Source organism: Pelodiscus sinensis, chromosome 8 (genome assembly GCF_049634645.1).
Source record: "Pelodiscus sinensis isolate JC-2024 chromosome 8, ASM4963464v1, whole genome shotgun sequence".
Lineage (NCBI taxonomy): Eukaryota > Metazoa > Chordata > Testudines > Trionychidae > Pelodiscus > Pelodiscus sinensis.
Window position 1 is genome coordinate 10,718,718 of NC_134718.1, and position 128,686 is coordinate 10,847,403.

Below are 128,686 nucleotides of genomic sequence, written 5' to 3' on the forward strand. Positions count from 1 at the left end.
TAGTTTAAACAACTTAATCGGAGCCGGGTGGGTGATGGACATTTTTGGGTGTAAAAAGTACAAAAATAATAAAGCGCTGTAAAACTTAAAACAAAGATTCAGTTTTCTCCAAGTTTCAGTTGTGTTGACATACCCCTAGACTTCTCTCAAGTAGCCCTAAGAGTACTCATATCACTGGTTGAGAAACACTGGTCTAGTCCTGCCTTGAATTCAGGGGATTGGCTTAAAGACATCTTGAAGTCCCTTCAGGTACGTCTACACAGCAGTGTTATTTTGGAGTAACTGACATTATTCCAAAATAACAGTCTGCATCTACACTACAAGCAGTTATTTCAACATAATGTTGAGATAACAGTGAGAGCTAGAGGACTTCTTACGCCGACTCCTGTAACTCTCACTTTATGAGAAGTAAGGGAAGTCGGAAGAAGAGTACGCTATCTCAGACTTCATGCTGTGTAGACAGTGCCAAAAGCTGAAATAAGCTATTTCAACTTAAGCTACACAATTGTTGTAGCTCAAGTTATATAGTTTATTTTGGCCTTAGCTCTGCTGTGTAGATGTGCCCTTCCAGTCAGAGGTAACACATGGGGAAGATCATATCCTATTAATTACATTTAACTTAATGTAGGCACCATGACATAGCTTGTGGATGCAGCTTTGCCAGCTTACTGACACCTCAAAAATGTTGGCTTTTCGTTTTTCTATCTACAAAACGGTGAATGATCTATTTGCTAGAAAAAACCCATACTCTGTCGATTGTACTTGATACATAGCACCTTCCCCAGGAAGTTTTGCTCTTGTTTCCGTAGTTTATTGTAATTTATTAGCACAGATCATTTTTCTTTGCACAACACGTTCACCCTAAATATTCGTTGTATTCAATACAACTCAGAGAACAGTCAAAGTGAATTTGTCAAGGACAGAGACTGGGAGGCCTTAGTCCACTAGTTTAAGTTATGAGCCTCTTGTGCAACAGTGATAAGGGGGTCAGGTTTGTATACCTATGTCAGAACTAGCCTGGGAAACACGTTAGAGTCATGTAATTCAGCCTTGCATGTCTGATGGGAATATTCCCCAGGTCACTCTTAACACGAATACCGGCAACCCTCCGCTCGCGGAGAGGAGATTTACTCTTATCCCTTCTTCCTACTCTTAGCCAGCCCCTTTGACTGACACACAGGGATGGTAGGTTTGAAGAAATGCTGGTGGTTCCCAGAATGTCCAGAGCCTGCAACCCTCCCCTCTTCAAGGTCCCCCCACACCTGCCTAAGGCTCAGAGAGGGAGTTTGGGTGCTGGGTGCAGGCTCTGGTCTGGAGCAGGGAATTGGGGTGGGGGGGCCAGGAGCAGCTGCAGGCTCTAGGAGGGAGTTTGGGTGTAGAAGGGGTAAGGGGTGCATGCTCCAGGATGGAGTTTGGGTGCTGGCTCTGGCCTGGGGCAGGGGTCCTGGGTGTAGGATTTAGGAGGGAGTGTGGGTGCAGGCAGGGGTGAGGCTCTGGTCTGGAGTCAGGGATTGGAGTACAAGGCGCAGGCTCTGGGAGGAAGCTCTGGCGCTGGAGGGGGGAGGGAGTTTGGGGTTAGGACGGGCAGGTGTGTGTGTGGGGGGGAGTGTGAAGGCTTTGGAGGGTGGGGGGTGCCACACTTGCCTTGGACACCCCCCTGTGTCTTGAGCCTCTGCTGCTCCTGCACACTCCCCCCCACAGTATGGCCCTAGCCCCACCTGTCACCCAGAGTGACGGCCACCACCCCCACCAACAGTGCAGTGTAGCTACAGCAGCTTCCTGTTGCTTGCTCCTCTCAGCTGCTGGCACGTGTGTCCCTGCAGCGCTGGAGGGAAGGGGGCTCGGTGGCTCCACACTGTGTGTTGCCCCAGCTTCTGGAAGCAGTGCATGGAGACCCGCCCCGGCAGCGGGGGCACCCACGCTGGCAGCTGTTGGAAGCAAGCTGCGGAAGCTGCTCTAGCCCTGCTGCACCGCTGGGGGTTGCAGCAGGGTTCCCCAGGCATTTTAAGTCTCTCGGGGGCAGCACCCCTTAATGCTCTGTGCCCACACCACGGCTCAGCGCCTGCCCTAGAGTCCCCTCAGTCCCCCCGTCCACTAACACTCTCCCACCACGTCTCTCCTGCCTGCTCCCACAGGCCGTTTGCTTCCCCAAGTCAGGAAATCAGATGAACTGCTGCTGAGAACCAACAGGGGCAGGAGCGGCCTTAGCCCCTTCGCATCCCTGCGGGCCCCAATCTTCTCAGCAGCTCTCTCCTCCGTGCTGCATTTGGAGCAGCCCAGAGGGACCAGGGATTCTGCTCTACCAAATGCCCCACCTAAGAACAGGCCATTAGAGCAGGTGGGATCTTTGCCCCCTAACATGTAGGGCAGCGATCTCCAATCTTTTGAAGCGCGAAATCACTTTTTGAATTTTAGTGCAATCCAGGATCTACCTCAAACCCAAACACCCTTGCACTACCCTCCTGCCTGCCCCTTCTCCGAGGCCCCGCCCCACTCATTCCATCTGCCCCCCCCCTCCTCACTCACTTTCATCAGGTTGGGGGCAGGAGTTTGGGGGTGCAAGAGAGGTTCAGGACCAGGGCCCAGGTTCAGAATACAGGCTCCAGCTGGGCACTGCTTACCTCAGGTGGCTCCTGGGTGGGGGTGCAGGGGCCTAAGGCAGGCTCACCCCTACCCTGCCCCTGCCCCACTCTGAAAAGCAGCCAGCACACTCTCTGCACCCACTCTGCTCTGCAGAAATGGAGGGAGGGGCACCATGACATCAGCACCTCATGGCCTCCTCTTTTCATGCCCTGCACAACAAGCAGGAGGCTCCCAAGAGCGAGGGGCACCTCCAGAGGGCAGGAGCAGCACGGCAGTGCTGAGAGGGGGAGCAGATGAAGTGCAAGCAGTTGACAGGCTCCTGGCCAAACCTGTCAGGATCACCTGCCAGAGGCTCCAAGATCTACCACTCGATCCCAATCTACCGGTTGGTGACCACTGCTGTAGGTGAGAAAGGAGACAGATTTCATTCCTTAGAAGGGCAGAGGGGGGACAGTCTGTGAGCGAATGGGGCAGGATGGCAGAGGAGGGGAGCTCCAGGACAAGCCTATGTAGTAGAGCTGGTTGGGAAAGCTCCCACCCCACGACATTTCAATGAATAGTTGTCTAATTTGTCCATGGAATATTGACTTGGAAGTCAGTGTTCCATGCTCCCAGTCTTCTCTTTAGCCCTGCCGGCTGGTCAGACTACCGTCCAGCACAGAGGGCAAGCCGGGACCTAGGGAAGACCGGAAGTGAAGGGTTTCATGGAAGGTGAAAGTCTGCTTGGGGAGCATGGCCTAGAAGGCCAGTGGGACACGAGACAGCTCAGCGACCACCACATGAAGCCATGTTGCAATACCTTTGCCATCTGAAATGTTACGTTCTCGACTGTTAACCAGGCACGCCTAAAGCCACATCACAAAAGGAAATACCTTTGAAAGTTTAACTTACTGCTCAGGTGGGTCCCATTGTTGGGACTTTGGTTGGACAATAAAGTCAGCATTTGAAACAATTACACATCCCACTAATTAGACACAACCAGATGAGTTTGATGAAAATTGAGACAATCCTGCAACATCAATTTGGTTTTAAAAATGAAGTGAGAAATATGGATAATGGTGACTCATCAGGATGTCACTAAGTCTTGTGAAATTTAGTTTGGGTTTATTGAATTGACCAGAACCCCCTCAAATAACTGCTTAGAAACAAAATCAATACCATTAGCTTGATTTTATTTACTTGACAAGATAGAAAACTAATATAAGATTGATTAGCAAGTCATTAAACATTAATTTTGCATTTCCCTTTGCTACTTTTATAGCAATATTCAGTTTTTTTGGTTCAACAGACAGTCAAATACAGAGTCTGGCTAGGAGGGGCATTCAACACTAATGTGTCAAACTCTGTTTGTATCTGGATCTTGCACTACATATCCACTTCAATTGGTTTCTAAAATCGGACTATTTGTGAAAGCTTTGGAATGGTTAGTTTCTCTTTAGTATTCATGAACTGACTCACAGGTTTTACATTGCTGACATGAATTCCCATGTACTCGTAAGGTGTCACACAGAGCTTTGTTGAGCAGTGTCTTCTAAAAGTAAGATGTGATTTGACATCAAAGATAAGCTGCAGAAATGCACTGCAGCAGGTTGAATTTAAATGCCTGCAGCTCCAACACTTCCCATATATGAATCAAAAGCAAATGAATTTTCTTGTTTTCAATATATTGAACTCTACTTGTTCATCGCCTACAATTTCAACTTTGCCTTTGTTCCTTTTTCCTCTCATTGTCAGGATAAGCGACTAATAGATTTAACTTAATAAAGACCACTAACGCATGCTTAGAACAGAACACAGAAAAGTTAGTAAATGCTTTATTATGCATATTTACAAAAAACTGAAGCTATACGAGGCCCAACAAAATTACATCTTTAGAAAATCTTTATACATAGCAATACAGTACAGTATTCCAAGAATTTTCCATGCTATACTCAAGTATTTATCTGCAGCAAGAAGGAGTTTATTATCCCGCAATTTATGCCTTCATCGCATCCTTGCAATATCCCTCCCGCAAATAATTTGATATAGATCAACTGGTCCACCAGAGGGCCATCCAGCTGAAGTATTCATATTTACTTTCAAGATTGCATTTTGCTATTGCTTTCAAAATATTTTAAAGTGGCTTGTAATGACGTGAGTACCAATTTTTACACTGCTCATTTTTAGCCATCCAAATCTCCCCCCTTTTACCCTGCCTGAATCTACACATGGATATACCTCAGTAGCTTGCCTAAAGCTGCAGATTCACATTTTAGGGTAGCAATATAGAGCGTTTCATCTAGGTTTTTTCCTTTCGTCTACTTTTAGTACATCCTCCTCCACGCACAGACATCACTGCTTCCTCTCAGATGCTACAGACAGAAAGGCTGATGGTCTCTTAACACATAACTATGTCTTTCAAGTAGCTGCTGCATGTGATAGATATCACAGTGCACATGCATCTCATCCCAGAGACTGAGTCACCTCTGGACACACTCAGGCAAATGGCAGGTTAGACAGTGAGCTGGCTTCTGTTCAGGTCTGTACTATCTTAGCCTTAGAAGAACGCTGCTCTGAAGGCTGTCCTGTTCCTTTCCATCCTGACCAAATTTAATGAAGGTGTTTGAAGCAAATTTGCTGTGCCTGCTTCCAGGCAATATTGTTTACCAAAAACCAACCAACCAATTCTTAAAAGTTCACACTTTTCCCATACATCACTAGTGTACATTCAGGAAGACTGAATTTATATGCACTAGTTGAAGTGGATCTTCAGTCTAAAGATTATTCCAATAAGTTAAAGGGAAAGTAAAGGCATTATTTTAACTCCAGTGGGTTAAAGGGAACGAAAAGGAACTCTATTTCGGTTTTAATTTCCAGACGTGAGATGACTTTTCTACTTTACTCGTTTTAAAAACAACAACAAAGTTCAAAGAACCTTTGCTGACTTACAAAAATAAGGCTGCCACATGCTTACAGTTTCAGCAATATAACATATGCTATACCATGAACAAAAGTTAGCTTTGTATCATTCTTGTACACAAAGCCTTCTCTCAAACTTTAATGCCAGCTTTGCTTCACATTCTATAAACTCCATTAAATCCTCACTGGAACAGAATCTCTGAGGAAAATACAGCAGTGAATAATAATTTAGTATAAGGAGAGTTTATGGAAACCATAATACAAAAGGTACAATTTTGCACCAAACTTAGAGAGGGTTCTGTTTTCTATTAACAATGGCAATATTCAGTCACTCACATTACACAAGCAAAACAGAAGTGAATTGGTCTTCTGGTATGTTCCTCCCAAAGTCTGATTCTCTTGTATTTTTACTAATACATTCCCCCCTTTGCATTTGGGCAAGCATACAAGGTGTTGTGAATTGGGCATTGGATGCAACTTTCTAGTGCTCATTCCTCATCTTTAGAAATGGCATATTTAGAGATCAGATTTTACAGAGATTGTTCAAGACACCGAACAGAGAAAATCGCTCAGTAGTACGGATAAAAGCAAACTCAACCTCTGGACAGCACTGTAGGAGTGAGACAGTATCCCACCATACTGCATGAATCTTAAATGGCTATTCGTACACTACAAAACTTAAGATTTCTCAAAGGCCCATGGTGTGACTTTTTTCTTCCTCTAGATTTAGTGCTACATCCTCACACACGACGCATGTGTCTCACGCATGGCTCCTACATGTCCAGCTTCCCCCACTTGTCAAAGTTTAGTTAGTGTAAACCCAAAAACAGTTAGTCAATATCATGAATAATTGGGACAATACACTTATTATCCTGACTACTACTGTTGCTACCAGGATTTTGCTTGCAAGAAGCCTTCATGTCTGCAGGCCAGTAGACCATGAATATGCAGCAATCATCCACTCTTTGGGTGGGAAAAATCACTAATCAAAGTAGCACCTTCTACTTCCCCCTCTGAAAACAACATCTAATGACAAACCATCACAGGCTACTTGATTTTCCTTGAGCCTTGTCCTGAGAACCCCTGAAGTAATGCTATACCTCTTGGCAAGCTCAATAAGGTAGCAAAAAGTGAGAGAGGAAAGAGGACCTGCAGAGATGGTTTTAGGCCACAAGGCAGTATATTTCTGCCACCATTTAATGATGTCTTACTTTGGCAAAATGCTAATCTCAGTTAGTAGGTTCAACATAAAGGACACATTGTCTCCCTGAGCAAAAGGCTCTTTTTTGCAGACAAATTGCTTACATTGCTTGTTTATATTGCATGGACCAATACATCTTGTAAAACCAAACAGCAATTATATTTCTTTTGTAAAGAATATTATTAGATTGAAAGCTTGCCATCCTTCATTATCTTACTGCTTTAACATATAATTCTTAGCTTCAACCACCTTATATGCATCTTTTGTAGTCATTTAACCAGTTCTACTAATGACCCTCTAGAGGTAGCAGTCCAAAAACTTCCACTTCTAAAGGCACCAATGAAATTGCATCTGTGCTTCAACTCCCAACACCAAGAAGTTGAGTACATCTGTCAGAAAATGGATGATTTTATATGTGATGATCTAAGAAATAGAAAATCGATTTCTACTACACTGCATCCACCAAATCTTGGGAGTATTTATCTTAAATCACGTAATTCCTCCAGCTTTCTTCCAGCCAGTGTGTTGCTGCTTTTAATATTTGTAGCATGGAAACTTCTTAAACATTAACAATGAAGTATAGTCAATGGACATTCATTTTAGACCTGATTTTTAGTTCTCTGTCTAGACGAGTATCTCCTTTAAAAATCTGTATCAACACAGTGCACTGCCGACTCTGGCAACAATATTTCCCTTGCCTGGTCACAGCTCCAACTATCTGAGATACGTGTAGTGAAAACCTTAGTTTGAGCTTTATTTCAAGTTCTTCCAAATTGGTGTTTCCCAGCTCCTATGTGATAAGTGGAATATGGAATTCGTTATCAAAAATAAGAGGTCTCCGAGGAGGATTTGGCTCCTTGTCTGCTTTGTGCAGCAGTTTGAAGAGTCCTGTTCCGATGTTCATGGGAATTCCCATGATGATACACTCAGAAACACCTAGGAGAGAAAACACAGTGACTAAAAGCTTGCCAAAATTACTTGCTCTGCTGATTCTCCTCTGTATACATCCTTAGAGCAAAAACTTGTTTAAACCTTACATAGAAAGCCAAACATGTCAAAAGTGCTTTCCAGCAGACAGAGTTAAGCAAGATGCTCATCACAACTAATAAATGGCAAACATGTTTTCCAAGGAGAAAAAAAAAACCAGCTGCAGTGAAGGAGCTTCAGTTATAATATGGATTTATAGCTTTCTGTTTGACAGTGGAATTTACAGTGGACAAGGCACTGCCTATTGTTAAGTACAAACCAAACTCTGTGGGGAATTTATCCTGAATGTTGACCTTTCTACTGTTTGTCACGGCAGCAAGGCTTTTGTGCAGCCAGATCAGGTTCTTTTTGGCTGACAGATTTTCAAGTGGAAGGAAGTCTGGAGTATCTCACCACGATAGCTCTTCTCATTATATTTTTTGCATTTTGATGGCTCAGAAGTGCATGTTTTGCAAGCTATCACTCTTGTCATGGATTTAGCCCTCAGGTGAGCCTCAATGCCTTTGATGTGTCAGTTAGCATATGGTTTGGAAGTAAATCCACAAATGCATGCAATACATGCTGTGTTGATGCAATGTGCTGTATTACTGTGTTTTAGACACACACTCCTAGAACACTCTTCAATGACTATGTATTCAAAGATTTAAACTACTACTGTACACAAAAATAAAAGCAATGTTGTAGCTACTTGACTGGTTGTATTTTTTTGGAGTTTCTACAATCTAACATCATGAGATCCTGGCTTATGAATGAGGACCCAACACATTACAATAAATAATAATGATAATAATGAGTAGGAATAATGTGAGAACCCTTCGAACCAAAATGGCTATGTGCTTTTATTTCCTACTCATATGATAATGTAATTGTGCATAGCTTACTTGTAAGAAAAAAATGTAACACCTCTTTACATTTGGAAATGAGGTAATTGTATGTTTTGTCCACCCCATTTTCTTATTTGAACTAAACTGTTACATGAAGGGGACAGCATGGAAAGGTCCTTAGGACAATATTGATTAAGGGAGAGGGAAATTATCGCAGTCAGAGGGGACTTGGAGCTAAACGTTTTCTTTTCCATGCCATTCAGGATGAAACAAGTTTACCATTGAGCCTTCACTTCAACCTCCATTGAGTGGAGTAAGAGAAAGCTGCTACTGATACGAATTCAATACTTTGAGCCTAGAGATATGCATGCACATTTTGAAGATAAATTAAAAAGCTTTTATTTGTTGGAACAAGAGTCCTCTCTATGAGTTTATACCTTGCTTTCCCCCGCCCCCCATGGCCTCTGAGTGCCTAAGAGATCAAGGCCTTCAGCCTTCTGGTTTGTCTTGTTGCAGTTGATGAAACCCATCATAATTATTCATTATTCAAAGCAAAAGGCTCTACATATCAGGCTGAACCTCTGTTAACTGGGACTCGCTGGTCCAGCAACATCCGTGGTCTGACAGGACCACAGGTGTTCCAGGACCAGGGTCCCCGTGGAAGGCTGCAGTTGGGCTCCCTGCAGCAGCACTGCCTGGGACATCCAGGACCCTAATGCCTTGCAGTGGGGCTGCCCTGGTGCGCCGCAAAAGAGCTGCCAGGTGAAGCCAGGAGCTAGGCTGCCTGGCTTAGCGGGGGACAGGAGAAGGGAAAAGGGGAAACTGGCAGGGCAGCGGCGCTGGCAAGCGGGGGCAGGAGGCCGGCAGTGGGGACAGGACTGGAGGGGCAAGTAGCAGGTCAGATATAATCTCCCCATATCTGGCAAAATCCCTCGTCCGGGACCGGTCAGGTTCCGAGGGTGCCGGACCAGGGAGGTCTGGCCGGAACCAACAAATAGGGAACTTAAAACCAGAAATTGGGAACTATTTCCCTTCATTTAGGTCTTAGTAATGGTCAACTACTTGTACAATGAACACAAGAAAACTGATCTTGGCAGATAACTGAGGAGAGAGACTATTTCCTGCTATTTCATTTAGTTAGAGGGAAAAAATCCCAAGGAACAAATTGAATCCCCATCTGTACAGGCTGGCTTTAATAACTGATTTTAATATCTTTGGGTGGAAACAGAATGTGGCTCCTAGGGCAGTGTCCATAGGAGTTATCTAGCCTCACTTCTAAGCTTCCATCATATATGATCTAGTTTCATTTTTGTGTTTTAGGAGGTACACAGAAAGCTCTGGCAGGTGGGCAACACACACACAGTTTTAAGAGCATTTTGCTGAGGCTGAATGAATTCCACATGCTACAGTCTAACCTAAAATACCTACCACACACGGAATCCTTCTGCCCAAAGTAGGCAGCATCAAAGAGATGGTCTGCAGTCTTTTCGAAAGAAGCCAGCATTAGCACACTCTCTTTCATTTTTGCCAGCCCAAACCTAGTAATGCCCAGGACTTCACCCTAAATCAATACAGAAACAGAAAAAAGTCAGTCACGTGTCAATCCAGGGTTTCAGTTTAATTGATTGATGAATTAAAGTAAGCCGATACGTAGTTTATTTTAACAGTACTGAACAAGTCTAATAGTCTAGAACGTAGCCTCTATTCCGGTGCTTCACGCTTGGAGTCTTTTAAAGGTTTAAGGCTTTGATAATAATGAAAGTTTAAATAAAACAAAAAATTCATAGGCAGTAGGATCAGCTACAAATCATTTGAAACTGTATGATGCCAAGTAAAATGAAGAGATGTGAATCAAAAAAGCCTTATGGATGACAGAAAAATGTTCAATTATTAACCAACCACTTAAAAACAAAACAAAGCCAATCTTTGTAGAGGCTGCTATCAAGAACTCAGTTGAGAGTATCAGTTATCGTTGGCCAATGAATTGGACCCCAAGTGTAAAATGACTGGATATTGCAAATCCCCCATTTTAGTCACGTTAGAAATTCCACTTGAATTTAAAGATATTAGATCTAATCCTGTTTCTAAATCCATGTTGCTATAGAGCACCGTGACCCTAGTGGAACTAGTATAGTTGTGATATATGGGACGGATGGGTAAGAGAAAGAAGCAGATGCTGGAAATCCGACAAGCTTGCCAACACTATGCTCTGTGCCCCTTCTCCAATGAAACGGGGCAGCCGACTTGCTGCAACATTTTGGAAAGCTTTCACAACCAGCACAGAAGCTATTAGAGTCCTAAGAGTGCATCAGTAACTGCCCTGCAGCTTTGGGAAGCAAGGAAACGCCTTAGAAAAGTCCTTAGCTGCTTTCCCTAAGGGCAAAGTGCCCCCACATACTCCTGCAATTCTCACTTGACACACGGGAAAGGATTTGCTCCATTATGTACGTTCACACACATTAGCAAGGGTGTGAGCAGCTATTTTCCTTCCCCAAGGAGCACTTCACATTGCATCAACATGGCCAGTGCTATAACCATCCTCCATTATGTAATCTGCTTCCACTTGCAAGGGCTCTACCCTGCTCTCTGCTACGAAGCGCAGCTGCTGCTTTCAAATATATGAACAGATACACACAATGATGCACATACTTGGGTGCCCACACAAACTATGCTCTTTATTGGGACGGGCCAACTAGACCTCCAGGGTGAAATAAAGACACTCCAACCTCTAAATGAAGCTTTTCAAACAGACTGCGGTTCTCAAGTTATGGATTAAATCACCCTTTAAATTTGAGATAAGAAGTCAGTCAAAAGGGTCAGTGTGATAAGCAGTTATTTCGGTATATAGCCTATTAATAAACCTCAAATGAAAATTCTTCCATTGATTCCATAAAGTTAACTTGGCTAAAGAGACAAATGTGACAGCAAAAAGAATGCACCACAAACTTTACCTTGTATGTCATCAGATCTGATAGCAGCATAACATGCCTCCTGTCAATGCTCATACCATGGTTTACCATAGTGTACTGAATCTCATTGATAATGGTGGTTCGAGCAGCTTCAATCCCTAGTGTTCTCTCTACCTAGGAGAGAAATCAAATTAGATAAGTGAAGAGGAGAAATGCTTTAAGCACTGAGGCGCTTCTTTGTTTGAACATGGGACTGAAGATTTTCTTAGTGATCTAACTAGAAAAATCTGAAGTGATTTTCCTCAAATACAGCTTCTATCAACCCCAGCATTTCTTATTTTTTAAGACTTGAATTAATAAAAACATTTGCTCATTAAAAGTAATTGAAGTCTGCAGCTGAATTAGATTATACACATACACACTGATTACTTGTGAAAATAGAAGGGATTAGTTTTACGTTGCATTAGCCATCTGTAAATGAGCATAAGGAGAATCAAGATGCAGCCAGAAGTAGTGATAACACACTCTTGAGCATTACCTCATAAGTGTTGTTAGAAGTGGTTTTTGTTCCTTTAACTCCATGGGTGGCCATGACAGCTCGTAGGTTATCACCTTCCACCAGAAGTTTGTATTTCTCCTTGCCACTCTGCTCATCAATATGAATGACAGCTCGAGACACTTCTGGGATACCTTGCACTACAATCTTTGTAAAATAAGAAGCTGTGTAAACTCAATTTGTCCACGGAGCTTTAAATAGACAAGGTGAAAAAATTTACATCTTACGACTTTACAAAGTGATCTAAAAACTCCACTTACAATATCACAGTGGTCTGATCATTAAAATATATATCAGTGTGATTTCTACTATTTAGAAAGGGCATTCACCACATTACTGTTTTTACAACTTGTCTTCCTGCCCCCATATTTTGTATTGGGGTCCAGAAAACGAGATCTTTTCCTCTTTCTCTGTATGACACACAGCACACACCCTGTCAATTACAGATTTTTATTTGCAACTGTCTCTAAACCTAGACTAGATGTGATCCTCACACAAGCTTTGCAATGCATGTGGCAGATTTTATTATGGGATCCTTTGAAATCCTACCCTATTTTTAAGTGGTAGGAAATTTGGTGCTCATAGCACTTTTTATCTTCAAAAGTCTTACAATCAAACATACTCCACAAAAATATCCTAAGAAATCTTCATTTTACATAGACCACATGGACACTCAATGCAATCAAGAAATAGGAGTATTTCCCACATACAATCTGAAGTGCTTACCAACTGCAAAAGAAAGAACGTCTACTTACCTTTGGTAGCTCTTCTTTAAGGGATTGCAAGACGTAATACATTGAACTCTTACTATTCTCACGAGGGGTCACACACACGACTGCCTCTCCATGGACAGCAACATCCCCTGGCTTCACTCTTAACTTAGATGTGCAGATAGAGTACCGCACAGTCTCTGCATTCACCTGTGGCAAAATGATTCCTTGACTATTAAAACATGTCCTTTAACTAGTTAAAGTCTTCCAGCTCTGCTGAAATCAAATTTCTGCTCCACTCAACTAAAATATTATTGCAGTGGGATGGGTCTAAATAACAGAATGTTCATAGACCATCACTAAATCGCTCTCTGAGCGAAACATGCCCCTGTGCAGATTGTCCACAGAGGCTTGAGTCTCAGTGTAGTGTTGCATAAGGAGGAACTTTTATTCAATAGGACACAGAACTAAATGGTTTGCCGTGCTGCTGCAGTAGTTTTGGTCCCAGGATATTATACACCAGGACAGTCAATAATAAAAGAGATATTACTGTGATACTGGTAAATCAAGTGCCAGCTCTGGCCAGGCTGTACACATTAGCTAAGAACTGATAACCTTGTAGTTGGAAACCAAACCAGCTTACTGGTATGTTAGTTTTGTTCAACATAAGCATTTGTCTTAACAGAATATACTTAGTGTTTAGACTTTATGAAATGCTTACAAGTTGCTGCATGCATTAATCTCACTTGTAGCACCTGTCCCTCATGCTCTAAGCAAAGAGGTCAGTATGGCTTTATGGCTCTGAACTTGTGGATCCATGCATGGGAATCATCTCCCAGACACTGTAAGGAGGTCTATCAAGATTAAATGGGCCATTAAGAATCAGCATAGTGCACAGAATTGGTGAATGGCCCTATCAGACCTTGGAAATACTATGTACAAGGAGGGTTTGTCTCATGAACTGGAAGGCCAAATGTAAGATATAAAACAGGGTTACATGAGAATTTGTCATCTCTTGGCTGTTTTAACTCACAGGACCAGAAACATTAAACAAAGGTAGAGGTCCCTCAAGTAAGCAAAGGCTCCACTCAAAGACATTTTGAAGTCACAGATTACTACATCTCTGTCACCTTCAGGAATCATAGATAACTTGAGCGTGTTATGTGTTTGCTTGCTTTAACTTGTAAACAACTGTTATTTATTTTTCTTATTTAATAAATATTTAGATAGGTTGTTACAGGACTGATACGGGGGCTGATTTTTATGTAAAATCTGGGGTGACTGGTCTCTTTCGACTGGAAGCAACTTGAATAGTGTGTGATGTTTGGTGTCAGTGACCATTTACTAAGTCTAGCTTGCCTGGATGGAGCATTTAAGGAGACTGTCTGTGTTTCCCTGATAAGACTGCTACAGTGATCCACTTCAAATTTGTTAATGACGCGATGAAATCTAATTTTAGAGCATTCCGCCAGTTTGAGCTGTCCGCCCTGGTTTTGATAGTTTGCCCCGAGACAGACACTTCTAGATGTGAGCTACGCCAGACAGTGTGACAGCTACCTTACTCACTTTCTCAGAACTACACCTGCATTCTAAAAGCCACACTGACCAACAGCTATTCACCTCAGAAGGCTCAAGAGAAAAATACTTTAGCAGTGGTCTGCTTACAAGAGTACCATAATTCTGTGCAACTTAATTGTAAATGCAGACATTAACATAGGTCAGGAAACCAGAACACTTGCTGCCTATGCTATTCCCAGCTCTGGCTCATAAATTGCCAAATCTGAGTACTAAATGGAGTTGTCAAATTTGTACGGATGGGACTAGCTTGTCATCTCTGGAAATGGCATCAACCAGTGTGGATAAAGGGACCACTGCTTGTTCTAGTTTACTGGTCAACAAGATGCAGAAAGCTCACCTCTAGTCTCAGCAGTCTAATCCGCTCCAGTGAGAGCTTGACCAGTATAAAGCAATCATCAGGAAGAAACACTTCTTCAATGTACTCTGAAATCTGCAAGTTACAGATCCAGATGGCATAGTTAGAATTTCTCCAAGAACAGTCACCGTCTGCTACAACAAAGAGTCGGCAACAATACAGACTGGAAATTTTAAGTTTAATGTAGGACCAACAATAAAGATTTTCCTACCTCTCCTAATAGGGTTTTCTCAATTCTTCCCTTAACTAGACGGGCAAAATCAGAATCATCGTCCATGTCCAAGTGTGCGGTGATAATAGGTGTGCTACACAGAGTAAGACAGAGCTATAAAATTTACTAGCTAGATTATAAAACAGTATCTTTTTGTTACATCCTAGCTCCTGTGGTTAGTCTCAACTACCATCCTCCATCATGACAAATAGGACAAAGAGGCTGCTGCTTGCTAGGAAATAACAGTACCCAAAACTGACACAAAGTTTAAGAAAATTAGTCTTTAAATACCTCAAGTTTGGAGGAATGCCACAGTTATTGGAATTCACACTCCAAGGTATACAAACTCCATGAGGTTATAAGACGTTTTTATTTGCTGAGTTTACTGTAGCAGCGCTAAAATACAGTTCAAGATGAACATCAGAAATATAGCAGTGTTTTAATTACTGCACATGCTAGACTCATCTGATGTAGACTAATCTGTTGACAGTCTGTAGTCTTTAACTGAATATTCTGGATACAAAGCATTCTGCTTTAGTCAGTTATGAAATTATTCATTTTCAGAGGAAATGATTGCCTAATCTTGTGGTTTGGCCCATAGAAGAGTCATTTTTGGACGGACTGAAATAGGAGATTTTCTTCCGATTAAGAAAAAATGTGATGAGTAACTGGGTTCATCACAGTTACATATCTGACAGCATAAACCTTGCATAGTCTTGTAAGGGAGAGGCTACTCTGGGCTGCAGGTTAATCACTTTTCACTAAAGCAGAGGAATAAAAAAAAAAGTTGTTTCAATACCTGATTGCTTTGGAAGCATTTATAATTTCTTTGATTCTTGGAACACCCAAAGTGATGTTCATTGAGGCAACACCAGCGAAGTGGAACGTTTTCAGAGTCATTTGTGTGCCAGGCTCACCAATACTCTGAGCACACAGAGCTCCTACTGCCGAGCCAGGCTCCATCTGTGCCCTGAGAAGAAAACCAAGGGTGGGGGAAAACCCTTCAGATCAAAAAACACACAATAAAACAAACTGCTCATCTATTTATTTTAGAAATGAGTATCTGTCTGTCTTTCCATCTGTCTGTAAATATATTTGCTCAAGAATGCTCCTAAACAGTAAGAGTTCATTATATGGATGATTGTGAACAAGCTTGGGATGTGAATGGTTAACTGGTAAGCCTCACCCATTAAGGGTGAGGCTTACTGGTTCCAGTTAACTGATGGGGGGTGGGGGTGAAGCAGCCACCTGTCCACTGTGGGCAAGGGGCTATTCCAGCTTCGTGGCAGGGGAACTCCAGCCCAGCTGAAGCATTGGTTAATTTCAAACAACCAGGTTGTATTGCAGCAACAACACCGTTATTAAGGCTGGTCTGCACTCAAAACTTATATCGGTATAGCTGTCTCTGTCAGAGACAGTACTGAAAGACTACCTCAGTTCTGGTAGAAGTCCTGCATGGTGCTGCTTCTGCTAAAACTATAATGTAATTAACAAATAAATGTTTCATAGCAACTAAGCCCAAATTCCAAAATTATAGCATTGTGAATAAATCACAAGGGGAAGATTACTACATCAAAACCTTAATTAAAACCAGAATTTACTTGTGTACCTTGATCACCATCCAAGGCTATACAAACTTATTAACACAAAAAAAGAAGCCATGGAGTAGGTTTGTACATGCTTTGTACATGAGTAATGATTTCTGGTGAACACAACCTAGTAATTCCAGGCAAGAAAATCAGTTTACTTGTTAATTATCTGCAACATAAATCTAATGCTTCTAAAATGGTGGTTTTCAAATGGCAACCCACAGACTATGTCTCACATTTCTAAAGGGTGCAAAACTCCATTCGAAACATTTTAGGGGTCCTCAAATGAAAAAAAAAAAGTTGAAAACCACTGTCCTAGCAGCAAGAAGCTATGATAATAACCAATGCATGTAGTAAAGCAGAGTAGAGGTCCCCTTCTTTCATATACCAATGAACCAAAACGCAAGGTTTGTGACCCTTCTCTCTTCATATCAATCAACTCACAATGAATAACACAAAGAGAAGAGCCTTCAGACTATCAGTGTTTTCTTACGTTATAGAAGCAACTGCCCAGAAATGAGTATCAGATTCAGGATCAGTGCTGTGCAAAATGGAAGATAACTATTGTCTACAATTTATAAACCAAGATTAACCGTCAAGGTGGTAATGGCCTTCCGATCGACCTAACTTGAACACTACTTCAATACTAAGACCATGTCTACACTACCACTTTTGTCAGTATAACTTGTATCGCTCAGAGGTTTGAAAACAAAAACCACTCCTGTGAGTGATAGAAGTGCTGGTATGGACTGTGCTACATTAGGGGAAGAGCTTCTCCTGCTGATAGAGCTATCACTGCTCATGGAGATGGTTTCATTATGCCTCTCTCCTGTCAGCATACAGTGGCTACATGAGCAATCTTACAGCAATGCAGCTGCATTAGTACAGCTGTGGTGCTTTACGCTCTACTGTAGACATGTTCTCAGTCTATGAAGGTTACCACTGCAATAACCTTGTGAGGAAAGAAGTCTATACATGGCTACCACTTTCCTATTTTCCCTTGTGTGTTTCTTGTACTCCCACAAGTAGCATTTGACTAGTATCTCCTGACATTTGCAACCTCCTTTGGCTTGAACCTGCTGTGAAACCACAGTCCTTAGGATATGACAAAATAATGTATAGCTGTGGAAAAAAAACGAGACAATTTAAATCATTTAGATAAAGATGGTCTATGGAATACACAAGCTGTGGCTTAAGCAGATAGCTCTTTACAGAGCCAAGAAGAGAGGATTGATGCTCAAGACTGAAGTAATGGAAATATTAAAGTCTCTTATGTAGAAATATTTAAAGTAACAAAATATTACTTCTATTTCTTCAAGAAGAAAATACAAATAAATGAGAAAGGATGGCATTCTGGTTAAGGCACTGGACTGGCACTTGAGCTAAAGCTCAAATTTTAACTCTGCCACAAACTGCCAATGTGACCTTTGGCAACTCAATTTCCCCAGCTGTCAAACAGTGACACTATTACCAGCTTTCTTTGACACTTTCTTTGTGTTTAAGGGCTTTTGGCCAAGGTCTCTTGCTATGCACTGCACAGCACTTAGCACAAGAGTGGGCAATAATTTCTGCAGAGAGGCCACTCCAAGATTTTGTAAGTGGTCACACTTTTCTACTATATTAATGCAGTGTCTAGGATGGAGTTTGGGTGCAGGAGGGAGCTCAAGGCAGGAGACTGGGTGCAGGGCCTGGAAGGGAGTTGGGGTGACGAGGGGTCTGTGACTTGAGGTACGGGAGGGAGTGCAGAAGAGGGTGCCAGGTGCAGGGTCTGACCAAGAAGCACTTATTGTAGGTGACTCCCTGCCGGTGGCCCAGGGGGTCGCTAATGTGAAGGGGTCAGCGGTTCTCTGCGTGTTGCCTATGCCCACAAACGCTGGCCAATAGGAGCTGTGAGGATGGCGCTGGGGGCAGCAGCAGTGTACAGAGAGCCTCTGCCTCCCCACAAGAGGCACGCAAGCAGACACAAGCACGCAGGCACGCAAGCTTGCCGCTTTGAGCAGCGCGTGAGGCCGTAGCCTGCTTGAACATCCTGCTGGGCAATGAGGGATTAGCAGCCCAGAAGGTGACAGTGGGCTGCATTTGGCCCCTGGGCTGGATTTTAGTCACCCCTCACCTAGTGCAATGTGGCCTTTAGACACTACTGTAACAACAACATATTCAGATTTAAGTCAATCAGTTATAAACTCTTGTTTAATATGTGGTGAATACTGAATTGATGTAAGCTAACTGGAAGAAAACAATACCCAAAATTTTACCTCATGTATTTATCCCTACAGGTCTCTAGAAACTTCTCTAGCTGTGTTGGAGTAATTCGATCCAATTGGTACAAAACACGTGGCTGAAGAGATGAGACAAAAGTTAGAAATCCAATGGATTATGGAACTTTACTGTAAGTAAATTTGTTGTTGGCCCTCTGAAGACAGTTACCTCTGTTGTGCCATTGTCATTAATGCCATATTTATCCCTGGTTTTCTTGATCTTTTCAGAAACACTTTTGATGAACTTTTTAATCTCCTGAAATTTAAAAAAAGTAATATTTATGCAACAATATACACGTCTTGTATTGCAGCACTACTATCGTGAATGTTACGTGGTTACAGATCTGAAAGAATTGTTTCACAGCAGTAAATAAGCAAAGCACACTATGAGAAGGAAGACTCCAAAACCTATGCATACAGAATGTGGGTACTGAAAACCCAGTTGCCCTTTGCTGTACCGCCACGGGTTTTTCAGCTACATCAGGAATTTGTCCCAATACATAGTAAGTATTCTTCCTCAGCACCTGCCTAGAAACTGAAAAACAACTTTGACTTTGCTAACCTGAGAGAGTCCATGTTGGAGGATGCCTGTCCTTCTGACCCACCCTTCATTTAATGTGAATATGCCACTATTACTACTTGGTGAGTTTGTCACTATTTTAAAAGTTAATGGTTCCTGCAGAGTTTAAGGTGTCCACTTGCATACATACAAACAGGAACAGCATAAGCAGTAGCAAAACAACCTTCTCCAAACTCCACTATCATGTCAACATACCTCAGCAGTGACTTGGGAGAACTATTTTCACAACAAAGGACAATTCAGTTTTCACAGTCCTTTTAAATCCTTGGCCTCTCTGCTGAGGCAGCCAATTGTGCTGATGACTAGATAATATGGATAGTTATCCACTACTAGTACCAACAACTCTCTGAGGGTATGTCTACACTACAAAGACAATTCGAACTAACAGCCATTAGTTCAAATTAATTTTCATAGGCACTATACAAACAAACCGCTAGTTCGAACTTAATTCGAACTAGCGGAGCGCTTAATTCGAACGAGGTAAAACTCATTCTACGAGGACTAACGCCTAGTTTGAATTAAGTAGTTCGAATTAAGGGCGGTGTAGCCACTTAATTCGAACTAGTGGGAGGCTAGCCCTTCCTAGCTTGCCCTGGTGGCCACTCTGGGCCAAACCAGGGAAACTCTTCTGCCCCCCTCCCGGCCCGGAGCCCTTAAAGGGGCACGGTCTGGCTACGGTGCTTGTGCCAGGTGCAAGCCTACCAGCACCCAGCCAGCAGACCCTGCACCTGGCACAGCACGAGCCAGCCACCCGCTGCCACCCAGCCCTCTGCCTCTTCCCGGGACCAGGCTGGCGGCTCTCAGGAGCCTGCCCAGAGCCGAAAGAGGCAGGAGCCCGCCTGGTCTAGTGCGGAGATCGTGTACCTGATCGAGGTTTGGGGGGGAGGCCTCCAATGTCCACGACCTCTGCAGTAGGCACAGGAAAGTGGCCATCTAGGGCAGAATAGTTGCCAGCCTGGCCACATGCGAACCCAGGAGCAGGTTTGCATGAAAATCAGGGTGGTCCAGTGAGACCCCCAACCCTGAGCCCTGATCTTAGAACATAAGAACGGCCTTACTGGGTCAGACCAAAGGTCCATCTAGCCCAGTAGCCTGTCTACCGACAGCGGCCAACACCAGGTGCCCCGGAGGGGAGGGACCAAAGACAATGACCAAGCCATTTGTTTCGTGACATCCATCTCCAGCCTTCCACAAACAGAGTCCAGGGACACCATTCCTACCCCCTGGCTAACAGCACTCCATGGACCCAACCTCCATGACTTTATCTAACTTCTCTTTAAACTCTGTTCTAGTTCTAGCCTTCACAGCCTCCTGTGGCAAAGAGTTCCACAGGTTGACTATTTGCTTTGTGAAGAACAACTTCCTTTTATTAGTTTGAAGCCTGCTACCCATTCATTTCATTTGGTGTCCTCTAGTCCTTATATTATGGCAACTAATGAAGAACTTTTCTTTATGCACCCTCTCCACACCACTCATGATTTTATAGACCTCTATCATATCCCCCCTCAGTCTCCTCTTTTCTAAGCTGAAAAGTCCCAGTCTCTTTAGCCTCTCTTCATATGGGACCTGTTCCAAACCCCTAATCATTTTAGTTGCCCTTTTCTGAACACTTTCCAAGGCCAAAACATCTTTTTTGAGGTGAGGAGACCACGTCTGTACACTGTAATGAAGATATGGCGTATCATAGTTTTATACTTCCCCTCCTCCTTCTTCCCCTGGCTTCCCCCTTCCAGCTCCCTCCTCCCAGGTTTCCCCCTCCCTTCTCCCACCCTTTCTCTTCCCCTCTCCCACCTCCTTTTCCTAGTCTCCCCAGAGGTTAAACCCTCCCCTCCCAGTTTTGTTAAATAAAGAGAGTTTCTATTTTTGAACACACGTTTCCTTTACCTTTTACATCAGGAAAGGGTGTTAGGGAGGGGTAAATGGAAGGAGGTGAGAGAGAAATGGGGCTCGAGCCCCCAATGGGGAGGACTGGGGTGGCTCTGCGGGCTCCTCAGGGTGGAAGCTCTCCTGCAGGGCCTCCTGGATCCTGACAGCCTCCGATTTACCCCTCCTCCCCGGATGGCAGCCTGTGGCAAGTGCAGCCGGGCTGATGATCGAGTGCTGTGATGTGATGTGCCGAGTGTGGGCACTCAGGGCACTCCAAGACAGGACTGCTTTGCTGTCCCTCACCAAGGTAGACAAGCAAGTGGGGAATCCTGAGAACTGTCTGTCCGGGGTGGGGGTCGGGTCCCTTTAAGCACAGTCCTCGGCTAGCCTGAGGCAGCAGCTCCATGCTCTAAGTCCTAACCTGATGCCCTGCCAGCACCTGTTCCAGCCAGCCTTAACTTCGGTTTAGGGTCCACTCAATGTGGACATGCTAGTTTGAATTAGCAAAACGCTAATTCGAATTAGTTTTTAGGTCTAGATGCACTAGTTCAAATTAGTTTAGTTCAAATTAACTCATTCGAATTAAGTTAGTTCGAATTAGTGCTGTAGTGTAGACATACCCTGAGGTAACCAAACAATTTTTGGAGCCATCAAATCTCAGTAATTGGGAATTTATTTTCAAAAAGCATCCACTAAATAACTAAAAGGAATAACCATCTTTTTCTAGCCATTTCGTATCCATAGCACCCACCATTAATGAAACACTGTCAACAGAGTACATCTAGTACAGCAGACTCTGCAGGTTGATGCCAAGAAGCATGTAAAATTGCTCAACATTCAAGGCTTTTTCAATTTAATAGTCCACTACTGCAAACCAGATTTTGTAGACAAAGTGGAAGAATAATTTGATAAAAGTATAACACAGGACTTGGGAGCTTCAACTTATCCCCATTTAGAAGATACCTTGTTGTGTTGTGTAATTTCTGCCTATTTTAACCTTATGGCATACTTCTCTCCCTTTAATCATATTCAGTCAGAAGTACACTTGTCACTTTTTCAGATCTTTCTATCAGAACATCTCAACCCTTCCTCATTTGTCAATTACCTGTTAGGGAGTAAGTATTAAATAACCATGTGATAAGTAAGCAGCTCCCTATTACAGATAAGCAAATAGAGAGGGAGGTTAATTATTTCATAAGGTTACATACTTCCAACTCTAAGGCAACAAAAAATATATGATTAAAAGCCATACAATTTTGGGAAGTTTTTGAGCCACCGTTCAAGTGAAACTAACCAAAAGGAGTAGAAATTTACTTTTAAAAAAATACAAGGCAACATTTCACCTAATCAAATGGCTCCCAGAGCTGGGGCATTTTGAAAACAAATATTTGAGACTTGCAATAAAATTACAAGAGTTAGCAAGTGAGTATCTTTGAGACACAGAACTAGGACCCAGACAAGAAAACCCATTTACAGACAATATTTTAGTTTTAACTGTTCCTGACTACCTAACCAGCTTTCCAAACAAACAATTGGAATGCTTCTCTATACAATTTTCTGAGCTGCAAATGACAGGATAGGTGATCAAACCAGAGAACTGGTCTTAATTCAACAAGATGAAATTCAATATGACAAGTGTAAAAATCAAATGCACAACCACATAATACTACTGTAAAGGATCTGGCTGCTACAGGAGATCACAAAGTGAATTAGCCAACATGTGATGAAGTTGTGAAACGTGCTATCATCACTCTGGAGTTTACTAACAGGAACACTGTCTGCAAGACATGGCAGGTAACTATGCTATTCTACTTATCAATGGGGACGTCTCAACTGTACACTATGGACAGTTCTAGTGCTATGCTTTAGGTGCTATACTATGAAGTTCTAGGTGTTATGCTTCAGCTCCACAAACAAAGTGGAGAGAGCCCAAAGGAGAGCAACAAAAATGATAGAAGTCTGGCCTACGCGGAAAGGTTAAAGAACCAGGCTTCTTTAGTCTTGAGAAAAGATGGGAGGGAGGGGAAGAGAAGGGGGATTAAGAGAGAACCTGATAATAGCCTTCAACAATGTTAACGCCCATTATAAGAGAGAACTGTGATCAACTGTCCAATGAAGGCTGGAGAAGTAGTTAGGAGCATAATCAGCAGCAACATTTAAGTTAGATAGCTGGAAATACCTATAACCATGTGCTGGAAAAGGCTTCGGAGGGAGAACAAAGCATTCCCATCACTGGATGTTTTTAAAATGTTGGACAAACCTATCAGGGATGGTCTAGGTAAACTTGGTCTAGCCTCAGTGTAGGAAGCAGGAATTGAGAACCTCTTCAACTCTCTTCCAGCCCTACCTTTCTATGATTCTCATTTAAACGCCAGTTTTATCCATCATAACAAATAAATATTGGTACAAAATCCAAAGCGAAGAACTGGAGACAGATTTATTCTCAAGCGTCTTCCACATGTATGAGAAGCAGGGAAAACTACCATCTAACTTCCAAAGACCTCCCCAATGTCTATGGGAAATTATGCTAAGTTTCCTCCAATTGCCATATACTACTACTTCTGAAACAAGCTGGACTGTCAAGCTGTTAGACTGAGTTAATAACCTTAGTGATTAAGATGACTGATGAGAGGAGAGAAAACAGTGGTAGCTGAAATAAAGCTTCAAATGGCTAGTTCTTGTAATTTGGCTAGCAGAGACCTTCTTATCACATCTGAGTTTTGTTTTCATGTAAGACATAATAAAAAAAACCCTCCGTGGATTACTGGAGGAGAAATCTTAATTATAATTTACCAGGCAGTAACGTACCTAGACCTATTTGTTACTATAAGCTCTTGCACAAACATCTTAAGTTAAATAGCACAAACATTAATGCTCACAAAGTGCACACACATGCTAAAATTACCTCATTATACTTTGCATAACCTGTCTCAGTTAATGCCTTCAAGAATGAATGAAAAAAAAAAGGTAAAAAGAAAAGTGATTATGTCTGCAATTTACTGGTTAGAAATAAATCTTTTGAAAACGGTATTCCAAGGTGATGTACCTACAGCTTCGCATCTTAGTTTGAATTCTGAAAGCAGCATTAAAATATAGTGCAGCTCTAAAAATCAAGAAAATTGACTTTGAACTTTATGATGCTATCAGGTCAGAATTTATTTCTAAAAGCTGCAAAAAATTGTTTGCCATCCCACACAGTAAAGATTTGAATGCACATCTATTTATATTTACAGTAGTCCACTGACTCATCACTGGCATTGGGATAGCAAGTCACATATAGAAAGAGCTTTTTACAGCTCATCACCTTCTGCTCTGGAACATAGGGATCCATCATAAATAGCATAAAGCCACTAGACCTAGTTGCTGAAATTCAGTTTTATCACCAATAACCCAGAGGGCATGCCCTCTGGGTTAACAGATCAGGTTAGTAGTTCTTCTTTGTTGAGGCTCATCTATATTACCCTGCAGTGCAGTCTACTGGGTGTGAATAGCAGAACGCATTGAGGTGCTGTGCCGTCACATTCCACTGTGTGGATGCTGCGGGCTCAGACTGACACCTCCCTCTTCATAATTACGTTAATGTCAACAAAGAACCTTTTAGTTCATGCCTGCAGCCTTGAAATGGGCGAGTGACAGTACAGCATTTTGGTGTGCGCTGCAATACACACCTGCATGGCAGCGTAGACATTAGCATTTATCACCAAAGGCTAAAACTCAAATTAGGAGACCGTATATATCTGCTTGCTTCTCTAAATATTTCAGTTATCTAAACACTTTTGTAAAACTTGAACATTACGTTTTGTGAAATCCTAATGCAAGCAGCCTGTGTTCACACTTCCTTTTAGGAGTGTGGGTAAGCCACAAGGAACAGCCTCCAATATAGCAAAGCAAGTACTTGACGTGATTTGTTGTATTGGGAACCATAAGAAAATGGGTGTATATTCAAGAAGCAGGGAAAATGACAAAACATGGTTACACAAAAGATTGATAAAAGGGAAGATAAATGTGAATATTTTCACATTTACATCAAATTGATATTAGATAATTCCTTAATATTCCTCTGAGGTAGCCAATTCCTAGAACTATTTTGCAGTTGGCAATGAGTTGGAGAGTAGTCAAAGAGATTTAATTAAGGTGGCTCACCAGATCAATGACTGGCCCCTGCTCAAACCACTAGACTTAACTTTATAAAGAAAGAAATTGTAACAAACACAGATTTACCAAAGAACACAAAGGAAGAAATGAATTATCCATACTGAACTGCATTAATAAGAAATATCTTAAAGACAGGTGAGCAAGTAGGTGTTGCTGCTGGTAATGGATAAAACTTTCCTTTTGAAAATCTCTTTCAATGTGTTTATTGTCCCTGATTTATGAGGGAAGTGATATTTCTTTGTACTGTATGGTTACTAAGGGGCTGCGCCCCCCTTGTTCACTATGCTCTTTCTGGGGGTATATGTGTGGCCAGACAGCCTGCCTCCATATTATCCATCTTATTTGCCTCTCTGAAGCACAGGGCAGAGAAGGAGCAATAATATCAGCATAGTCTATGCTGGCTCATCTGATCCTGAGAAGCTGAAACACAGATATGTGGATAGAGAGTAGCTAAGTCAATAAGCTGGCCTCGAGGCTGCGGCTGGCATCTATGTTGATTCGAACACACACAGTCCCAGGAAGAGGAATTTCCCACTGAGAAAACAATGTCCTGTACTTCAAAATTTAATCATCTCAAATCTCTCTTACAAGTGTAAATTAAGTTCACAACTCCCTTGTAAGAACTGGTCTCACAGCAGACAGACCAGCATCAATTGGCAATTAAGATAAGAAAGAGAAAATACGTGACCCCATGATTATAAAAGTTGGGCCCAGCACACACTCACTTTGAGTGTCATTCTACCCTCTACCTGCTGGTCGGGTTAGGTGTTTGACCTCCCGAGGTTCTATGGGGACGCCCACCTCGTATTTTCGTCTTTCCTAGGAATTGAGGGACCGGCCCTGGCCTGACATGCTGGAGTCGAGAGGCACAGAAGGGGGTAAAAATGGTACCTGGATGTGGTCCTCTGTCTTAAGTGTACACATAGAAAGAGTAAGCTGTTACTTGGTACCATTATTTCTATTTTTCTATCTTTATCTTCTTTGTAACCATTTTTAAGACCTATATTTTGCTAAGAGTTAAGAAATAGAGCAATAGCCATTGTAACCATATGATTTATAAGCTTCCTCAATAAACCTGTAACTGTTTAAGCTTTAACCTGACTCCTTCAGTTGCTGTAACAGAACCAAGCACAATTTAAAAGAACTTCAGCCGGTCATAAAGGGACAGATATAGGGAGAGCTTGGGCGTTTGGATTTGTGTCACACCCAGGTGGCAAAATTCAGTTGGGGCGCTTCTCAGTCTCCCCGAGGCTGCCCGCTGCGAAGGAATTATGAAATTCTAGCAGCTGAAATCTGAAGCGTAATAAGCTCTTCCTATAAACTCGGGGCGTCTGTTGGCCTGCTGGCCACCCTCTGCGATGGGACCCCGGTCCTAGCAGTAAAGACACGGACGTTAAACCTTTTCTCGGAAACATACACACACACACTGCCCTGACCGTCGGCTGACAGAATTGGCGTAGTCGGCAGGATTGTGCTACTGGTTCACATACAGCAACATGAAGCCTGTCATGATAGACATGGATTTTAGTGGTATAGAGAAAGGGTTTGCCCAGGAAGGTCGGGGCAACCCAAAATGGAATAGAGAAATGTTAGGAAAGGATTGGGGAAATCCTGAGGAGTTGTGGGTGCAGTTCTGTAAGTATAGAACTGCCTGCAAGCTAAAGAATGGGACAAAGCCTGAGTCTGTGGAAAGGAGCCACTTTTCATTTTTGCAAGGAAAACAGGATCAGGCCCAGACAAGCAGGCAGAAAAGGAAAACAGGATCAGGCCCAGACAAGCAGGCAGGTAACAGATAAGATTGAAAGCCTTGTGGTAGAACTGAGAAAAAGGCTGTAAGTACTGGAAATCTAAGTCCTTAAGCATACTTACAAGAGTAATATCTGAAACAAGGCCAGTTTTTATTTTAGAGATAAGAAAGTGTTTTAAGAAAAGAGAATCAGAGAATTTAAACTCTGCAGAGAATGGAGAGCAAATGCAGTTGTGCAAATGCTAAAATGGTGTAGATAGGAAACTGTGGTTTCTTTACAGTCATTCTGAAGGAAAAATGGGCCCTTTTTCCAAAGGAATGTCTGTAAATAATCCAGGCAAATTTGATTCAAATCTGTACATTTGATTAGAGAGACTGCTAAAAGAACTCTAAAGAGAGGGGGTTCTATTGGAACTGAACTACCCCATTGAATAAAAAGGGAATGTAATTGTTGTACAGCTATGTAGAAATAGTGTAAGAAAGGTTCAGAAAGAATGTATGTGTATCTGTGTGTAGATATATATATATATATATATATATATATAGTGTAAATAATATGAAGTTTTCAAGGTCCAGTAATCTTGTTTGTAGGTTTAAAACAGATTGGTTTGGTAAGACCATTTTAGTCCAAGTTGTTTAATGAAGGTACAGGAAAACTGTAAGCATAAAGAAAGAGTTACACTATATGCAAAGTTTAATGTGGCTAAGTAGTGTTGTAAACAAAGATTGCACATTTTCCTGTAAACTATAGAATGAGTAAAAACTGCAAACAAACTAAAATGCTGTGAAAGCTCCAAGAGCCACAACAGGTTGTGATTTCCTTTGTGATGTAAATGCCCTAGCTGGCAACACAAAGAAGCTTTGCAGGTAATAGCTAAGTTTGATTAGCAAACTAGCTGAGATCAGAAAGTTCAAATTGTAGCCCTCCAGAAAGAAAGAAAAGGAGGTACTGGTATTGCTATTTTAGTCCCAATAGGAGGTTGGGTATACTAGGAAAAGTTTAAATGTAAGCAGTCTTTTAAGAAGGCAGAGAGAAGACTGAGAAATTGGCATTTGTAAAAGATGTTATCCCTTTTTGAACAAGATTCGGGCATAGCCCTTGGTCTGATCAAGTGTTAATTGCTGTCCATACAATTTCAGACCTAGAAGACAAATTGACTAACTTACTTGTGTATATGTAAACCCTCAACTTCAAAGGAGAGGGAAACAGCTGCAACTTTTGTCTTCTGTGGAAAACCTGTAAAGAGGTGTTCTTCAAAATTGGCTGATACCTCTGCTGCAGACATAGAGAGGTAGAAATGCATGTCCCTCAGTACCCAGACAAAGCTAGATTCCCTTAAGGATGGGTACTGAGAGTTAAAGCAACTCTCAGATTTATTTATTTATTTTTCTTCCCTCAGGAATATGCTTAAGAAAAGAACCAGGAGGTATGAGGTTTAGTGAACAAGCTCACCCTCCTTACCAAATTAATAGTAGACAAACCTGTCTCATTGGGAAAAGTCATTTAGCAGGAATAAGGAAAGTAGAGCAGACATTGGAAAGTTACTAGGAATGAGAAACATTTTATTTGAAAGGACAAAGCAAGTGACTTGAGGGAATGTGAAGATAAAAGGTGGACTCCATGGGAGTGTGGAAGGAATTAAGTGATGGTTGTAATATGTGAAGGGAAATCTTGTTTTAAAAATGACACCTTGTTTCTTTGCAGCCTCTTCCTTAAGCACTGTGCAAACGATCTATGCAAAGAAACAATCAAATGTAAACATTTTGTCTATGGACACTTTTGTTAAATCTACAAAGGAAAATTAGGGATTCTACTGAAACTTAATTAGTTAACTGCATAAAGAATGAACTCTATATATTGTAACTATTTTGTGGATTTCAAATTAACTAGTTTTATTTTGTTTTGGATAATGTCCTCTTGCTTAAAATTGCAAACAGACAAGGCACAATTAGTTAGTGCTTGTGTTGGGCACTCAAAGGACATTTAACTTTCTAGAAACCAAATTATTAGTTTAGAAACTCAAGCTTTGAAACTTAACTGTCTCTTTCAAGGCTGAGTTGATAACACTTTTGGCTTGCTTTTAAATTCAACATTATATGTGAATACAGGCTGCCTGGCTATTTCAAAGGAAAGTGGACAGGGAAGGCTGTTGCTGTCTCAGCAGACATATCTGCTGCACCCCTGACCACAAACATAGAAGGAACAGCTCAGTTTGCAGAGCTGGCAGCAATCAATTAGCTTGTGAGGCAAGGGCCAGTACCATAGATTGGAATATTGGAAATGGATATACCAGCATGCAACCCCACATGCCTTAAGCATAAGTCATGTGTCCAAAAGAATAATACTCTAGCTGCACAGTTAAATAACCTAGCAGATGCAGCAATACAAATTTTTGCTGCCCAGGTGGATTGGGAACGCCTGTACATTTGGCTACATGAAACCTTGGGACACACAGAAAGCGATGAGCCAGTGCGGTAGGCACATGCCAGGGGGTGGCCTATCACCCACAAACAAGCCATAGATCTGGTACAAGCTTGCACCCTATGTGCTGAACTCAGGAAACATATAACAGAAGGACAATGGTTTGCCAAACTAAAAGATGGAAAAGCACTATGGGCAACCTGGCAAGTAGATTATATTGGTACACTACCCACCAGTAAGCAAGGGTGGAAGTATGTTTTAACTGGAGTGGAAATTGTTTCAGGAATTGGTTTTACTTACTCAACCCCAGTGGCAACAGGGTTGTTTACAGTCATGGGACTAAACCGCTTAATAGCCCTGTCCCAACACCCCAGTTTGGGAACACAAATCCATTCACTGCACTCCTACAAGGGAAAAGGAGTCTGGAACACCAATAACCATTACTGAGGCTTGGATTGTATCCAAGACCGGCAAACCTTATGTTTTATCACAGGAAACTGAGGCAATGACCCTGAACAGTGCTCCAGTGGGATGGATCCCTCCCAATGCTGGTGTGGATCCGGGAAACCACCATGAACTTTTGTATATATATATATACCGCTTGCTGTTGTAGCACTTGCAACCACTGTTGTTAGGTACAGACTATTGAAATGAGACATGGCACTCCAATTCGCCATGGTCTTCTTCCTCATCCCAACTGCTACTGCTGTACCAGAACACCTTACTTGACTCCTTCACTGGACTGGGAATCGAGTTTGTCCCTCTCAGCCCAAATGACTGGTGAAACAAGAGTGACATCTTCAGATGGGGACCGGTATGGTTCGATGACAGCAACTACCGCAGTCCTCAAAATAACTTTGGGGGGAGGCAAGGGAAGTGGCAATGAACGGAATGGGATAAGACATGCTGTAACTAAGAATGTAAATAACTCATGGCTAAATTGGTTAGCCCAACAGCTAGAACTTTCCTTAAACTTCTTTCCTACACTCTATTATGACCACTGTTTTAATTGTTTTGATTGTTGTACTCCTTTTCTGCATAACCCTATGTATTGTGCAATGCCTAGATAATGTAGCTATCTCTTGTGTGCACATTTGATACACAGCACCAGGAAAGATCCCTAGTCAATTCCTAGATCCTAAACCCTCTAATCAGGCCATTGGGTACTTTTAAATTCCTCCAAGGTGGGCAAGAGGCACTGGCAAGCCACCATCTTGCATTCCTGGGATGTGGTGTGTCGTATCAGGGGGTGGAATGTGGCCAGACAGCCTGCCTCCATATTATCCATCTTATTTGCCTCTCTGAAGCACAGGGCAGAGAAGGAGCAATAATATCAGCATAGTCTATGCTGGCTCATCTGATCCTGAGAAGCTGAAACACAGATATGTGGATAGAGAGTAGCTAAGTCAATAAGCTGGCCTCGAGGCTGCGGCTGGCATCTATGTTGATTCGAACACACACAGTCCCAGGAAGAGGAATTTCCCACTGAGAAAACAATGTCCTGTACTTCAAAATTTAATCATCTCAAATCTCTCTTACAAGTGTAAATTAAGTTCACAACTCCCTTGTAAGAACTGGTCTCACAGCAGACAGACCAGCATCAATTGGCAATTAAGATAAGAAAGAGAAAATACGTGACCCCATGATTATAAAAGTTGGGCCCAGCACACACTCACTTTGAGTGTCATTCTACCCTCTACCTGCTGGTCGGGTTAGGTGTTTGACCTCCCGAGGTTCTATGGGGACGCCCACCTCGTATTTTCGTCTTTCCTAGGAATTGAGGGACCGGCCCTGGCCTGACATGCTGGAGTCGAGAGGCACAGAAGGGGGTAAAAATGGTACCTGGATGTGGTCCTCTGTCTTAAGTGTACACATAGAAAGAGTAAGCTGTTACTTGGTACCATTATTTCTATTTTTCTATCTTTATCTTCTTTGTAACCATTTTTAAGACCTATATTTTGCTAAGAGTTAAGAAATAGAGCAATAGCCATTGTAACCATATGATTTATAAGCTTCCTCAATAAACCTGTAACTGTTTAAGCTTTAACCTGACTCCTTCAGTTGCTGTAACAGAACCAAGCACAATTTAAAAGAACTTCAGCCGGTCATAAAGGGACAGATATAGGGAGAGCTTGGGCGTTTGGATTTGTGTCACACCCAGGTGGCAAAATTCAGTTGGGGCGCTTCTCAGTCTCCCCGAGGCTGCCCGCTGCGAAGGAATTATGAAATTCTAGCAGCTGAAATCTGAAGCGTAATAAGCTCTTCCTATAAACTCGGGGCGTCTGTTGGCCTGCTGGCCACCCTCTGCGATGGGACCCCGGTCCTAGCAGTAAAGACACGGACGTTAAACCTTTTCTCGGAAACATACACACACACACTGCCCTGACCGTCGGCTGACAATATGTCTGGCCGGGGAGGGAGGGGGAATGCAGGAGTGGGCTGGGGGCATAGTGTCTGTCCAGAGGGGGCAGAAGCAGGCTGGGGTAGGTGTCTGCTGGAGGGAGGTGGTGGAGCAGGCTGGGTTGTGGGGTCTTGGTGGAAGGGGTATATGAGGGTGCAGGGTTTTGGTGGAGGGTGTGTCTGAGGGGGCTGGGGGTATGAGGTATCAGCTTGGGGGGTATGAGTGAGTGGGCTGGGGATGCAGGGTCTTGGCAGAGGTGGTGTGTGAGGGAGTTGGGGGTGTGGAGTCTCAGCAGGCAGCAGCTTCAGCATTCCCCCCAGAAGCCGGGGATGTCTGGGCCGAGGATGCAGCATGGCAGCCTCTCCATGTGGCTGTCGGGAAGGGGAGGGCCGGGCTTAGCCCCAGGGGCAGGGCCTTGGGTAAAAGGGGCAGGGCTAGGGTTTGCCTTCCCCAGCTGGGCTTTCACCACCCATGCCTATCCCCACTGCCTGTGGATGCTGATGACGTCATTCTGTCATCCTGCAGGAAAAAAAATGTATAGAGAGAGATTATGGATTAAGAAGTTACCTGCAGGAAACTGTCTCGGCAGCAAAGGAATTCAACCTTCTTCATGATGGACTCAGCAGTTAACACCAATTCATTTTTACTAAGAGCTGGTTCACTTTGACATGGATATACGGCCTTAAGCAATAACAAAGAGTTATACTTCTACATACATAGACCTCACAGGGCCATTGCATTAATTATTTTAGAGATTAGTTCTGTGTCCTACATGGACAATAAAGTCCCTTAACACTTCACTGAATAGCATCCCATATATATGTACTTGGAAAAATATCAACCCGTATTTTAATGATTACACCAATCAAATTATTTCAGCCAGTCACTTAAGTCCAATTTGCCACTTCCACAGAAAAAAAATTGGTCTTAGGCAAGATAAAATATGAACATTCTGCAAACAAGAAGAGATGTTCAGCCTTCAAACATTTCACAATACCTCATTAGGCTCAGAGACAGCCAACAAGGCTCTTTTTACTTGTGAGCTGAGCAATCCAACAACTCGATACGGAAGAAAAAATGTTCTTCCCAATGAGCCCAATCCATCCACCTAATTAATTCAACGGTAGTCCAACCACTGACTTCAATGGGCTATCGGTAAGGCATGAACAGCATACCCTAAAATCTTCCCAAATGATCATCTATTCATTCAATTTCAAAGGAGCTTTAGCATTCTTTAGTTAACATAAACCTGCTAACGAAGTCCAGCTGACAGATCTGGCAAGAAATTAAGTTTAGAAAGAAATCCTTACAACACTGAGCATCATACTATTTTATCATGACACTTCTCTATGCCCTAAATACTATTTCATGTCTCTGACATCTAGAGAACCTAAACATATTTGCAACAGATGATTTCAGAAAAACTGACTCTGATGTTGTCCAGGACTCGCTTGAATTCCAAAGGCTCATCTTTCCCTTCCATAGCGGCAGGATCTAAGCCATCTCCCCCATAAATGAACTGTATAATGTCACCAGTAGAACTTCTGACAGTCAGATCATATTGAGAGCAAAGATCTTCAAGAGATTTCACCAGTCTTCTCTAGAAAAAAGGAGAGGAAGTAAAGACGACTGTTTTTTAAGACTCTCCAGGCATTTGAGTTACAAAAAACCCCTTATGGAATATGGTACTGAGAAAATAAAACTTTATTTCATACACTATCCATAAGATTTCATTTTATGTTCCCCTGAGAACAAAACAACTCAGCAGTAATAAATAAGTCAATGCAATATGAAGGTCTGCAAATTTTCCTTCATACACCACATATAATTTAATTTTGCACAACCATGCACACACACACTCAAATTTAATCACCATTAGAGTCTAATACAGTCCACTTTATCTGGAATTTAAAAATACAAATACTTTTTAGGAAAATGTCTTTACAATCACGTGTTTCTAACCAGCTTTGTTTTCTGGTATTATTTTTTAAATGCAAGAACATAGGAGATTTTGCCACAGAAACGGTCTTGCAGGAAGAAAAAAAGAGCACAGTCAGTCTGAACAACGGCCTCTTTTTAAAAAACACAGAGTTCTAATTTATGAGTCAGCCTTCAAGGTATTTGTGGCACATGTTCAAACCCACATAGCTGTGATTAGGCAGGGCTGGGCAAACAGGTCTTAAAAGAACGTGTGCTTACTTCAATTTACATGTAAATAATAACAAGGAGCTTGAGAAGACATGGCAAATCTATACTTTAAGAAGACAGCAGCATGACATCTGGAAGACAGAGTGTGGCTGACTTGCTAACCAATTGCTGGGGTCAAAGTTGCTAGACTAGGGCTGTGGAAGAGACCTGCATGCTGTTTGTGAGTGACCTAGATGGCCACGATAGCCGCAAAATATATGAGGCACCAAAGGTTGGAGGGCTGACGGTGACACAGCCCAACACTAGTCTGGATTGCACCCCAGATTGTCATACCTTCTAAATGGGGTCAGAGATTGCACCCAAATAAGAAAATAAGAATGTTTAAGATAGTAAGAATTTAAGTGTGTGAATTTCAAGAGCACTCACACTGGCTTCTCTATGACTATAATCAATGAAAGAGTTCCTATTTACCTAAATAGAGCAAAAGTTAGGCCAGCCTTGAGCTACAGTCCAACAAGATCACGCACATTCAAGTAAGTGTTCATTTTTATAATAGGAGCCAAATTCTGCTGGTCTTACTTCAGTAGTCCCCTGAAGACTCTGAGATGGCTCACACTAGTAAGATAAGCAGATTTGCCCCAGAACAGGCCATGATCACAACTAGGCAATGCAGAGAGCTTTCTTTTTCTTTTGATGGTTTAAACCAGGGATGGGCAACCAGGAATGGTGGGTGGGACACATGAGAAGTCCTCCTTCACCTCAGTGAGCTGCAACAGCCCGTGACCTATTGGGTTTCCACCTGTGGTCCCCATCTGCTCCCTCCTCAGCCACATGCCTCATGCACCAAGGCACCGGAGCCCCCCACTCTTCCCCCAATCAGCAGTTTCGGGGTCTGTGAATCTACTGATTCAGATTCTGTCCCAGCTACTCTCCCTCCCTCCCAGAGCTGGAACATCATGAGCAGCTGATTCACAGTGTTCCAGCTCTGAAAAAAAGGGGGAAGAGCAGGGACAAAGCACAAATCGGGCAATTCATGGCTTCTCCAAAAATAAGAAGTGTGGGGCTTTGGTGCCCCACTGCGCGAGGTGGGGGATAGCCAGGGGGTCCACAGGCCATAGGTGGAGCCCAAGTGGGCCACATGTGGCCCGCAGGCTGCCCCGTGCTAGTTTAAACCAAGAGTTTCAAGTTTCACTGGTATTATCTTTGTTTCTTAGTCCAAATCTACACTGCAGGGAGAAAGTCAGCTTAAGGTATACAACTCCAGCTACGTAAACAACACAGCTGGAATCGACGTACCTTAAGCCAAGTTTGGCACAGTCTCCACAGTGGGAGGACAACAGGAGAAATGCTCCCATCAAGTTCCCTTACTCCTTCCGACAGCGAGGAGTACTGGTGCAGATGGGGGCCGGGACCCCACTCCCGACAGGAGCTGCTGGACCCACACAAGCCGGAACTGAGCAAGCATGGCTCAGTCCCAGCTTACACTGGTCCGGTACCACTGTGGCTCTATTTTAAATGTAGTAAGAGTCAGATGGCTCTTATTAAATTTAAAAATGCAGAGCCACAGCTGTCCTAGCTGTCCCAGCTAGCGCCGGTGTGGGGTCTATCTTCTGCGCGCCCAGCTGCACAGTTTAAATTTAAACTGCAGAGCCGTAGCGGGATAGCGCTGGACTGGCGTGAGCCGGGACAAAGCGCCCTCCCTTAACGACTAATTGGGTAGTTAATAGAAATTGTATCGACTACACGATTAGTCTATTATGCACCTCTTAACATCCTTATTTTAGAAGAGTAATGACTATGTTTTCCAACATCAAACACTAGATCAATGAGGTCTATTCAAGATATGACTGGCAACCATAATAACCCTCTTGCAACACCAAAACTGATATACATCTCTATGCCTTTATCAAGCGTTACCTGCATATATCCAGTTTCAGCTGTTTTTACTGCTGTATCAACTAGACCTTCTCGACCAGCCATTGTATGGAAGAAGAACTCAGTAGGAGTCAAGCCAGAATAGAAACTATTGGCAACAAAACCTTTTGCTGCTGGAAGCTAAAGGAAGAGGAAAAAAAGTTCTGAAGACACATTCTACAAGTCTGCAATAGCAAAACATTTCTTCTAGTGGGGTCTCCTGAGTTGCAACCTGGTTGGAGAACGACATGAATGCTCATTTTTGAGTGGCAATGAGAAAGTATGGCAGAAGCATGACTTCCACTTCTCAACCTGGCCCTATGGATTGTGGAGTATCTAACATGATTCATACTGATGGGAGTTTCTAACTGTGGTCATTTTACTTTATCAACTTATTTTGGCTACTGATGAGGGTCTGGTCAATAGAATTTATACCGGGATGAGGGAACTTTTTTGGTCTGGGGATTACTGACCAACAGAAAAACACAAAAAGCCCTCACTCAGGTGACCCCCCCCCCCCCCACAACTGAGAAGTGGAAAATAAAGACACTAAGCCTCATGGGGGGAAGTGTGGTGTGCAAGGATCAGGGCTCCATGACTTGGCCCAATCAACTTTTCTAGGGAGCTAATAGATTTTGCGGGCCCCCTCCCCCAGGCTCAGAGGTGGAGCCAAAAGTAAGCAGTTCAGTGTGACGGAGGGAGCTGCCAGGGAACAGGTTGGGGGTGAGTGCAGGGTCTGGGTGGGAGGTAGGGTGTAGGAGAGAATTAAGGTTTGGGGTGCCGTGTTTGGGACGGAGAAGGTGGGGCTGTTTCACCTCCGGGGCAGAGGGGAGCACGTCACTCTGCACTGCCTTATGCTTGTGGGCACCGCCCCCCGCTGCTCTCACTGGCCGTGGGGGAAAAGCCTGCAAGTGAGCACTAGCTTCCCTGCACTGCTGTTTCTCCAGCCAATGGGGGAGGGCGAACGGCAGTGTGCAGAACCACTTCCTTCCCGTCAGGCAGAGCCAGACATGCAGGGGCTTTAGTGCCAGCTCCTTGCTGCTTCCCCCACTTTAGGGGATGGGGTAGTCTCACAGGATCAATCAAGGAAAGCCAGCAGTTGGATCTGGCCTGTGGGCTGTAGGTTTCCCAGCCCTGCTTTACACAAACTGCTCAGAGCCAATTTAGAAGCTTATTAAACTAAAACCCCATCACTAGCATCCAACTCTGCTGGGCTCTTACTACATTCAAAGTGCAGAGCTGCACTTTGCAGGTCAGGTAAACTCCTCGGAGAATGGGAGGGGGGGATGTTGCACAAGCAGGGATGAGTAGTTCTAGTTCGCACAACTCTGGGACCACTGTGGCTCTTCCTCCCCTGCCCCCAGCACAGACCTGGCTTTAATCCAGCTCCCTCCCCTCCAACTTGCTGCCTCTGATACACAGGCAGGGGGGACAAAGAGTACTGTAGTTCAACAGTCACTTGACTAGTTGCATACATCCCTAGTAAGGACCTATTTGTCAGGACTAAAACCTGTTTCATGCTACTGACCTTACAATGCTTCTCGAAGTGAGGCAGAGACCTATTTTCAAATCCATCAGGCACTCGTGACCCACTGATAGCCTGCTGTCCTACACAGGCAATCATCTGGGATATGTTAATGAAGGAACCTAAAGAACCAAGAGACATCAACATTAAAAATCCTCTAATGAAGGATGCTAGTTCAAAGTGGAGATGAATGGCACACCATTTACTAGGTCATAAGCAAATTGTTTTAAATGTGCAGTCAAACTCTTCAGTTATTTCTCCAATTCAAACCTACTTTCACAGGCTGGAGATACCAATCAAAATTAAGACATCCCTACAAGAACTCCTTGCCTGTCAATCAAAAGATTGAGTTTTCTATGGATTAAAGACCTTTATGATTGATTACAAGTTTTATGTTAGCATAATAAAAAATACCAATCAAGTTATCTACAACCCTATAATTCATGTTTATTAAAATCATTTGTTATTATTTCATTGTTGGGCATCTCTTTTGCTGTTGACAGATACAATATCAACTGCTTTAAAAACCCATCTTGAATTTAGACCGTTTCTCTACACACATAGCTTCATTTGATTAACTCCTTCTGAAAATGGTCAAAACAACATAGACTTACTATGGCTTTAACTTCAGGATACCAAAATGTTATACAAATATAAATATTAATAAAACTCCTTCCCCTGTGAAGTATTACCTCTCTCCAATACAGATGGAGGCAAAGAGCACAATTAACTTGCTCAAGGTCACACAAGAAATTAATAGCAAAAGATCAGACAATACCCAAGCAAAAGAAGAAAACTAATTGGTTCAACTGATTTAAGCAAATCAGTAGAAATGAGGATCACAAAACATGACATGGAATGACTTGACTTTCCACTGCCATTATCTTCCTGACCAATACTTTTTCAGATAACCCCACAAAAATATGAGTGTATTTGACTCTGAAATAAATGTGTTTATTTGTGTATTTCCATAAGATTCCCTCTGGCAATGTACTGGATGGAGGATCTTTTTGTAGAGCAATAAAAACCTAAATCAATAAAAGAAAGGGTGGTACTGAGTGTGACCATTTACAAGGCAATTTAAAAAGAAGCTAGTTTTACCCTCTCCAAAGGTTCTGATAACGATACATGCTATGTACTTACACAACTGCATGTTTTAGACAAAACATACTTCTTAACGTTTAATGCAAAGGCGGAACAAGCAATTAACAGCAAATGATGTAAGCAGCAACTTCATGCAATATTGTAACTTCACTGATCTTACCTTTAGAACCACAGAGCGCCATGATAAGGGGACTGTTACTCTTATCTAGTTCTCTGAGACAGGCACTGCCAGCGTGGTCTCTGATCACAGAGAGCTCTTTAAGGATTAAGGCCTAAAATCACAGAGTTCAGACATTTAGTATTAGTAACAGGTAACGTGCACATAGTATACTAAGGCTAGCCACCAAAAAACCTTCAGCGATGTTCTGTATGAAGACTACAATAGCATCAAAAAGGCGAGCAAAAATTTGCTAAAATGTAAAAAATTTCTGTTTTCTGAAATGCATGAGAATCTTAGTGAAATGAATTACACAATGGGAGACCCACTATAGATTAGGGATGTAAAATTCCATTTAATCAGTTAGCTAAGGTTTAACTGGTTAAGCAGGATGGGGGGGGGGGAGGGGTTCTCTCCCCGGTTACCCATTCACAGCCTTACTATCAAGTTTATCTGTATGTGTTCTATAATGTATTTTGTGCAAGTATTACATTTAATAAGAGATTTTATTCCTCTTCTTCTCTACTTCGAGAAGGTAAAACTACTGCTTTTTGTGACTAGCATCGAATTGATTACTAGCAAAGTGACATCTTATTTTAGCTGTACAGAGCTTCTGAAAAACAGTGATTGAGCACTTCTAGAAATTGACTAGCTAAGGGTATGTCTACACTTGCACCCTCTTTCGATTTAAATATCCCACGCTTCATTTGCATATTCACATTATGGCACAATTTCAAAAGAGTGCTATTTTGAAATAACAGACTCGGTTAAGACGCCGTTATTTTAAGAGAAAACCCCTCTCTCAAAATAACTGGTAAACCTCATTGTCTGAGGAATAAGGGTTATTTCGAGAGAAGGGTTCTCTCTCGAAATAACAGACACTGTTAAGACGCAGTTATTTCAAAATAGCGCTATTTTGAAATAGCACCATAATGTGAATATGGAAATGAAGATATTTAAATCCCAGCTTAATTTGCAATTTCGAATGTCTTCATTTGCATCCCTCTCTCGAAAGAGGGTGCAGGTGTAGACATACACCTAAGAGAACAAAGGTTTGAAACTTAATGGAGGCGACAGCTACATGATTACCCAGGTTCTTCAAGTTAGGCATGTATATAAGTACAATGATTCATTCCCCATAATTTTTAGGCGAAGTCATATTTAGAACCTGCTGTGTATTTTATAACCTTTTAATCAAATCTTACTGAAAACTATCTTGTAACAGGCTAGTATTGTTGTTTGTTTTACACAGTCCTGCAAGTAAAGCTGGCTTTGGCTTAGTTTGCAGCCTGCCTGACATGAGCTAAATGTTACTTTAAATTGCCTTGTCATCAAGTCAGCTTGTTTACAACAGCTACACAGAACAGAGATGGATATTTAATAAATTAAGATGCGCTTAAATTGAAGATAATGCAGCAATAAATTGTGTTGCCAAAAGCAGTTAGAGAAGTGGACTGAAAGCTAGCAAAAACACCCTATGCAGAGAAACAGGTCAAAGTGGCCTGGCCAAAACACGCATGATTGTGTACTATCAGAGAACACCACGAAAATGACAGCAAAATCTTACATGCCAATTAAAGTTCATACATGAGTATTGTATGAGTGAGATAAAATACTTAACTAATGATATGTAATATGGATGTCTAATTAAAATATGAGAGGCAGGGCTAAGGGAGCAGTTGTCCCAGAGCTCCTGGCTGCCACCACAGTAGCCCTGGACACTTAAAAAAAATCGCATTTGGAGTGCCACACACAGCTGAGAGGGGCCAGCATGGTGTGCTACAGGTGGCTGAGGGCTGACTGTGCCCAGCCCTACTGCTTCCTCCCACAGCCCTGTCCTTTCCAGAAACGGGGAGCCAGGCACATCCCCAACCTTGCCAAGGAGCCCAGCAAGTCTGTCAGCCCCCTGGAAATAGCACTTTAATAATATTTGTACCTGCAAGATATGCTTTCAATTAAAATAAAGTTTTGATTTAATAAACCTGGCCTGAGTGTGTGGCACCCTCATTCAACGCTATTATGACCAACCAAGTACCACTCACCTCTAATGTCTCTTCTGCGGTGCAGCCAGGCTGCTGCTGCAGCTTGCCAGTGTTCAAAGCTTCAATGTACTCATCACATTTCTTATAGCCGGCATTTAGCAGCTCATATTTAGCCTTTAGCAGCCCCTGTCCTGGAGTTACATCACCAATCCCAATTGAGAACCCTCGGTTAGCTACAGTAAAATTACAAAAAAAGATACTGATATATGTAAAAGAAGTTCACTGAGTTCTTTGCAGATAATTTTGTTCCATTATATGGCATTTGCAAATCCATCTCCTGAGTTAAAAACGAAATTGTGAACAGATGCACTTTTTCCATTTCCATCAAGTATCTTACTAATTTTATTTGTTTGAATAAGCTACATATTAATAGCAAACTTCCTGGATTTAAGTTACAATATTACAGTAAAATATTGTTAGAACAAAAGGCTCCCCCTCCCGCCCCTCGCCAAGCTACTTACAGAGGTAGACAGGAGCAAGCCTAGCTAACCGTGACATAGCATCTGCTGCTTCCACCTGTCCCCAGTCTCTCAGCAGAATGTAAAAAATATTTTTCTTGGATCCGGATCCTAATGTTCCTTTGTCCATACTACCACTCATCAACTGGCTATTCTGGATTGTAACATCTGGAGGCACAAAGGAAAATACTGAAAGCCTAACACCCTAAAAGACCAAGAGTTTAACTTAGGTTACCAGTCATTTAATAGTATTTCATCATAAATATGTTATCTGTCAAAGCAAAAAGCTGGAAAAAACCCCACATGCATTTGTTATGCCCACAGAAGTATAACACTGAATGAAAGAAGATACAGTCCAAGGCTATGTCTACACTGGCACCTTTTTCCGGAAATGCTTAAAACGGAATACTATTCCGTTTTCAGTTTTTCCGGAAAAGGAGCGTCTACATTGGCAGGCTGCTTTTCCGGAAAAGCCCTTTTCCCGGAAAAGCGTCTGTGGCCAATGTAGACGCGCTTTTCCGGAAAAGAGCCCCGAGTGTCATTTTCGCGATCGGGGCTTTTTTCCGGAAAAGACTACTGGGCTGTCTACACTGGCCCTTTTCCGGAACAGTGTTCCAGAATAAGGACTTATGCCCGAGCGGGAGCAGAATAGTTTTTCCGGAATAGCGGCTGATTTTGTACAGTAGAGCGTCGTTGCTTTTCCGGAAAAGCAAGCGGCCAGTGTAGACAGCTCGCAGCTTATTCTGGAAAAGCGGCTGCTTTTCCGGAATAAGTGGCCCAGTGTAGACACAGCCCCAAGTGTCTCAGAAACTGTCCTCCCCTGCAACTCCATTTCCCACATACTTTTAAGTCTATTTCCCATCCCTTTCCCAGGTAAATGCTTAAATTGCCCGATTTTCTTTTAAGAAACAGTAGTAGCCTGTAACTTAAAAGCAATCTTAATGCTGCACATCTTCTCTACAAGCCCTGCTCAAGTCTCTCACCAGTCCCTTCATTTCAGTGCTTTGTCGTTCTCCACCCACACTTGCTGTGCGTCCACCCCACTGCTCTCCAACACTGGACTGACATATCAAGTGTTTGCATTGCCCATTCAAAGCCCACTTTCCTCCACTGCCTTGCACCTTGATCCCAATTTTAAAAACACTAGAGAATTTTCTGTCAGTAAGTAACTGTTTTTGAGCAGTCTCTACTTTCCTTATCACCTTCCTTTGTCTTGCTTCAAGAGCCGCACTTCCCAAGTTAAACACGGTAAGATCTTTGGGGCAAAGATCGTGCTTGCCCCCATCTCTGTAAGGGGTCATGGAAAGGTAATTGCTACATAAATGTTTTATCGCTAAAATTAATGATTTTTCCTTAGTGTTGTATGTCTGAGAAAACATCAACTTTTGAGAAATATCCTAATTTGTGTATGAAACAAATATTCATCACACCCTTACATTTTTACTCAGCCTCATGCTTACCAGTGAAAACAGCATTTAACAGTGAAAAGTGCATTTGACAGCATTTTCCTCAGTCACATTTCCCTGTTGTGACACAACTCTAGCTAGTAACAGTAATCACTGGGGTGCATTTTTAACAAACAGTTGAACAGTCAAGGACACTCACAAGAATCATTGGTACAAAGATCTTCCCCTCTGCCACAATACTGTTTTCCTTTGGTTCGGAGATTGGCTTTCACAGGACAGTCATCGCTAGGTTTCAGAATCAGGCTGAAGACCTGCTTTCCTGTCCACAGGGTTACAGGCTGAAGGCAACAAAGGGAAAGAATCAGACACGGTTTTCAATAGGGTTACAGTTCCCAAACAGCCAATTTTTATACGCTGCTCTAAAACAGTGTTTAACATATTGGTGGAACAACATGTGGAAGTCAGGTTGCTGGAAGGGCTGCCATTAGTCAATCATAGAATACTAGAACTAGAAGGGACCTTGAGAGGTCATCAAGTCCAGTCCCCTGCCCTCATGGCAGGACCCAGTACTGTCTAGACCATCCCTGATATAGACATTTATCTAACCTACTCCCAGAGATGGAGATTCCACAACCTCCCTTGGCAATATATTCCAGAATTTAACCACTCTGACTGTTAGGAAGTTTTTCCTAATGTCCAACCTAAACCTCTCTTGCTGAAGTTTAAGCCCATTGCTTCTTGTCCTATCATCAGAGGCCAAGGAGAACAATTTTTCTCTGTCCTCCTTGTAACATCCTTTTAGAAGAGAGAGAGGGCAGGGAGGAGAAGGATGTTAAAAGTTACCTACCCCCAGGCTCCTGTCTGCCCGTTCCCCCCCGCACATGTAAACATATAATCGCTGAAAAGTCCAGCGGTTATATGTTTAAACAAATACATGTTAGTTAACACCCCTAAACCCCACTACTTTCAATTTTCCCCCACAATCCCTATGACATTTTCATTGTTTTAAATGCTCTAGACTCCCTACGGTGCTGCTGTGTATTGTAGTGAAGGAGCTGAGGACAAGTCAGTAGGATCTGGAAACAGGAAGGAGGCAGAAGATTTAATGGGAAAGTGGAGGATCGAATTCCTTCTCATCAAGCCATTCGTGCTGAACGCACAGGGCCCCAATGCAGGTGGCAGCAGCTAAAGCATCAGCACCAGATACTCCATTCAAGTTCTAACGCTCCAATATGCAGCTCTAACAAGTTGAGACTCACTGCCATGGCATCTCCTGCTGGTGAGTCCAGGAAATAGCTCTCCCCCAGCTCTGGAGTGTCCTCTTCCAGTTGACATTTCACCTGCTGTTACCTATCCATTCCCTGTTCTCCACCACATTCCACCAGGCCACATGTCCTCCCAGACTGTGATGCCTTTTCCCCATGGCGCCCATGCTTTGGGGTCCTCGTCTCCTGAGGACCCCAATCACCCCTAAAACAGCACTTGCCTCAGTGATCTGCTCCTGTTGGTCAGTCTGAACTGGACATGTCCCCAGAATTGCCTTTTGGTGGCTGCTGAATGGGTCAAGTATGCACTATAGCAGGGGTGGGCAATAATGTTTGATGGGGGGGCATTACAAGAATTTGGTAAGTGATAAAGGGTCACTCTTTCATGATATTAATGGAAGAGATACAGGGTCTGAGATGGAGATTGGATGCAGAAGGGAGCTTGGGGCAAGGAACTGGGGTGCAGGAGAGGGTGTTGGGTCTGGGAAGAAATCTGGGTGAAGGAACGGGTTCTCACCTGGGACAGGGGATTGGGGTACAGGAGGGGACACAAGGGTTTGGGTTGTGACCCAGGGCAGAAGAGGGTTGTGACCAGAGAAGGGGATTGAGGTGCAAGGTCTGGGAACGGGTAAAGCTGCAGGATGGCCAGGGCAGAAGACTGGGGGGAGGCAGGGCGGAAGATTGGGGTGGTAGAGGCAGGCTCTGGCTGGGAGACACTTACCTGAGCAACTCCCAGTCAGCAGCCCAGCAGGTTCTCTGCCTTCCATACTCTGGAAGGTTGCTCAGAGCAGCCGCTGTGTGTGATGTGCATCGGAACAGCTGCGAGTCCAAAGGGAGGGGCAGGGAGAGGTAACTTGCCTGCTGCCTGTTCTTCCAACAGGCAGCTCCCATTGGCCCGTTTCTGGTCAATGGGAGCTGCATGATTATGCTGGGCTTTGTGCCCTCCTCCCCCACCAGGCTAGCAGCTGTTCAGAAACTGGGTCCCGCAGCCAGCTTTTCTGAGCAGCTTGAGGAGCAGGGAAGGCAGGGAGCTGGCCTGCGGACTGCATTTTGCCTGGCCCTGCACTAAATCCAATAGAAATCATGGACAAACTTCTTTGCAACAGTTAAAAAACCCCATAGGATCACAAACCTTTAAGATTGCTGGGTGTGGAAGGCGAACTTTAATCTTCTCATCCTTGCCAACCAGGATAGAAGCAATAATTTGACAGGCCTTGGCACGGTCAAAGAAGGTGTCTTTTAGTGTGAGAAGATAGGCACCTAAAAGGCAAAAAAGATTAACCTGTCAGGCTCAAGTGGAATTTAAAAAGGACTGCATGTTGAGCGATATTCTGACCACTAGTTATCCAACTGATCCAGAGGACATTTAAATTCTAAAAGGCCATACTGACAACTGCTATCAAACATCCTCTTCTTTATTAGGTCTCTGGCCACAGATAAATCCACTAAGCATTTTCTATAACATTAAGTAACCTTCTAGACACATAAGTGACACCATCAACTTTTTTTAACCCTACTATTATTACAAGTAACTCTCTGATGTCAGATCATAACTGAAAAACACGGTGTAGATCAATTGAATTGCAATTTAGCTGGGGAATCCATTTTAATAGGTCTTGCAAGAGGACAAAAAAACATTTTTACAAGTTGAAAATTGGGTTGCAAAACCTCAAAAACTGTGAAGGGGCTTCAGACAGGTACACTCTCATCATGGGTGAAGGAATGATTTTCAGATTTATAGGTTTTAAAACACTTGCTGTGTTTATTTAGGTAATTTGATTTGTGAAAAAAACAGATTTATAGATTAACATGGGACATTATTCATTGCACATCTGACAAAATGGGGTTTTGCCAATGAAAGCTTATGCCCAAATACATCTGTTAGTTTGTAAAGTGTCACAGAACTCTTCCTTGTTTTTATGGGACATTACTGATTTTTTAAAAAAAGTGTGTAAGTCATACCTACACATTTCTAAAATGACCTTTACATACTTACCTGTAAGAAAATCTTGAATAGCAGCAATCAGAGGCTCTCCATTTCTTGGTGTTACCAAGTTTGCTTTGGTCTGCAGAATGTAGGAAAGAAAATTAAGTATTACTTGAAATATTCTGTGGAAAAGATTAACTTAATATACATTAACATTGCTATACAGAACTTTCAAGAAAAGGGCCACTCACATAGTTTAACGTTAGCATTTACTCTAGCACGGTGTTTCCCAAATGGTGCTCTAAAAAGTGCAAGTAAGGGTTCCACGAGAACTTTACTGCTCCCCCGCCTCCTCCCCAAAGAGACAGATGAAAACCCAGGTTTCTCTGGTGGTGGGTGGGGGTTTTGCTTGATAAATTCCTCCCCTCCCCCAGCTGTAGGGATTCCTCGGAATTCTTCTCAGTTTAAAAGGGTTCCGTGGCCAAATTAAATTGGGAAACACTGCTCTAGTATGTAGCACAAATCTGTGAACTCGAGGGTGTATAACCAGAGATTCCTTTCATATCCCTACAGCCAATACACATCTAAGATATGGATTAGCTTTGGGAAAGACTGAAGGTATGTACACCTTTACAAGTTGTGTGCTCAGTAAAACAAGTTTTACTCATAAAAGAAAAATGGCACCCAAATGTAGCATGTCTGGAAGTTTACTTCTCAATCATTTGTGGTGGAATTAACTGATGCTAGAAAGGTAGATTCCCAAGGACACAAGTAAAACCTCATAGTGACATTAATAACAAACCTATGACACATGGCTGTTTAGCAAGACTGTTGAGTAGGATTGTAACAGACCTTTGGTCAGAAAGAGAGGAATAGTTTCTACTGATGTATTGGTTGAAGTGAGTTAGTCAAGTTACAAATACAAGGGATAGTATTGCAGGTATTCCTTATAAAGTTGTGAGTTTGGTGACCCCATCATTAATCTGTTTCATTAAGTGGCTACCTTAGCTACCACCTCACTTCTTAACTCTGATCTGCACCCTGTATGGCTGTAGTCTTGACAGCCAGGATATATGGGAGATCTACTATACCTTCAAACGCCTCCCACGAGTAATTGCTAGTCTGGAAGTGAAATAATTGCCAGTGATCTCCCTTATAATTGGAGCCAGTATCAGGGTACAGCATGAGACTTCCCTGACACAATTGCCACTCCTTTACATGTAACTCAATAGCCTCCTAAAGTCTGGTCTACACTCAAAATTTGGTCGAGATATCAACAGCCCTTGGGATGAAAAATCCACACCGGAGTATCATAGCTATACCAATCTAACCCCCAGTATGGAGACAGATAAATCTATGGAAGAATGCTTCCATTAACCTAGCTACTGGCACTCAGGAATATGGTGTTCCGACAGCGATTGAAAACCTTCCCTCACTGCTACGGTCTGCATCTACACTGTGGGTTTACGACAACATACTATGGCACTGCTGTAGGTCACATCTACACTATGGATGCAATGTCCCAACCTACTTTTGAAAAGAGAACTCAGTGCTCCACTGTTGCCCTGTCAGTTGGAGGGGAGATTAGATGATGTGGCAGAAAGTAAAATACCATAGATCCCAAAGCAAAAGCCCTTTGTTTCTGCAGTCTGTCACTACAGGAAGGCACGCAGCTTAATAGTCTCTGCAAATGTGGGTTTTTTTTAAGTAGTTATCACAATGATGCGTCTACTTCTGTTTAAAATCCCCTTGGTTTCTGAAAGTTTTCCATGCCATAGCATTAGTCCCAAATAACTAGTTAGCTGCAGAATAGAGCATTGGTCTCCTGAAGCAGTCCAAAGGCCTACCCAAAGAATGCAGATCTCATGGGCAACTCAAAAATACAAGGTGTTTTTTCATTCAGAAATGCAAGCTCACATTACCACAAGCCAGAAGTAAAATACTCCATTTACCCCCATCAGAATCAATGCTTCTGCTTTGGCCTCCTCCGTTTGAGGAAGATGAAGGTTCATTTCATCTCCATCAAAATCAGCATTGTATGGTGTGCAGACACATTCGTTAAACCTGAAGGTCCTGTGGGGCTTTACTCTAGCCTGCAAGAGATGAAAAAATGATGCCACAAAGACCATGAACCACACTGAGATTCAGAAAGTTCCAGAATCTGCAAGTTTTGAGTGGGTTTTCTTCGCAAATGATACTTTTACTTTTTCTTAAATATGAAGACTCTTAAAATGCTACATCTAATTATTTACTTTAATTTACACAGAAACTGATGGAGGCTCACCAAGTGAATTTACTTACTAACCCCTTAACCTTGTGCTTGCAAAGTACAAAATGCATCATATTCTTAGGTATCAGAGCTCTTACTAATGCTACAAATGTTGTTACTTTTACATCTACTTCTATGCTGCATGCATACACCAATGTAAGTCAGTGGAATTTGAACAAGACTACTCATGTAATGTTGCTCTAAGATGAAGGGGGCCAAAAAAACAGTTTGGCCGAGAGATTAACAAATAAAACTAAACCACCAAAGGTTAAAGTTGCGAGTTAGCCAGGCTGTGCGGATACTCACTATGTGAGCCATTATGCTTAGCTTGTGCAGAGAGGGCTGTCGGTTGAACAGAACTATATCCCCATCTATGAGATGTCTCTCTACTATGTCACCATACTTGAGCTCCTGAGCCATCTTCTCACGGTTTCCATATTTCAAAAACCTTATATAAAAACACAACAAGAGAGCCAAAATCCCATGGAAAAAGGAAACCCAGAAAAACAGACAAAGAGGATTTCTTATACTCTGATTTGTTAAAAAGCCTCCAGTGACAGTCACTTTGAAGCAGACATGCATTCTACAAGTTTATTAAATATTAACAGAGTGTCTGTCGTCGAGCAGAACTGAGAGGTAATGTCTTTCACGCAAGTTTTAGATTAAGACTGAGGTCAGTTGAATAACAAAGATACAGCAGAGTTACATAATCCATTAGCAAATAACTACATCATTATTCCCCACGGTCAAGGTGGATCCGTCACCAAAGACAGCACATCCATGAAAATCAATGTTTTAAAGAAAAAAATTAGTTTTAAGTTCCCAGGGAACAGGCCTATGTCATCCACAAATTGCTTGCTAACAAGAACACTGAAATCTATGCCTATCAAAATGTTCTAAATAGGAGAGCTTATCTATGTTCACATTTGCTTCTACAAGCTATCCTTAGGTCATGGAATATTGTTTTATTTGTTACCAAAGATGACAAACCAAAAACTTCAAAGAAGTCCCTATGGTGAATAATCTGCTGGTTTCAGTTCAGCAGTGAGACCTACCAGGTAGCAGTGGTAGGTGGCAAGTGAACCTTTACAGATAAGTACCTTTTCATTTGCGTGTGCCTCTGCTGAATGAAATTGGCACCAGGGTGAACTTCAGGACCGTTCCGTACAAGTTTCCTCATAAAATTTAGGTTAGCTTTGTTCACCTGCAGCATAAAAGGTATCAGTTAGAAACAAGCAAAACATTTTACCGCCACTTGCTATTCCTTGGGTTTGTACTTTGGGATTTTTTGGTTTAACTTCCATTTCTATACTGATTGCCCCCCCATATTTTAAGCTCCTGAAGGGACATGAAAAGAAGAAAAATACAAGCCAATTTTGACCTTATGGAGGAAAGACTATTGACTGAATTGGAATGAATAACTTGCTGGCCAAATTCACAAATAGAGGGAAGCTTCAGAAGCTTTCTAAAATGCTGAGATCTATGTTAAATGCGAACACAGTTTCCATTAGCAAAGCTGACATCCTCATTGTACAGCTGGTCTGTTTTATGCTACACAATCAAAGCAATGAGAAAACAAAGTGCAGACAGGATCACAGATAAATTATGTCTTCTGTATTTTAATCTATTAGGAACAAAGTATAAAATCACAGACACACTGTAATGTGAAGTCATGCAAAATTTCTAACAGATTGGACAAAACTGACTTGGTTGTTTTTCCATGACTGTCCCTTCATGCCTCCCTCCTTATAGTCTGCAACAAACATCCCCTCTGCCTTGCTCTGTGAAACAAATCAGCTTTACAATGGACAATGAATCTATGCCTCTATGACCTTCTGGTGCTAAAGGCACTGAGCACCTGAAACTATATGACATTCTTTCCCAGTACACACTCTATTGATTCCCTTTCTCTCCAGTGATTTGAACTGCACAATGAACAATGTAGGTATCTGGAGAAACATGCATGAAAAGAATTTCAGTTTTACACTACTTACTTTTTCAGGGAATGTTAAAATTTTGGCAACGTGAACAGGCACAGCAACTTCGTCTATTCGTAAGTTGGGGTCAGGGGAAATGACAGTTCTGCCTGAGAAGTCCACTCGCTTTCCAGACAGATTGCCTCTAAACCGACCTAACAAAGCAAATTAAAGCTAGTTGGGGAAAATGATACCGTATAAAATGACATTTGGGACAACAAAGTGTTAATACAGCATAGTAGGCACATCATATAGGGAAACACTGCTAATTTCATCTGCCAACACTGCTCTGACCACCATGCAGTGGAAAAGGTTTTGGCTTAAAAAAAAAATAAAAAAAAATTGGGAGGTGGAAAAGGAACAGTTTCAACATACCTTGCTTCCCTTTCAGTCTTTGAACAAAACCTCGGGTCCATTTCTTGGGTGCCATATTAAGAGGAATTCCAGAAAGCTCACTGTTAATGTACAGGGCACACTGTAGCTGTAGGAAGTCCCAGTCTTCCATTATCATCTGTGTTTTGGCTCCCGATATCCTATGCTAAACAAGACAGTTACCCATTTCAGAAAACAAATGTAGCGACACACAAAATTGGCATTGAATACATTTTTCAGAAAGATTCGCACCACCTTAAGCTGCAAAAGCAACAAGACATTGGTACCCTCACCATAAGTAATAACGGGCCACATTCTGTTCATGCATAAGGTTGCATGGATGTAACACAACAGAACCCGGCAAAACACATTTTCCTTCTGGCAAGGCCAGCTTCTGATTAATGACGAACTAAAGGATTTGTGCCTGTTTGATTATCTGACCATTTTAATACTTTGAATGTGTAATGCAAACAGCATGCTGTGGAAACACATTACAATTCATTAAACATGACTAATTTAGCAGAGAGGTCGCATACAAAATTACACTGTATTTCGCACTCTTCTAGATGAAGATCATCGTTCAAAGTTTCACTCCTGCATTTCTGTAGCATGAATTAAGACAAAACAACAGGTTAAGCCAGTACTAATTTCTCTATTTCCCAGGGAAGAGCACACATGCTCTAGAGCAGTGATTCTCAACCTTTTTTTGCTCATGGTCCCCTTCTGAGCCTCATTCATCATACACCTGGCAGTTAAGTTTGGGTGGCCCCCTCAGAAACTTACTGTGGCCCGCTAATGTTCTGGTTTTTTCCATGTGGCCCCCTGAGGAGCCATATGACCCACGTTGAGAGCCACTGCTATAGAGCACCATTTCCCATGATGGGAGAAAAATAGGACATACAAAGGGCTAGTTTCTGGGGGACGTATGGTAAACAAATCTCTCCAATTGCATTGAGAATTAAATTGTTCTCCGATTTACGTTTTTGTTTAAAAACCATTCTAGCTGTAATCATTTCAAATACAACCTTGAAAGCATGACCTGAATACAACCAATGTCTGAGTTTTCAGAGAGTGGAAACAATAGCTCTGAACTGTGAAGTGCCCCTTTTATTTCAATGGGTACTGACTGACTTTGTGCAGTTTTCTTGACAGGTTTCATTTCACTGGGCTAAATTACATTTCTATTTAGCTTAAACCCGGGCCTAATCAATTTAAACTAAACCAAGTAAATCTGGTTTAATCCAAAAAGAAATCAGGTAATATATTGCAGCAGTTTAAAAAAATTAAATTGGTGAAATTCTACAAGCCCAATAAGCTGTTCATATTGGGTAGGATTTTAAGACCACCTGGAAGAGTATAAAGAGAGATGAGAAGGAGATATGAGCTTCTCTCATTTGGGAAGAACTGGTTTGGAGTCAAAAGAATACTGCCCAATTCACAACAGACCTTCCAGCAAAGCAACAGACTTCTAGCTCTAGCATCCCTTTCAGTCCTTGATGAAGGAAGAATGGTAACAGATCTGAATTCTTACGAATGAGTGATAGGGTAGAGTAAGAGGGAAAAGACAGGTGCCTCTAAACATAAAAAGAGAAGTTGGAAGAGCCTTCTGGCAAAGAGACACAAAGGGATATACAATAAGAAATGAGATGAGTGAGAGAATTTCTGGGCTTATGAATCTTAATTATATGCTTGTGCTACCATCAAGCACAAAAGACATCTCAAAACATGAGAAATGTAGTGTAATCTACACTGAAACTGAAAAATACTTAAGAACAAGAATTAGTCTAGTCCATGTTTAGCAGGTCTCTAACATAGTGGTCTGACACCAAGAGCCAAATAGACAGCACCATCCGAGTCCAGCATTCCTATGCCATTTTGCATAGGACCAGATACCACAGCTGACTCTTACACTGAAGTCAATGCAACACTAGGCCCAGCAGCAACAAGCAAAATCAATTCCATCCCTCCTCCCAAGTCGAATACATTGTTTTATTTACTAGCAGATGTACCTGGCATTGCTTTGGTCTTTAAGAGAAGTAATGGGTTTTGGGGTTTGTTTGGAAAATATACATGCTTTATTTAAACAAGTGTATTTTTCAATAGTGAAGGGAAAAGAGTTTGTATTAAAGAAGGAAGGTGATTCAAACAGACAGAACTTGTTTGCAGACAGTATTTGCAGCTCTTCTTTTTCTACAGTAAAAAGAAGGTGGGGTGCAGGAGTGTGGACAGAAGGTAGGGGGGTGCTGAAGTCCGGGCAGGGGGTGGGAGGCCAGAGGAGCTTACCGGGGCCACATGTGGCGGCAAGGGTGGTTCTGATCTGGCAGAGGAGCCAAGGGTGCAGTCCCCACCCAGTGGCTTCTCCAGGGGGGCCAGGGCTGCACTCTCCAGTAGGTGGCTCACCTCGATCTCCAGCTTGTTCGGAGCGGGGGGAGCAGGACTGTGTGGGCCAGCCCCAGCCTCCAGATGCTCCTCCCCTACTCCCTGCTGTGCAGCTGGTCTCGGGGGGTAAGGCCCAGTCCCAGCCCACCTGTCTGGGGACAGGGGGTTTGGAGACTGGCCCTAGTCTCTAGCTGTGCCCCCTATGCTGAAGCTGGTCTGGGCTTCATGGAGGGAGAGGGAGAGTTCCTGGTCTCTCTTTGGGGGGAGAGGAGGGAATCACCTGGATGGGGTCTGGCTTCCATTGCCTGGCCCTGGAGGTGGTCCTGAAGTGGGGCCACAGTATGTGGGCTGAGGGGGACTTCCCCCCTCCTTCCAGCACTGTGTGGAGCAGGGGGATCACTTACCAGTGGCCTGTCCCCAGCTGGACACTCTCCTGCTGGTGCAGCTGCCTCCAATCATCACTCAGCAGTATAAAACTGTTCCCAGTAGTCACTCGGCAGTATCGCTGTCCTTCTGATCAGCACCCTCCTTTTCCATGTTATAGAAAACAATCCCTTTCCAGGCACTTTCCATTTTCCTAGCACAATCAAACCCTGATCTTGCTTTAAGTTTGGATAAGAGGAAGCAGCACACCAAATTTGGTCGTCTTGGCTCTTTCCATTTGCTCAAGAATGTCTCCTAAACGGTCTTGTAGACAGACACTCACAGATTCACAAACTCTAAAATACATATAGATTTTTGAAAAGCAGCAGCAGCAGCTTCAGGCAGGCAGAGTGACTCACCTTTTTGATTACATCATTGAGAAAAATTATCTCTGTAAGCTTCATTGTCAAGTCATCTTCATTGGTGCCAGATTTCAAGTCACTCACAACAGAGGGTCGGATGCACAATGGAGGTACCAGCAGTCGTGTCAGGATCAAATCGGAAGGCTTTCCTGCTTCTGGGTTCATCAGAAGCAGAGGGATATCTTCTGCTGGGATTCTTTTAAAGAGGTTTAATACCACTAAAGGAGTCAAGTTCTCCTGCAAAATTCAATGAAAACAGTTATAACGACCTCCAAGGGAGTAACAGCTCACTTTTGGCTATACAGGCAACCCCCGACTTACGACCACTCGACTTACGACCCTCCGCATTTATGACGGCATATGACGCAGACTCCATGCGTCAGCAGCAGTACCAGCCAGCAGCGGGTGGCGTTTGGACTGGCACCCCGCCAGGCCAGTGCCTTGCCCCGGGGTACCAATCAGCGCTGCTGCAGGCCTGGGACATTTGTGCGACATCCTTGGAGACCGCCCTGCTCCACCCCAGCGTGGCCTCTCAAACCTGGTATGCTGGGAACTTCAATTCCCAGGAGGCAAAGTGGGCAACTGTTTCTCCCGCCACATGGACTCATGGGAATCGCAGTGGGTGGGGCTGGGAGCTGTGGCTGGCTCTGTTACAGTAGTGCTCCGCCTGGTTGTATTTTTAGGGTATGAAATGGGTTTCCAGGAACGGAATCGCCATTTATAACATTGCGCCTATGGGAAATAAGGGTTCAACTTACGATGGCTTGACTTACGATGGTTCTCCAGGAACCAATTAGGTTGTAAGTGTAAGCGGGGTCAGGGTAAACTTTATTCTGACATCTGGTGGTGAACTGTGGCAAGTGGTGCAAAGAGACCTCAGGTGTATGTAAGATTTCCCAGGTCACTGGGTGGGGGCTTGAGCCGGTGTTGTATTACCTTGTTGGGAGGAGACCCCTAGATACTGAACCCGGCCCTTGCTGCTATTTACTCGGCCTGGCAGAAGGGTTACATAAGCATGGGGTTCGCCTGTATCTTACTAATGTTTATTTCACTTGTCACTCGACTACTAATTGTACAAGTGAAAAAAACATTTAAAAAACCAAAACCATACATAGAGGAAGACTTTATGAATGCAAACAAAACCAAATTTCAGCGGTCCCAGCAAATATGGCTTGTTGATTCTTTCCCTTAAGCTTCTCCTCTTGCACTAGGTTTCTGTCTATACAGATTAATTGTTACAGAAGTCTGCTTTCTACAGCAATATGAGCATTTCTTAATTACTTGCCAAAGCAATGCAGTCAGCTTGCAACATACCTGCAGTAATGTGTAATGACCACCCATTTTAATAATTAGAGTTCACATGGATTACAGCACTATATTCTTTCATTATGTTTAGCAATTTGTTTTTTAAAAAAATGTTAAGTATTTTTCCTGAAGGAAGACTATATTGCTAACATATTTCAGATTAATTAATTAACACAAAGCTTACAAACAGTGACTGTCTTTTGTAAAGTTGATTTATTATCACTGAAGAGAGATGCTTACATTCTGCATCACAATGTCTTCTACTTGCATTTTCCAAATATCTCTACTGAGAACTGACTGACCCATTAAGACCACAGGGGAAAACCCCATACAATGCCAACCACAGCAAAGCACCAAAAACTATATATTCCAGTACAGGTTGAACCTCTGTGGTCCAGGACTCTCTGGTCCGGCAACATCTGTGGACACTAGTGCCCAGCATATGAAGAGCATCAAAACGGGGCAGCAGAGGCTGCACCTGGCAGGGCAGGGAAACCAGTGGGGCCACTGGGAGTTGTGGTGGGGGCTGGCTGCAGCTTGTGGGGCCAGAAGGCTAGAAGAGGAGGCTAGAGAGAGGAGCCTAGTGGGGAGACTGACACCTCCTGCATCCCAGACCTCTCCTGGTCCAGCAAACTTCCTTGTCAAGGACCAGTCAGGTCCCACGGCTGCCAGGTCCAATCTGTATTATACTTGGGTCATTTCCTCCCACCCAGTTGTTAGCTCTTCCAATCACAGATAGGGTTTATGAGTATTATAAATATTCAAGACAGTTACTCAAGGAAACTGTCTCCGGGAGCCTAAATTTTTTGTCCCCTTGCCATCACCATGATTTCCTCACTAAGATTTGTTCACTGACAGCCACTGATTAGAGCATCCCTGTCCTTTGAATGCAGAAGACTGTGTCCCACAATAACCTGACTAGGTAAAGATGCTGCTCCTTGCAGAAACCATATAATAACTTGTTCAGATTCTCCTCTCCATGTATTTAAAGGCTAAACCAGCACCAGTCCTTTACCCTCTATACAAAATACTTTAGCTCAGCATTCAGAAATATATGCATCAATATTAGCAGAATTCAAGCACTGGCAGATACACTCATTTACCTGAGCTCTCCCCAGCAAGGATTCCACTTCTTTGTTGTGTTCTATGGCAGTTTCAAAGGACTGCAGGAAACTGGATACTATTGGATCCACCACTTTCTTATTGGTCTTGTACTTCTCATGGATTATCTTCAATAACCCACACTTCTTTACAGTACCTGCAAGATAATTTTTGTTAGAAAAAAAATCAATTTTTGAGCTCTTCTAAATTTTTTTAAAAATAATTTCCCCATAAACACAGCGTTAGGGAGAAGGCGCTGGCTCTGGTGACCTTTAGATACCAAGTTACTCTCTTCGTGGAAAGAGGAGCTGCAGTTATGACTGTTTCCCAATGTTGCCTCGTCAGTGGATCTCACCTTCACTTGGACTACTTCTGAGGATGAAATGGTGGCTCACTCTGTGTGTCCATTTCACCTCTCCTCAAGAGTGGTAGGGATTTTTGCAACATACATGCTCTTGCACTAGGGACTGGACCCACAGTGCAAACTTGTTTCACTCACAAGTCATTCAGAGAGTAGCTTTTGCTCTTTACCAACCTAGAATGGATTTGAGCTAGTGGCCTAATAGTAGAAGACATTATAACCATTTCTGTTCGAGACAGTTAGTCCTCTCAAATTGTGCTGTTCTATTGTACTCGTTAAGAAAGAGGACAAACTGATTTGGAAAACAAAACAAAGCCACAACTAAAAACTGACAATAGCTGGAATAAGTTCAAAGAACCAGAAATCTCCCAAAGAACAAATTTCCACTTCTGATGCATGTGAGCATTTGACTCCAGAAGTGACACTACATTAACTAATTTCCCCCACCACTTCAATTAACCTCTCGATAGCTTCACAACACAGATGAGGCAGTTTTTCCTGTGTGTTTTTTAACTGCATGGCTTTTTTGCACATCCACATTAGATTGAGATTCTAATTTGATGAGCATTTCACCTTCTCACTATCTGTTTCTGTGTATGTGTAAAAAGAAACTGGAGGTTCTGCAAAACGAATAGCAGTGTGTTATATCTCCGGATGACAAAATACAATGAAAAAAAATTTAAAAGATTACCTCAAATGTTTGTTTTCTTAGGGACATATACAGCTTCAAAAACAACAACAAATATTGACTTGTATATGAAACCTCACATATACACTAGGGATGTAAAACCCAATTAAAGAGGATAACTGTTTAAACCTCATGCTGGTTTTTAAACTGGCTACCCTTGCGGACCAACTCCCACCTGGCACTCCACGTACCTGCCTCTTATACAGAGGCAGCAGTGCGGAATGGCATGATTCTCTTCGGCAGTGGGGCAGAAACACTGGCTGCCGGCCCCAACCTGGGGACTATAGAATAGTCGAGTAGATTATAAGAATTCATTACATTCAATTAACGGATATTTAACATCCAAACTGGGTGCTAGTGTCCACACTCACCATTGAAAGCGCTACAGTAGGGGCAGGTGCTTTTCTTTCTGCACTTCTCTGAGACTTTCTTTTTCAATCCTCGTTTTTGTAGGTAGGTCAGACCAGGCCTCTTCAGATAATCCAAAAACTGTTTCCTCTCCTCAAAGGACAATAGGATACGGCAACAGGTCTTGCAGATCATCTTAAATGTAAACAACTGATCAACCCTCATTCTTTTATTAGAAATAAATAAATATGTGATTAAGGACAAATTATAATGAGGGGCGCCACAGTTCTTCTTAAACCGTTATTCATGAAGTTTTATGGAGGAAATTCCATAGCCTTAGCAGGGAAACCCAATTAGTTCACAGGACACAGCCCAACAGACTGGAGCAATTGGGAAAACTGTGGCCAATAGGACAAAATCTAACGATTAAGTAAAGTTCAGGAACTTATATGTCCATGCAAAGAGACATAACTTTTATTGGCATCACTTAAAAGACAAACTTTGAAGAAACTTTGCAGCTTGAAAAGAGGTTACTCTATAAACATTGTAAATCAGGTACTTAGACAATTGAGGATTCTATCAAAGGGGAACACTTATGTAAAACATAAAGACATCAATACTGACCAAAGTGTTCTGCCAACGAACAAAACAAAAACAAACACAAAAAGCAAACAAAAAACCCAGCACCATCTTTTTCATAGTTCCCAAAGGGATAATTCAAATGAAGTGAAATCTCATCTTCTCTGACATCTCCCCCTTCTTCTTAGGCTGGGTATAATAATTGCTGCCTGGGAAATTAAGGGAAATTATGTTACCTGTAAGATGCCTATGACAGCTTTAAAGTACCCAACATGGAAACATGGCAGCTCCAAGTCAATGTAGCCATAATGCCCCAAACACTCGGCTAGATTCTTTCCACAGGTTTCACATGGACGGTCCTTTTCACTTGTACCCTTTGAAAAATATACACACAGAAACATTATAGCTGCAACTATCAAATTGGGGAGCCAAAAGAAGCTATCACAGCTGTTTTTAAATTAGTTCATATTCCTGTGAACAGTGCACTGTACACTCACATGAAAGGATGTCAGATCATTTTAACTCTGAACTCTTGCTGTCAGTCAGCAAGAGCTAAGAACACACTGAAAGCATCATACGCAATAGCCAATCCTTACAGAAACAGAGCATCTTGCACTGCTCCTACTAATGCAAGTAGTGTTAACTCATCCAGTCTTATTCATCTGGAAAGACTACAATAGTGACAAGGCACTAAAAGTATGCCCACACTATAGATGGCATAATTTGCAGCTTGTGTAGATGTACCCACATTACTCGGTAACAGCAGTTAGGATGCACCAGCAAGGGTTTCAGTGCAGATTGCACAACCCCACCTGATCCCCCTGAGTGCATACTAGCAATGACAACACATGCTAAAACCCACAACGTTATCTACACAAGCTGCAAATAAGTCTCCAGATACAAGGCAGAGATTACCCATAGAGGGTGCATATGTTGTGGTCATGTGAAAAGCACAGCGAGTAATTTGTATCCAGCTTCGAAAGTGAGTCTAACTGATCTCTCCAACAGTGTAAAATGCCTGATGGCAGAAATCACATTCCAATTCAAGAGCAGCGTGTATCAAAAGACACTATTGTAATTGGCAATTTCAGCAAAAGAGCCAAGGAAACATAACTATCTTCTTCCTCTCAGCTCATGTAGTTTAAGGGGAAGTTTGCGTAGGCACCACTTTTCTATGGCTAGATAGTGGAATTCAGTTTTTATTTCAGTACTATCCATAAACATTAAAAATATTTCTGTTAAAAAAACATACAAACTAGGAAGTAGCAATGATCCTTACCATTCGGTGGTCCAGTACTCCATACAGCAGTGGAGAGTGGTGGTTGTCCTGGCTGTACAAATTCTTACTAACCACCTGAATATGAGCCTGTTGACGCATCTCTTCTGGAGATTTCATCCCAAAGCAGATGTGGCTTCTAGAATAGGAAAAAGCACAAAACCTGATTTAAAAAAGATATACAAGAAGCTAATCTGAGTTACAATAAAGTTATACTTCCATATTGGGGGAGCGGGGGTGTGTGGAAGGGATCATGATGCTTATGTATTTTTACTTTACAGTGGTCCCCAAACTGTGGGGCACTCCAAGGAGAATGGAAGAGCCCAAGCCAGCAGGAAAGGAGAGCCATCCAGACCTACTCTGCCCCCAGCTCAGCTTCTCTCAGTCTCCCCAGCTCCAGGCCCTCCAACAGAAGTGCCAACCCTGGCTCTGGACTGCAGCTCTGGGGAGTGTGTGCGGGGGAGGGGAGGGGAAGAATCCATTATTTGTAAACAGGGGGCACAACAGAAAAAGTTTGGGGGCCCCTGCTGTCAAGTTTGTCACATGGACGTGCTCTGCGCACAGAGTCAAGAGCCTCTCTCAGCAATACTCATGCAAAGCAATTACCAACTCCCAATGAGGTCAGCTTGCAGGAAATGTGGACGAGATACCCCCACTAGTATCCCCTCAAGGGGCACAGCCCCTCCCCCCCGGGGTCTGACCCCCCCCCCCCGCCTGGAGCTGAACCCCTCCCCCACCCAGCCTCCCCTCAAGGGGCACAGCCCCTCCCCCCCCGGGGTCTGACCCCCCCCGCCTGGAGCTGAACCCCTCCCCCACCCAGCCTCCCCTCAAGGGGCACAGCCCCTCCCCCCCGGGGTCTGACCCCCCCCCCTGCCTGGAGCTGAACCCCTCCCCCACCCAGCCTCCCCTCAAGGGGCACAGCCCCCCCCCCGGGGTCTGACCCCCCCCAGCACAGGTGCCCGGGCAGCCCCCTCCTCACATTTTCTTGGCCACGTCGGTCTCGCGGAACTGCTCCTTCACCATGATGGCGGCGGGCGGGGGAGGGGGGGGGAGCTGAGAAGCCGGGAGCCGCGCGCCCCGCCGCACTGCAGCGCTGCTGCCCCGGCCGCCGGCCTCGCGTCCTCCTGGCTCCGCCCCCCGCGCCAAGGCGAGGCGGAGCCGGCGCAGGCCCACAGGGAAGCGCAGCGCGGCGGCCGCCCCCGACAGCGACACCTGGTGGCCAGAAGGGGCAGGCCCGCCCGGGCTCCCCGGACCTGGTGCAGAGCCCGCAGTGTCCTCGCTCCAACCCCTGGTGCAGCCCCCGGGCAGTGCAAAGCACCCGGCACCGCAGACCCCGGGAGAGCCCCCAGCGCCCATCCCGCACCCCCCAGGGTAATCCCCGACAGACCCCCCCCAGCTCCCGGGAGAGCCCCCAGCGCCCATCCCGCACCCCCAGGATAATCCCCGACAGACCCCCCCCCAGCTCCCGGGAGAGCCCCCAGCGCCCGTCCCGCACCCCCAGGATAATCCCCGACAGACCCCCCCAGCTCCCGGGAGAGCCCCCAGCGCCCGTCCCGCACCCCCAGGATAATCCCCGACAGACCCCCCCAGCTCCCGGGAGAGCCCCCAGCGCCCATCCCGCACCCCCCAGGATAATCCCCGACAGACCCCCCCCTAGCTCCCGGGAGAGCCCCCAGCGCCCATCCCGCACCCCCCCAGGATAATCCCCAACAGACCCCCCTCCAGCTCCCGGGAGAGCCCCCAGCGCCCATCCCGCACCCCCAAGGATAATCCCCGACAGACCCCCCCCAGCTCCCGGAAGAGCCCCCAGCGCCCATCCCGCACCCCCACAGGATAATCCCCAACAGACCCCCCTCCAGCTCCCGGGAGAGCCCCCAGCGCCCATCCCGCACCCCCAAGGATAATCCCCGACAGACCCCCCCCAGCTCCCGGGAGAGCCCCCAGTGGTCCATCCCGCACCCCCAAGGATAATCCCCGATAGACCCCCCCCCCAGCTCCCGGGACAGCCCCCAGCGGCCCATCCCGCACCCCAAGGATAATCCCCGACAGACCCCCCCCTAGCTCCCGGGAGAGCCCCCAGTGGCCCATCCTGCACCCCAACTCTCCCTGGATATAAATCCTAGCACCGCTTCCAGTGCATCTGCCAGTACAACCTCCCAACACTGTCAGCGCTTCATAGAATCCTAGGGCTGGAAGAGACCTCAGGGGTCATTGAGTCCAGCCCCCTGCCCAAAGCAGGACCAATCCCAACTAAATCGTCCCAGCCAGGGTTTTGTCAAACTGGGATTTACAAACCTCTAGGGATGGAGATGCCACCCCCCTCCCTAGGTAACCCATTCCAGTGCTTCACCACCCTCCTAGTGAAATAGTTTTTCTTAAGATCAAACCTAGACCTCCCCCCACTGCAACTTGAGACCATTGCTCCTTGTTCTGCCATCCATCACCACAGAGAACAGCCTCTCTCCATCCTCTTTGGAACCTCCCTTCAGGGAGTTGAAGGCTGCTATCAAATCCGCCCTCCCCCCCACTCTTCTGCAGACTAAATAAACCCACATCCCTCAGCCACTCTTCATAGGTCATATGCTCCAGCCCCCTAATAACTTCCCTCAATAACTCCGCATCTTCCTCCAGTGCAGTCACCCAGAATAACCCCCATCTACTGCACTCTGTCCAAATTACCCCTACACTGCATCTCCCTAATGCAGTCTCTCATAATCCCCCTCCTCTATCCCAATTCACACACTTCTTCATTGCTCTGAGAAAGTCAGTGGTGTTAAAATGCCAGTGGTACACCTACACCATTATATGTAATGACTAAGGAGGTTAATATGTTGTCACGCATGTTTCTAGTGAAAGTTATGGACAGGTCATGGGCAATCTAATAAGGGAAAATTGATGTGGCAAGGGGACTCTGCAGCACTGTGTGCTGAGCTCATGGATTCGTGACTTCTGCTAACAAAGGGACATTTTAAAATAGCTTACCGTTGTTTAGACAGTGCTCACTCTTATTCAATGAAATAATTTTTCTACTGTAATTAGTATGTAACTGAGTAAAGAAAAATGCAGGCTGTGCAAAAGTTAGATATTTAAGATCAGATTGTATTTTGTGCCCTTCAGAGAAAAGACAATACTGCAAGTTTACATCACCTATATCATTGTACTCGACAATCTTTTTGCTGTGTGTATACAGTGCCTTGTACAATGATCCAGGAAAGGAGCTTGTTAGTGCTATCATTATACAATTAAATAAAAAATAAAAAATATTTTAATGGGGAATGAATAATTACAAAGGCAGCCATGAAAATTCCTAGAATTTCCTGCTTATAGTAATCACCAGTGCATCCAACAAAAATGAAGAAATGATCAAATTTCTGCTCAAATGCTCAGCAATGAAAAATGTAAAATGGCCATAGAAATGGTGTCCTTGGCCTCTGTGTGTCAGAGGCTGGAGAGGGATGGCACGAGACAAATCACCTGATCATTGTGTTCTGTCCACCCCCTCTGGGGCACCTGGTGTTGGCCGCTGTCGGCAGACAGGCTACTGGACTAGATGGACCTTTGGTCTGAACCCGTATGGCCATTCTTATATTCTTATGCCATCTTACATTTAAATTATCATTAACATTTAGAAAGCTCCTCAATAAGCCATTTGGAGCAGTTTGCAGCTTATGCAGGAGACACAATCAGAAAGGCTAAATATTAATATTTAAAAAATAAAATCTTAACATCTACAGAATTTGGGAAATTAACCTGCAACACCAAACATTTGTCAGCAACAGATCTTGAATCAGTACTGAAAACAGTTTGACTTCAACCATTTCCTGCACCATAACAGACAGTGATTTCGGTACCATGTGGGGAAGATGGAAACAGTGCAAACTTTTCTCATTCTGAAGACCAGTAGTCCCTGTGGCATCTTAGAGATTAACAAATATATTGGATCATGAGCTTTCATGGGTAAAACCCACTTCTTTGTAGAGTTTTTGAAGGAGACTCTACAGCTCATCGCCTGCAGTAAATTCAACCAATCTGTTTCCCAGTGCGGATACTCCATACAGAGCAATGGAAAATGGGCAGGGAACTCTTATCTCTCTGCTCTGGGTTACCCCTACGGTCCACCCCACCCCCTGCTGTGCTCCTGCTGCGCTCTCCCCTGCCAGAGTCCAGTTGAAGCAAGATGCCTCATCCCTGTATTTTCAGTCAGGCGCTGGGCTAGTCGCCTCACTCCTGCACTTTTACTCAGGCTCCGAGCAGGGCGCCCTCGAGTTCGGCTCCGGCCTCCACGAAGCCCCCGCGCGCCGGGATATGATTGGCTGCGGCGGGGGCCTCTTTCTTTTCCTCGCTCCCTCGGAGAGAGCCAGCCGCAGAGATGGTGAGTGTCCGGGACGCGCTCCGCGTCTATCCGTCCTGCATCGTCGCCATCCCGCCGCCTCGGGGCTCGCGGGCTCCCCGGCCTCTCGGGGCCCCCTAGCCGGGGCCTCCAGGCCGGGTATTGCCCCGCCCGGCGGCAGGGCAGTGGTGGGGCCGCGTCCCCCTCCAGCCCGGCCTGTAGGCTGGGGTGCGGGGGGGGGGGGTCTCCCCGCGCGGCGCGGCTCTCGGCTGTGTGCGGGTGAGCGCAGCCGGGCCGGCGGGGGCAGGACGTGCCCTGCAGCCCAGCTGTAGCCGCTGTGGGGTCCGTGTGTTCACGTTCTCTGCACTGCCCCTGCATGTGCTCTCAGTCCCATTTCGCATCCCGTTGCGTCTCTGCCCCAAACCCTGCTCTCTGCAGGAGCTGGGATAAGGAGCAGCTGCTGGCCGGGTGTGCTTAGGCAACTGATGGTTTCCCTCTGTATCCTAGCACACGAGTTAGTAGTCAGCTCCCTTACTCCCATCCCCCGACCTGCGTTCGGGTTCACACACAACTCGTTTCCTGTGCACTTGTTGGATACACTTATGTTTCACGTTTAAGGGTTGTATTTACCTTGTGTAACCCACCACCTAGGGGTAGTGGCACAGAGACCACTCATGGAGAGAGGTGGAGAGTCTGCTCTACATTCTTAGCTAAGAGCTGGCTGACTTTTAGCTTATACAGTAGAGTATCATGTGCCAAACTCCACAGGTTTGACTCCACCTGTCTGTGTTACACTTGTGTCATGTTTGAGTTAGTGTGGTATGAAAAATTCTTGCTTCTATGTGTGGGTCAAATCTGAACTGTTCATGCAACAAACATGATTTGAAAGTGTCCCAGTTTCCTATAACCCTAGTTCAGTTTCCCAGTTTTTGAGGACAAACACTGGTGGGTGTGAAGTGTTTGACATGATCTGTGGGTTGCAAACCTGAATTGTTTCTATAAGTATCGGGACAGCTTTTTCTCTGTCTGGTTGGTATAGATCTCCTACCACAGGTTGTGTTGGATAGTAGTAGCATCTTGCCATGAGTTTCAGGCCCAGATTTTAATCCGTTTTGCAAACCGCCTGATAGATTATTTGAACTGCTGTGTCATTGGGCCATTTTGGTGTAAAAGATCATGGAATAACTCAAATGCATATTAATGGGTTTTCTGAATTGTCTTGTAGAATGACACGGTGACTATCAGAACCAGGAAGTTCATGACAAATAGACTGCTTCAGCGGAAGCAGATGGTAAGAAATATTGTGTTCTGCCTCTGTTTATTTGTTTATGCTTGGGTATGTGTGTTTTCTATTTAGCTTATGTGTGTAATAGGGATGTAAAAATATAGAAGAATACTAACTTTAATCAGTTACAGGGTTAAACATTTTAGGGGATGTAGCTGTTGGGAGGAAGGGTCACGGCCCCTCACTGCAGGCTCTCCTTGTCTCCCAGATCCGGCTGCTGGCCCTGTGGCTAACCCTGCTCCTGGCCAGGGAGTTTAACCATTTAAGTAAATGGTTAAACCCGACCAATAAAAGTTACAAACTAGGGATCTTAAGCATGAGGTTTAATGGTATGCTTACCAGTTAACTGTTTTTTGCCAACCAGTTGTGCTGGAGTGGAGCAGACCTGGCCAGTGGGGGTACCCTATGGTTGCAGCACTACTCAAGTTAAAACAGTTAATCATTTAGTTGGTTAACAGTTTTAGCATTCCTAGTAGCCAAGGGCAACAGTATAGAGTGATTTCAGTAATTGGGTATTACATATGAAAACCTCATTCAGCCTTTGGTATATTATTTTTTCAACTACCCATCTTCTAATAGTATGCTAGGAAAAACATGAATGATTCTTTTTATCGGCTAACAAAAATGCATGTCGAAGCCACCCTTTGTTTATGTCCATAGCTGCGTGCTCCATTGGTACTTGATTTAGTCCATTCGTGACAGAATGTCCAGGCATCTTTAACATACATTCATCTCTTTCAGTTTCCAAAAACTAGTTGCCCAACTGGGGTGAGCTTTAAATCTTTTCTACTTCAGAATAAGAAGTTAATAGGGAGTAATGTTTCATATATGAAACACGGCAGTAAAATGTGCCTGGGTCATTAGTTAATAGTTGTATAGCTAGTGAGTTGATGAGCTTGTCAACCTTCAGTTAGTTTTTCTTGAAAGTCAGATCCCCTGTTACATCTTCCTCATGATACAAGCCAGTTTTATATTTGTCTGCGAAAGCTTGTGGTATGTGAAACCAGAAAACATCTATAAGGAATTATCCCCTCACTTTAGGATTAGTTATCTGACCATAATCCCAAATTCTTGGTTATGTGATGCAATTTAAATGCAGAGAATGGAGATATGCGTGTTACTGTTTCCTTGTGATTTTAAGTTCTAGTAACGTGACCAATTACAAAATGTATATATCCTCTCATATATGTATATATCCTATAAATGCTCTTATTCTGTCTATTGTGTGTCTTAAAATAAATTATTCTAATTTTGCAAAAGTGTCAAGGAGTCCTGTAGCACCTTCTAGACTAACAGATGTATTGGAGCATAAGCTTTCGTGGGCATAGACCCGCTTCGTCAGATGCATGTGACGAAGCGGGTCTTTGCCCACGAAAGCTTATGCTCCAATACATCTGTTAGTCTAGAAGGTGCTACAGGACTCCTTATCTCTTTTGCAGATCCAGACTAACACGGCTACCCCTCTGATATTCTAATTTTGTAATTGTTAGATCAAAAAGACATATTTAGGTTTGCAACTCTAAATGGTAATTGTTGCTGAAATTTCTCATGCTGACCTCAATTCTAAAGATTGCATTAACTTGTTTTACAGACAGAGTTTCTGTTTGAGAACTCTGCAACAATAACGATGTAAAGTGGTGGGAGAAATGGTGCGCTTTAAGAATAACCATTTACCCCTGAATTTTTTTGAGCCTCTTTATAGTGAAATATATACCAAATAGGAATTGCTGGCCTCTATTGTTGCTATGATGAGTTAACTGTAGATGCCAACCTGTGGGTAGTGATATTTTCCTTATTATATGCTATAAGACTCTTTAGACATAATCATTATGAATGGAATATGTTTATACCCATGGTGTCCAACCAGTTGTGAAGCAGTGGCCACAATCAACCGGCCAAATAGCCACATGTGGCTAGTGTGTTGGACGTCATGGATTTATACCATAGGTGCTGACTCTGGGTGCTTTGGGGCTGGAGCATTTACAGAGAAAAATGAAGCAGGTACTTAGTAGCCAAGCTTCCCCCCCTTTGTGGGAGGGAAGAGGCAGAGTGGGAGCTGGAAGAAGTGGGGTTGGGGCTTTGGAGAAGAGGCAGAGGCAAGGTCAAGGGATCAAGCACCTGCCAAGGTGGTGCCTGTGGTTTATACCATTTATAAATTGTGGATATTTCTAACTGAGAAAAACTTGCATCTGTAGGTGATTGATGTTCTTCATCCTGGAAAGGCCACAGTTCCCAAAACTGAAATCAGGGAAAAGCTGGCAAAAATGTACAAGACAACCCCAGATGTAATTTTTGTCTTCGGCTTCAGAACCCATTTTGGTGGTGGCAAGACAACAGGCTTCGGCATGATTTATGATTCCCTGGACTATGCAAAGAAGAATGAACCAAAGCACAGACTGGCACGGGTAAATTTCTTGCTCGCAGTTTTTACAGTGGCAAGAAGGTGGTTGTTGGTACTAAAGTGCATTTTGTGTGCTTAGTTATGATTTAAAAACATGAAATATTGAAGCTAAGTTCAACTCTTACCTCTAGGTTTTTATTGAGATCGAAAGGTGAGCTCTCTAAATAAAAATCCCTTCTCTGTATTCATGAATTTACAGAGGCAAACAAACTTCTTGAAGTAATGGAGATGAAGGAGAATGAAGTGTTTTTTGTTGTTGTTGTTGTTTTTTTAAATCAGTTGTGGATTTTTAGTATGTTCTTAAATGTACTCAACTGCATTGTCATCACAAAATACAAGTAAGGCAACTTGAGGTGAGGTTTTAGTTGTTTGTTGAACATTGAAATTTTTTTTTTAGGGGTAAATTAGTCATACTTGATTAAAGCTTTTGATATGTGTAAAATATTTAAAGTAGAAGCACTTTATAGATATTGTTTAGTAATTGTGTTCATAATTCTTTTACTACTAGCATGGTTTGTATGAAAAAAAGAAGACTTCAAGAAAACAGCGAAAGGAGCGTAAGAACAGAATGAAGAAAGTCAGAGGCACAGCTAAAGCAACTGTTGGTGCTGGCAAGAAGGTATGATGACATCTGCAGGCGAGAGTGTAGATACTGGAGTTTGTTTCATTAGTAGACAGGTTTCTTCCTCAACACAATAATCTTTCCCTTTCTCTAACTTTTTTTTACCTTTCCTACTGGATAATAGAAGGTAACTTATGAGATCCTGTGTAGCTGTAACTCCTCAGTAGTTTACAGTAGAACCTTGAGTTACGAACACCAAAGTTACAAACTGATCAGTTAACCATACACTTCATTGGAAACTAGAAGTGTGTAGTCCAGCAGCAGGAAAGACTAAAGTGTAAATACAGTACTGTTAAATGTACACTATTAAAAAGGAAAGCAGCATTTCTCCTCTGCAGAGGAAAGTTTCAGAGCTGTAATAAATCAGTGTTCAGTTACAAATCTTTCAATAACTAGAGTTCATATCTTTGAAATGTTCATAACAACCTTCATTTCCGAGGTGTTCCTAACTCTTATGGGTGTGCTGTAGTTTTGCTCAGCTGATTACTGCTCAGTAGGAGCTTAATGTGAAGATTTATTATAGTTAATCTATGAGTTTGAAACCTTACAGAACTGAGCTTTGTTTCAATCAAAGTAAGTGACACCTCACTTTAATTACTAGATAACACCAATAATACACAGTGTCTCTCCAGACTCGAATTTTGTTTGTTAAATTGCCTCCGCTCCACCATGCTCAAGAACTCAAGCTAGCCTGATGCTGCCACAAAGGAATTTGGAGTTGGGAGCCATGTGTTTGAGGCAGTGCCCTCCACCTTTTGTAGACTGAGAGGAGGGGAGGATGTCTGTCTAGGATTGCTGTTTGCTTCTGCCTGTTTAGTCATAGTTGCCCAACCTCTGGTGGGAGCTGTGTCAATCCTTCAGAAAGATGGAAAGCCAGCCCGACAAACAGGTTGGAGGGGACCTTGGAATGTTTTCAAGCAGAATGAAAAACTGTTACAGTGCAGAAATTAAAGTTTAAAGACAGAACAGCATTATTCAAAGGATTTTAGAGGTACAAAATAGGCAAGGCATACTTAAAATCGGTTTTAGAGTTTTTAGCACTGCTCCAGTGGTAAAGGTGGTGGGTAATAGAAAAAGCTGATTTTCGAGTAAATAGTTTGTAGTTGCTAATGTGTTATAAATAACCAAATAGCCTTTCTGCAATCTTAATAACCTTTACTTTAACTTTTCTTACTTTCTTGGAATTCATCAGAAATGACGTGACTAGCAGGTACTGAATGAGCATGGATATGGTGGTGGCTGTATGAATTATGGATCACTTAGACACTTGAGATGTATTTTAATAGAAACACCTTGTGTATTGCTTTGCATGCTTGTGCTCTCACATGGAACTTGAGTTCATTTCTGCCATTCAGTATATGGTAATATGCTACAAATTTAAATACTGCTACAGAAATAAAGGGTGGCTAACAGTAAAACTGGTGCAGAAATGAAATCTGGTTTTCTGTCACTGCTCATCCAAGTTCACCCAGTGCATCGTGACAAGCTCACAAAATATTTGTGCATATTATGAAATACCGGTGAATACTGCCTCAACATTATGTATTGAAGTGAAAAGTATTGGCCCAATACTTGGTGGAAATATGGTTGTTGCTAAATCAGTTATGTCTTTGTATATACTTAACCTTTTCTTTTTGAAGATGCATGTCTGAACTCTGTGCTAAGTGTATCTGAAAATGTAAATCCATGTACACACTCAATTGCTTTCATTTGCCCTTCCTGTTGTGGACATAGGGTTTATACCACACTGCTTTCTCTAGCTTTTGATGGCTTGAGTTGGCTTGTCTGTGTCTTCATAATACCCTTTGTAAAGTGTTGTTAACACTGGGAAATAGTCTAGGGTGTAGACACTGGTGTGGCTGTACAGAAGCAAACTCCTGACTAAGGAAAAGCTGCCATTTTTCACATGTGAAGCTTACCCTTGAAAGTGGGGTGAATTGTGTCCGTTATTGTAAATTTTTGGTTCTGGTGCCAATGAGGTGAGATTGGCCAATGAGGGCTGGAGTTTGGGGAGGGCTGTGGCTACACTTAGTCTCTCTGCATCATCTGTACTTGCAGTCTTATAGTGGCACTTCTGTGCCGATACAGCTGTGCTGCAGTAAGATGGCTCACGGAGCTGTTATGCTGAAGAATGTTAAGTAGTATAATGGTGACGTGAAATCATTCAGATAAGAAACAAGTTTTGCTGACATATGTGGACATGGTCTTATTCTTGCTTTTAAATGGCGAAGGCACAAAGCAAGTAACTGTTTGCTTTTCTCTTTCCATAGCTTGCTTTCACTTTCCCTGGCTTGACTGTTGCACCCACAATAACCTCTTTACGTTACTTTTCACAGATTTGAGCTGTATCTCCCTTGCATTGTTGCATGACTATTTTTACTCTTCCGTACTGCACATAAATCTACCGCATCTCTGGGTGCCAAAAAGATACCTTTATAGTAAAATGGCACTAACCGCTCTCCTTGTATCTTATTTAAGTGCTTTTTTACATTCACAGCTTTCATTATGTTTTGAGATATTACCGTAGCTTGATTTTATTGTAACGTGTAAACTAGTCACCACACAAGCACATGAATGGCCTAACTGGCCATTTGTGTTTTCAGCACTGTTGTATAGTTGTGAAAATGGATCCCTGATGTTTGTAACGAATGAAGAGCAGAAGACTCTCAAAAGAAGCCTTATCGGCTTCTTCAGCCATGACTACTTCTCTCTCCTTCCTGCCTCTTCTTGCCCCCCCGCCCCCGGACATTGTCACACTCTTTTTGCAGCCACTGTCCCATGGAACTTTTCAAGATCCATTTCTCCTATACATTTTTGAAATGTCTTTATGACTTATCCTTTTCTTAAACCTTCTACCCTTCATTTCTATGTTACTTGTATTATTGTTGTCCATGACAGGAGCTGCTTTTTGTATGTGGATAGTGCTTACTATATCATTCGCTATTGGCATACAAACATTAAACATAATTTGGGCTGTGGTGACACAGGTGACCAGTCCTTCATATGTGGCACTCTAGTTGACTGCAGTAGCTCTGAATGTGCAGGACTTGCTTGATCATGGTTTTAAGGCTGCTATAACTTTATTTTGTTATGTGTAATCCTAGGATGTATGTAGATCCTTGTATTTTCTCAAGTGCAGATGCACTCAAGAAACGAAGCATGTAAAAATGGAAACTGTAGTTGCTTCCCTTCCCCTTGTTAAGTTATATCTGGTTGTAACTTTGACAAGGTAGACTTCGATTTGCTATATGGGCTCTACGAGGTTAAGAAGAAAAATTGAATTGTTCTCTGGTTCGTGCATTGAATTGCCTGGTTTCCATTTGCAGAATATCTTGAAGGTGCAGGCATGTGTGATCCAGAGTGCACCTTTCACTTTCCAGGACCTAGTAGAGCCCGCAGTGCTGATAGTTAAAGCAAGCCACTCCTCCCCTGTGGGGTGTTTTTTGGGAGTGGGCTAACTTGTTAGGAAAGTTACCGAAAATAATATGATAACCATCAGTGCTATTAGCACTCTTGAGAACACATCCACAGCAAACAGGCTGGATTTTCTAGGGTAGTAAGACCATGTGAGTGTTTAAACCATTTACTGATTATTTTCTGTTTTGTTTTTTTCTTGTTTCAGTGAGCTGACAAATGGAAGCAACAGGTAAAAATTCTTAAATGAGTGGCTTTCTGCTATGCTGGTAATATGGCTTTTCTCTAAGAATTCATCTTTAATCAAAGTGTTTTATTGTGCTGTGGCCTAATGTTCAAAGTCAGCACAAGTAAGTTTTACCACAAGATTTTAAAGCGAACACTCAATTTTTGCATATGTTATCTGTCCTGAGTTCAACTGCCAGGTTTTGTGGGCATCTTCCCCGTGACATTCCCCTGTGGGAAAGATGCAAGGAAATAATGTGTTTTAAAGTCAACAAAGTGGACTTGCATACTCAGAGTAATGCTGAAAAAAGAGATTTCCTTTAATCTCATCATAATAGAATTGTGACTCCTCAAAATTTGTCCTATAAAATTTCATTAGTAACTAATATAATGGGATGATGCACAATATTTTTACTACTGCTTATGTTGATAAATATTTATCATTTTAGCTCAGATTACAAGCAGTTTATTTCCCTGATTAAAGTTACGATTGTAAAACTGTCAATTTCTAAATATCAGCAAAAAGTGTCTCAAATGGAATGATGAGGCTATCAAGCCAACTTCAAATTCTGCTGTTTGTTATAGCTATTATGACTTGGGTCTTTTTACTGCTTGAATGTTCTTATTTTCTTAGGTAACTGATAAAGCAGTTGCTTCTGATCTTATGGCTTCATAATTGTTCAAAACACTTTTCAAAAGTTGAGTGTCTGAAGCCCTGATCTTTTAGTCCTCTTTCTGCATAGGACTAATTACAGGATAAGAACCTTAGTCATTTTTCTAATGTAAAATAAGCTGACTACATTCCATTCCAAAGCTAATATTACAGGGCTGGCTTTTTCTCTCCCCCTCCCTCTTTTTTTCCTTTCCAGAGCCTATATTATCCTTATGCTAAGGTAACAAGAGAAGATGGTGCTGATCTATCAGAAGCTCATCAAATAAACTATACAAACAGAAATGCTCTTCTTTTGTTTTTTGTTTTTTACAATTTTAAATCTACAATAAAGATTTTATAAACTTAATGTCAAAGATACAGGATTGTTCAGTTCCAGTACCTTGTTCATATTATATTAATAATTCTTTTCAGATAATGCTGAGACTTATTTTACAGCTTAAATTTCTACTTGAAGATAGTTGTTCATGAATCAATTTGAAATATTTGGACACAATAGGAACTAGACCAAAGCACTTAGTGGTCTATATTTCACATTTTTTGAAAGCTGAGAAACTTACAAAGCGTTGTATGTGATAAGCAATAAAACTTCATCCCTGGGCTAGAACTTTGCAAGCAATGTTCATTTATTAGCAAGTGCTGGATTTAATTAATAGGTGTTCAGATACTTTCATTTATACTCAGGTGAACATATTAAACAAATATACAGATCACTGTATTGGCAAATCATGACATTCTTGCACCCATGGAAGTCAATGAAAGAATTCAGAACCATCTTTTTAGACTTCCCTGTTAAGCAAACTAGAAGTATGTGAGGTGGGGACTTATCAATGAGGTCAGAGCTGTTTTTACTAAAACCGTAACCAGACTCTCTTGTACCTCCTGTATAAATACATAATGGACTTCTAGTATCAATACATGGGTTTCTATCCTAAGAACCACAAAACTGAGGCACAAACATGTTGCTGCAGCAAAGACACTTAGCTGTTTTGAGAGGTAGGGGAATATTGCCATAATCCCACTGAACTTGGACAAAATACATACATACAGTAAAAGCACTGAATTGGGTTCTGGTGAGCCAGAAGTGAGTGTTAAAGGTTATTTAAAATCTAGAAGGTAAGTCAACTTTTATGTGTCAGAAATTTAACTTGTCTTTTATCTGGTAATTGCACTCGCAAACCCTTTGGCTTTGGGAAACATGAGTCAAAACACTCAGAATAAAGGATTTCCTACAGCTTGTAGTGTAGAAAAAGGGGCTGTTTTCATGCTTTTAGAGCTAACTCTCAATGTGCATGGTGAAATTGCCCCGCATAGGAAGAGGATGGAGAATAGGGGCAGTCTTCTCAAAGTTAGCTGCATGTTAAACTCCTTTTGAGTTCTCTGCAGTGAAGTTTAGAAGCCTTGGGCTTCTCTAAAAAATGAAGTAATTTGTCTCCTTGCAGTCTTGTTTACAATATATTGTGGGAATAATGGAAAATACCCCTGTGTACAATAAACAGATGGTTGGCCCTTTACACAGCAAGTCCTGTTCACCACCCCGTCCAAGTCAACCACTGATTGGCTCCTCGGTATTGTTTTGCTGAAATCACAGGGGAGCCTCTGGGCCTCAGTTTCCCCAATTGTAAAATGGCTTAATTATGGGAGTTCATAAGAGAACCTTCTGAAAGTTAGTTTTTCATGGGTAGAATGCTGAGGAGTTGTCCCATTTTAAAAAGTTACAGCCGTTACAGTGAATAGGGAGAAAGATTAGCTGTAAGTTCAAACAGGTGCCAGAAGCTGTGGCTTTTTTGGGGAGGGCGGGAGGGGGGGATTACTTACTGTAACTGCTCCACAATAACTGGTTTTGATTAACTCCAGGGCTGGATGCTCCTGATTAGGATAATGCACTCATTTTGCCATGCATGGAGTTACTTAGGAATAGTGATTTGGAAAGAACTACTGTAGGGAAGTGTTAGAGGATACTCAGTTATAGACTTGCAGACTTAATGGGAGTGCCTTGCATGTCATATTTCACAATGAGATCAAGGCACTAGCCTTGACTGGCTAATCTTGCACTCTGCTGCCTATGTTCTGACAACTTAAGCAAAATGTGATATGCATTGGGGGTCTAGAGTGTAGCATCCTCAGGCTAGTCAGGGTGTCAATGACTTTCCATGCAAATGTGACTCGCTTCACAAGAACGGCTTTTTTTTTTTCCCTGTAAATTCATGTTGGGGTCTGAGAACCTAACCCCAACAAAGCTCAGGCTGACTGCCAGATTTTTAGGCTTCTATTTTCCCTGGATTTCAGTGACAGGTGCTTGAACACTCTTGTGGCACAGGGCTGGCCTTATTGCGTGATAGCATTATTGCTTCCAAATGTTGCCCCATAATTGTATTATTTTTTAAATAATCGTTGAAAAAAATGATTGGAGTGAGGAAAAAGCCCTAGCCAGCAGGGGAGACAAGTATAACGGAAGGTGGCAGTGATATATTGTGTCGTCAGAAGTGTTTTAATAAGGCGGGAGAGTGGAAAACGCTAGAGGGTGAAAGATGAGTGAAAAGGAAGTCTTAAAATCCTGCTTCTTAGTGCATATCAAAATAAGGTCCTGTTTTATTTGGGCCCCGGTGCTGCTTAGGCAGTTCCAACAATCCTACTGCTGTTAACTTTGGCCTTAGGGTCGCTTATGGAGATTAGAAAGTGCTATGTTTCTACAGGCTTTAAGGAAGGCTATGAAGGTTCAGGCTCAAAAAAGGGACATCTGTGAATAGACAGGTACATAAGAAATGGCATAAAGCCATTAAGATGGGGGGAAATCTATACTTGAAGGTAATGGGTGTTGCCTTTAATCAATTAGCCTATGTCTACACTGCACAGTTACTTTGGTATAAGCTATTCTGGAACAGTTATTCCAAAATAGCTTATTTTGAAATAGCATGTCTATTCTATTAGTCTGGAGCAGGCTTCCCTATGGAGATGTGCTCTCAATTTAGAACCCCAGGAGGAATCACTTGGAATGACCCTGGTGCGGGTCTATTTCGAAATAGCAGAAGGAGAGCCTTTACACGCGCTTTATTTCAAAATACCTATTTTGGAATAGGGGTTATTCTTCGTTGAATGAGGTTTATAGAAGTTGGAATAAGCCATCTGTTGTTTTGAAATTATTTCGAAATAATGGAATGGCTGTGTAGATGCTTGCATAGTTATTTTGGAATAATGGCTGTTATAAAATTTCGGAAAAGCAGATGTGTTTTTTGGCATCCCTGTAAGCCTCGTTCTGCGAGGAAGAAGGGATGTTCTGAAAGGGGGGTTTTCTGACCTTTGGCCCTGTGTAGATGGGCCAAATGTTGGAAAAGCCTTGTTCGGAAGAAAAGCAGAAAAAGATACGTAAGTTGTGGTTTGCAATTTGTGTATCTTTTCCCGTCTTTTCCTTGTAGTGTAGATATGGCCTTGTTTAGCACTGTGGAGCAAAGAGGAGCCTTCCTATAAAATATATTAGAATCATCACTAGAGGGTACTGTGAACACAGCAATGCACAGGTACTTTCAAGGCTGCTATTAAGACCTTAACACAAAAACCTGAAAGAAACCACCTTGTGCTGAAGAGAAAGGGGCCAACTCTACATAGAAGCTTCACAGGAGTGGGAGGGCAGAAAGTGGTGTGTGCGGAGTAAGGGGTAATAAGGCTGTTTAAGTGTGTCAGGAGAAACAAAAAGTAAAATGTACTAAGCATTTCAAATATTAAAAAGACTTCACTAGAGCACTGATGTAAATCTATATTGCTTGTCCTTTGACTCATTACTTTAGGGCTACATATATATTGGCATGATTTTCCGGAAATGCTTTAACGGAAAAGTTTTCCGTTAAAAGCATTTTCGGAAAAGCGCGTCTAGATGGGCAAGACACTTTTGCGGAAAAGCATCTGTGGCCAATCTAGGCGCGCTTTTCCACAAAAAAGCCCTGATCGCCATTTTCGCGATTGGGGCTTTTTTGCGGAAAACAGAACTATGCTGTCTACACTGGCCCTTTCGGGCAAAAGTCTTTTGGAAAAAGACTTTTGCCCGAACGGGAGCAGCATAGTTTTACCGGAAAAGCACTGATAATTTTACATAAGATCGTCAGTGCTGTTGCGGAAATTCAAGCGGCCAGTGTAGACAGCTGGCAAGTTTTTCCGCAAAATCAGATGATTTTCCAGAAAAACTTGCCAGTGTAGACACAGCCTAGCTGCAAACAAGAAACCAAAAGCTTTTTGATAAAAGGTGATTGTACAAATATTTAAAAAAAGACAAAAAAGCTTTTTCGGGGGCTCTCTTAGGCTATGTCTACATTACACTGATCTGTCGGAAAAAGATATGCAAATTGCACTCTGTAATTTGCTTATCTTTTTCCTGTTAGTTTTTTCGGAAGAGGCTTTTCTGAAATTTGGCCTGTCTGCACTGGGCCAAATTTCAGAAAAGCCTCCTTTTTCGGAAGAACCCTTCCTTGTAGGAGGAGGAAGACAGGGCTTCTGAAAGAGCGCCTCTGCTCTTCCGCAAAAAAAGCAGAAGTGTTCCTGGACAGCAACCCCCATAGTGTAGACATCGCCATAGTGGCAAAAATTCTGTGACTTCTTGGGAAGAACACAAGTTGCAGAAGGGATGTACCTATAGTTCACACAGGATTAAAGACAGAGTTTTAGGATGCCATTTTTCACTTGAAAGAGCAGTTTTTTTTAATTCCAGGATTGCTTATGGAACAACTTTTTATGAAAAATAAACTGTCAAAGCAGAGTGTGTGCGCGTGCGTGCGCAACCCTGTGATATTCTTCCAGCAGAACTTGTGGCATGTATCTGTGATGGTCCACTGTGGTATGTTCTGATCTGTCTCAGTCTCTCCAGAAATGGGCTTGCCATTGAATCAATGGGGCAAAAGCCTCTCCCCTCCCTCCCCCCCCCCCCCAACAAAATGTTTTTAATTGTCATTTGAAAGTTATCCATCCAGTTGGGACACTAAACATTTCCAGTGGGAATCGCCTCCTAGGAGAAATATAGCAAGCCAGCTTGAAATACAGGTAGTTTGAAGAGAATGTACCATTTTGGACATGACCTCTACTGTTACCCGACTGTATCTTCATTGCTTCAGAATCTTTTTTGGAGCTAAAAGTCTAAGGTCCCTGGGAATGTTCTCTCCACCCGCTGTAGAATATAGCAGGCAAGCAGCTTGGTAATAGAAAACTTTCTGCTTTGAAATTCTTCAGAAACAATCAGCATTCTCCCTCTGTGATATTTTGTTCTGGCAATATTTTTCTTTCCTCTAGTACAATTGAAACTAGAAGTAGCAGCTGTTCTGTAACTCAAAATTGAACACACATGCACACACAATGCATGCTGTGATGATACTCTAAGGTAACTCCTTTTCCTCTGGGAGGTAAATCTATTATGTATAAGGGAATGGTGAAGGGAGGAATCTTGATGCCATTCATGCTGTGTACTGAAGACACCTTTGTGTCTCCGGCTGATCCTAATGCACCTTATCTTCTGCAGAATCCATAGTTTTAGCAATAGCTACCTGCATTTGGATTCTCTTTTTCTTGGGCTTCAATATTAGCTACTTAGTGTTTTTTTTTTTAAAATATAGAAGTTTCCTTAATAGGCCATCTTCAACCATCAATATCTTTCTTATGACTTTCATGGAGGCCCAACTAAAATCCATGAAAGATTTATGGGGTAGAGACCTCTAAATTAAACTCCTAGTTGGTCAATAGTCCCAGGTCGGGGCTTACGGTCAGATTTTCATTAACCCTTCACCATCATTTCAGACCCAGAAATAGCAGGACATATGCTTCGGGGAGCTATTCTTATGGTTAGAGGAGGGATAAAATGATACATCCCTTCTATTTCTAATTTGTCGTGTTCTATCAATATACATAGGATACGCTCAAATCTATTTCAGAGCAAACTTGCAGCAAAAAAATAAAAATCAGGGACTTCTTCAACTAGCCTGTTAGGGCAGTGTATCGTATTCTAGAAAAAAGTATGTGTGGGGAGGGGAGGTATACAGAACTACATTAGGGCAGCTGTGGATGCAAGATACATATTAGAAACGAATTCGATTTAAAACTCCAAATTTGAACATCACTGAAATTTGTGTTGGATCAGATCTAAGTCACAGCTTAATGGTCTTAGCTGGATATTTTGGTTGAGGAAAAACTCCTGATATTGACAGCCTGTCTTCCCCCTACATTTTTGAGAACTGCATTAGCACATGGGAACTTTGCATCTGTCGCATGCAATTCTGCCTGACTAAAAATACAAATTAGGTGCTGTGGTGATGGTCTGTTTTAAGTAGGCTTTCACAACTCTGATGTTAGGACTGGGCTTCTGGCATGCTAAAGCTTTTGAGCTTCCTCGTTTTAAGGCCGTGGTGTCCAACTAATTCTGAAGCCAACTAGCCACATTCATCCGGTCAAGTAGCCATACATGCCTTGTGGCTAGCATGCTGGACACCATGGCTTTAAGGGCTTAACTGGGACTACAGTTGTGCATTGGTAATACTTGGTGAACCCTGATAATGTGATCTCCAAAACTGACTTTTTCTTAAAGCTTAAAATTCATATTCTCCCATGAAGTTTATCCTCATCTGAAATTCAGTAAATTCTGTTCTAATTTTAGCTTTCACTCTAAAAAAGGTGTGGCTAATGAAACAGCTGCACAAGTGGCTAAAAGGCATCTGGAGCCCTAGAAGATAATTGTATTTTTTCCAGGAGTTGGCCGTGGGCAACAAATACTATAATAAGAAGCCTTTGTGGTGGTTGTTCATACATACAGAAATCATAAACAGGGTCAAGTAGCAAGCTTAGGTAGGCAAAATGCACAATTCCATTCCTTGACTATGGGCAGATGAAAGTGTTTTATACCTGCATTTTTTTTAGGTTAAATATTATCTAATAAGGCTGGCAGGAATTGAAACTGATTAAGTTCAGAGAAACATGTTTCATTGTGTTTCATGATGATCTGATCTGGTCGTACTGCCCTGACGTTTTCTGTCAATAGTTGGCTAGCCCGATTGTCGACAAAGGCATCATGTGTTGATCTTGTAGCAGGTTTTTAATCATGGGAAATGGGCCTTTTCTACAACAACGTTGACTGTAGGTAGGTAAAAGACTAGCTCAAATGCTTTCCTGGTTTAACTTTTGCTGGCTAGTTTAAACGGACACTGTCCACTTAAAAATCACACCAAAAATTTATCTTGTGACACTATTGTTACAAGAAAAGAAAGTGCTCATTTTATGAATTTCACAGCAATTTGTGAGCTTCATACTTTCCCTGGTCATTTGTGTGGATCATTCCATGCAGCAAAAAGGAAGAGAGAAGCATTTTTGAAGGGCAGACACATGTCACTATAAAAGAAAAACAAACAAAAACCTCCAAAAATTGGCCAATGGCTAAGGCAGTTTGAATAGTTCAAACTACTTTTTTTTGTTCTTTGTTTTAGTTCAGTAGGTTTCAAGCTGATGGTTGCACTTAAACTAAATATGAAAGAGGAGGGTCAGTTTGACTTGGGCTCAACTTCAGGGTTCTGTAAAAATGAGTCTTTTACAAGATTGGAAAGTGTACCGAAATGTTTGAACTCTTTTAAAAAAGGCAGTTTTTGTCTGCCATTGAACATTCCTCCAGCGTAGCCCATGCCACCGAGGCAGCATAGTGCATGAGAAGTAGGAAAACACACCGATTATAAACAAAAAGGCAAACTGATTAGTGAAGCTCCTGTGTCCAAACTGAGAGAAACTCAGACGTGAACTCACAGCTGATGTCTGGCTGCCACATTTCACCAACCCCACATTAACTATTAATGATACATAGGGCCACCCGGAGAGGAGAGGGGCAAGGTAGATAAAAGGGTCAGCTGCCACGGGGCCCAGTGGTTTAAAAAACAACCAGGGCTCATGGCTGCTGGAACTCTGACAGCAGCAGCAGCCTGAGTCCTGGGCCTTTTAAATTGTCACCACAGTCTCGGGCAACAGGCGCCTGCTAGTGCTGCAGGGCTGTCTGGACGAGGGTAGACCCCAGCCTCACCCTCCTGCCCAAAGCCCTGCCCCTGGGCCCAGTGCAATCTGACCTGCGCTCTGATGATACAGACTAAACCCAGCTGTATTCCTTAATTCAAGAAATGTAAACAGCATGTGTTTGCTAATGCAAACTCAGTGGTATGTGCTTGTACCTAGGAGCAACAGGAGCCTGCTCCTGCAGGCAGCTCTACCTAATCAACGGTAACCACTTAACCCACTCTCTCTCTCTCTCAGGTCTTTCCTTCAGTCAGTAGGAAGTGCTAGGTGCTATTAAAGCTTTGTGAACGCTGCAGGGAGAGAACAAGAGCCCAAAATCTCAGGTGTAGTGATGTTTCCCTTTCTGGCTTTCAACTCTGTCTCAGCCCCCTCTTTCTTATTTGTGTCACTGCCTAAGCAGCTGCCCTGGAAACTGACCCATGTCAAATCTGGATGAATCAGTTAACTGGTTAAATGTTAGGTTAACCTAATGTTAACTGGTTAACCGACTAAGGCTACGTGTACACTGCCGCAGTTTTTCGGAAGAGGCAATGCAAATGGAGTGCGAGATTTGCATATCTTCTTCTGATCCTTTTTGCAATAAAAAGCCCTGTGTAGACGGGGCCGTTTGTTGGAAAAAAACCCTTTTGCACAAGAGCCTGTAAACCTCATTTTTTGAGGAATAAGGGATCTTGCGCAAAATGGGGGTTTTCCGACAAATGGTCCCATCTGCACAGGGCTTTTTATCTCAAAAACCTCTTCTGCAAAAAGGATCGGAGGAGAATATGCAAATGAGAGCGTGAGATTTGCATTTCCTTTTCCGAAAAACTGCCGCAGTGTAGACATAGCCTAAGTGGGATCGCAGGTGGGGGACTGCTCCAGCCCGGTTTCCCCCAGCTCTGCACGGGTATGGCTGCCAGCTCTCTGCCCCAGCAGTGTGTGTGTGTGTGGGGGGGGGGGGGAGTGGGGAGCCAGCAGTGCTGGATCAGCTCTCCACCTGTGGGGGGCAGCTCCTGGGGAACCGGTTAACTATTACCCAGTAAGTATCACCCTGTAAGGGTGATGCTCACCGGTTAACTGGTTACCTGTTCACATCCTTAACTCATAGCAGGTTCTATAAAATACTTTTCCCCTAACCTTGCTGAGCAGTGACAATGCCTCACACAGCACAGGGCAGTTCCAGTCTATGACAACACCAAGAGCAAGCACTTCCCCTCCCGCTTTTTGGGGAAAAGGCCCAAGAGAAATTAGCCTGATTCTCCAAGAGCTTGTGCAAGGCAGCCATTTAACCAGCAGAGGACTGTAGAGCCACATGGCACACAGTGTTGTGAAATTGTCTAATCACAAAGGAGAGGGGAGGTAGAATGAATAGATTTTATAAGCCACGATAAAATCCTGAAAAGGGAGAGCCGTCTTCCTTGTTTGTTCCTTATTAAAGTGTTCAATTTGCCCGAGCGTCCCCTCCCCCTGGAAGATTTATGGGAATTTTGTTTACATTTTGAAGAGTGTTGTCACAAGCACTTCACACATGAAATATACCTAGCCCTTTGGGGGCTCACCACACCGCGCTGATACAGAAATGGTGGCGCAGTCCCTAAAGGAAAACATACTTCATTTGTAACAAACATTACGTCTGCAGAAAGTAATGGCACAACCTCCCATTCAGTTGATGTAAAATAAAACAGGCCATATGTTGCTGCTTTTAGAGTTTGGGTGTTTAATTTAAATGTTGTTTAATGAATATTCAAGCCCATTTGCTCAAAAGTTTTGCTCAACGTGACTCCCCACCCCCAAATCTTACCTAGAGTATTAAGCCATTACAACAGAGTACTAAAAACTAGGCATCTGTCTTCTAACTCAAATGTGGATATTAAAATGCTACAGCAGATGAGAGGATAAATAAAGACATACAGTAAGAGGATCATATTATTTTTGGTTTTGTAATTAAGACTGAGGAAGGTACGACATGCTTGCCACCCTTTAAGGAACAGGAAAATTCTCCCTTATTACAACAGCTGGGGTTTTGGATACATTATAGCAGTTTATATATACACTCCTCTCTAGACTGCAGGCTTCTTTCAGAATAAGCTTTTCCGAAAGAGATCTTCTGAAAAAAACTTCTTCTGAAAGAGAGCGTTCACGCTGCAAAAGCACATCAAAAAAGCGATCTGCTTTTTCGAAAGATAGCGTCCACATTCATTGGACTCGATCTCGCATTTAAGTTGTGATTAGTGTGGATGGAGTGGCTGCCAAGGCACCTGCACTTTTTCCTCTTTCCTCTTTTTTCAAAAGAACTCCCTCTTCCCGGTCCGCACATGTCTTTTTGCTAAAGAGCTCTTTCGGAAAAAGGCTTCTTCCTCAGAGAATGAGGATTACCAATGTCGGAAAAACCCCTCTGTTCATTCGATTTTCTTTCAAAAGAACACGATTGCAGTGTGGATGGAACTCAAGTTTTTTTCAGAAAAATGGCTGTTTTTCCAAAAAAACTTTTTAGTGTAGGCACACCCCCCCATTGCCTAAAGATATGTTAGCCTTTTCATCATCAACGACTGAGGGAGGCGCTCTCTCAGTGGAATAGAAGCCCTGTATTGCATACCGGATGCTAAGTTTAGTCTTTATAGTGAGACTCATGTCATTTTAGCCAGGGCCTGATTCAGGAAAGCCCTTAAACACGTGCTTAAGCCCATCCCTATTTAGGAAAGCTCCTTAACTTTAAGCACATGAGTTAAGTGTGTGCTGAAGTGATTTCCTAAACTGGGGCTGCAAGTCCAGAATTGACTCTTTATTTTGAAATAGCATGAAAACAATTCTCATTTGAAGACAGCTGGTGCGTAAAAGCAAATCATAGTAATTGCCTTTCGCATGTTTTCATAAGGGTTCTTGAGATGCTTGTTTTTGCTGCACAAGTGCAATAAGATTGTCGAAATATAGTGAAGCCCTCTTAAGAGAATAACAGATACATCAATAAAATGTTTAAAACATTCCCCAGCACTATGCCTGTTTATAAAAACCTGAGTGGGAGCTATGACTGCTAAATGAGAAAAACAAACAACCCCCAAAGAAATTTTGAAAAATCCTTTGTTATTCATTAAGCTTTTCAGTGCCTTGCTTGTTCTGACAGTATAATCTCTGGCTATATCTAGACTGCAGGCTTCTTCTGGAAGAAGCTTTTCCAGAGGAGATCTTCCGAAAAAACTTTTTCCAAAAGAGAGCGTCCACACTGCCAAAGTGCATCGAAAAAGCGATCTACTTTTTCGAAAGATAGCCTCCACACTGAATGGACACTATCTCGCATGTAAGCTGTGATTACTTTGGGCAGAATGGCCACCATAGCACCTGTGCTTTTTCCTGGAGACCTCTTCTTTCGAAAAAACCCCCATACAAGCCATTTTCCAAAAGAGCTCTTTTGGAAAAAGGCTTCTTCCTCGAAGAAAGAGGTTTACTGCTTTTGGAAACCCCCCTGGATTCTTTTGGTTTTCTGTCAAAAGAATGCAATTGCAGTGTGGACATAAGTGTAGTTTTTCTGGAAAAATGGTGGTTTTTCCAGAAAAACAGTGCAGCGTAGACATACCCTCTGTGTGATTAGCCAGGTCGTTATGCTCCCATCCATGCTAAAAGGGAGCAAGACTTTATTTATCCTACTATAGACTTGTCACCTGAACCTAGTTAACATCTCAGCAGGTGGTATGGCCAAGTCTGTAGGGCATATACATTTATTGTTGGTCAGATGACTGCACCATTTCTCTGGTTCAACAGAGTATTTGAATATTGGTTCCTTCTAGGAAAAAGAAATATGCATATGAATAAAACATAAATAATGAATAAACATAGGAAAACATGAATAAAAATGAACAATATATCTACAGATAATGAGAACTTTCTGAATGAACCAATTTTGAACTTTTCATAGACTTTTGCAAGTCGAAAGTGAGGCTGTATGTTATTGAAAAATTAATTTTCTCCAGATTTATTTGTATCATAGTAGTGCTTAGTGACTTCAAGCATGATTGGGAAGAGAGACTATAGCATTAGGTACTGAACACTCACAAAGTAGGAGACAAAACTTAAAAATATAATGAATCACCTTGCAGCACCTAAGAGACTAACAAACAACAGAGATAGTATTGTTAGCTGTCGTGGGCACAACCCACTTCTTCAGATGAATGGAGGTTAAGAGTTCAAGCTCCAAATAAATAGAGGAGGAGACGATGCTGATTCAGTTTTGGTTGACCATTGACCTTGATGACCTCTGAGCTTGAGGGTATCGTAGATGTACCACAGGCAAATAAGTGAGTTATTATTTCCTAAGCATGCTATAGTGTTGGTAAGGAGCCTTCGTAGAGCTAATGAATTATTTTGGTTTTAAAAAGTAATTCTACACACAGGCTACTTTTTATTTAGTAGATCTGCTCTTGGTGCATATTCATAGTCCTATATGCTTCCAGCAGCGGAAAGGCCCAGTTCTTCAAAGGTATTTAGGTACCTAAATCCCATTGAAATCAATGACAGTTAGGCACTTAAATATCTTTGAGGATCTGGGCAAAAGATCTTAAGTGCTCTTAACTCCTGGTAGCACCATCAATGAAAGTCAGCTATCACTTCTTGCCTACTTCTACCGGAGCTCTTTACTTGGTTGAAATCAGGGACGGCTGTGCAAACCCACTGAAGGTATGGGACTGCACAGCTTTGACGGATGCACAGGGATGCTTTTTTTGAGAGAAGCTGAATTCAAAGCCTTTACAAGGGCTTTACCAGTGGGGAGCCTTCCATTTTCCTTTTATCCACTTAATTGATACCGAGTGGACGAGGTTAAGGAAACATCCTCAGATTGATCCGCTGAGAGGGCTTAGCTCTGACTTTGAAGGATAACCCTCGCAGGTTAGTTCAGGCTCTCAGTCCTTTGTGTGTCTGCTGAAACTTCCAATGCGGAGTCAATTAGTGCTAGTTGTGAGGGTGGCTTTGTGGTGTGGACACTTTTCTACCAGGAAGTAGACCGAGACACTAAGCAGTCACTGGTTGGGGGCAACTTCTGGCTACTTGTGCCCAGGAGGCTAGTTTGGTGTGTGTGTGACTCCCATTGAAAAGGTTGCCAACTGTCTAATTTCACAAACCCAGACACTGTGGTTCCATCCCTTCTCCAAGGCCCTGCCCCGCTCACTTCATCCTCCCTTCCTTTGTCGCTCGCTGTCTCCCACCCTCGCTTGTGTTCATTGGATTGGGGTGCAGGCTGTGAGCTGAGGCTGGGGTGCAAGAGGGGGTTCAGGCTCTGGGAAGGAGTTTGGGTGCAGGAGGGGGCTCAGGGCTAGGGCAGGGGGTTGGAGAGCAGGAGCCGGTGAGTGGTGCTGGGCTTCCCAGCCAATGGGAGCTGTGGAGCTAGCGCTTAGGTTGGGGATAGCTCAGAGTCCCCTGCTCTCTCCCCTCAGGGATGTGCCGGTCACTACTGGGAGTGGCTCAGCGCCAGGGTAGGGAGAGAGCTTGCCTACTCCTCTGCACCACCAGACTTTTAGTGGCCTAAAATCTCCCAGTTTGGCTTCAGTAGCCTGCAGTGGAGAGAGCTCAATTTCTAAAAATATTGGGAGGGTTGACAACGCTACCCATAAATGTCAAAGGGCGAGCCACAAACCCTCACTAGACAACATTATTCCTTTGGCTGGGAGTAAGGCTTACTGGAGCAGTGTTTCTCAACCAGTGGTATTCTCAGGGGTACTAGAGAGAAGTCTGGGGGCGGGGGGTACTATAACACAACTGAAATTTGGAGAAAACTGAATTTTTGTTTTAAGTTTTACAGCGCTTTATTATTTTCGTACTTTTTACGCCCAAAAATTTCATTGCCCGCCCGGCTACGATTGAGTTGTTTAAACAAATGTGTTGCAGTGGTAGAAAAAAAGTTTTGTGTGTCTGAAAACTGTAGGCACTGGGGTACTTTTTTTTTTGAAAAAGGGGGTACTTTTAATTTTTTTAAAAAAAGGGGTACTTCATAAAAAAAGGTTGAGAAACACTGCATCAGAGTGCTAAAGTATAACAAACGTGTGTTTTCTTTGGCACGAGCTCTCCATTGAAACATTTTCCACTGTCTGGTGAGGCATCCTTGGGTGTCATTGCCCTGCCTGGATAGTTACCCAGAGGAGAGTGAGCGGACATATTTTAGGAGATTGGGAGGAAAATTATGGCCGTGATCAGTGTTCCCTCTAATCTGGGCAGTTTCCTTGCATGGAGCCCTGAGTCTCTGACTGGGCAGTGCTGATTAATCACCTGTGAAGCTGTACTGCCCCCAGCTAGAGGGAACACTGGCTGTGGTAATTGAAATGAAACTTTTGGAGGAAGTTGTGTGAGGGCACCTATAACCCAATTAGAGCATTCGCACTATTTTAGTCCAGTGGTTTTTCATCTCTGACACCAGAAAGAAAGGACAGTTCATATTCAAAATGAGAGAGTTGTGAGGAATCTTTTTCTCAGTGAAAGTCCTATTAGATAGGCAATGGCCAAGAAATGGCTATCAATCATATATACCATGGAGGGATTTGGAGACTTCCCCAGTGGTGGTGTTCAAGTTGGCATGTGTGGTTAAAATGGGAATGTTTTTTATGATACATTGTGCTGTGTCTACATTGCGGTGCTATTTTGGAATACTGGAAGTATCCCAAAATAGCTATTCTGCATCTTTAGGAGTGCGCCCTTTATTTCAAAATACAATGGGCTTGCTATTCTAACGTTCCTATAAACATCACAAGGGACGTTTCGGAATAGTGCTTTATTTGAAATTCAGCACTGTGTAGACAGTGCCAAATTTTGAAATAAGCTATTTCGAAATTACCTTGCATAACACAAATTGCATAGCTTCTATCGAGGGAAGCGTGCAATTTAGACGCACCCTTGGTGTTTGCTTAGACACAGCGGGGTTAGCCTTGCTGACATGGATAAAGCCTTGCTTCTTTAAAAAAACCATGCTAACCGTCTCAAGGAGGCTTGGAAGACATCAGATGCCAGATGATTAAATTAAAAGGAGGTGGGAGAAGTCTGTGGAGTTTGTATTTCCATGCAAAACATTGTTTTCAGAAAAGGCTTTTTCTCCTCATGAGTTTCTACTGAAAAATTTTGACCAGCTTTCCTCATGAGTCATCCCATACTAGCGGCAATGAATCTTTGCACCACACCACAGTTATTACTGCAATGCTGGCTGATATGTATAGCCCAAAGAACTTGGGTCAGCAGAACTCAAAATGGCACCCGTGGTTATTAACTTTTTTGACCCTCCCCCCCCAACTTTGATTGTTTCAGGCTGAGATGGTGTTTTTGTTTGTGCTGGTAGTTCCTGGCCGTTGGCTGATGAAATAGGATCTCACTGAAATACAGTCCATGCAATAAAGAGTAAGAAAATGGGTAGACAAATCGACAGACTTGCAATGTACCAGAAATAAATTCCTTACAAAACATTTCACAGTAGACAGGACAATCCTGAGCCTATAGATAGACTCGGCATGAAAGATGAGTGCTAGCTTCCAAAACTGTATTCATTTAACACATAATTTAGAGTAAATGTGGACTCTCTGGCATATGGATTACTGGCATATGGATTACTATGTCTCTCTTTTCTTGGATTTATGGATGAAGAGCTTGATCCAAAGCTCAGTGAGGGTCATTGATAGTCCTTCCAGTGACTTTAGTAAACTTTGGGTCAGCTGTAAATTCCTTTCATCATCCTTATCCGGACAAAATTCACACTGATTTGGGACTTCAGAACTTGAGCCACATTTCTATTGTGTTTTACTCTCTCTGTTCCTCCTCCTAACTCATTCCCTTCCTCACCCAGCTGACTTCAAGATACCAATAGCAAAGGCTAAGCTCAGCTGTGAACATGAGAAGACACAGCTAAAAAGGCATGATATAGCTCTCTCCTGTGCTTCTGAACACAGATGTCTTTTCTTCCTTCCCTTTCTCTTTCCCAGATATCACAAACAAGCTGTCCCTAAGGAAAAAACCAAACACTTGTTTTAGTAAGCTGTGAATTTGTACTGAAAGAGTGTTTCAGGACCAAATTAAAATCCAGTCTCCTGCACTGGATAGCATTTCTTCCCAGCTCTCTCTGCAGCCTCTTCCAGGTTAATGTGTAGATGCTAATACACACTCAACACCCTCGTTCCAATAGCGTACGTGTTAAAACATTGAAATTTTTCTCCATCTTCCTTAATACTGTATAGGAAAGATAAAGAGCTGTGGAGGACAATTGCATATATAGTACCAATCCTCAGGATGTGGACGGCACTGATGACAGCTGGTTGAAACACCAAACTTCTGTTATTGCATGGATAAAAGAGAAAATGAAAATGAGGACTAAAGCAATCCAAATACTTTTGGTTGGGCATTGGGGATTTTCTAGCAGCAGACTTTCGAAGTTCATTCAGGCCACTAGTGATTACCATGGAAGTCAGATATTCTGCTACTGTGGGGATCTAAAAATGCCCCTATACTAGATTCTGCAAATCACAGTAGTAAGGTTTGGTTTGTTATAGCCTTTGAAAAGGCTTTTAAACCCTCATGGAATCATAGAATACTAGGACTGGAAGGGACCTCGAGAGGTCATCGAGTCCAGTCCTCATGGCAGGACCCAGTACTGTCTAGACCATCCCTTATAAACATTTATCTAACCTACTCTTAAATATTTCCAGAGATGGAGATTCCACAACCTCCCTAGGCAACTTATTCCAGGTTGCATCTACAATGCAACGGCCATTCTTGCGCAAAAACTTGCAGAGCATCTACACGGCACACATGTTCTTGCACCTGATTACTTACTGACTCCAAGATTTATCTAGCCTTCACTAGAAAAGTTATTTATCCCATTTATCTCCAGTATACACACATTCTGGCTCTGTGTACATGAAAAAGTTGGGTTGAGTTAACTAAAAAAGCGTTGGGTTAGAACCAATCTAGTTGTAAAGATGTAAAGTCACACGTAGACACTCTTAATTTGGTTTAAGAGAACCTTGTATCAACTTACCTTAAGATAGTTAGGTAGTCAAATTAGTGCAACCTTCTCATGGAAAGTTTTCTGATCATGGTACCTGACCTATCTCATGTGTCTTACCAGCAAAATTCCCATTCATTATATTGTGAGCAAGTTGCCTCAATTTCTGAAAATATATCTCCATACTTTATAGCATATCAGGGGCCAATGGCATTTAATACCTAAGCCCCTTCTAAAAGACAGCCTACAACTATTGTAGAGAGTCCCAGTAGCCGATGCCCTGCAAATAAAGATGGGGGTTGCAAGTTTTTTATCCCAGCCATGACATCTATTGGACAGCTCAGTGCAATTACAGATATTCAATCAGGTAAACAACAGTGGATAGAATCTAGAATCAATATGAAAGGAGAAGCCTGATATTTTCCAGGTTCCAATCCACTTATATACTCCCCTTGAGAGCTGGCCCAAGGATTTTTGGAGCCCTCGGTGAAGGATGTCTTTGGCGCACCCCCATTCACTATAGAGGAAAGTGAGATGTCTAAACTAGACTAAAAGATACATGAATCAAAGTGATGAGTAAGAATGATTAAATGTGGAGTAAATAATGCACGGAAAAACTATGAATTTGCAATGCCAACAGGACAACAGTGCATGTAGCTCTCTACCTACTGAAACCTTTCCCGATGAATTACTGTGCATGTAATGACATCATAGTAACATAAATCTGGTAAATTTTAATTTATGTTATCATTTCAACATTCACTTAGAGTTATATGACAATTAAACAGAAGGCCAGAATTTCTGTTCTTATCAAATATTATTGAATTAGAACAGAAAGGAATATTTATGTTAAGTGGTATTTGTTAACATTTGTAATCAGGTGTTTGAAAAATCAGAGCTTTATGTTACTTTACCAGTAATAGTCTACAATTAATACACAATCTTAATCTTACAAGTACTTGTGAATCTCCTTTTACAATGTTGCTAAAACCTCTTACCAACTGTTACAAGCCCAACACAATACAAATGCTTCGTGGGCACAAAGTCTTTGAGATCACGGCGTGTAACATGGCAGAACACCTGTTGTGGGTCTCTGACTGGCCTTTACTAAGCGGCAAGCAACACTGACTCAACTATATGACTGGCTGACATTGGGCTACAGAGAATGACTCATCTGCTAGACTCTACCCTCTTGGGATGTGTAAAAATGAATAGGTCTGAAATGGCTCTACATTAGTGGTTCAGGGGCCAGCCACAGAGTTACCCTTTAAACGTGCTTTTTCCTTTTGTTTTGTAGTTTGGGAAGATAGATTTAGGGTCTGGTCAAAACCAGTATTATCCTTTCTGATGTATAAACATGTTGGCTACGTCTACATTGGCATGATTTTGCGCAAGAACTCTTTTGCAGAAGAGTTCTTGTGCAAAAACTCTTCCAGAAGAGAGCGTCTACACTGGCATGTGCCTTTGCGCAAGAGATGTGCTTTTGCGCAAGAGCATCCATGCCAGTGTAGACGCTCTCTTGCGCAAGAAAGCTCTGATGGCCATTTTAACCATAGGGCTTTCTTGCGCAAGAAATTCATGTTGCCTGTCTACACTGGCCTTTTGCACAAGAACAGTTGCGCAAGAGGGCTTCTTCCTGAGCGGGAGCATCATAGTTCCTGTGCAAGAAGCACTGATTTCATACATTAGAACGTCAGTGTTCTTGCGCAAGAACTCGTGGCCAGTGTAGACAGGCAGCAAGTTTCTGCGCAAAAGTGGCTGCACCAATGATTGCACCAATGTAGACACAGCCGTTCTCTCTCTTTGTGCTTGTAGCCTAGAAAACTAGATAAGTATGGAGTTGCTCTATTTTGTTATGTCTCTTGCTTTTCCTCATTGGCTCTGCATAACATATCTTCAGGGTCAAATTCCTTGTAATCTCTGTACTCTGTTAGTTTGTAGTATAGGAAAGTGTTGATTCAATTAGAAATTATATAAATAGTAATTAGGGGTGGGTATAATTGTATTCATTATTTGCTTATTAATATTCATTTTATGAGAGTTAATATTACTAAATAAGGTTTTAGGAAAAGTAGTGATAGATGTGTGAATTAACATCCTAAAATAGATAAAAGAGTCTGACTACTTCCAATTTGTTGCCACTTGGATATGGTGTTGAATGTCTGAGGTAAACGCGTGTAGGCATTAAAGCAGTTCCGTTTACCCCATCCTCTCCTGGATCGTCTGTCTGTTCTATGACATACCCCTAGGCAGCAAACCCAGACAACATTCATTTGAAGCTGTACTGTGACAAATGTTAACTGTAATTAGATACAATCTACTATATATTTGAGAGAATTTGTCTGTGAATGTGTCTGTCTGTTTGCTCAAGAAATCCTTATAAACTGTAAGGCTACATCTAGACTGGCATGATTTTCCAGAAATGCTTTTAACAGAAAAGTTTTCCATTAAAAGCATTTTCAGAAAAGAGCGTCTAGATTGGCACAGACGCTTTTCTGCAAAAGCACTTTTAGCAGAAAAGCGTCTGTGCCAATCTAGACGCGCTTTTGCGCAAAAAAGCCCCAATCGCCATTTTAGCCATTGGGCTTTTTTGCGCAAAACAGTTTTCAGCTGTCTACACTGGCCCTCTTGTGCAAATCTTACATGAGATCGTCAGTGTTCTTGTGGAAATTCAAGCGGCCAGTGTAGACAGGTGGCAAGTTTTTCCGCAAAAGCAGATGATTTTGTGGAAAAACTGGCCAGTCTAGACACAGCCTAAGAGTTAGGACCACCAGATTTGCAATGTAGCTTCCTCTTAACATAACTTACAGCAAGGTCAGGGTTCGGTGGTGCCAGGAAAATGGGGCATGCCTGGAATGGGATTGTTTCTCATAAAATGGAAAGAGAGGCTTCTGCTATATAATGACCACATGGGGCAGCAAAGTATATGAGATGGAAAGCAGGGACAGTTATATTAATGAATGAGGGGGATGGGGCAAGGCGCCAGGGATGGGGACCAGGGACAGCTCTAACCTCATTGGGGCAGCAGAGGGCAGGAGTGGAAAAGGGATATCTCCTACATATCCAAGGAAGTGGGTGTGTGTCTGTCTGTCTGTCCCCCAGCTGTGGGACATGCACCCCTCCCCCGACTGTGCCAGCTGGAGCTGAAGCAGCTTCACACCTGGCCCCAAGCTGCTGCGGTGAGAGAGGCTGAACCCCACATCTTCAGCCCCACCCCAGAGCAATGGTTTAAATGAAGAAAAACAAAAATTATTTGCATTAAGGGCCTGAGTAACGCTGGGTAAATCTTCTGTTTTTTTTTTCAATGAAGAAAAAAAATCACTTTCATCTAATTTTGTGCCCCTTAAAGGCTGGCTCCTTAGGTGGCCACCCAGTTTGCCTGTATGTTCAGGCTGGCCCTGCTTCCCACCCTCTTGTCAGCAGACCATTTAAAAAAAAACAGTTGCATGTGACAAGCTGGGAGCAGAGCAGTCTTGATTTATTACTTCATCCATTAATCCACACATAAAATGTAAGTTAAGATAAGGATCAGAAATCCTCACTCTGACATGTTCTCACATATTTGATAAACGCTTCCTCTGGGCGTCCCCAATGAATTTTGCTGAGATCAATTTTTGAAAACATTTTCCCATTTTCCTATCAAATGAGAGGCCAAGGGGAAGTGTTAGTGTTTCTATCACTGAGGTGCATGGCTCCTCATTCACAAGAATGGACGAGTACAAATTAGCAGCACCATCAAAAGTTGCAACCTTGATAGCATGGCCTTCTCTCCCCAGGCTTTCTGCAAGTTATTGAATGATTTGAAGATTCTGAGGGAATTATATTCTTCTATACGTATTCATTTACTCCAATGCTTTTTTCTTTAGGGTCCCAACTGAGTTATTTTAGGCAGAACATGAATTCATATGGTAAAGTTAAGCTGGGTAACTTTATTATGGGGAATACAAGGTAACACACAGGCATGGGATGCTGTGGACATTTTGTGCCCAGAGACCACTTTCTTTGGACGATAGAGGGTTAGATGGCAGAAGGCGCTCTGGACTTCCCCCGCAGGGCCAGGAGAAGCAACACCACCGATCCTGGAGCTCTTTCCTATCTCCCACAGTTGGTTTTCATTGCCCCGTGATAAGACTTTTTTCTCTCTAGCCGTTCTATTTCCAATTTTTTTCCTTTCCCTTCTCCATCTCCAAGCAAGACTGTATTGCCTCCACTTCTCTTCTCCTTCCTTCCCCCTCTGCCACAGTTGAGACTCTCTCTCAGTTCTACCGCCCCACCTTCGGAGGTCCTCAGAAGAAGGTACTGGCATTAGTATGGAGTTTTATGGGAGTAATAGCTAAGTGAGGCATCCATTTCTGCGCTAACCATCCAATAGATGCTATTGTCAAATGGCTGGATCCAGTCGACTTAGTTATACTTGTCCCCCTGTCACAGGCCGACTCACCACCACGGTGCCTCCTGCCAGTAGCACTGGCAATTAGCTCATATCTGGCCCCTGGATGCCTCCCTCGATGGGTGTCTCCCTGTGTCAGCTCTGGACCCACGATACTCCCAGACCTCAGGGCCCACGATGGTTGACTCTTATCTCCCTTCCGCATGTGTGTGGGGTGTTTATCAGTCTCGGCAGTCTGGGGTCTTCCCGTCCCAAGGAACCTCCAATTCCCCTATGCCCACCTTGCGTCAGTGACCCACCGGTAAACGGCAGTCTGCAGTGGCCACTCATCAGTGGCAAGGGGGTGTGACCTGCTGCCTTTGCCTACCCTGGCTGCCTCTCTGCAGCCCTAGCACTCTGAGGCCTTGCTTCAGGCCCTGTTGGCCTGGGAGTGAGGTCAGGCCAGAGCTTCCCTGCTCTGCCTGCCTTTCCCTAGCCCTATTCTGTTTTGGGGAGCCTCCAAGCTTCCATAGCAGCCAGGTTCTTCCTGCTCCTCAGCTAAAGCAAGCGACTCTCCCTTCCTCCTTCTGAAAGCCCTTCTTCAGAGAGGTCCCAGCTGGGGGCTAATTGCCAGTACCTGCCTCAGCTGTGGGCTTTGCTCTCGGCCCTCTCCCGGGGCTGGGTTTTACCCTGAAAGGGCCAGTGGGCCCCCATTTTCCATTCTCAAGCAAGGCCAAAAGAAAAGTGTTAGTTCTGTAAATGGCAGCCTCTACTTTTTAAATGGTGTCCGATTTTTCAAACAGCTTATGTCATTTCAATAGACACTCCCCCCTCCCCGTTGACAAGCCGGCCTACCTCCTCGCAAGTTTATGCTAACACCTTGTCCAAAGTGGTGCTGACAACAGGGGGTTAGCAAGTGGCGCAGCTGGACTGGTGCTAGCCAAGATTTGACTCCCAAGTGCTGGCGCCAACCCTACGAAGAGTGGATTGGACAAGGACAAGAATGGCTGTCATGTGCACACGTTTTATCACTACCCCCTGTGTTACTGCAAAGCAGCGTAACTTCCCAACAGGGACAGATTCTTTCCTGAGTGCGGCACACAAACAAAAGAAAGAGCTTCTGGAGAGACAATTATATCTCCACAATAGCATGGGCTAGCCTAGGATAACCCCCAGTGATAATTAGAACAGCCTAGAGAACAAACTCTGTGGGGTACTAATTCATCTGCAGACACCCCAGGTCATTTTGCAAGGATACATAAGGCTTTTGAGATTCATCTCTGCACAGAAAAAAAGCTAGAGATATTTTAAAAATGAAAACGTTAGGTCTCCAGCGGCATGTGGTCTCATATTTTAAGCTCAGCGCTATTGAGCTATTTGGATATAACTATTTAACTTATTAAAAAATAAAAAGAGTTAAATCAGCTAAATTTAGGACCTATGTCTGAGCCTAGTAAACTCAGTTCTATTTCTCCCCTTCCTTGGTTTATTTTTACTTGCTTAAAAGTGGCAGGTAAGTTACATTCAGAATTCCAGTGAATTCCCCTCTCTCATGTCTTTTTAAGGAGACTTTTTTTCCCCACTCCTGGAGGCACTGCAAAAATACCAGGCCAATGCACAGAGTGGACAGAGCAAGCTGCTGTTCCCAACCCCTGATGCAAAAAATCATTTTATATCAAGCTCTCAGGTCAAGACCATATCAGATATTAAACTGATAAGAACAGACACTACACAAAACCCTTTGTCCAACACATTGAACTTATGGAGCAAATATTCCATTGCACCCCCAGCCCTTCTGTTCTAGTGCAGAGCTTAGTGTGATGTCATTTTCGGATTGTGAGTGTTGAATTCTAATGCAAAATCAGTTTCAACCTTAACCCACATCAGCCATTGGCAGTCTGTAACAAACATGGTATGCTACAGCCCTTACTCAGGGGCTGCGTCTAAAAGTTTTTCCGTTAAAAACATTTGCGGAAAAGAGCATCTAGATTGGCATGGACGCTTTTGCGCAAAAGCACTTTTTGCAGAAAAGCGTCCGTGCCAATCTAAATGCGGTTTTGCGCAAGAAATCCCCGATCGCCATTTTCGCCATCGGGGCTTTTTTGCGCAAAACACTTTTTAGCTGTCTACACTGGCCCTTTTGCTCAAATACATCTGTGCAAGAGGGCTTTTTCCTGAACGGGAGCAGCATAGTATTTGTGCAAGAACACTGACAATCTTACATTAGATCGTGTAGCACTTTAAAGACTAACAAGATGATTTAATAGGTGATGAGCTTTCATGGGCCAGACCCACTTCCTCAGATCAAATAGTGGAAGAAAATTGTCACAACCATATATACCAAAGGATACAATTAAAAAAATTAACACATTGTATCCTTTGGTATATACGGTTGTTACAATTTTCTTCCACTTTTTGATCTGAGGAAGTGGGTCTGGCCCACGAAAGCTCATCACCTATTAAACCTTCTTGTTAGTCTTTAAAGTGCTACATAGTCCTGGTTTTTGTTTCAGCTGCACCAGACTAACACAGCTACATTTCTACCACTATTTTACATTAGATCGTCAGTGTTCTTGCGTAAATTCAAGTGGCCAGTGTAGACAGCTGGCAAGTTTTTCCGCAAAAGCAGCTGCTTTTGCGTCTAAACTTGCCAGTTTAGACACAGCCATGTATTTAAATGCTCTCTTACTATATATATTTACTCCTGTGCAACAGAAACCTTTGTCATCCTTGAGCAGTATCCTTTAGCTTTACTCAGCCTGAGAATATTTATCTGAAAGTCATTTGCAGCTGTTTTGTTTGCACACCGCTTTAATATTTTTAAATATTTTTTTCATATTTTAATGTCAGCACCGCAATAGCTTAATGAATCTAATGAATGAATGGCTCTTTAATATTAACTAGTTAATTAACATATGGGTGCACTATGTAAGATGTTAGGTCAAACTGGCCCAGATCACAAGCCAAAAGCATTCTAAGTGGATGATTTTTTTAAAAAAATGCTTGACCTATTGTTCTCTACAGAAAAAATTACAAACTAATTCTTGTGGTTCTGCTACATAAAAGCTTCTCGAGGCAACTGGGCTTCATAAACAGCGCACCACTCCTACCCCACCAGCTTCATAGGCAGAGAATCCTGAATATTTCCATCCATGCAATTTTCCTGGCTCTGTCCTGTGGAAAAGGTGGGATGCCACTCAAGAATTGCACTCTCACAAGGGCTGGTGATCAGTTTAATGAGCTACTGTGATGGGGCGTAACCCCTGTCACCTGGAAAGCCAGGGAAAGAACCTTAATGAGTCATGTGCTACACCTGGAGGAAGAGAGTAACTCATCACCTCATGGCCAGAAGAGATGGAGTGCATGTTAGAAGTAGACTGAGGGAGGTTAATGGAGGAGAGAAAAGTCCTGGGATAATGTTTAACTAAACAAGCAATAGAAAAGGAAGAATGCTACAGGAGCAGGTAGGCTAACAAGGGAACTGTAGTGAGACCGGAAAGGGAGGAATGACTGTCAGTTTGAAGATGTTTGGGTTTTCATTTTGACTTCTTTGCCCTCTCCTGGAAGGGGTTTCAAGATTTATGTGAACTGTCCTGAGAGACAAGATGAAGACTCAGAAATGCTCATTGTAAGGTCTGAGTGGGGAAGTGATGGTCTGGAGATGACACCTCCTGGTCGTGACATGCTCAAATGTGGGGGGTACACTGACAGACAACTGGGGGTAATAAGGACATTGAAGGAGCAGCCCCATAGAAAATACACAAAGAGTTGTGGCCTTGTTTTAACTACAATCAGCGGCGGAGCTCATGTTGATTTTGAATCTGAAAACAAGGTGACTGAATAATGAAGGAAAAAGCCTATCAGGAGCCCTATGGCTGCTGTCATTGTAGAACAAAGCAATGTGGGTGTTAAGGCAGGCCCCTGGCAAATGGAGAATTACTCATTATACCACGTTATACTTCAGATGTCCGATGAACTGAAGAAGTGGGTTTTGCCTATGAAAGCTCATGATACCATCTACATATTTTGTTAGTCCTTAAGGTGCTGCAGGACTATTAGTTGTTTTTTAAGTTTTTCCTGATACAGACTAACTTGGCTACCCCTCTGAAGCTTTTATACCACTAGGCTACGTCTACATTGGCAAGATTTTGTGCAAATACTTTTAACGCAAGGGTTTTTGCGTTAAAATATTTGCGCAAGAGAGCGTCTACACTGGCATGTGCTTTTGTGCAAAAGCTTCTGTGCCAGTGTAGATGCTCTCTTGCACAAGAAAGCTCCGATGGCCATTTTAGCCATCAGGCTTTCTTGCGCAAGAAATTCATGTTGCCTGTCTACACTGGCCTCTTGTGCAAGAACAGTTGCGCAAGAGGGCTTATTTCTCAGTGGGAGCATCATAGTTCTTGCGCAAGACGCCCTGATTTCACACATCAGAATATCAGTGTTCTTGCTCAAGAACTCCCTGCCAGTGTAGACAGGCAGCAAGTTTTTGTGCAAAAACGGCTGCTTTTGCGCAAAATCATGCCAATGTAGACACAGCCCAAGTGTTAGTGCTGGCTCCTGCCCTTAGGATCTCTGGTCATCTTTCTTTCCCCCCGTTCCTCCCGCCTCTGGGCTCAAAAATATTAATTCCTTAATAATACTATACTGGAGTATGTGCACTGTTGGTCCAACTTCAAGGCCTTGGTAAACTTCAGTTACTTGGCCCTTGCCATAGGCCCAGGTGTAAATAAGCAAATAGGGCCATCCCTGTTTTAAAACCAGGGAAACTTGGTTCTTGGTCTGTTCCCAAACCACACTGACATCACACCTTTGGATACTAGTAATCATGGACCTTGTGCCTTGGGAAGTCGTGCTTTCTCAGGAGCTGGCCCAAGTGTGTGGAACGCACTTTCCCCTGGAAAGAAAGGGCCTTCCCAAATCTCACTGCTTTGTCCTTTGATTTGCCCCCTCTATTAAATTGCCCAAACAATTTGCGTACTTTTTTCCAAAAAACCCCAACAGCGTAGACATAGCCTGAGGGGAAACATGATAGTGGTTTTCAGATCTCTAAAAGGGTGTCACGGAGAGGAAGGGGGAAAATAGTTCTCCTTGGCCTCTGAGGATAGGACAAGAAGCAATGGGCTTAAATTGCAGCAAGGGAGGTTTAGGTTGGACATTAGGAAAAAGTTCCTAACTGTCAGGGTGGTGAAACACTGGAATAAATTGCCTAGGAGGGTTGTGGAATCTTCATCACTGGAGATATTTAAGAGCAGGTTAGACAGACACCTGTCAGGGATGATTTAGACAGTGCTTGGTCCTGCCATGAGGGCAGGGACTGGACTCGATGACCTCTCGAGGTCCCTTCCAGTTCTAGCGTTCTATGATTCGATGACTGTGCAACAGTCAAGGCAGGGTGCAGCTTTTGCTACCCCAGTCCTCAAGTCATCCACATTCTGATTCCAACCTCTCCTCCTGGGTAAGGCTTGCGAATCACATAATTGGAATAGATATGAGCAAGCACTGGAAGAAGAAACAGTTACTCCCCTTTGTAACTTGTTCTTTGAGAGGTATTGCTCATATCTATTCCATACCCACTCTCCTTCCTCATTGTCAGAGTAGCTAGAAAGAAGGAACGGAGGGGTGGCTGGGTTATCAGGGTCATATATAGGACGTCACATAGGCGCCACTGCAGGGTGTTTCACAACCAACCTGCTGGGCAGTAGCTAGGGTAAAACTTTCTGGCAGCCATGCCCACAGCGTGTGCATGCTTAGTTAGAATAGATATGAGCAACACATCTTGAAGGACAACAATTATAAAGGCGAGTCACCGTTTTTCCCAAATACAGGTATTTATCCTTTTCATTATTTCGTCTTCCCTACCAAGCTGTGCGTAAGGAGGGGCTATGCTGAAATAAGTTTGAATCCCACTTGGCAAATATTAATATGTGTTCACCCATCAGTCCCAGCACTTCCTGTTATCTTGGCACTTCAAGTGCCAATAGAGTAATTTCCGATTTTTTTTTCACCACATCAATATACATTCACATAAATTTGTGTGGCAGTTTAGAGCCAATTAAAATTTATAAGCCACAAGTAGGGAGTGAAATTCTGAGGATTAATTTACTCACTGGAGTATTAATCTGTGTAATGTAGTAGGTTATCCTTCAGTAAACTTGGCTATATGGGGATAGGGAGATGCATTTCCTTGCATGTTTTACTGTAAATGGAGTAATTAGTCCCACTGGGCCATCGAGCTTGAACGGCTGCAGCCAGCGCAGCCTTGGTTTGAACTCTGGGAAAAAGAACCCAATCAGCAATTTGAACTCTAGTTGTTTATTCTAGCAGAATCCGTTTTGCCTTCCCTGCTGTGAGTGTGAGATCAAGGAAGGGGAAAAGGTTTAAAAAGTGCTATGATTATTGAAAGGTAGATTTCTTCTCTTTTCCCCATTCCTGACGTGCCACAGGGGAGAAGGAAGAGGGATACTAAGCTATGAAATAAGGTCAGTCTGGATTGGCTAGTTAGAATCCTTCATGATTGCAATACTTAACTGATCCGCCCTAAAGAATCCGTTCAGGGACTTAGGTGCCCTCATATCAGTCAAATGACGTCTCAATTGTTAATGGATTTTTATTCTCACAATGTTCCTGTGAGGTGGGGGAATATTTATTCTCACTTTACCAAGTGGGGACAGAGAGGTTCTGGCTCAGATTTAGGCCTTGCTGTGCTCAGTATTGCAACACTTAATGGACCGAAGTAATGGGCGTAATCTGGAGAGAGGGATATTAGGGAAAAAAGTCTTACTGGAAGGGTGGTTTAAGTTCTGGAATAGGCATCCAAGGGAGACTGTAGATTCCCCGTTTTTGGAGGGCTTTAAAACAGGTCGGACAAACACCTCTCAGGAATGGTCTAGGTTTACTTGCTCCTATTTGAAACTATAGTAAAGAATAAATTGTCAGGCACCTAGATGAACATAATTTGTTGAGGAAAAGCCAACATGGTTTCTGTAAAGGGAAATCATGCCTTACTAATCTCTTAAAATTAGGAATAAGGGATCTTTCGGAAAAGGCTTTATTTTCCGAAAGATCCGCGTCTAGACTGGCACTTTTTTCCGGCAAAGCTCCGAGCGGGAAAAAAAGCGGCAGCCACGTTTATGCAAATGAAGCGGGGGGGATTTAAATCCCCGCTTCATTTGCAATTGCGATGTGTCTAATTTGCATTCCTTTTACGGAAAAGGGATGCAGTCTAGACACAGCCTTGGACTTTTCAGTTTAGAGAAGAGGAGACTAAGGGGGGATATGATAGAGGTCTATAAAATCATGAGTGGTGTGGAAAAAGCGAATAAGGAAAAGTTATTTACTTGTTCCCATAACATAAGAACTAGGGGCCACCAAATGAAATTAATATGTAGCAGGTTTAAAACAAAAAAGGAAGATTTTCTTCACACAGTGCATGGTCAGCCTGTGGAACTCCTTGCCAGTGGAGGTTGTGGTGACCAGGACTTCAACAGGGTTCAAGAAAGAGCTAGATGCATTCATAGAGGTTAGGTCCATCAATGGCTATTAGCCAGATTGGGTAGGAATGGTGTCCCAGTCTCTGTCAGAGGCCGGGAATGGGTGACTGGAGAGGGATCACTTGATGATTCCCTGTTCTGTTCACTCGCTCTGGGTATCTGGCATTGGCCACTTTCAGAAGACAGGATACTGGGCTAGATGGACCTTTGATCTGATCCAGCATGACTGTTCTTATGTTCTTGTGTTCTCCTGCCTCAGTGCAGGGGGCTGGACTTGCTGGTCTCTCAAAGTCCCTAGCCAGCCTATATTTTTATGGTTTAGGTGTCTAGGTCTCATTTTCATAAGGGATTTCTGTGCTTACGAGCCTAAAACCCATTGACGTGTAAAAACCAGGTGCTAACTGACTTTCCCAAAGTCACACACAAAGCCCATGTCTAAACTGAGACCACCCCTCCCAGACCCCAGCCACAAGATGGTTCATCCTCCCATAAAAGTTCTGCCCTGCCTCTGGATTTGCAGCCATGGAGCAACTGCAAGCAGTCCTGCCGAGGGAAGGAAAAAGGGGACAATTGCCTCGGGGACTAGCAGTACAAAAGGGCCCAGAGTTCCTGGCCACTTCTACGTCCAAAACCCAGAGCCCTTCAAGATCTGCCTCGCCTCAGGCCCTGCCCTTTTCACCTGAGGCCCTACCCCTTCTGAGGATGCAAAGCAGAGCTCTGCCTTCCTCACCTTGCCCAGGGGCCTGGCGAGGTTGTTGGCCTGTTGAATCCACTCCTGGGAGTCAGGTGGGAGAAATGAGCTTCCAGGGAGCATTAGAAAGATACTTCCCTCCCCCCCCCCCCAGGATACTGTTGGGGAAACCCACTAAAGAAAAAAACCCATGGAAAAAAACGTCCTGCAGAAACCCACTGCTCAGGACCACTGAGATCTTAGGATGAGGAGTTGCCATAAAAATTCATGTAAAAAAGATAGCCTTCAACCTATTATTCAGCACTGGCCCTTGGCTTTTGTCATGAGTCCAGTGGCCATGAGTGGGAAAGCTAGCTTCTGTGTTATCACCTCACACAGTTGTGTTTCTCTATCATGTTCCCTGTCAGGGGAGGCAGTACTAGAAGGGCAAAACCTGTTGCATTTATAGTACCTGAACTTTTCCTGGTATTTTCAACTTCTTGGTTTTTTTTAGGCCTTATCAGAGATCATACAGTACTACTAATCATTTATAAAAAGCTGCAGAAGTAGATAATACTTTATAAAACATACAGGAAGATCCACTCATCGGTTGAGTATGCACAAGAATTGTTTTATTTTTATTTTTTAAGCTTAAAATCTTGCCTTATTTCAGGATTGTGGATGGTTTCCATATTTCATTACTCCAGTTTATTTCCCTGCCTCGTTTTTGTTGTGGCTGCTAGTTTCGGGTCTTTCTTCCACAAAGTTCTTCAATAAATGATATCCATAACTTGTACTAACAATATTGCATCTTAGTCATTTCTTTGATTTCATTCCTTTGTGACTTAACCTTAAAATCATTTTTGAGGACCTTTTTGAACTTAATATAAAATAAAGAGGTCCTCACCCCTTGGAAATCAAATTTTGGAATCATTTTACGGGTTGGCATTCTGGATTTTAGGATGTATTTTTACAGTTGCAATCATTGTCAGTTTGTAGTTGGACAAATCCATTTTTATCTTCATGTCCTGAACTGAATTTTTTTATCCTTGAAGTACAGGCAGTCCCCGGGTTACATGGATCCGACTTACATCGGATCCCTACTTACAAACGGGGTGAGGCAACCCCGCACTAGCTGCTTCCCCCCAGCAGATCAGGGAGACACGAAGCTAGCGCGCCCCCCAGCAGACCAGGGAGACGCAGAGCGGCTTTTCTTAGCAGACACCTCAGCTTGAGAATAAAGGACTGAGGGAAGTGAGGTGTGGGAGAATAAAACTGAGCTCTGGAGAAATGTTTGGCTAGAGTTTCCCCTACAATATGTACCAGTTCCGACTTACATACAAATTCAACTTAAGAACAAACCTACAGTCCCTATCTTGTACGGAACCCGGGGACTGCCTGTATTGACGATTCCATTTAGTATAAACATACTTGTCAAATAAGGGGCATCCTCACAGTATCCATCGCTCGAAATAAGCTTATTTTGAGTCTATTTTGAAATAGCTTATTTTGAAATTTGGTGCTGTGTCCACAGCACTTATTTCAAAATTAATCGCTATTCCAAAGTATCCCTTACTCCTCATAGAATGAGGTTTACAGGAACATCAGAATAGCGAGCCTGTTATATTGTGAAATAACAGGCTTGCTCAAAAGATGTGGAATTGCTATTTTGGGATACCTCTGGGATTAATGTGGGCAAAATAGGCATGAGTTTTTTTTAAAGCATTCATGACTTGATCCAAAGTCCACTAAAATCAATGGAATGATTCCAGCTGACTAGTGGCCTTTGGATCAAGCCCTTACCAAGTGTCTTCTCTCTGGAGTGAAGGGAGGAAGATGGATTAGTACTTCTTATCTACTGGTGTTTACTACTTACTTATTTTGCCTTTCATTCCACGTTATGAAGAAGGGGAATGGCAAGACAACAGGTGGATGAGAGACTTTAAGTCAGTTGCAATTGTGAGGTTACTGTCATTTATTTAATGTCACGCTGCAAACAGTTTTGGGGGGCTAGTGGTAACATTGTGCACCAAGCTATTTTCTTCTTTGGTTTGTAAGTGACTTGAATGTCAGTTATGATTTTTGTGTTATTGCCTGGACTGTCGTTGAAATATTTATTCTTACTAGTGTGCTCACTTTTTAAAATCACTATATGACACACGCTCTTCTGTCCCAATGCTACCAACCTTTGGCTGTCTCTCTACCGCTGTGTCATTTCACGCAGCACAAAGTGGCCTGTGCTTTGACACAGGTAGCAGCTGAGTTTATTGATCTTGGGCTACATCTTTCCTGAATGCCTTCAACGTCTCAGGATTTTCCTCCACTCTTGGATTTGCTCCTTCCTCCCACCTAGTGCAAACTACAACTGTAAAACTATTCTCTGCCGATTAAAAGGCGGGATGAGCTAGCTGACATTGCTTCTAGCAAACATTGCCCTAGCTAGCCATTGGGGGTAGGGTGCAGAGGGGAAAAAGAATAATGAGTTTTAATCTCTGCTAACAGTGCAAAGGAGGCATGCAAGCCCCAATCATCACGTGCTTCTGATTTACCATCTCTTACCTCTTCGAAAAGCAGGGATGAAGACTGATCACTGCTGCCTATCCACTGCCATTTCCTTCTCATTCATTTAGTTGTAGACAGGTGGGTCTCAGGATATTAATGAGGCAAGGTAGGTGATCAGGGTAGTATTAGTGGGCTATGGATCCTAGGAAAGGCATAAGGACCGTTGATTTGAGTCCTTTAGAATGAACCATACAAACAGGGAATATTCCCACACTGAAAGCAGAGACCAGATGACCTGCCCCATTTCTGTTGTTTTGTAATCATGCTGGAACTGCTTCTGTCCTGGGCTAATAGCAGCTGTTAAATATCAGCATCACTCCATTGAGCCAAGAGTACTGTGACAGTTGATACTAGATGAGGATTTGGCCCCCTTAACTGTGTATTTCTTTCTGTTTATGTAAGGACCCGTTATTCAAACTACAGCTGCTATAGAACTCTTTAGCAAATTAAATGTTCAAGTTTTTCTTGACCATTTCCTCACATCCTTCTCCCCCCACCCCTGTTTTTGACAAGCTCTAGTCACCGCTCTTGATTTTGAACTAGGCACTTGTGAAAACAAAGGCATCTCCCCGGGGGGTGGGGAAGGGAAGAGGTATTTCCACAGCTTGAGGATGGTGCGGCTGGATGACTGGGAGAAGATGCAAAGAGAAGGGAAGCAGCAGGAAGGGTTTCTAAATTGTTAAAAGGACACGGTGGTGGATTGTGGTGGTAGTGGAAGAAAGAACTGGAGAGGGAGGATATGGAATGGAACGGAAAGAAAAAGGAATGAAGTGGAAGCGGCTAATATTATGAGCCATTTAGTCATGTCTTAGAACATGGACTTTTTTCCTTCTTGGAAAAATACTTTGTGTGAATTATTGTTCTTCTAAGTTAGGGACTAATAAGTCAGGAGTAAGCTAGACTTACCAGGGCTCTTCTTTGTTCATCTAATCCTTGAGAATCTCACCAGGGCAGCCTGGATCTCATGGATGACAAACCCCCCTCCCTCTGGGCAGTAACTTGAGTTAATTGATGAGTAGCTATGTCATAAAATTTTCAAGCCTGGTAATCATACCTGGAATTTTCTCCTCCCCCATTTTATTCACTTGTAAAGAAGTTTGGTACCTACAAGTGGCTCAGCTTTTAGGTGGCAACACCACACACTCACTCTCCCCTCCCTCCATAGCATCATTACACGCTCTTTGCCCTGAGTGTCTGAAGTTCAAATGCAGTATTCAAACACCTTTCTAGCAGCCCTCTCCCATTACGCTGCAGTACACACTAGTGAGGTAGGTGAAATGTGCCCTCAGGGGTTTGTAAATGACCCTTTTTCTTTGTGTGTTTTTTTTTTCAGAGACACACAGAGGAAGCATCACATTTTTCCTCATTACACGCAGGGCAGGCTATGCCGTGGCTGATGCTCAGGGCTTCTTGCTAAGAATGGATGATGATGTCCCAAATGCAGCAATAACACCTGACATTTGTTATGAATAAATGGCTTGACTCTTTGCTGGAGTCTACATATGCCTAGTGAATGAATATACTGCAGTCAGATCACCTCCAGAGTCCTAATAAAACCTTCCCCGTGCTCACTGACGAGCTCAACAGGACCTCTCCTGCCACAAGCCCTTATCTGTGGCCCGTTCCTTCATAATTCCAATGCTGTATAGTAGTTGCCAGTCAGGTGCATCTGCTGGTCTTTTTAGTCCCATTTGTCATGTACGCTGTGCTTTGTTGCTGTTGCTAAATGAAGGGAAAAGACGGCAGGGGCTCTGTTAGAACTGGCACTTCCTAGTCTTCTGCAAGGGTTTGGGGGTAGGGTTGTTAGAAGAAGATTTGTGTTTTCTCAGTGAAATGAGGAGAAATTGGTCTGGTACTAGGTTATAATAAAAATAAGGGCCAGATCCATTGTCCATCTAAGTACAGAGCTCACTCAAGCGTAGAAGGGCTGCAGGCCCAGGTCCACTAACTAAAAAGGCCAAGTCATCCCACTGTCTCTGTGTGTGATGGGGCAGGTGTATATTTGGGCAGGGACGTGTTACTGGGAAGAATGCTTAGGGACAGGGCTCTCCATATGAATCCTGCTGCCCAATTGTGGCCAGACAGCCCGCCTCCATCACATCCATCTTATTTGCCTTCCTGAAGCATACGGGACAGAGAAGGAGCAATAAAATCAGCATAGTCTATGCTGGCTCATCTGATCCTGAGAAGCTGAAACATAGATATGAGGAGAGATCAGGATATGTGAGACTGCCACCGGCTGGCACCTATGTTGATTCGAACACACACACAGTCCCTGAGAGGAATTTCCCACTGAGAAAACAATGTCCAGTACTTCAAAATTTAATCACCTCAAATCTCTCTTACAAGTGTAAATTAAGTTCACAACTTCCTTGTAAGAACTGGTCTCACAGCAGACAGACCAGCATCAATTGGCATTACAGATAAGAAAGAGAAAATACGTGACCCAATGGGTATATAAGATGGGCCCAGCACACACTCACTTTGAGTGTCATTCTACCCTCTACCTGCTGGTCGGGTTAGGTGTTTGACCTCCCGAGGTTCTATGGGGACGCCCACCTCGTATTTTCGTCTTTCCTAGGAATTGAGGGACCGGCCCTGGCCTGACATGCTGGAGTCGAGAGGCACAGAAGGGGGTAAAAATGGTACCTGGATGTGGTCCTCTGTCTTAAGTGTACACATAGCAAGAGTAAGCTGTTACTTGGTACCATTATTTCTATTTTTCTATCTTTATCTTCTTTGTAACCATTTTAAGACCTATATTTTGCTAATAGTTAAGAAATAGAACAATAGCCATTGCAACCATATGATTTATAAGCTTCCTCAATAAACCTGTAACTGTTTAAGCTTTAACCTGCCTCCTTCAGTTGCTGTAACAGAACCAAGCACAATTTAAAAGAACTTCAGCCGGTCTAAAGGGACAGATATAGGGAGAGCTTGGGCGTTTGGATTTGTGTCACACCCAGGTGGCAAAATTCAGTTGGGGCGCTTCTCAGTCTCCCCGAGGCTGCCCGCTGCGAAGGAATTATGAAATTCTAGCAGCTGAAATCTGAAGCGTAATAAGCTCTCCCTGTACACTTATTGGGGCACTCGTCAACCTCCTCCAGGTTGCCCGCTGCAAGGGACCCCGGTCTCAGCAGTTAAAGTCTCGAGTGTATAGTATACACACACACACACCACTAACTGCCCTGACCGTCGGCTGACACCAATGCAGTCCAAACACCAGCAGCCTCCCCCGCAGCGGGGTCAGCGGGGGCTGCGTTCAAGGATTGTGGGGGCAGGAGCTGCAGAGGGGCAGGCCCAGGTCTGCAAAGGGGCAGGAGCAGGACAGGGTGGCTGACGGGGGAGTAGGTGGGAAGTGCAAGCGCTAGGCAGGGAGCAGTGAAAGATGTGGGCCGGAAGTGCAGTGGGGGAGGAGGGCAGCCGGCTGGAGATGAGTGTCGGTTTCTGGAAGCAGCTGGTGAGTGGTGGCTGAGCGCAGCCCAGAGGAGAGCTGGGAGATGGGGCTGGCCGCCGGAGCAGGCACCACGTGTAGCATGCAACTGCCTAGGGCATCACAATATTTGGAGCAATGGAGGCCCAAACTTCATGGTGCTCTAGGCAGCTGCATATTCTGTATATGCCTAGGGGTGGCCTTGTCCTTGGAAAAGTTTCTAGCACCTTTCACTTGCATTAAATGTACTGGGACAGTAGCAGCGCCGGCAGGCTCTCTATGTGAACGATGATTTTGACGCTAGAAAAGGAAGTGTCTGAGTTGTCCCTCGCCACTTCAAGGACCTTTGATCCGAACTGCAGATTGGAGCCTATGGCTATCTTGACAAGCCTCAATCTGCAGCCACTCTTCCCACAGGGATGGGGAGAGAAGATGCAGGATTCAAACCCTTGTGTTCTTGGCACAGAACGGCCAGAGGTGCTCACTGGCAACAACGTCACTCTGGTGGGGGCACCTCAGTTCAGGGGGTGGGCCCCAAATTCCAAGCCATGGGCCTGGGTGTAGAGAATCCACTTGCCTCTCTTGAGACCCAAACCCCTTTCACAACCTCACAGGCAGGAATTCTCCCCAGTGCTCCGATAACCTGCCAGAGGCCACCCACTTTACCGGGGCAGGAGCAAACCTCAGTTAATTCAAGACACCATCTGGGAACCCTATGGGCGATGACAGGGAGATATTACAGTGTGCTGAGTCCCCGTATAACTCTGCATATGTGGATTCTCAGCTGGGTAAGACAAGCCCTTGTCTCCTAAGATAAGTCTACACAGAGCATAGAAGGGAGTCTCCAAGCCCTCAAGGACGGACTTGAAGCTCGTCCCCCACGGTAAGCTTTAGGCCTCACACTGAAAGTGATGTCCAGACTCCTCTCTTTTGAACGCTAGTGTACGCCCAGCCAACCTGAGTCTGTCAGCCCAGACTGGGAGGCTCATTTTTGAGAGTCGTGCAATGCGGGGCAAAGAGAGATTTCCCATGATTGATGATGGTGCGGATGGATTGTTGGGGGAAGATGCAAACAGAAGGGAAGCAGCAGGAAGTGTTTCTAGTCAGAGCTGTCCTTACCCATATGCAGAATATGCAGTTGCATAGGGCACCGCTGGATCTTAATGTCCACCCATCCACCTTTTCCTATCCCTGTTCTGTGGCTCTGCTTCCTCCCAAGAGGGTCTAGTTAACTTACAAGTGACAAAGCCTGCCAGAGCTATGAGCAGAACACGGAACCGGTGAAAGAGCCATTCGAGTGGTAACGAAGCCATGGCACATGTATATACGCCAGTTTCTGAACTGGCTGTGTTAGTGGACAGGACCTTACTTCAAAATGTGTTTGAAAAATATTTCACTAGAGTGTGGCTAGAGATTATAAAATCACATTTCTTAAAAAGAGTCATCACCCCAACCCAGCTGCTATCAGGCACAGGGGCACAAGTTTAATAGTACCGCGGAGGGCCCCACAAATCCCAAGGACGGCCCAGCCGCCAGTGCCCACCTGGGCTACCTCCAGTCTTTTGCAGCGGTCGCTGAGGCGTGGGTGTGATGTAGGCTTGGAATGGTGATACCAGTCTCTGCTCTGGTGCCTGTCACTGTGCAAGTCAGGGCTCCTCTGCTGGGCCTAACCTGGGCCTAATTATGTCTGCTGGGCCCAGACATAGCCTCAGGTATTCCCTGTCTCCAGTGAGAGGCAGGCTGGCAGCAGCCCTCCCCTCTCTGCCTGCTCCCTAGCCAAAGAGAGCCTGCCACCACATCCTGTGATTTATAACAGGGTGTAACAAAGCCAAGCTGTCCCATTTCACTCGCTCTCCAGGCACTATTCTTCTGAGACTGGCTGTTGCTCTTCTCCTCCTGTTTTCCCTCCCATCACCTGATGTGTTACAGAGGCTTCAAGCCACATGCTTGTTCTGCCGAGGCAGCAGTACGCTCACATGTACAGTCGTATAACTGCTTCATGCCATCCTATTTGAGCAAACCCAGATGCCATCGACTGGTAGTTTTACCCTGAGCAGGCTCCAGTTAGTGAGCTCACAACAGTGGGCAACCTGCAATCTATTAAAGAAACAAATCCATATGGTTTTACTCTTGATATATTAATACTGCCAAATCCCAGCACCATATTGATCTGCCTGCTTAATTATCTTTTGTAAACAGCATGTACAATGCAGAATTCTGCTTCGTAGACGATAGTTGGAATTATGCATGGAAACGCATATGAATGCGCTGAAGCCTAGAGCTTTTGATTCCTTTAGGGGAACACGGGCTGGCCAGTATTAATCTATATGTGTACATATAAAAGATACTTCCTGTACTCCCAATTCTCAGATTTATTATTGTTTTGACATTATTAGTTAAGAGGGAGTCATTCATTTTTTGGAACAATCATAGAGAGAATGCAGTTTAAATGTTAATCGTTTTTTAACTTCACATTATGTGATCCGTTAACATTAATATTTAATTTAATGCAGTCAAAGGATTAATGCCTGTGTTTATTTCTAAAAAAAGGCCAAGATGCTGCAGGGTAACATCCAGCCCTGTTGTACTTGAGAAAACAGAGCCGAGGAAAATGTATTCATGCTGCAATCAGACAAATAGCCTTTTCCCCTCACCTCCCTCCTGCCATCTCTCCCATTCTTTATTCCTAAAAATAAGCCATAGGGTTCTAATGGGGACACTGATTGAATATGCTGCACTGTAATTTATGCAAAAGCGAATCCCAACAGGAATCAGGGACTCTGAAAATCTGTTGTGAAATAATTATCCGGAATGACATTGTAGAAATGGTCCATGAGGATGTTGTCAATAATACATTACACAAAATCTGTTTGAAATAAGCCTTGAAAATTACATGATATTCACGGGAACCTGAAAGAATTATCAGTAAACAAATTTAATCAGCTTGATGTTATGCATACCACTCAACCTCTTATTATCTGATCATCTAGATTTTAAAAGGCTGTGGGGAATTGAGTGACAATGAATAGCAAGATATGGCTGTAGAAGCTCATGTGACGGTTGTTGGACTACCTGATTCTTTTAATTTTTGCTCAGCTCTCTTCATTTGCATTCATTTGTTGCTGCCCTTATGTCTTCAGTGCCATCCACTGAGGGTGGCCTGGCTGGTTTATTCTTGCAGTCATTCCCTTAACAAGAAAGCACTTGTTAACAAAAGTACGAACTGGCTCCACAGTGCAGCCTTTCTCATTTTTACCATGCAACGTAAGGTCGCCAAGCCCAGGTCTAGACATTTCTTACTGGCTTTGTCTACACTGCAGGATTTTTGCGCAAGAATCTTGCGCAAAAACGTCTTGCACAAAAGCACGTCCACACCTCAAAAGCGCATCACAAAAGCGATGGGCTTCTGCGCAAGAGAGCTTCCAGACTGCATGGACACTCTTGCGCAAGAAAGCTCTGATAGCCATTCACAGAATGGCCTTCACAGCACCTGTGTTTTTTCTGATAGGCTCTTTTTGCACAAGAAAACCCTGCTGAGTGTCCACACGCACCTTTTTGCGGAAGAGCTGTAGCCGAAAAGGAGTTATTCCTTGTGGGGAGAGGAATAACTCTACTGGCAAAAGCCTTCCGTCATGTTGATTTACTGTGGGGTTTTTTGCACAAAACCACGCTTGAGGTCTGGATGCTCCGTCAGTTTTTGTGCAAAAACCTTGTATTGTAGACGTAGCCACTGTGATAGTCAAGGTGTGCATTGTCAGCAGAACCCTCATCACAAAATCAGGTGTGGTAGAAAGCGGTATTAAATCATCGACAGCACTGTTGGCTTGTCTTGCTGAGACTGCGAGAGTTGTGGTGCACGCGCAATAGAACCCTCAGTCTATATCCAGGATTGTCGCTCTGCGTGGTACTTGTGGGGGGGGGGGGCAGAAACAGTCGCCTCCATGTGAAGTGATGGAAACAACAGCAGATATGGGTGAGAGCTTGTTTTGCTCAGAATGTCACCGGGTTAAATTGTTGCTGTGATTCGCTGTCTGTTATCACCTTAGTTCTCAGCCATTTGACCTTACAAATTATGTTGGACTGCCTCTAGTCTGCCACAGCCATCGGGCATTGCATACACTGCTATTCAAGCTTTTAGTCTACTGGTGCCTTGGCTCTTCATCTGCAAAACGTGGGCTATGAGAGTCTCCTACTGCCCTGCGAGCGTACATTGGTTTGGGAGATACCCAAGTAGCATGGTGAGAAGGGGCCACAGAAATCCCTAGACAGATCGAAAAGTGCTACAGGAGTCTCTAATGCCTTCACTGAAGATTTCTGGAGTTTAGGGTAAAAGCACAGTAAGTATTAAATCTGCAGAGCAAACACGAGTAACAAAAAGGGAATTCTAGGAAAAAAGGAATTTCTGACTGTGATGACCGAGTTGTAGTTTGAGGGGGCCTTGCATCCCTCCTATCTACATGGGTTCTATCTACACTGCATGCTACATCTTGGTCTGTAGGAACTAGACTTACCGACTCATGTCCAGATCTGTGCTTGAGCATTCACGCTGCACTGGAAACCTGGGATTATGATTGCTGGACCTAAGTCAGACAGCTGTGCTAACATGTCCATACTGCACTAGGTGGACCTTCTGACTTGGATCTATGGCTTGACCTGTGATCACGCTGCTAAATGACAGGGTTTGGACCCAGGTAGGTCACAGTGGGACTCAGACTCTAACTCGCTTCTCTAGTACACCCCAATGATCTGGGTCCTCCATGCTGGGTGACCTGAGTTGGAGCGATTTGTGTTTGAACAGAAGCAGGACTTATGCTCCAACTGAGTCAGACCCTGGGCTTTGTGTGTGCAATGAAAACGGACAGCTGACATGGGGAAATGATCTTCTTCTCAAGACTTTTCCCACTTCCACACTGCCTCTTGTTAACCCACCTGGAGTTTCATGAAATTCAAGAGCTAAAATCAGCAATGAGGAAAGCTATGAAATGCTGCAGGACTTTTCAGGGCCACTGACCTATCGCTGACGAACCTCTATGAACGTATTAGGCTACGAGGTCAGTATCGTTACACATCGCATAGCTGTTGGGTCTCAAAGGGTATTTAGGTGCCTCGGTCTCATTGATTTCAATAGGAATCAGATGCCTAAGTATCTATAAGGATCTGGAATATTGTGTGTATGTCCGTCAGATGTACGCTATGGTATCTTTGGCATTCATCCATGTTTGAGATGGGAGGTATGATGGGGTGGACTAGGCCCCGATATCCCTGCTGGAGTCTGGAAACCTTTCCACACCCTGCCCAGCAACAGGAGCAGAAGAGAGGTCCTTCAAGCAGAACAGTGGTAGCCTCTGCTGCAGCCAGTCAGGGAGCAGCAGTCTGATATAAAAGAAGCTGCTGGAGCTCAACCCAAGCAGACCTAAGTACTGACTGGGGGAACAGCAGTACTCTAGACAGCTTCAAGTGGGAGCTGGACTTCAGACCTGGTTGGAACTAGGTTCAGCAGCTGAAGACGATCCAGTAATACAACGGCAGCACTTTGCAGAACTCTGGACAGGGAGGACTTGACCACAAAGCTCAAAAGAAAGGGCTGGACGGAGCAGCTTCCCAGGGAAGTGGCCCAGGGAACGTGACAACAACCAACCTCTTTTAGACTCAGCAGGTAATTGCTACTTACAGGGTCCCTGAGCCGGGACCCAGAGAAGTGGGCAGGCCTGGGGCCCTCCCCCATAACCTCCAGCAGCCACAACAGTGGGTAAGAAGCCTGGTCCCAGGCCACATACCGGACACTTCCTCTCCCACAGACAGCTGGGTAGAGAGACTACAAGACTCCTCTCTGCCACCGAGGGGGGCTCACAAGAAGAGCAGAGCCCTTTATGGGGGGGGGGGGGGGGGGAAGGGATGAGAATGAAATGAAGATTAAATCATTTTTTTTTAAGCCAAAGCCTATTGTTGCAATACCCCTCCGCCCCCCATTCATCTTAGAGACCCCAACGTGCTGTGCTTGGCTGGAGTGATCTAAAACTGTGTTTAACCTTCCTGCCACAAAGGCATGAACAGATGTGCACCGTCAGTAGAAACACGTGCTGCCAGTTGTGAGCGTGCTGCTAATCAGCGGGGCAGCACCTGAACCTGTCCTGGGTGAACCCCCCAAGAGCACAGCTTCCAGGGAACACTGCCCCACTGTGCTCCAGAGGCATTTTGCCAGCCCAAACACTGAATAGGCATCATGCCTCTGAGGTGTGGCTCTGCCTTCCTCATGTCCTCTAGCCAGCAGCCACTGCTTGGTGGGTACAAGCCGACAGCAGTGTGCTTTTCTTCCTGCACGAGCAAGACTTGCAATGGTAACCTTGACTTGAAACCGTTTTCTTTGCGGCATAGATGGCCACAACACATGCACGTTCATTTAGAGTTAGAAGAGGCATGATGTGACCTTTGAAGAAATATCTTGCTTGATGCTAGGGCTCTGAAGGAATTTGGAATGGAAAGGAAACTGCAAGTTCAGAGTTCTATCTGAGCTGCTAAACCTGGTAGGATTGAAGATACTGAAGATGATACCAGTCCACAGTACTATGCTGTGCATGTAGCGCTGAATAACTATTGATTGAGCCATTAGAATTTGCTTCACAAATTCTTGCTTTTCTCTCTTTCCTTTCTCCGAGTCCCTATTACCTTCCTCTTCCTCTCTGTGGTTTTAGCTGTGCATTTCCCATCATGACCTTAGCTCTGAGACATGCAGACTTGTCAGGAAAACTGACCAGCTCAGCCACAAATCACTCCTCAATTCTTAGACAAGGCTGATACAGAAAAGTAAATGAAATTGTATTCCTTTAAAAGAATACTTATCCCAGGCAGATGGGCGAGTGGGATTTTGTATGGTTGCCTCTCTAGATTATGTTACAAAGGTGGGATACACAAACTGCTTCCTCTGTGGAAAGAGGAAATGGGAAGTAAGCAACAGGGGATAGGAGCAGAAGGAGTTAAAAATATTTGCCTTCAAATAATATACAGCAAGTCCCCAGGTTACGTACAAGATAGGGACTGTAGGTTTGTTCTTAAGTTGAATTTGTATGTAAGTCGGAACTGGTACATATTGTAGGGGAAACTCTAGCCAAACATTTCTCCAGAGCTCAGTTTTATTCTCCCACACCTCACTTCCCTCAGTCCTTTACTCTCAAGCTGAGGTGTCTGCTGAGAAAAGCCGCTCCGCGTCTCCCTGGTCTGCTGGGGGGAGGCAGCTAGTGCGGGGTTGCCTCACCCCGTTTGTAAGTAGGGATCCGATGTAAGTCGGATCCATGTAACCCGGGAACTGCCTGTACTCATTAGTTTTACTGTGAAACTTTTGCCTCCTTTCAGCACCATAGTTTTGCCGCAGGATTTACTAATAAAATACTCAAAATACAGATGACCTAGAAGTAGTTTGCCCAGACTGGAACATAATAAATGGGGATTTTAATTCACAAATTTGTGTTATTTTGACCCAAGTCTGTGTATGAACATTTCTATTTAGGATTAAGAATGTTCTATTTCTACTTAGCTTAAGTCAATACAAATATATGTAAATTAAACTGTAAGAGGACAAGTGTTAATCAAAGACAAGGAGCCACAAACAGACGTGTTCCAAAAATAGCTTAAGTTGTGAAATAAAACTCATTTAGTTAGTTTGACTTAGAGTGTGACTGTCCTCCATGTGTGTTTTTTGAGTTGGTTTAACTTTATTTCCCGACGCAAGAAATAATTACTAGAAACACTCGTGTTCACACAAGCATGTCCACACTAAATGGTTGCACTGATTTAACTCAGTCACTGAATTAATTGTGTGTAGATAAAGCCCTTAATTCACATGCCAAAATCTGACCAGCAAGGCAAATCTTCCATAATCTCCTTTGACTTAATTATTTTGCTGACCTCCTTGTCCAAGCCTTTGATTTCTCCGATACCCCAGACTTTTCCATTTTGGGCAACATTTTCAGATGTCCCTGAGTCATTTAGGAACCTATGTCTTATGAGACTTAGTCTCCCATGTCATGTTGGCATTTCTGAATGTTTTGCCATTTGCATCAGTTTGAATGTTCTGGGTTTTCAGTAACTTTCAGGGTTAGTTTGTCCCAAACTCTTCTTGCAGCATGTTTGCAAGGGAATAATAAACACAGAATTTAGTGCACGGTGAATTTTAGTATATATGTTTATGGAGAAATTTACAGACCAATTAATATTCATAAATGGCCCTACTACCTAGATATGTTAGGAGGTGGGATAAGAATATTTCTTTCAGCATTCATGGTGGCACTGAATTGTGGTGCTGCTTAATATAAAGCAGTTTCTCTGCACTGCAAGTTAGAAGATGGAAATTTAAAGGTAAACTTGGCTGGGAATTTTTTCCCCTCCCATTTAAAGTGGCATTTCCATTGCTACAAAGACTCTAGCTCCATGCTCTTTTCACTGAGTACATTGTAAAAGCTTTGCATTGAATCACGTAGTACTTTGGACCTCACTTGACTAGTTTAGTCACGGGGATCCACTTCTTATTGATTTATGTATCCAAATCCCAACTTTACCCGCTCCTCTCCTAGAAACTGGGATCTTTCCGCGCCCTTCTGGGAGCTTCATAAATGTTATTCCCACCACCCCAGCTGGCTTAAGGAAAACAGTGGGCGAAACAAATGCCACATGGCAAAGGTCACATGGTGTCTCATCACATGTTCTAGTCATTGGCAAGCAAAGCCTTCATCTGGTTTTAGCTCAGATATAAGCCTCTGTCTCTTTCTTTGGTCAGCTCGCATACTTTTCCATACAAATTACAAAAGATACAACATTCAAAGCCTGATCCTTCATATACTACCAGGTGCATATACTACCAATCCCCCCTCCACCCAAAAAAACCCCTCACCAACAAACAGGGAATACCGTATCTTCCTGTTCTTGTAAAGAAGTTGTAGTTTGTCTCGCAAAAGCAAAAATCTAAAGTACCCTAGCACCTAAAATAGATAATTTGTGTGTGTGTGTGAGAGAGAGAGAGTGTGTGTGTGTGCTTGGAATTTACACTATTGAACCCCTAGATTCTGTGTTGACAGTTATAGAAAACAACTTGTTCAACAAGTGTCCAATGTATCTGTGGTAACCAGTATTGAATCTACTTGTCTGGGTTTGGATATTCAGGGCTGTAGCACTCATGAGGCTATTGGGGATGGCGCTGTATCATATATACAAGCAAGCCGGTGGTTGACTGAATTTGAGCGTAGGAAAACAATGCAGGTGACATGAATAGCGTTTGACTGGTACTGAATTGATTTAATAAACAGATGTTAAGATTTAGCTGATAATGATGCATTACTATTCAGACCCCAAACTGATAGGGCTGTGCTTATTCCAAGCATTAATTAGTTTATGCTTCATCATTCAGACAGAGGAGAATGTAAATGGTGTTATTAACTGTAGAGTCGTTCTGTTATAAAATTAATTCATTCTATTAAGCAATAAACCCGCAAATCACAGAGTCTAAGATAAAAATAATTGCATTTTGTGTGTATGTGGAACCACGATCATTTGTGTTTCTTCTTCATACACTGGGAAATCCTACATGGAACATAGTACATGGTGGCTGGATATTTAAACATTTTGGTCATGGGCCAGCATCTTCCTGATGCTCTCATTTAAACGTACAGTCTTGGCTGCTGATCTCCTTTGAAACTTGTTGGGTAAATACTACCCTCAGCTAACTCTGACAAGGAAAAGACTGTCCTTAGATCCACTGATGAACTAAAATAAACAGCTGTTCTACCTTGTGTCTGATATTGCCAGCGTCATGTTTTTCTGACTCTGGACTCCCCAGTTCATCCAGATTTTCTCCCCTTTTCCTCAATCACAGTGCTATTTAATTGCAAGTTTCTATGGCATATGTTGCATTTATGCTACCACCAACCTGTTTTTTTTCGTTTACAGCGGGTCTACACTATGGGGACAGGTGGAGTTAAGCTATGCAATTTGAGTGATGTTAGTTCACTAAATGGCTGTGATTTTTAGATGAGTTGCTTTCCCTCTGTGCCTCACTTTACCCCTCAGAATTCTGTGGTTGGGTATTTTGCAGGCATGTCCTTTGAAGTTCATTAATGTTGATGCAGTTCCATCAAATCCTCAGGGACAGCAAGACATGTATATTATACATGCATCAGTTTCATATGCCATTAATCAAATCTGAAAAGAGATGACTAAGCCTCTTGAGGTACAAAACCCAATTACTGCAGAGAACAGAATCATTTTCACTCGGGGTCAGTATCAGCACTTCTTGGGTGGCCCCAAGAGAGCACCTGGAACATAAAATGAAGCAGCCCCATCTTACAAAGTCTGCAGACAGACTGACCTAAATCAGCTTAATATCCAAGTTTTCTTGCCTGACACTATGATCTCATCTTTTCCTTTCATATTATCCACGGACTTCAGCGTCAAGTTAGATTTCTTACACTGACTTTTAAGGGCAGGGGACTGGACTCGATGACCTCTCAAGGTCCTCTAGTGTTCTATGATTAAGTCACTACACAGTTCTGACACAGACTAAAACTGTAACCCTGTCTCCTATCCCACCATTTCATTTTCCAGTGAAGACTAGGTGGTTTGCCAGATGGGCTCCCCAAAAATACCGGACACACGGTATTTTTTTCGTCGAGCAAAAAAAAAAAAAAAAAAAAGAGGAACGTGGGATAATAAGCCCCCCTTCCCCCCCGTTGATCTCGCAACCCCACCTCCCAGCTGGGACTCCCAGGCTGGGAGGCGGGGCCACCATCGGTGCTGGGAGCCTGTGATTGTGCAGAAGCCTGGCGGGGGTGGGAGGAGTGGCTGGGCTGTGCGTTGTGTAGTCTCACCTTAATCTTTGTATTCATGCTCATCAGTGCGAAAAGTTATTTGCACATATATTTGCATGTCCATGCAACCTCACTTAAGCTTCAGCCCTCGGCATATGCTCTGAGTATCACTCTGTCCCCCGGGGCTTCCAACGTTGAGTAGCCCTGATCTAGATGGTGCTTGGTCCTGCTGAGAGGGCAGAGGACTGGACTCGTTGACCTCTCAAGGGCCCTTCCAGTTCTAGTGTTCTATGATTCGGTGTTTCTATAAGCGATGAACATGCTGAAATGTGAGGCTGGAACCCCTCTCCCCTCCCACCAGCTCTGCAATGTTTTGTGACTTTGTCACATATCTACAAGGGGTTCAAGCTGGAACAAAGAACCCAATCTACCCCCCATATTCTGGGAGAGGTCACATTTAAGACTCTAAATCCAAATCCCTAGCTCAGGTACCTCTCAAAAGAGTGAAGTGCCAGTCTTCTATGCTTCCTTCCCCCACCCCCAACTCTGTAGTTCCAATCAGATTACCTCACTCCAGCATGCCAGCTATTTTTCTTCATTATTTTGCATCCCGCAGCTGCAGTGGGGCCTGAATATAGCAACTGATTGACTTAGCTGGTGTCGTGGGATAACAAGCTCAAATAATGGCTGAAAAAGGACAGTTGATTTGAATACATGTAGAGCAGCAAAGTCTGCCCAATTTTCACAGTGGTGAAATCATTTGGCCAAACAGTGACTGCACTGCATTTCCTATGGCCTGTCTAACCTATCTGCCCCCATCCATTCCTGAGCGTCCTGGGGAGCCAAACGCACACGGTCTTGTCACTCAGACATGAAAATAATGAAGACACAGTGTAGCTTGAGCATATTTCTTTCTCAAATCCAGGAATAAGACAAATCATTGTCATACCCTAAAAGAAAGCCAGGAAGGGCCATGGGAGTGAGTAGCGTTCTCACCTTGCTCCGGATAGTGCACTGCCACTGAATTTGTTCTCGTTTTAGGGCAGCGATGGGCAATAACCGGCCTTTGGCCTGGCCACGGTTCACCAGGATTAGCCCCAGCGGGCTGCCAGCACTATATTTACCTGCTCTTCACAGATACGCATGCTTGAAGCTCCTGTTTGCTGTGGATCGCCGTTCTGGGCCGATGGGAATTGCAGGAAACAGTGTGAACTGGGACATGGCTTCCTGCAGCTCCCGTTGGCCAGGAATGGTGAACTGCAGCCAATGGGAATTCCACGCAACCGTGTCTGCAGTGCGCAAGTAAATAAAGCACCGGCAGCCCTCCAGGGGCTTATGGCCCACCCATGTGCTAGGGGCTGGCTTCAATTTTAACTTAAATTACCACAGCACATCCCCTCACGCTGGTTGTCTCTCTCTGCAGGATTGCAGTACCTCGTTGCCAGGTGACTCCAAGCGCAAGCTTTTGTAGGGGCTGAGAGCCAGGCATCCCATGAAAGTCTGGCTTAAAAAGTTTTGACAGGAGCTTTTGAAAGTTGCTTTGGTAATTGTCAGAGAGGAACCTGAACGTCTCCTGTACTGAGAAGGAAAGTGTTTTGCTCCTCGGTTTTCACAAGCATAAACGGGCCCTCTGCAATGAACACTAGGAAGACTGCACAAGTGGGAGGGGTAGCCCCTCCTAGTCCCACCCTGTCAAAGCCCCTGTCTCTCCCTTTAATCCTGTCCTCCCAGAGCCGTTTCCCCCCATCCACACACTCTCCTCCTCTTACTCAACCCGAAGCTCTCGAGTGGCAGGTCCTTACTGCTTCCCAGACCTGGCTCCAGTTTTCGTAGCTGGGCTCTCCCTGGGCAGCTACCAGCATGTGGCTCAATGCAGAGTGGGACCTGGGTGTTGGCTAACCAAGCCAGGTCATGGCGTGCTCCTTCCCTGACAGGTTTTAAATGGCGGGAGGTGGGGCACTGGAAACTTTGTAGAAGTGGAGGGGCCAAAGTCAGAGTGATGGAGGAATTAATTCTTAAATATTCCACTTGGGTTTCTTTTTATAAATGTAGGGAAGGGTGCATGGTCCCTAGCCTCCTGGTTCCACCAGCAGTACCCTCCAGCCTTGTCACCCTCAATAGTTTGCCCCTCTTACTCCTTCTCTATTGGACTTCTCCAGCTTCATTCCTCCCTGTGACCTTCATTAGTCTTCCTCGGAACACCTCCCTTACCATCACGCTCCCGCCGGGGTGCACTGGGGCCATCGGTGTCTCTTCTGAGTGAGCAAACCCCAAAGCTTTCCAGGGCTTAATCAACCTCCAGTAAGATCTCTCCCAGACTTCGACCTACTTTAGGCAAAGACCGACCCCCATCACCTTCAAAAAGCTTGCAGGGTATCTGTGGCTATTTTTTACTGCTCCCTTCACTTATTATCAAAATATCACTCTCTATCTAGAGCTTATTTTAAGCTCAAAATTTGGGTCCAGATTTTGAGTGTCCCAAAGTCGGGAGGTGTTTGAATCTAGGGCTTGGATGCATCCCGTTGCAAAATTCAGCTCGGAGTATGGACCAAAATGAGGAGATGGGAATCATATTTGGGGATTGGCAGTAAATGTTTTGCACGCATGACCTCAGGATGGTGGATCCAATGTGCACGTGTAATTTAAGCTTCTAAAATTGCATGTGAAAGAGGAGTTGACTCCATGCCTAATATCCTTAGCAACACTTTTTTCATCAGTCATTTGGTCTGAAATATATTGCCTATCTGAAGGCAGGGCCAGAGAAACTATTGTTCTACTCACATGATTTATGTTGAGGCTTATATGAAGAGTAACAGTCTGACTATTGCAAATCATCCACGCTAGGAACCCCACCACCGTCTAATCCCTGTATAGTCTGTAGTTAACTCTTCCATTCCTGGGCCTCCTCCACCCCGGCTGGACTGCCATCACTCCTTGGAATCAACAGAAGCCTTCATGCAGGAGTGGAGGCCACGTTGCACCAGACAGGCACTGGTCTGTGGTAAGGGCTGGGCAAAGCTGCAGTTTTCCAGAGATGATGCCTGAATTGCGGGTATCCAAATATAAATTGACTTGCTATGTCACCCTGTAGGAAAGGGCTCCTTGCTATGTGTGAATTCATTCTGGCATGAAGGAGGGGGTAGGGTCAGGACCTCCTTCTTGGCTCCTTTGAGTAGCTACAGCTGAATAATTTGTTCACCCAAATTTTGTGAAAAATGGGAGCAGCATGCCAATGATTCATGAAAAGAACAAGGGACTTAATTCATAATGAATTACTTGACCAGCTCAAATAATAATTGTACCTAGAAGTTCCCTGGCAATTTTTAAGTAGGCTCCTTCTTTTCTTGATCCAAATTGTTTCAGGCTTTAAAAACCTTCTGTATTTCATCTCAGAGGTGACTGCATCTCTGCTATTGGTATATGGTGCATATAGGTTGATGTAAAGGCTCCAGTTCTGCAATTAAGTACTCACTTCCTCATGTGCTTAATTTCACTGTTGTGAGGATTCCTATTGCAATCATTGAAATGACCTGAACATTGATATTATACTCCTTATGGTAACATTAAATATGTGTATGAGGGTTCGTAGGGTTAGGGCTAGTTTATAGAAAATACTTGGGACTTTTCAAGGCTGAGTGGTGCTACAAAATTTGCACATATCAATAAATGCAGTATGAGGTCATTAGCATAAGGATTACATGTTTTTATTTACCTATTATATATTTGAAAGAGTCTGTCTGTTCAAGAACTCCTCCTAAATGGTAAGAGCTAGGACCACCAAACTCGGTAGGCAGTTTCCTCTTACCATAACTTGTCTTAAAGCAAGGTCAGGGTTTGATTGTGCCAGGAAAATGGGATGTGCCTGGAATACAATTGCTTCTCATCAAACCATACAGCCAACCGTACGAATGGAGGCAGGGAGGGGCGGAGCTTCAGTCCTCCCTAAAAGACACATGGGAGGTGGGAGGCTGAGGAAGTCTCATATGGGAGGGGCATGCCCCCCGCCAACTCCTTTCATGAGTCTGTCTTCCCCTTAATCAGGGAGCAAGGGGAAAGTGCCCAGTTAGCTGCATTTCTCACTCTAGTGGGAAGGGGGAGAGGGCAGATGAATCTGGATTTGCCCCAGCTGGGAGACATGCACCCCTCCCCTGGATGTGCCTGCTGGAGCTGCAGCAGCCATGATAAGGTGTTTCTCACCTGGCCCCAACCTGCTGTGGTGAGAGTTGTCCTCTTTTCCCGTGACAGCCTGCGTACTGAACCCCTCATCCCCAACTCTTCCCCAGAGCAATTATTTGGACATTTTCATTTTATATTTAAAAAAAACCACACTCAAAAACTGAGTTAAGCACCATAACAATGATAATTAATAACTAATGAAGGAATTGGAGTACATTTCCTTTTGAAGCCTCTCTTCATATGCACATCAATCTTTTTAAAAAAAAGCACAGTGTGAATAAGTGGTACAATAAAACAGACTCAGTGGACTGGGAGCATGAACAGCACCTGGTACATGGGGAATGGGTTCAAAGACAACATGTCTGTCTGAAACCTTGGGCACTATGCAAGCAGTTAATACAGCAAAGCTTGCATGTTTTATCCTTGTTTTAGTTGCTCCTTTTTATAAGAACCGTTATTGTCAGTCGAACCATTATCATATTTTAATCAGAGGAGATGTCTAAAACACATCTGTGCTGCAACTATGTAAATAAATAATATTTAGTCCTCTCTCAATGGCAGTAACAATAGCTATGCGAGAGCTCTTTGGGGAGGAGGGAGGTAACTTTCCGTCCAAAGTCGAACTACAGTACGTGGATTTATGGTGCTTTTTCCAAATGGAAGGGGGGAAATATTTTGCTCTGGGAAATGAGAATTTACTAGTAGATTCAAGTGTAACTTTAGAGAACTACGACAGTATTAGATGTGGCAATATCACAATATTGTTTTATTGGCAATTAGATTTCAAACTGGAAGGGATGTATGAAAATAAGCCTCAATTATGGGACTGTAGAGTTTCAGTGCCATCTGTCAACCGTTTGCTCCTTCTGCCACAACATGTGTACTTTTGGAGGGGAAAAAAGATTTAATGGCACGAGAGAAGAGGTAAAACACACCAAATTGTACTTCAGTTTTTGTAAGTAATGCTTTCATTTATGGGATTTGATGTGGTATGAGCAAATTTACATTCACCATGGCCTACCAGCTGCAAGGTCTCCTGGTTCTTGTGATAGATTGTAAAGAAAAGCAAGATATACAGCTTGCGATCTTCTAGATGTGCTTGCAAAATCTGATATAATACATGCATAAAAAAGGTGTCTCATAACTCATAAATCACTGGTGACCGTAAATTATCTGTCTTGTGAATGAGATGGAAAAATTAGGCCCCTCACAACTGGTGGACATTAAAGATTTTCAAGGAACATTTTGTGATGGTCCTGGCCAAATCCTGAGACAATATTATGATTATTTATTATCATTTGACTCTTGTCATTTCTTAGTAGGACAAGTCATTCCAAGACACTGCGCATCTGATTGCCGTTACTTGAACACTTAGGGTACGTCTACACCAGCGTTTCTTAAAGTGTGTTTCGTGGCATAGCAGTGTGCCACGAGCCAGTAAGAGGTGTGCCGCGGAGAGAACAGAATTCAAAATAGCCACCATTAAAAGGACAAGCCTCTTTTTTTTTTCTTTGCTCAACAACTTTTCTCTGGGGGCTTTTTTTTTTTCCTCAACAAAAAAATCCTTGGTGTTCCCCATAAAAAAAAAAATTGTTTGGTGTTCCTCAGTCTTAAAAAGCTTGAGAAACACTGGTCTGCACTCTGTGCTTATTTCGGAATAAACCCCCTGAAATAGCTTCTTTTGAAATAGTGTGTCCACACTGATTGGAGGCCGCATCACATTTAACGCTCCCTGGAAGCACTTTGGGCAGGGCATCAGGGCAGTAGACACTTCCTGGAGCTGCTGCCTGAGGCTCATGCTTAAAAGGACTCCCCTGTACAGTTGTGTGTCAGGCTCTTCACCTTAGTCTGCCTCCTTGAGGGACAGCAAACTCATCTCATTGCCTGCTCTGGTTGCCACCACAGCACTCCTGCCATAGAGCTAGACCTGTGGAAAACAGTCGCCAGCTCTGAAACCTGCTGCTGCACCTCCCGGTGCAGTTTTTGCAGGCTGCCCTTGTGGCTCTGCAGGAACAGGACCCGCCGCTCCCTGCAGGGCACCTCCTCGCCTCTCTCCACGTGCTGCACGAGCAGCAAAGCCCCTCCCACCCTTCCCTGCACACCATGCACTGCCGCTTCCGGTGCTGGAACACCGGTTCTGACTGGCGAGACCTCATCGTCCTGGAGCAATGGGACGACCAGCAGTGTCTCCAGAACCTGCGCATGCAGAAGGCTACCGTCCTAGAGCTGTACGAGTGGGCTTGCCCCTGACCTCAGGCGACGGGACACTCACATGCAACCCACCATCTCCCTCTGGAAGTGGGTCACCACTGCACGTTGGAAGCTCTCCACGCCCAACAGCCATCACACGGTCGCGAATCAGTTTGGTATGGGGAGATCAACCGTTGGGGGTGTGCTTATGCAGGTATGACTCTTGTGCCCAGGAAGATGGTGAACTACTGGAATGGGGTCCCCAAGGGAAGGGGGGAGTGGAGGAAGCCCCCTCCCTGGAAAGCTTTTCAGTCCTGCTAAGGGATGGAGTTAGTAGGGATTGGTAATGGTGTGTGGGAAGGGGGGTTGGGCTTGGACGCCCCCCAGCGGCTCTGGGAATCCTGTGCTTTTCTGCTTGTTCCTTCTACAGGTGGTGAGGGCCATCAACACCATCCTGCTGCACAGGGTTATCATCCTGAGCAATGTGGACCCCATCATCGCTGGCTTTGCCATCATGGGTTTCCCCAACTGCAGGTGGGGTTATTGATGGCACCCACATCCCCATCCGGGCCCCTGATCACTGGGCATTCAATGATATCAACTGGAAGGGATACTTTTCGATGATGCTGCAGGCCCTTGTTCTGTTGCTTTGCTTCCTCTGGAGAAGATCCAGTTAACTTAAAAGTGTGAAAGCCTGCCAGAGCTATGAGCAGAACCCGGAAGCTGTGCAAGAGCCATTCCAGTGGTAATGAAGCCATTTAACAGGCATTTGCCAACCCCAGGCATATACTGCCAGTTTCCGAATTGACTGTGTTATTCTATAGGACCTTAGTTTTAAATTGGCTTTAAAACGCTTTCATCGGTGTGTAGCTGAAGTTTATAAAATCACATCTCTAAAACATCATCATCCTCACCCTGGCTTCTATTGGACATTGGGGCACCAGTTTCATAGTACTGCGTGAGGCCCTATCAATCCTAAGGATGACCCTGGCATGTCTTATTTATATAAATACTTAAAACGATGAATTGTTTTAAAATCAGTTTGTTAAATATTTGTAATGCCGTCTGGGCAGTCATCGGTTTCTGCTCAAGAATCCCGGGATCAAGACTGGGAAATGTTGATAGTGAAAGCATCCGTTTGTACAATTTCGTTTTCATCTCTAGGTTGTGGTGCTCTTCTTGGGTTGCTTGGGAGCTGTCATTTAAGACTCCCCTCCAGGATGTATAAGGGAAGGGGTATATGGAAGTAGCTGTTTCTCTTACACTAAACTAAATCAGGATTAATTCCACAGAGTTCAAAAGAATTACGCCAGAGTGAGTAAGAATTACGCCAGAATTACCAATGGGTGAGTAAGAAGAGAATTAGATTCCTTGCAATTCAGTGCTTAGCTGCTTTTGCATGAACTCTGATCATTATTGATTTAAGTGGCTTCCTTTCCTCTTCTCCCACGTAGCACCATAGAGGGTTTTCCCTGCTCTGTAAGGAGGAAAGAAGCAGTAAGGAGTTGGCACCAGCTTAGCTTAATTAAGGCACAGGCTGTGCAAAAAAGAGCATCCCTGCATAGCATGCACAGGCTGAGGGTGTGTGTGTGTGTGTGTGTGTGAGAGAGAGAGTATTAAGGTCCACATCTGGAGAGGAGAGCCTAGATGTGAAGGATAGATGGTGAGGAAACAGATACAGAAATTAACTCAGCTAAAGCAAAAATATGGAAAGGTATCAAAACCGCAGAAGTCAGAACAAAAAAGAAATGCAAGAGAGAGAAGAGAATTACAAGAGGATAAAATTAAACAACAGCAAATGGTCTGGTAGCACTTTATAGACTAACATAACATGTAGATGGTATCATGAGCTTTCATGGGCACAGCCCACTTCTTCAGATGTATCAGGTAGGGAGGAGAAAGATGATCGATAAAAAGAAACAGAAACATACACAAATAGATATTTGAAAAGTTATTGAAGATGAGTAAAAGATCAAAGAGGAGGGGGGAAAAGACTTACTAAGAAGTCATCCGATTTCTCATGAATAAGAGCAAAGATTGGCTAGGGTCATCAATCCAATTATTCAAACACTTCTGATATAATTTTTGACATGATTTCATTATATGCACATTGAAAATTGCCATCATATGTTTGGGGTACTTTTCTACACTGGTTCAGATGCTAAGAGCAGAGCTGGTTGAAATATTATAAAAATGTCCCCGCTTCTTGACCAACTATAAAAGTGGGTCCCTTTTTTAATTGTGGGGGAAAAAAAATCTTTGAAGTATGCGTACTGAAATTTTCTAAAATTATATTAAAGAGAAAATACTGACACACATTTTTTCCTGTGAAATCGCCCATCTGTTTTTGCCCTGCTCTAATTAACAGAGATACAGATCCTAGACCAGGGTTTCCCAACCTATGGGCCGGGACCCAAATATGGGTCGCCATTACATTTCAAAAGGGTCACCACGTGTCTCCCCAGGTGGCTCTGTCGCCTCTCCTCCCGCCGTTTTTGAATTGCCTTGGGTCACCAAGTCTTCCTGAATTGTCAGAATGGGTCCCCATCTGGAAAAGATTGGGAACCGCTGTCCTAGACCTACAAGGAGAAGCTCTTACAGCTTGATCCTTTGCATGCTATGCACTGTTGTAGCAATGCTTTCTGCCCCTCATATTAGATCCAATGTAGCATGTGCTTCGCTCGACCACCTAAGTCAGTGAGGGTATGTCTACCCTACCACCCTAGTTCGAACTAGGGTGGTCAATGTAGGCATCTGAAGTTGCAAATGAAGCCCGGGATTTAAATATCCCGGGCTTCATTTGCATCTTGCCAGGCGCCGCCATTTTTAAATGCCCGTTAGTGCAGACTCCATGCCTGCGGCTACACGCGGCATAGAGTAGGTACTTCGGATTAGGCTCTCTATTCCGAACTACCGTTACTCCTCATGGAACGAGGTGTACCGGTAGTTCAGAATAGAGAGCCTAATCTGAACTACCTACTCCGTGCCGCGTGTAGCCATGGGCACGGAGTCCGCACTAACGGGCATTTAAAAATGGCGGTGCCCGGCAAGATGCAAATGAAGCCCGGGATATTTAAATCCCAGGCTTCATTTGCAGCTTCGGATGCCTACATTAACCACCCTACTTCGAACTAGGGTGGTAGTGTAGACATACCCTGAGACTCTTCAGGTGGTTAAAGTTATGCATGTATTTAAGTCCCTTGCTGAATCTGGATGAAGTAAAATCTATCCACAGGTTGTTTATACAACAACAAAAATCCACACTTGAGTTTAATGGACTGATGATAGTAAGAAAAGATAGTGCCATCTAGTGGTGATTTGCAACATAGCTAGTTCGGGTGTATACCTATTCCTTCTCGTTAATAAAGCTTTTATTGCTCACTGAGGATATGTCTACACTACCGGGTTTTGTCAGAAAAACGGCCATTTTTCCGACAAAACCTGAGTTACGTCCACATTGCAATTGCGTTCTTCCAAAAGTAAATTGAAAGAACAGAGGGGTTTTCCCGGCATTGGTAAACCTCTTCCTATGAGGAAAAAGTCTTTTTCCCAAAGAGCTATTTCAGAAAAAGGCATGTGTGGACCGGGAAGAGGGAGTTCTTTCAAAAGAAGAGGAGAAGGCGGAGGTGCCCGGGTGGCCACTCCGTCCATAGCAATCACAGCTAATGCGAGATAGCGTTCATTCAGTGTGGATGCTATCGAAAATGCAGATCGCTTTTTCAATGCACTTCTGTGTGTGGAGTAGTGATAGAGATGCAGCTGTGTTAGTCTGGTCTAGCTGAAACAATAGACAGAACTATGTAGCACTTTAAAGACTAACAAGATGGTTTATTAGGTGATGAGCTTTGATGGGCCAGACCCACTTCCTCAGATCA

At 43.5% G+C, this 128,686-nt stretch overlaps 2 protein-coding genes and 1 non-coding gene across 5 annotated transcripts; 1 reads left to right on the forward strand and 2 right to left on the reverse strand.

Moving 5' to 3' along the window:
* Positions 1–4,375: 4,375 nt before the first annotated feature.
* On the reverse strand, positions 4,376–60,329 carry POLR3A (RNA polymerase III subunit A). 2 transcript variants are annotated; one of them, XM_075934728.1, is made up of 32 exons: positions 60,195–60,329; positions 59,219–59,354; positions 58,176–58,313; positions 57,384–57,555; positions 55,966–56,120; positions 53,555–53,794; positions 50,397–50,559; positions 50,040–50,176; positions 49,146–49,249; positions 48,352–48,493; positions 47,729–47,869; positions 45,846–45,915; positions 44,982–45,109; positions 42,784–42,922; positions 41,182–41,346; positions 40,721–40,893; positions 38,682–38,793; positions 37,421–37,539; positions 35,896–36,033; positions 33,260–33,430; positions 32,398–32,511; positions 24,011–24,046; positions 18,829–18,915; positions 18,657–18,739; positions 15,612–15,782; positions 14,813–14,906; positions 14,584–14,676; positions 12,714–12,878; positions 11,941–12,105; positions 11,445–11,576; positions 9,922–10,054; positions 4,376–7,618 (listed from the first exon to the last, which is right to left on the reverse strand). In XM_075934728.1, the coding sequence occupies exons 1-32, from the start codon at positions 60,236–60,238 to the stop codon at positions 7,473–7,475; spliced, it is 4,206 nt and encodes a 1,401-aa protein (XP_075790843.1). In that variant the 5' UTR covers positions 60,239–60,329; the 3' UTR covers positions 4,376–7,472. The 2 variants fall into 2 exon arrangements, with proteins under 2 accessions (XP_075790843.1, XP_075790844.1); XM_075934729.1 differs by lacking the exon at positions 24,011–24,046.
* Positions 60,330–63,497: 3,168 nt separating this feature from the next.
* Positions 63,498–72,511, forward strand: RPS24 (ribosomal protein S24). 2 transcript variants are annotated; one of them, XM_075934730.1, is made up of 7 exons: positions 63,498–63,587; positions 64,771–64,836; positions 67,026–67,235; positions 67,740–67,850; positions 69,046–69,063; positions 71,476–71,499; positions 72,362–72,511. In XM_075934730.1, the coding sequence occupies exons 1-5, from the start codon at positions 63,585–63,587 to the stop codon at positions 69,049–69,051; spliced, it is 396 nt and encodes a 131-aa protein (XP_075790845.1). In that variant the 5' UTR covers positions 63,498–63,584; the 3' UTR covers positions 69,052–69,063; positions 71,476–71,499; positions 72,362–72,511. The 2 variants fall into 2 exon arrangements, with proteins under 2 accessions (XP_075790845.1, XP_075790846.1); XM_075934731.1 differs by lacking the exon at positions 69,046–69,063.
* A 22,555-nt stretch (positions 72,512–95,066) lies between these two features.
* LOC112544323 (U2 spliceosomal RNA) lies at positions 95,067–95,260 on the reverse strand. Its single transcript, XR_012905822.1, has one exon. It is a non-coding gene; the product is annotated as a U2 spliceosomal RNA (small nuclear RNA).
* Between the last annotated feature and the right edge of the window lie 33,426 nt (positions 95,261–128,686).

Bases quoted from the DNA above. Each gene is read 5' to 3' on its own strand.
- POLR3A (XM_075934728.1), bottom strand. From the start codon at position 60,238: ATGGTGAAGGAGCAGTTCCGCGAGACCGACGTGGCCAAGAAAAT. The intron at 53,795-55,965 runs GTAAATGAGTGT...TGAATTTTGCAG, and splicing joins CCTTGCTGGGGAGAGCTCAG to GAGAACTTGACTCCTTTAGT. The intron at 42,923-44,981 runs GTTTGTGATCCT...TGTTGCCTTCAG, and splicing joins CACACCCAGCAATCTTAAAG to CCTGTAACCCTGTGGACAGG.
- RPS24 (XM_075934730.1), top strand. The intron at 64,837-67,025 runs GTAAGAAATATT...TTGCATCTGTAG, and splicing joins TGCTTCAGCGGAAGCAGATG to GTGATTGATGTTCTTCATCC. The intron at 67,236-67,739 runs GTAAATTTCTTG...TTTTACTACTAG, and splicing joins CAAAGCACAGACTGGCACGG to CATGGTTTGTATGAAAAAAA.